Here is a 128,843-nt window from a genome sequence, read left to right as displayed (position 1 = left end):
TCTCAGTTCTTGTCTAGCAGAGCGACGTAGCTATCAGTGGACAGACCGCACTGACTCACAGCTATTTCAACCACTTCCAGCTTGTGAGTCAAGGGCTTCTCATCACCAAGAGCTTCCCAGTCAGGTCATTAAAGAGATGGATCACATTATCCTCAGTCTTGGAATGAAAAGCAATAGTGAATGAAACTCACTGGGCGTTGAGGATGTCTGCTCTCATCCTGGGGAATGTGACGAAGGTGAATGTGTAAAATCCTCCTCCAAGAACAGATCAATGGCCCCAGGCCGCAGGCCCTGGGAGCCATCTGCAGCCCAGGCCGGGCTGAACACACCGCTCTGCTGACTCCCTCCATTGCATAGGACCATCCTGTTTTGTCACAGAGTCACAGGGTGTTGGAGGAGCCAATGGCAAACACTTCTCCATCTGGAGCCAACAACGAGGAATAAAGCAGATGGCCAAAATATTTTCTGTCCTCGCCACCTGACGGTTTGAGGTCACGGACTGAATTCCAGCCCACTTTCAAAATGACCCCACCAGCCCTTGATCGGCATCTCTTTGTCCTGCTCTCTTTGGATGGTTCCATCTCAGTGTTTGCAGGGATCTTCTTCCAAACCACACATAGCCTTGGGAAATGTTTGAGTATGGGATGAAGCCCAAAGCCCAAACAGCCCTCCTCATTCACAACAGCGTCACTTCTTCTTACCGTCACTTAGTAGTTTTGCATGAATTAACCAATAGACCGACTGCATTAGCTCAATGTCACTGGCTGTAGCTGGTAGACAACAACATGGTCACATTAGCAGTAGTCAGATGCGGAGGCTGAGGCCACTGTGATACCATACACCTCAACGTTAATCCTTTCAAATGGGAGCGGGCACTGGACCTGGCATTCAAATACAAAACCCACGTGGACACCGCTGGCTCATTTGAGGTTGTTCCTACAGAAATTTGGCAAGAAGGTAACAAATAAGAAATTCCTGCAGTATGCTGAAAGGATTCTGGTGGATTGGAGAAGATCCAGTTAAAGATTGAGATGGAACAGTCCGAAGAGAGCAGGAGAAAGAGACACGGTAAACGCCTTCGTCAAAAGCAGCTTGATCGCGCAACCCGACTGCTGAGAAGAAGTCACAGAAAGTGGTTCCCATATGATTTTTGATATTTGTTCGTTGCTGGGTGGTTTGGCTCTGCCTCAGGGAAGCTGTAGCATGTGGATGCCATGACAGTGAGCAGCAATGATTTTGACTGAGGCCACACTGTTCACGGTGAAACCTGGCCGGACTGCGCCGGCTCCTGCTACCACTGACAGACCCATAGCCTTTATCAAAGCAGCTCATACTTGCACATGCTCTCTGTCGAGAACTCTCTCTGAGGCACTAAAATTGCTGCAGGATAGCCCTAAACCTAAAGATATGTCATGTGTGATGTCATTTTCATTCTGCCGTCGTAGTCAAATGGATTTTAATCCGTATGATGGTGTGTAGAAATCACACATTGGTCTTCAGTGCTGGAACCTTTGAGCAGCAGCATCATTCTTTCCAAATCTATTATTTGTTACTGAGCCGGCACAAGAAGCACTGAAGAGCAACAGCTCCAAGGCCACGCATGCATAAAACATAGTTGCCTCACGATAGTGTCTTTATAGGGGGGATAGATACACATGATAAACTCAATGTATTTATAGTCTATTTGGAGGAGAAAATAATGGGATATGATATCTTTGTCCGACACAAGGTGTCTTTGTGAGTAACTGCTAGTGAACAGACACCATACAGGACCTCCGAGGCTTTTAGTCCTGGTAGTGTTCAGCATTCAGCGGACATCAGGAATTCTTTCCGGCTTCTAACATGAAGGGCAAATAATGGGCCGACAAACAGGTACGACACTAAAGCTTACATCATCATTTAATTAAAGAATTAGGATTAAGGTTAGACTTGCCAAAGAAGCTGATTTAAATGCGTCTCCTTCCTCTATGAAGAAAAAAACCGTATCGCCACATCTGTGAGAGTTCAATTCTGGCTGCAAACGATCCTTTGCATTTGACAACAAAACACACCCCAGACCTTCCATTAATGAAAAGATCATTTTATTCATGACAGACAGAAATGCAAGAAATGACACACCTGAGCACCTGAATTTAACGTCTCTCCAATTTATTACATCACCCGTCTTCTTACAGTCAGAATGCAGTCCAAATGAATCGCAATCGCTACACTCTTTGATTAAAAGCCAATGTTAAATTTCAAAGGGAGTGTATGATCAACCACGCTTAAAAAAATAATTGAAAAAAAAAGGAATCATTACCTCGGGACAAGAGGTAAAGCTTTTGCCGTGTATCTTTCATTCAGCAGGATTATGCAAACACTTTGGGGTCGTATTTCATCAAAGCCATTACCTTTCGGGTCAGATTAGTCGTAGCCCCACCTGATGGCAACAGGAAATGTGTTTGTTTTATTTAAGACCGCTCCTACTAGGTTGAGACGATCCATCTAAATCTAGTCATTTGGTGTGGTATCACTGTAAAGACGGTCAGGGCCAGTTTACCTCTCCCCTTTACCCTGACGATAAATATTCCGTAAGACTACCTAACGTTTCATACATCTGAGATGTATTCTGCCATGGTCAAACATGTCCAGTTCCATTTTTTTTTTTTGACCGAAAAACGCGTTTTTAATCTGGCTGTAGTTCTCCATTATTCAGACATTTTCCGACGCCCCGGCAGCTGAGGAACTTTTTATCTACAAAGGCCAGTAAACGTCTCCAAGTGTTTGAACGCTGAAATTTGCGAGGATCTCATCCCCATTTATAACTATCATGGGGGGGGGGGGGGGGGGGGGGGGATTGCATGTTTCAAACGAGCTCTAAAACCATTTGTTTCTCCTGCAGAATATAAAAGTTACTGAAATGTTTCATCTTTTTTTTTGTGTCTTTCTCCGTGAGATGTTAAAATAGTGGGTAGCTGTGTGTCTGGAGCTGAGGAGAGGGCCTAAAAAGGAGTGTCGTGATTCAATGATTCATAAGACTGAATTATTCAATGACTGGATGCATGTAGAGCACTCCGCCCCTGCTGAACCCGGTCCTTCATAGACCAGCTGCAGACGCACATGTAAACCTCTTCCAGACTCAGCCGTATCATGCACACAATAAAGTGAATAACCAAATATCGGTTCCTAACTTCTGATAGGATGTCTCATCGTCAGCACTCATCTGGAAATAAACAGTGTGACGAGGAGGGTGAAGATTTAAGAGTCCAGCATGAGAAAATGAGGTCAGATGCTGTTCTTGGTTGACACAACATCCACAGAGGGGCCCACGAGGCAGGAGGACAGACCAACCACGCTGGGGCTAAAAGATACAGGACAAATGGATTTATTAGTCACCCCGACAAAGTGTGTTAACATGTATTTGTCCATTTACTCAAGTACAGTATTTGAGTCGGTTTAGCGTGTGTGCTTTTTATACAGCAGACTTTATTTGTATAGCTTTTCATTCAAACACATGTAACACTAACTTTTATAACCAACTACCACCACAGCACCCAATGTTACTGACTCACTCATAAAAAAAAAGCAAAAAAACATTTTAGAAGATGTATTGAAGTTGGTTAAAGCTGTGAATTAAAGAACATTAGAAATAAAATGATCTATTATTGGACATAGCAGCTTTCAATCTTTACTTTACATTGTTCTCTCTCTCTCTCACACACACACACACACACACACACACAAACACACCCCCCCACACACACCCCTACTCGTCAGGAACAATTAGGAGCTCAATATCTTGCTCAGGGACACTTTAGACACAGTCCCCAGGGGAAGTGAGAATTGGACCAGCAGTCTTTTAGTTGCCGGACGACCACTCTCCCTCTCAACCACGCTCCCCTTAGGGGAGGGCAACCAGATTACTCTAGAAACAAAGTGAGGATAGAGGTAAAACTAACAAAATAAATCAATTCAAAAAGAGGATATGAATTGAAATAATGACATAAAATGGGATTCGGAAAATAAAATATCAAAAATATATTAACTTTAATAAAAACGTATCTAAAAATGAATGGGATTGATAAGAGTCCAAATAAAATTCAAGAGCTGTCCTTCCAGAACAATTCTGGAGGGGAAAAAAGGACCTCCACTTGTTTATCCTGCTTTTGTTTTTACAGTTTACAGGACACTTCTCAGATAAATATTTCATAGATAAAAGTTGCTTACAAAAGATGGCTTTTTAATATGGCTGCTTTGGTGTATACTTGATTTCACTGGGATGAATTCATATTAATGTAATATATGGATATGGTTAATTTAAGACTCTGTCCATTTTGCATAATGAAAATGCCTCAGGTAGCCAAGGAGATGAGTATTCTCACTATTGTCTCCCTCTGTGTGTGTGTGTGTGTGTGTGTGTGTCCTCAGGTTCACCTCACACTGTCACCATCACTAATAAAACCCAAGCATAATTCTTCTCTGTGATATTTATACCTTCATACGTGTCCTCTTCCACTCGCCCCCCCTGATCCTCGCACACACACACACACACACACACACTAAAATAAAAGCCTAATATGTGAGTCTTCCATAGCTCGTATTCTTCTGTTAAGACTCAGCTTAATGTCACGATGATGCCCCCAGGACAAGCTGACCGATGATGATGATGATGATGCACTGACTCATAGAGGCACTAAAAGGGAATTAGAATATAAACCCAAAACACTCATCATGGCTGGATGAATGTAATGCTGGGGGCCTGCAGCATGGCATCCAACAATGAAGTGGGCATCGCATCAATTGTATGTGTGCGTGTGTGTTTTATTGTGGATGCTCACTGACCGAGACCAGCAGCAGGCTAGCAGTACTGCTGTGTGTGTGTGTGTGTGTGTGTGTGTGGGTGGGTGGAGGTTTACATGTATACACTCCCATACATCAAATACAAAATGTGTGTGTGTGTGTGCGTGTGTGTGCATGTGAGTGCATCGGACAGACAGACCAAATACACAGTAATGTTCCCACTCAGAAAGTTTTCAGGCTGCTGAAATAAGCACCATACATTTTTAAACATCTAGAATTATTAATTTGGTCCTAAGTAGGGTGACACAGCTGGTCCCAGCAAAATCTCCTTCTTGACAGTGACCATTTTTTAATATATATATCTGGTCCGTCTGATGCAGAATTTCAACCAATTTAAAATTTTAAAGGTCACGTTATTCCCGGTAACATGCCACAGGACATGCCTGGAAACAAAGTGAGCAGAGGAGAGGGGGTGTAACCTGTCCACTGGTAAGTAGGCCAGTGGTGGGTTTTTTCCTTCCTTTTTTTTTCTGGGTGAATATGTAGTGAAGATGCAGTCACCATCACATGCACTCAGAAATGTCCTCTTTCCTTCCCCTCTTAATTAAAGCACTACACACATATTTACAGTATAGCGCAAGATGGCCACACCCTCATCTTCCTCCTAGTCTTCATCGTCCTCTTCCAGTCATTGAAATAGAGTTTAAATTCTGAGCCCTTATCGATCATTCGTGTTTATCGGAGGTCAGAAACAATGACACAGGTGATAATCAATGTGAAAAACTGACTATTGACTGCGTGAGTGGGCTGTTAACCTCGCTCACATCCAGGGCTGTGGATGGAAAGAGATGCCCCAGCATCCTTTGAGGGTTTTCTCCTGTGTTAGGCTATTCAGTTGGGGGGGGGGGGGGGGGGGGGAATTCTGTCTTCATAATCATTGGTTTATTGGTTTTCACTGCCCACCTGTGGCCACAACGACAAACTGCAACACTAAATGTGTCAAATACTCTCCATTACTGTGGGTGCAGGCACAGGCAGGTATTGGGGCTGCTAGCATGACAACAATGACTTCCAGCATGTGGAGCAGCTGATCAGAAAACAACTAATGTTAGAAGTAGTTCACCCCCCCCCCCCACATGTATTCGCTAATCGACATGGAGAGAGCTGTTTAATTTCAGTGATCACCAAGTGTTACAACCTTTTAGGAGGTGTTGACGTAAAAATCAACAGCATGCCGGATGTGTATCCCTTTATTCTGTAAGTCTGATTTGAACTCTTCTCAAAAAACTCGACAGCAATGAAGTGAACACAGTAAACTATGAAGAAGTAGGGCCGGGGGGAAATAAGGAGAAAGATTAACTATATTATTATTATTATTATTATTATGCACTTAGAGACAAAAGCCTAAACGTTGAGAATAAGATCAAAATCAGGACAGGAAAACAAAACAACAAAAAGACAAAGTTAAAAATGAAGGTGAGGTACTGATACGTTCACTGACAGTAGGAAAATCAAATCATAAATTCAGCACCGATCTCAATGGCGGAGTGGTTCTGATGTATTGATCTGATGAATTGGTGTTGTAGCTTAAGCAAATAAACCAGCACTTTGACTCTTTGTAGAGTTGCAGCTCTCAGACATATGTGCGTTATTGTGAGTGACTTCACTCCCCAACCTCCTTTTTTTTTTTTTAAAAACCTTCAACTTTTTCATTCCATCTCTCCACCTTTATTCACTCTTATTAGTGTCACCACTTTTTCTCCCAAAGCTTTGAGTACAGAGAGCAAAGCAGTAGGTGTGCACTCAGTTCTTTATTTGTAGATGAACCTTGTATACAAGCATGAAGACCTGGAAATAGTGTAGCAAAAACTACAAATGTTAGAGCATAACCAAAGAACCAGAAGAACCAGAGAAGCAAAGTAAAATAAGAATTAAGTCCCGTCATAGATAAAGAAATCTAAAAAAAAAAATACATATAGTCACTTCTGAGTAATAATAAAATAAAAACGAAAATTGTGAGCTTAAAAGCACGATTATGAGATGAATAAACTGATTAAAAATATATGAAAAATGAGCAAACATAATAGTACCTTCAGGCTCAGGCCCTAATAATGACTCGTATCGAACATACCAACACCAAGGTGGGTAGTCGCCTGGTACAAACCATATCAAGATATTTCAAAGCTATATGTCACAAATTGTCATTTTTGTTTCTTTAAATGTTGTTTAAATAATGTATCCTAAATTTAAACAGTTATTCATGATTTATATATAATTCACTGGGTTAGCATTATTTGATTTGTTAGCTTTTTGAGTGTTTGTACATATTTTCTTGTTGTACGTTGTATTCTGACTCCGCTACCAACAATGCATTGCGCCTTCCAACATGGCGTCCTACTTTGACGTTTGATTCTGTCATCAAAAACAAACCGCAGCCTAAAGTGACCGGGACTGTGTAGCGAAGCTGTCCGGATATATTTTAAACAAGAGGATGAAACTGCTGCTCGCGGTAGTGAAACGCATCCATACACCGGCTCTTAACGCCCGCCTCGCCCGTTACCTGAGCTCCTCTGCTAGCAGCGGCCTGCTAGCTTCGACAGACGAGCCTCTGGTCGTCGGGTCAAGTCGGGAGTTGGTGAAGACGCTCGGGTCACAGGTGGAGGTGAGGACGTGCTTCATCACCGAAGAGGAGGAGGATGCTCTGCTGGGAGAGCTGGAGCCTGGCTTGAAGAAGAAGCGCTACGAGTTCGATCACTGGGACGACGTAAGTGGTGATGTCACTGCTGGCTGTGTGGCGGAGGAGAATTCACCCACCTGCTGCTGATTTAAGTAATCAGGCAGAAGTTCTAATGATGGCAAACAGGAGGCCTCGAGTCACACGACTGGTTTAAGGGCCCATTTTTATGTTGAATGTTCCTCTTGTTTGTGGGTCTAGTTTTGTGTCTGTGTTATTGTAAATGATAAACATTCAATCATTTCATAACGAGTTAAAGTTCAAGTACTTTATAGTAGATTTGCTTTTATTTCCTTCGGGAAAAAATAGAATCAATAGGGGGTGTGTTTCCATTGTGGAATATTCACAACCAAATGCAAGAAATGCATCTATTACAATTAAAACTAAAATTATTAATATTTTGATACTTTCACATCAAGCTCTGCTGAGTGCACTCTGTTCCACTCCCCCACATAGGCCATCCACGGGTACCGAGAGACAGAGCGTGCCATGTGGGGGGCGGTGTGCGAGGGGGTCTTGAACCGTGTCCGTTCTGTAGCTTTTGCTGAGGGGAGCCCACTTCTTGGGCCTGTGCACATCCTGGACCTGGACAAGACCGGCTACATCAAGCCACATATCGACAGTATCAAAGTAGGTTTGTTACAATCTAGAAGAGATGTTGGTTTTACAACATTTTCAGTTCAAGTGAAGTTCAAATTATTTTTCAGTTCTGCGGCAGCACCATCAGCGGGTTGAGTCTTCTGTCTGACAGTATCATGCGCTTGGTAAAGGAGGATGACCCCAGAGAGTGGCTGGACCTGCGGCTGCCCCGACGCTCGCTGTACATCCTCAGGTAGCACAGAACGGAGATTTCAGATTTTGTTTCTTGAGATTTTCGAGGTACTTTGAAGCTGTAGTACAGGATCACGCTGGAACCAGAAAGAAAACAAAATGTCTTTTACTCTGTGCTCCCCTCGCAGGGACCAGGCCAGATATAACTTCACTCATGAGATCCTAAAGGACGAGGATTCTGTGTTTAATGGACAAAAAGTTCCTCGGCAGCGTCGAATCTCTGTCATCTGCAGAAACCTGCCCAGTTAACACTAACCTGGGGCACCAGTGAGCTCACGGGATTGTGTCAAGATGAAGTGCTGTTGATAATCTGGACACTGGGCTACTGGGAGATGTTGACTGGATTGTGATGGTCACACAAGATCACTGGAGAGCCACGTCTAGTAGATCCAGCCTGTTAGCAGTGACACCTATCTTCATATTTTCACGGATCGTCCCCAGACACGCGGCCACTACTCACACACGTCATCAACTGGAGCGCCCTTTATATCTGGGTATAGCACTGATATTTATGTGTAATAAATATGAATAACCCATCCATCCATTTTAAATACCGCTTATCCGTTAAGGGTCCCAGGGGGGGCTGGAGTCAGCTGACATTGGGTGAGAGGGGGGGTTCACCCTGGACGGGTCGCCAGTCTGTCGCAGGGATAAACATGAATGAGAAATGGCTAAATCCCCTGATGCATAATCATCAGTTTGCATGTGACGTGTTTTCACACCTACACTCTCAGTCGCGGCTGGCGGTCTAAGCGTGTTTTCAGGCACTTTTCAATAACTTGTACATTACCTTTGTATAAGAAGTTGTTTGCGTTTGTGATATTAACAAATGAAATGGTCAAAATACGTTTTGTTTGCATTTTTTTTTTTGAGCTGATAGAAATGTGTTGTGCTGAATTTCATCTCATGGACCACAGACCTCTGTATTTGAACGGTGTTGTGTTGCAGCACTTTTGAGGTACAAAAATAATCAAATTGTTGGTTAAAAGAATTGATACACAATCACATTTTGATGAAATTTGGGATTTATACTTCCCTAAATGACAGTCAAATAATCAATAAAGAGACCAAACTCACGCTAGAAGTGTCCTGGTAGCTTGAGACAGTCGAGTAAGGAAAAAGACAAATTTTGCAAACTTTGACTAAAATGCAAAGACCACACCGACAGATTCAGAATTTTTACTTGATAATTACTTGTGGTGTCTGTCCCAAAAACACTGCACAGTATTGTTGAGGGTCTAATATTAAATGTCAACTTAACTTCAACCCATTGACCTGTTGCGAAAACCTTCGACAAGCAGGATAAAATGACTGCCAGCACCCTCAGTTCAAGACGCTTGTCCATATTCGTGTAAATGAGAAGTTTGAACGGGAATTTGCATGCAGCCTCGATCCGGCGAGGGAACCCTGAAGGTGTTCATCCGCCCCTCCAGTGAGAAAGACGCTACCGGGACAGGAAATAACAAGTTGAGCCAGTTAGTTTTATTTTTAATTTTTTTTTTATTGAAGGATATTAAACACCACCACATTCAATAATTTTACAAACATCCTCCAGTGTATCGATGCTTACTCATCTCACTGCACTCCGAGTTAATAAAAGGGTGATCGTCGCTTGGTTTTCTCTATCAAATTTAACTTCAACTATCTACAAACCTAGAAATAGCTGTAATAACTTTTTTACATGTATTTGCTATGGAAATAAGAATACAAAGCACAAACAAATGGCCATTGACTGATGCCCACACACACAAACAGTTCTAGACAAGTGGATGATCTGTAAAACTGCACTATGAAGTATGTTCAATCCACATTTAAAGCAAAAAGAACAAAATAGGAATTGTTTGATACTTCTTTGAACTTCAGGAATGAGCGCGTACGTCTCATCCACTTTAAGTAAAAAATAAACTGCATAAAACATCACTTCCTATTTGGCAGAATGCTTATGTTCCTAAAAAAAAAAAATCGGAAAAATGTCACAAATAATCATTTGAGAACAAAATCTCAGGATGTCCAAATGAGGGCAAAATATGCTTCAATATAACATTAAAAAGAGTACATGAAAAAATGGGTACAAAGAGGAAAGCCTTGTACTGTAGAAGATGAGATTTATCGACCCACCACATGGAGTAACACCCCTGAACCCTTCAGCCAGCAACATCTCAGGTATGAAAAACAAACTCAAGTGTGGAACAGAGTTTTTCTTTGGGGGGGGGGGGGGTGTCTAGTGGAGTCCGCTTCCCCCTCCGTCTCTCCGTGTCTCGCCACTTCCTGTCTTCATTGTTTATTCAGTGAGGTAGAAGTGCATTTTGTCGTTGACATTCTTGCGCTCTGGATTGAGGCGCTTCAGGATCTGTGCCAGCACGTTGACCGTCTGCTCACTGCTCAGGCCTGTGCGCTTGGTCTGGAACTTCTTCAGCAGGTCTTTGGTGGTCATGGGTTTACGGATCAGGTAGCGACGGACGGCGTCCTCCGTTAGCTGCACGTCACTGTGAGGTGGAAAGAGTGCACAGCTCACATGCGATCGAATATTTCATTTCATTTGGAAAGAAACGAGTGACTCCTCAGGACAACGAGGTACCTGGAGCTGGGAGTGGATTTTCCTGATGGGGGCTGAGGTGTGGTCTTCCCAGAGGGTGCAGGGCTCTGCCCGCTGGGCTCCATCTTTAGCCTCTTTGCAGCCGGTGAGTCAGTGCTGGGACCCTGCGTCTGTCTTTTACCTATGGGAATGGGAGATTTGGTCGGCATGGAGGAAATGAAGAAAGAAAAGGAAGGAAGAAAAAGAACTGACATATACATGTAAAAAACAGGGATTTACTCAAGTCAACGCACACAATTTTTAGAGGATTTTGACTCCCTGCACCTCAAAAAAGTCCAGGCAAGCAGTGAGTGTGTGCTGCCTTGGAAATTCACACGCGGGAGTGTTACTCAAAGAGCTACACACCTTGCTCCAGCTTGCTGGCAGCAGCACGCAGTGTGTTGGAAGTGGCGGCAGAGTCAATAGATGGCGTCCCAGGACGGCTGCCGGTCCTGGAGCTTCCTGCGGAGCCCCGCCCACCTCCACGTTTGGGAGGTGTACGCTTCTTCTATGAGACAGACGAAGAAGACAAAAGTTTGAATCAAAGAAAACAATGGAAAAATACATTTCTATACACACACGCACAAACACACACAAACAAAACTAGCTGTTCTGACAAATGATTAAAGTGAAATTCTAGAAAAGACAATAAGATGCTCAACTACTGACTCATTCAGCCACACACACACTAACCACCATGAACAAAGCCGAGTCTTTGTCGATGTCACTGTCGTCTGAGCTTTCTGATTCCCCGCTGCTGTCTGTGACACACACATACACACATAAATTCACACAGTTCGAAAACGTCATCATTTACAGCTCAAGTTCAGTCATGGTCTTTCCCTACCTTTCTTTTTCTTCTTTTCCATTTGCACTGGGGTTTTCTTTCCATCCTCCTCTTCCTCCTCCTCCTTCGCCTCCTCCTCGTTCTGTTTCTCCTCCTCACTCTCCTCCTCGCTTTCAGATTGCTCGTCAATCCCTGCAACCGGACCCAAAAAAAAAAAACCCCAAAAAAACCCAGCAGCTTAAATGTCAGTCACACATCAAATCCAGCAGGATGAATTGAAATTCCAGTAAAAATGTGTGGGACCTTTCGGGTGTTCTTCTGTTTTGCGCGGTGCTTCCTTCTCTGGTTCCTCATCTGAGCTGTTCATGGACAAATAAAAACAACTTGCTGGTAAAATAAAAGAGGACACGAGCCTTCACTGTATGTGTGTGAAACAAAGCCAGACCTGCTTTCATCGGTCATGTAATCCACCTCCAGACCCTCGTAGTCTCCATCGTCGCTGTCCTCCAAAGCCTCCCTGTCTTTGTTCTTTCTCTTTTTCTTTCCTTTTCCTTTCCCTGACTCTTTCTTTGCTTTGGGCTTGCTCTCTCCATCTACCCATCAAGAAAAAAAAAGGAGGGTGAAGGTGTTTGTGACATCATTTTATGGAATAATTGATTGTTATTCTCCTTACCGTCCCCCACACTGCCGTCGCTGTCGTCGCTGCTCATCTCCAGGTCGTCTTCCAGGTCGTGAATGCGCAGGTCGCCACCTCTTCCACCCGATTTCTTTTTCTTCTTTGCAGACTTGTCATTCTCGTCCTCCTCTTCCTCACCACGCTCTTGCTCCCGCAGACGTCGCTGGAGCATGATGCTGAAGTGATTCACCACCTTGTTCCGTCTATATATAAAAGAGGGGGATGTCTGGGTTGGACTTCTTTGACCCACCAGAGTCCTGATCAAGAGCATCAAAAACATGCATTTTCCTACATTTCCCATGTCTCTGCTCCTCCCCCTCCCTCACCTGCTCCCCCTCCTCCCTCACCTGCCCCACTCCTCTTCGGCCTCCTCTGCAGTGAGAGTTCGGTGCTTGGCCACAGGAGTGAAGTTATACCAGCCGTGAACAGGGAAAGCTTCGAATGCGCCATCGGGACACTGAGTGAAGATGTAGTAGGAAGCATTTTCTGTCACACCGCCCTTCTTAAGCCCTTTGAACCTGACACACACACACACACACACACACACACACACACACACACACACACACACACACACAGGTTTGATGGAAATCATCTTGCGTTATATCTGGGGCTGTAAATTAAGACAGCTTTGGAATTCTTCACCTCTTGCCGGCTTTGCCATTGACCTTGAGGATCCAGGGCTGGTCTTCCACTTTGAATTCACGTGTCACAATACCAAACTTCTTCCGTCGAGCCTCCTCGCGCTGCTTTTTGCCAAACTCGCTGCCAGCCGCGCCTTCCGGCACCTCTTCCTCGCCGTATATCCGCCGCGCACTCATGTCTCTCTCCATGCGAGCCTAAGGGAGGAAGGGGAGGGTGGTTTCACAACCGTTTCATTTTGTCTTGATTCTACTGTTTCTCTTCTTCTTACTGGATAAACAGTTTTTATTACAGCACAGACTCAGCAGCCTGCCTAGTGACTTGTACTTGTATCTGTCAGGCGTTACCCTACAACACGAGGCCCACCTGTGTCCACGTCGAACAGTTGACTTTGTCTCCTAGATTGAAAGCCATGATGTTGTACTTCTTGCTGGTGTTTCTAACAGATTAAAAAAAGTAATAAATTGTATTGATGGAGATTTATACACAACTTCCTGCATGCACAAGCAGATTTTCAGGTTAAGGGCTTGAACAAAGTGTGATTTAAGAGTAAAAAATATCTTATCAAATGATGTGACATACACACACTCATATATACATATTCTAAACACGTATCATTTTTTTCCAGTTAATTTCCACCCCCCCCCCCCCCATGCAAACCCATGAAATGTATAAGGTTGTTTTGAATAATCACAGAAAAACAATGTTGAGAAATTCACAAATAAATCTTTCAAATTCACACAGCAAAGTAACAGTACATGTACAAATACAACAGCATGCAGTACTCACTTCGGAACTCTCACAGTGTACTCAGTCCCCGAGGAACTGCTGCTCCCCTGCAAGACAAACATATCCGTTTGCTTTTCAGAAGAGGACATAATCTCAGCAGTGTGTTTTCTCTCATCCGTGAGGAGACTGCAGACAAACACAAATAGCACAAAAACTTCCTTTGCACTTCATGTATTTTGTGATAAAGAGTTAATTAAGTACTTACAAGTGATGTCATATTTGTTGTTTGTATTGCGTCAGCGCATCAACCAGCAGATTTAACTTCAGGAAAGTTAGTTCACTTCAAGAAAAACAAAATCAAGAGTTGTGTTATTACATGTCAACGTGTCAAACGGCTTCAATTCCCTTCTAGTTTGATGTCTTCTTGTTGTTGGAACACTTGATTACATTCTGCAGTTGTCTCCATTATTATGTAGCAAACAAGGTTAAAGATGTGAATTATTTTTAAAAGGTTCTACATTACACATGAGCATGAGGGAATGCATTGTCAAATTTGGTGCAAGATGAGAAGTTTGCCCCAAGAAAACGTCATGGGCTCCAGCAGTCTGCAAATGGTACTTGAGGCGCCATGGTTGAGTGACGTCACAAGACCTTTAAATGTTGTGACTTTTACCTTGGAGGGTTTGATTTCAATCTCCGATTTAAGTTTCTAAGTGAATAACTTTGATCTCAAATTAACGTTTGACACAATAAACTGGCTCGAGCTGAAGCCAAGTACAAGGAGCCAGCTGCCCGCATAACAACGACTTCGAGCAAGCTAATAACTGCTACACAATTACCTACAAATTGAAAAAGAATTTAACTGACAGACTTTAAACACCAAAATACATAATACCCGTTTCATTAAGGGAACACGGTCAAACAAGTTAGAACAATCTGAGAACGTTCACAGAGCAGTATCCGTTTTTCGTCAATGACGTTAGCTTCCGCTGCTAACAAACACACAGCAGCCAAACATATTTAACAGGCTGTTTAGCAGTTGATGCTATAACCGTTAATCGAAACTCACATTACTTTTATGTTAGAGGAAGTTAACAGAGGTGGCTCGGACGTCCATTAATCACCAATAAGACAACTGAAGCAAAATAAATGTTCGCGCGTCGTAAGCGGTTGACTTACCGGTGCGCACACTTTTAGTTCCGTCAATTTACGCAGTCGACAGGAAACGAGGAAAAGAACAACGGTTCCCCACTTTAGGCCCGCATTTTACCAAGCTTCGATCGTATCTGTACAACAACAACAACAACAACAACAACAATAATACTACTACTACTAATAATAATATACCTGGTAGATTATGGTCTACTAGTTTTTTTAATTAATAAACCATCTCATTATTGCAGGTGATGCTCCTTTTAAAGGTTTAGTTTCCCAACCAACCACATTGACCCTTATAGTGTGTGTGTGTGTGTGTGTGTGTGTGTGTGTGTGTGTGTGTGTGTGTGTGTGTGTGTTTGCTGAGCATTTTATTCGCTCTTGCAGCTTCTCGTTACAAGCACTTGAGGGCAGTAAATACTTTCAACATCACATTATGGCCAAAAACATTAAGCACTGCTGGACTGGTCAATGTAAAACCATGGAGACACTTGTTTTTGTATTGAATCTTGGCTGGTTGCAGTTGGCAGTTACATATTTTTGAGGTAAATGTGGCTGCAAGATGGGCAGTGGATCTCCAACTGAATAGGCTTTATTCTCTTTAGGTGTATACTGATGGCAGACATAATCCAGCAAATCCCTCGCAGCACCAAAAACTGTAGTGTAAAAGCTTTATCTACAATACAAATCCTACTATGACTTGACATTTAATAATATATCTTGGTAGTTCTCAGGACTTGCTGCACAAAAGCTTATGTCTTGCAGAATCAGGGAAAGGAAACAGTAATGTTTGCAAAGGGAAACATGACTCTTCACACACATGGACTCTGGTGAAAAGTGACCTTGGGTGATCAAAATAACAACAGTTTGCATGGATTGGAAACTTGTTGAGACAGACAACACACACACACACACACACACACACACATTTATTTTGTACAATAAAGGCATTAAATGAAAATTGGCTGTTCATAGCTTTAGCGTTAATGTGTTTCATGATCTTGTTTTGGTTACGTGTTTTAAAAAAGAAAACTTCTTACCACTAAACACTGACTTTTTGAAATTAGGCCTTTCATCACAACCTTTGCAATGTCTCTCTCCTTCCTTCTTCTTGTGAACTGTTTTACACTTTCTTTTTCTTTCCCACATCTTTCCAATCACAACTGAGTGAATTTGCATGTTTTTTTGCATTGATACCAAACCTTGTGAACACAGTTTTTAGATGCTGTGCAAATGTCTGTACTTTCCATGTACTTACTATACTCCTTTTGTTGAGTTGGCACTGTCATGGACTGCTGTGCCTTTTCGCTTCTCCTTGGTGAGTTAATTCAAATATAATTTTAATCGATGACATGTGACAATTTATTTCTTAACTTTCTATCACGCTTTATTCTAAATTCAACTGGAAGGTGTAATCTCATGATAGCATGTGGTCCTTCATGACCATAGCCGGAGGAAGGAGACGAATGGCGAGTGTACCTTTTCTCTTATGCACTCAAAAAAAATCCTATAAATTATTCATTTTAATATCTTGCACTACATTACCATCTATTTACTTCTGAGTAGCAGATGTAGGCTTTGCAGCATTTGAAAAATGTTGTGCTCTTTTGGTTTTCAAAATTGTGAACAGAAATACACCAAAAACACTCTGAATTGACGAATATTGTTTTACTGTACAAATGTTGTAAAAAAAAAATTGGTATCTTTAATATCTGTAATTAAAGTATTTAATAGGGATGCATGATGCACAGATTTTTTTTTTTTTACCAATTCCAGATATTCTGATATTTTACAAATGATATTTGCTGATGCCAAGTTTATATATTTGTACTTTGTTCATACTGAAATAACACACATAAACATGCTGAGGTTGAAAGCGTAATATTTTTCTTTATTTCCAAAATGCTGTGGAAAAAAGAAAAACACTCGTCATTGTTGCTAATCTGCTAATCTGGAAAGTAATCTCAATCTTGGCTGTTTGCCTATATTAATATCAGTGATCAGACCAATACTGATATATTAAATAATATATATCGGCAGATACCAATAACAAGATGATATTATCATGAATCCCTAGTATATACATGTCTATTTTTTGTCAGTTTCACCAAGAGTTGTTCAGCATTGAGTGAGTTTTTATCAAACTCTTGCAACTCCTCCAAATGTTTAATCTACTGAAGATAACACAGAATCCATGGAATTGGAGTCTTAATGCAAAGTCAGTGAATGCATCATTTGAGAAGAATTTCTTTCTCTCAGGATCCCTCTTCCTCGCTGGACATTGTGTTTCTCCTCCTGGTATGGATGACAAACGGCATTTTAGTCACATTTATTCATGACTTTTGATCTGCCAGACACTTTGCTGTTTTTTGCAGGTTCTTGTGATGGATATGAGAACATTACAGAACCATGGCGCAACATTGAGTTTGTATCATCGTCCTTTCCTGGTTACCCAAAAGATGACGCACATCTTGTAGATAAGTGGTGGCGCTTCACAGGGATCGGTGGAGACAGAGTTATTACAGGCTGCTATGGAAGCCCGCGTGGTGGTGCCCAATATTCTATGCATGTTCCATTTTCATTACCGACAACAGAATCTGAGACTCCAACAGCGGGGATGGCCTACAGTGACATTGGCACTTGCAGTACTCACAGTTTAACAATGGAAGTGGTTCTCTGCCCTGGAGAATTCTACATATACAAACCGTCCAGTCACCCTCATGGCAATTCGGGTTACCCAACCTGTAAGGGACTCATTTGTTGCCACACTTTATGGTGCAATGTAGAGGTCAATGATTTGCTACGAAAACACTTTGAAAAACATCTTTTCTGGTTTTGTTTTTGTGGTTGTTTAGATCATTTTAAGTGTGAAGTAGACGCTTGTGGACCACTTGCACAGTGTAACTCCAATGGAGGATGTACTTGTGCCCCTGGGTATGAACTCCCCCAGAACCAGCTACCTACACCAGATTCTTTTGGCTGTATTGGTAAATATAATTCAAGAAGTACATAAATAGATTACTCACACTCACTCACACTACTTTTTGCAGTATTTCCATATTTCTATCTCACAATGTGATGTGCATATATATGTGTATATATATATATATATACATATATATATACACATATGTATATATTTTGCTAGATATTGATGAGTGTCAGAGGAATCCAGGGATTTGTGGTCCTGACTCCATCTGTAACAACACCTTTGGAACGTACAGTTGCGCCTGTCTTGATGGATTCAATGCAACAAATTCCGCATTGCAACCCCAAGGGTCCGGCCAATGCACAGGTAGCACTTAGAAAGGCATGTATGAAAGTAAGCTTTTTGCACTGTGGTACAATATGACACTGTTGTGTGTGTGCGTGTGTGTGTGTGCGTATGTGTGTGTGTGAGTGCGTGTGTGAATTTCATCTTCTTTTCAGATATTGATGAATGTCTTGAAGATGTCTGTGGTGAAGGGACCTGCAAGAACAATCCAGGGAGTTTTGTGTGTCAGTGCCATCCAGGCTTCCAGGTTGATCCTGATGCAACTCCTCTTTGCCATGGTTTGTTTCTTCAGCCCTCTTTTCTGTGCTTTGTGTGCTTTGTCAACCATCCATCCATCCATCCATCCATCCATCCACCCACACTGATGTAGCAGCTCTTACTGGTGGAATCTGAGGCGAGATACAGTCCCTCCACCTGGTCCTCGGTCTGAGCAAACCCATTTTGGCCGCTCTTGGTAATGACCCAAATTTCATGACCATGGGTGCAAGTAGGAACCAAGACTGACCCGTAGATCCAGACCTTGGCCTTCTGGCTCAGCTCTTTTTGTCAGAATAGTTTGGTACAGTGAACACAAAACCGCTCCCACTGTTTTGATTCTTCGACCTATCATCGTCTCCTCGTTGAAGAACAGGACCCTGACCTGTGTCTGTTGGAGGAGGCAGATTTTCGCTGAATGTGGTGGAGAGTTGTAGCATGGGCCAAGAAAGAAGCTGCTTCGTTTTGGAGCAGACTTGTTTTTGACATTTCACACTATTACCCGAAGAAATTTCAAGACCTAATCTGTATCCAAACATGCACCAATTAAAGGGTATTTAATGTCAGTTGAACTGATACTGCAGCCATCCATCGTCGTCTTCCGCTTATTCCTTACTAGTAAGGGTCGCGGGGGGGTGGAGCCTATCCCAGCATCTACGGGCGAGAGGCAGGGTTCACCCTGGACAGGTCACCAGTCCATCGCAGGGCCAACATACAGAGACAGACAACCATTCACACTCACAGTCACACCTACGGTCAATTTAGAGTATCAATCAGCCTCGTCCCCTCTTGATGTCTTTGGACTGTGGGAGGAAGCTGGAGTACCAGAGAGAACCCACACAGGAACAGGGAGAACATGGAGACTCCACACAGAAAGATCCCGCACCCGAGCCGGGACTCGAACCCAGAACCTTCTAGTTGTGAGGCCACAGTGCTGACCACTAAACCACTGTGCTGCCTGATACTGCAGCAAAGATGTGAATTATTGTTACACAGCTTGTGATATTATTTGAATACTTTTTTATACTAAGGTGATCTGAGCTATAAGTCTTATAAATTGGTGTAAAATGACTTTCTGATCTGCTCGTCCTTTTGTATGACACTTGTGTTCCTCCTGCAGATATTGATGAATGTTTCAATTCCACTGTCTGCGGTCCAGACTCGGATTGTACCAACGCACCTGGAGTCTACTCCTGCGAGTGTCACGTAGGGTTTCTACAAACTGAACTGGACCAGAAACCCAGCGAGAACAACATCTGTCTTGGTATTGGCACTGAGGCACAACTGTTCTGAATATTAATGACTAAGGTAGATGTGATGGTACTCATCGAAAGAAAGACCTACATGAGGGAGGGTTAAAAAAAGGAGCAAAAAATGATAAAATGTGTTATCAATTCCAAGTTATTATATGTTATTGTTATTTAAAACAAAAGAACAATGTTTTTGTCATCTACTGACCCCTGAAAGAGCTTATAGGCTTAGACAGCCTCCAGTGTCTCTGTGTGTGATTGACTAAAGGAGATGTTGGACCAGGAATGTGCGTCTTCCTAACAAGACAAAACTTAGGTTTCATCCTTTTGCCTGAGGTGAGGATCAAGTTAAGGGCATGGAGGTGGGTGGTACCGGTCGGTCACATCTGGCTGTACATATATCTTATTGCAAATTAGCTTGAGAGAGAGCGATCCTTACTCAGAGAAGTCCCTCTACTACCCATCTCTGTATTCCAGCTTCATGGAACTAGAATTCAGTTGTCAACCTCTTATAACAGAAATTGAAGTATGCAATTTACTAGCAGAGTAAGGAAAAAGCTAAAACCCCGAACGAGCGTGTAACCATTCAGAGATGAACATTAAGATCTGTGTGGGAGTCTACATGTGTTGACTGGGAGTCTGGTATTTGTCTCATATGTTTATTATGTATTTGGCAGATATTGACGAGTGTGTCAAACACGATGCCATCTGTGGTCCTAATGCCAACTGCACAAACTCAATTGGATCTTACATCTGCACCTGCACAAATGGTTACTGGCTAGAAAGCACAGATGTAATCGCCAGCTTCTCAAACCCATGCACAGGTGAGTGTGTGTGTGTGTGTGTGTGTGTGTGTGTGTGTGTATGCTCTGATGTACTATTAGCCTGGCTTATGATTTAACTCTTAATCTACTTTTAATCCATGTGTTCTCTCCTCCTACAGATATCAACGAGTGCAGAGAGACACCTGGGATATGCGGTAAACAAACAGTGTGTACTAACGCACCAGGGACCTTCTATTGTTCCTGTCCAGACGGATTTTACCCCTCAACTGGTATTTTATGGATTGTTGATGTCTCCTTTTGTAAAAGTAAGTTTACTGTATACAGTGTGTAAGTTTATTCAAACATCATCAATGACCTGTACTTGCATTTTACATTTTTACACTACAATAACTCAACAGGTCTTGAAGATATTCTGGAGGAGATAAAACCCCCTGAGGTAAGAGTTGCTGGGTGGTGGTGTCAAAGTTCTAAAATCCTAGTTTTGAATTCTATCTCTGCTGGTGTGTCTGTTTCAGGGTCAGACAAAAGAGAGAGCTTTCCTGGGTGATATGGATCAACAACTCATAAACAACACAGGCTTCATTTTACCAAAACCGGTCAGTTAAAAAAAACAAACAAACAGATGACTAAATTTCAAACACAGTCCCTCCAGAAAAATGGGATTATGCGATTGCATGATTAAATAGATAATCAGCAAAATCCGCACATTTATGAGGGGCTGCATTTTTTTCATACACATCGCGCTTTTGCTGCACACATCGCCTTTTTCCACACAAAATGTGTGATGTATGTGGGGCTTGCATGATTTCATAATGATTTCTTTGTAAAAAAAAAAAAAAAGAAAAAAGTCACACATACCTTCGCAGAAAGTTGAAAAATGTTGCATTTATTTCACACACGAGCAGACATTTTCCTCCCGTTGCCTTGCGAACGTTGTGAAGTGACGTCATTGGAAAGCTGCAAACCCTGCGAAGAAGACGTGGCGAAGTCTGCTAATCAGTCTCATGTGCCAACAAAAATAAGCTCGGAACTTGTTTAACTCATCGAGGTTTTGTAAGTTTGAGCCATGTGTTTATTAAGGTTTGAAATAAAACAAGGTGAGAGCTTAATTATTCCCAGCACTGTGGTGCAGCATGCCTGCTTATCATAGGAAGTCATGAGGAATGACCCTTTACATGAAGGTCGTAGCCTGGTGAGAACAGAGGGTTGGGGGTGGGGGTGGGGGGGGGGGGGGCGCACTTTTTTTCGTATTCATCAAAGTGCAATTTTTGCAAATTCCTGCAATTTCATCACATCAAATTGCATAAATATCCCACATCTTCCATCGCATTTTAAGAAAACGTGCCGCATCATCAAGGATTTTTGTCCGCAACAATCACAAAAAAAACCTGCATTTTTCTGGAAGGACTGGTAGTGCAGGCAGAGGCGTCGCTTTATAAGGCTTTGAAACAATGCTTCACCAAAAGAGTGTATTGTGCCTTTTAAGTACTTGCAAATACTTGACTTGACTCTTGAGCTCTCAATCACTCCATCTGTTCTTTGTAAAAATACAGAGAGAGTCAGCCATGTAAATGTAGCTTAAAGCTTGCGGCACCAAATATAAACGACAAACAAAAACAAAACTGTCCGAGGACAACCTCCAGCATAATACACGGCATGGTCATCAACTAAAACAAACGAGCGCTTATGGTTCAGCTTTCAGTTTGAAATAGTTTGCCTCTGTTTGAAGTTTGTTGCTGGATCACCAGAAGTTTCAAAACTAATTAGACGCTAAATAGACGGCTGTCTGCATTCCAAAGCGAGGCAGTGGTCCGACCCCTAATATTTGATTTGGGACATAAATGCGCTCACATTTTGAAAAATTTCACTTCACAGCAAGTGTCACCCTCATGGAGATCAATAATGTAACAACTCCAACACCTGAAAGACAGGGGACCATTATAGATACTATTATTTATTCTCTAGTGCTCATATATGTGTCTACCAAATTTATCAGTGGAGTGAAATATCTTCAACGAGCCGAAATGGCAGAGGAGGTCTGCGAGTTAATCTGTCAGTTCACGGTTTCGTTGAGCAGAAAAACACTTCTCTCATAGTTGTTTGCAGTTTTTTTTTTCACCAGCTGGAAACGAATTGAGTTCATTTTACAGTATTGATTGTTTATGATGAAACTAACTTCAGTGACATCGCTCTCTTCTTTGCTTCTCTCCAGACGGTAGCAAACAGCTTCTCAGCATCTATGGTAAATGTTCAGTTTTCTATTAAGAAACGTATTTTATGTGTTTATTAAACTACTGGGTTGCCATGATCAGTCTGGTCATTTATTTATTACACGCCTCTTTAAGGAAGTGTCAGGTGTCGGCCCACTGGCCAAGTCAGTCAGTGTGAGTAGTGAAGGAGACGGGGAGACAGGCGGTGTCATCCTTGGCATCTCACACCGTCTAGTTTCTGCCATGGTGCCACCAGATCTGAATCAAACCAAGATAACCTTAGAGAGTTCCACCGTGGGTAAGAGCTGTTCGTCTTACTGTAGATCTTTTTGACATTAAATGTGCACAAGGAGAATATCAAACAGAAATATTCTAACTCTTATAGATTTAACTCTTGAAACAATACGGGCTGGGAGCATGAACGCAAATAAACCTGTTCTCACGGCTAAAGGCAATACCATGGAAATAAACCTGGGAAGTCTGGCCGAAAACAACAACGGTAAGACTGAGCTCACAGTGAACAACATGATGGACATTCTGTCTGTCGAATTTTTTTATGACGCAGTGATCTTTGCATGATCATGTCCAACAAAGAAGTCCTTCTAACTTAATGATCACTTCATCTAAGATGTGAATTCATCCCTTCAAGTACAAGGGTTACTTCTTTGTGACTCTAAAATGAGCCAGGTATGTTTAGCTTGACGCTAATTGCGCCACAGGGCCACCAACTACAAACAGCAGTCCAAAAATGTCTGTTTACAGACTTCTCAAACGAGTCACGTGATATCATAAACATCTTCTACATCCACCGGCGTATCCAGTGATCCACAAATACTTTGACTTGAGCTAAAAACAAACTGTAACCCTGTTGGTTCGACTAAATGTGCCTGCGGGCAACGCTAAATGCTAACATGAAGAAGTGCACACTTCTTCATGTTAGCATTTAGCGTAGCGAGAAGGGTTGTTGTTTGTCTGTTTTTAGGACCAATGAAATTGTTTGTGAATCACTAAGCATACGACTTGATAAAGAAGATGTGGATTATACTGCTTGACACAGCTGACAGCTTGTAAATGTATATTTTAGGACAGTTTTGCTGTTGTTTGTAGTTGGTAGCCACAGGGTGCTACAAGCTTCAAGGAAGATATCGACTTCAAACTGCTGTTGTGTTTTTGAACATGACCAGGATCTGCAGCAGCTGCCTTCATGACACTAAACGGCATGGAGAGTCTTCTCAGCCATCGGTATTTCCAAACAGAGAACAGGACAGAGATGTACTCGGACGTTATCACGGCAATCTTACCCAGGTTAAACAACACCGACCTCTCTGAGCCTGTCAACTTCACCATCCAACACAAGAAGGTGCGATCGGATCCATTTAACATTTTAAAAGCACATCATTCAATGGTTACTAGCTTTGGGCCTGAGTAATATACTTTGATCTTATTAGCCATTACCTGAATCTGGTTTCGTGACCTGTGTGTACTGGGAGCATGAATCAGAGGAGAAAGGAGGAGAGGAGACTGAAACCATGCGTTGGTCTGTGGAGGGGTGCTGGGTTGTGGACTCCAATGAAAACTTCACAGTGTGCAGCTGCTCTCATCTCTCCACATTTGCCCTCATCCTGCAGATTGGGGAGGTACTGGAGATTTAAATGCACTGACCAAGTTCCATAACGACGCTTCAATTACTACGTACTCACCTGTGTATTGCCTCCTCTCAGCCTCCACCAGAGGATCCATTTTTAGAATGGCTAAACCGAATGTGCGTGATTGTCGGGCTCTTCTTCTTTACGTTGGCCATCCTCACCTTCCTGCTATGCAGCTGGAACCCCAAAATCAACAACACAGCTCGTCTTCATCTCTGCCTCAGCCTCTCTTTGTCCCATTTCCTGCTACTGTGGAACGACAGCTACGTTGAAGATGAGGTACGATCTCTGCTGTGGGTGTTCAGAATTTCACTGGCGGAAGGAAGTATTTTATAGATTTTTGTTTTGTTTATAAAATACTTCTTATGTTTCCACAGCTGGCCTGCACGGTCATGGCGGGGCTTCTTCACTTTTTGGTCCTCGCCAGTTTTGTGTGGATGCTGCTAGAAGCCTTACAGCTTCACCTGCTGGTCCGGAAACTCTCCAAGGTGCAGGTCATCCAGAGAGATGGACTCCCGAAGCTGCTTCTCTACTTAACTGGTTACGGTGTACCATTTGTTATTGTTGGTGTGTCAGCACTGGTGTATTCTGATGGATACGGTGCCACTGATGAGACGTGAGTGGCAAAAACATGCAAGTTTCTGAGATGAATGCACATCTATCGGCTGCTGCCAATAATAATAGTAAAGACCGCTAATGATTGGATTGCAGGTGCTGGCTTTCACAGAAGCGTAACTTCAGATGGGCCTTAACAGGACCTGTGATTACCGTCCTTGCCGTGAGTGTCACAGTAAATCGAACCTTTCTAAGTTTATTTTCAAACTCACTCTAATTTCTTCCATCAGTTTAACTGCGTCTTGTTCTGTGCTACTTTATGGAGCCTGAAGCCCACATTAGCCAACATGAAGAGCGACATCTCTCAGTCCAAAGACACAAGGTGAGCGTGTCTCCTCCATTTTGCTCATTTATCAACAATTCTGCACTTAAGTTGTTTTATCAGAAGCCGTAGACAGAAGTGCAAAGAATAAGAGCTGAGTAAATGCACAACATGGTACTTTAATCAGAAAAAGCTCAGGATGTAACTTTTATTTTGTGTTGACTGTATCAACCTGTTAAACGGTGGGCGGCTCATGAATACATCTCAACATCATTTGCGCAAATTCCATAATTGACATCATTAAATTTGTGATTTTCTCTCCCCTTGGGAATTAAATTTTTTTTTTTTTTTAGTTTTGGCAGTATGTAGTAAACAGCTGAGAGACGCAGAATCACTGATGTCCTGTGCAACCAACGTGTGTGCAGATCCTACAAGATTCTTGATACACACTAAAAAACCTACAGAACTGTTGTTGTCTCATACCTCTACTTTTGAGTGTGTATAACTTGTAGTACCTCTTTCCTCCCAAAATTATGTAATGCCACTGTTAATTCTCTTTATTGTATTTCCCGCAACAAATAATAGAAATATAGGCCAAGATAGAATCAAAAATGGATGTTCTCCATCAGTGCAGTATTGTTTGCTGTATTGAGCAGCAAAGAAGAATTTCCAGTGCACCAAATGTTTCTGCCTTTCTCTTCACAGACTGATTGTGTTCAAGATCCTGGCCCAGTTTGTTATACTGGGCTGTACCTGGATTCTGGGTCTATACCAGACTAATCTTTTCTTCCAGGTCCTTTTCATAATTCTCAACTCCCAGCAGGGAACTTTCCTCTACATTGTTCACTGTGCCCTCAACAAAGAGGTAGAATCTTTCTGCAGATGCTTTTTCTCCTGTGTGTTGTGTAGAAAGTTTGTTGGCCAACTTTCACTGCGTCTTCCAGGTCAGAGAGGAGTGCATGAGGTGGCTGACGTGCTCATGCAATAAGAACCAGGAAGAAGGATCTGTGGTGAGTTATTCGATGATGGAGGAAGACAGATATGACCACTACCAAACACCCACCTTCTTAATATTGTGTGTGTGTGTGTGTGTGTGTGTAACACTGGGTGATAATTCATGTCAGGAATATTTATTTTGACCCATGTATCTCAACAGAAAGATGCTCCATCAATCTCAGAGGACATGGACAAGCCTGAATAAGAGTCCCACACTTGAAAACATGAGGATAGTTTGTGACAATGAACAGATTTTTAAAAAGAAATGGAAAAGTGAAGACGAATTCAAGTGATTCTTTATAAAGAAGTGTATTCTGTATTTAAAGCAGTCACACTTGAGTGTCTTTAGCTCACAAATATATCACTCTTGCATCACTTTTTTGTGACTCCAGAATGCAGGAAGCGTCTCATCCACGTCTTCTCCATCCAGCCGTATGCTCAGGAAACCAAAACCACTTTGATTTGAGCTAAAAACAAACAGTGAGTCCTCCGGTTCAGCACTAGGAGGGTTCTTGTTTGTTTTTGAGGAATTGTGAACAGATGTTTTCGGACAGTTTTGCTGTCGATTGTAGACGGTGGCCACGGGGCTCAAATAGATTCAAGCAAAATATGTGTGGCTGGCTCTTACTGAGTTCTGGAGTCACAAACAGAAATGAACAGAGCAAAAAGGAGAGGCTAATCCACCAGATCAGATACTCCATGGGTTTGTAAACTGACGTTTTTTTTTTGGACAGTTTCACTCTTAATTGGAGTTGCTATGCGGCACCGTTTGCCTCAAGCTAAGCTCTTTCTACATTCTCACAGAGACGAGATGCAGTATTGAACAAAATGTCCTTATGAGCTGAAGACACCTCTCAGTGAGGGTTTCAAAGACAAAATACACTCGGGGCCAAGTATTGCTTTAAAGCCGGGGTCCATTCCGAACTGTTATTAATGAGCTATTTCTCTTTGTAATTGTTCAATTGTATGCGCATTGGTGTGTATGTCAGCTTCAGTTGCATCTATTATTTATTGTATTTTTTTCCTGATATGGCAGATGCTCATCTATAGAAAAAAATAAATAAAAAAACCTTGACACCATTATCACTGGCATCTTTCTATAAGTTCTTTAAACAGGACATTATCTCTATCTTGCAGTTTGATTCATTCGTATCCGTGCGGACGCTTTCACACACACACACACGCGCACACACACAAACAAATATCTCAACATGTGCCCACAGTTTGTCTTTGTGTAAAACAAAACAAGACATTTTGGTTTTCTTTTCACCGGTGTTGTGTTCACAGTCTGAAGCATTTCTTGGCACGTCCGACTTTACAAGACAAATTTAAAGGACAAGCAAAGACAAACATACTCGTGTTTGTTTACCTGAAATGGTGATTCAGAGGAGCGTACCTGGAAAAAAAAAAAGCAGAAATCTCACATTTGGAAAAGGAAAAAAACAAAACAAACCTTGGGTCTTAATTTATCTTGTTTTCTTTGGAAAAAAATCAATCAAGCTTTATTAATACGGCACATTTCAAACAAACTGAAGTGCTTTCAAAGCTGGTGGCATTACAGAAGAGAATAAACTGGAAAAGAATAGAAAATAAAGTAAAGACGTATATAGCATGAGAAAACAGCAGTAACATGATTAGAATATAAGAGTTAGAGATGTTTCCTGAGATAAATTAAAGCATAACGTGATAAACTCAAAGAAAGTTGGAAGCATTATTTTGGTTGGTCATTTTTCCCTTTGAATAAAACTAGTTGGTATCGTATTTTATATCGCTGGAAAGCCTGGTTAGTCATCTTCACAACAAGTTACAGCTTGTAAGGATTGTGCATTTGTGGAATGAGCAACCCAGCTAAATGTGTGGGTCGTGCCCCCAAAAAGTGCCAAAAGCTGCTTCAATTTGTCATTTTCATCATTTTGAGAACCGAAACGAGGCTCAAAGTTAGGATTCCAGAAGGAGCTCCCTCACTGATGGCGCCATTTCTTTCCCTACGTGTACTGAAGGAAGCCCAACTCTACAGCCCGCCCTACTCTGCTTCTGATCGGCTAACAATAACGGGGCGTAATCCTTCTGTACTCCAAGCCTCGTTTTGGTTTCAGTTTGTGACGAAAAGAAGAAAGGGAATTGCAGGGGATTTTGCCAGTTTTTTGGGGCACCACCCACACGTTCAGCTGGGTTGCTCATTCCACGAATGCACAATCCTTCCAAGTTGTAGCTTGTTGTGAAGGTGACTAATCAGGCTTTCTAGTGATGTAAAATACGGGACCGATTGGTATCCTTAAAGGGGAAAAACAAAACACCGAAATAATGTTTCCGAACTTTCTTTGAGGAGTAGAGTTAATTTAGTCAGAAAGAAAATCCAAGAATGAACGTGAGCTCAAGATAATTGAACTTTTTTTTTTTTGCATTTTTTTAATGAATTAATCGAGAAATATTCCATATATCTTTTATGAAAAAAAAATCAGGCATATTGAACTTTTCAAAAGTATAATCAGACACACATGATGTTTTCAGTCGTGGGCTTTAATTGGCCTTATCCAGTGATCAAAGGGATGTAGCTGGTAGCTTCCTGCTGGTATGACACCCAGAGTTTTATTCACTTACAGGATAATGAAGCCCGACCAATTACCCCAAAGAGTCATGGTGGAGTGACGGGGGTTGTCGATTAGGAAAGCTTCTGAAATCCCCAGTGGAAATTAGTGTGAAGAGAGGAAATAAATAGTCCTGTCTTCTCTCCTCTGCCTCATCAAGTCAGGCTTAGAGGCCTAAATTCACTCATTAACTCTTTTTAACTGCCAGTGGCTGGGGATCTCAATTGCAGCTGATCATAGATTCACCGAATATCTTAGGTAGTCTTCATCAGATATAATGCCTGTATATCAAATGTGTTTTTTTTAGTGGTCCTAATCACTCCAGTGGCTGATGATACTTAAAGACGTAAGATGAGAAGTTTATGATGCGAGCAGCTGGGACAGGTGAGATCCTGCCAGTTTTCTTGTTGGTGTGTCATCATGGACTGGCGGCACGGTGGTGCAGTGGTCAGCACTGTCGCCTCACAGCAAGAAGGTTCCGGGTTCAAGCACGGGATCTTTCTGTGTGGAGTCTGCATGTTCTCCCTGTTCCTGTGTGGGTTCTCTCTGGTACTCCAGCTTCCTCCCACAGTCCAAAGACATCAAGAGGGGACGAGGCTGATTGATACTCTAAATTGACTGTAGGTGTGACTGTGAGTGTGAATGGTTGTCTGTCTCTATGTGTTGGCCCTGTGATGGACTGGTGACCTGTCCAGGGTGAACCCCGCCTCTCACCTGAAGGCGGGCTCCAGTCCTCCCGTGACCCTCTACAGGAAAAGCAGTAGAAAATGAATGGATGGACTCTTATCATCATGGTGTCTCTTTTCTTCAACTGAGTTATAAGGCAGTTCCTGTTTTATTTTGAAATTTTTTCTCTTTTCGTATGAGGTTTGTTCACTACCTGTCTGTCTTTTTCCCACCTTTTTTGAGGGGGGTATCTCTCACCTGTGTCTCATCTGTTAATCAGTCCTTGTCAGTCACAGCTCTGCTCCCAGTGTCCAAAGAGATGCTTCCCTGCCGTGTGTTCTCACATGTTGAGTTTAATCATTCGTAAGATTTGAATTTAAGTTCAGTTTCTTGGTTCATGACCCTCCTTAAATTAGCAGCACCTGTTTTTGTCACGCTGTTGTTTTGAACCTAGCTTGTTTTGTTTTTTTTGTAACATTGCATTTAGCTCCACCTCCGCTCCACCGCAACAGCCTGGACTCCTGTGAAACCCCGGTGTCCTACAATGTGACACCAAGCCTGCTCAACCTTTGCCTGAGAGTCCGTCTGTTCCAGTCTAATGAGGGTTCCTAGCTGCAAGGAGAACAGCCAAAACTGGGTCAGACTGAAAACACGGTGGGCAGGTAAGGCGTCAGCAGCCCAGCTACATCTGAACAGACGTTTATTTGAAGACAGCTGAGCCCTTCTGAGGGAACGGGGGACCCTTAAGACCTGAATATGATATTTCCCAGGGTACCTTTTTTATCTTATTGGTTGGTTTAAAAAGCAGCATTTCCACTGTGGGGGTCTTAAGTTGAATCCTATTATACAGTCAAATAAAGCTGCTGCTCGTGTAGAAGTAATTCCCATGGATGCCACTAGATGCTACAAAAGAGCCGCTGTCATGGTTTGTGTGGATTTCAATCAGCTGATTTACCATTTGTGATAGGAGCTGCTGCTTTAAGCGCTACTACTACTACTACTACTACTACTACTTCCACTACTACAGTACTACTCCTCCATATCGTCACCATAGTGGAATTTTCAACCCATGGATCAGGGTTACTGGTGGTTGGGGGGGGGGGGGGGGGGGGGGCTCGAAAATTTTGTGAACCCTTGTCCATATGGCATCATGACTGATTTAAGACCAAAAAAAATTTATTGTTCCAGTGTTTTGTTCACTGTTGTGTCAAAGAGTAAGTAAAGTAACACATTGGTATTCATGCGTATTTATTTATCAATCCACTATGCATGAATATTTGATTCCAATGATAAGACTGTGATATTATGTATTACATTAATACAAAGGTAATTTAAAGTGTGTGTGTGCGTGTGTGTGTGTGTGAAGAGGTGTGTCCATCATAGGATCAGCTGGAACTCTGTCTGCCTGAGTGCTGATTGCATCCCAGTTGAGTCTAGCGACAATGACCTTAACTCGATCTGTCTGTCCAGGCATGAGCCCACTGTCCAGGCTCGGACAGTGTCTGCGTCATTTAAAAAAAAAAAAAAAGTCTTCACAACCATCTATTCAACCGCCATTGCTCGACAGCACCGTGGTGACACGTCAGTCATTTCGTGGCACCGTGGTTTGTGTGTTTTTTTTGAGTTGGTTCAACTTTCTGAATTGAGGGGTTCCTGTGGCTGCTGGATGTGACGCTGAAACCCAGGGTTGTACACTTGATTACACTTTTCAGTGTTTTCTTCACATTGAGCCCATTTTCCACTCATTTAGAGACAAAATATTAAATATTTTCATGTAAAAGAAAATTCAATGTAAATATATAATTGTTAAATTGCAATATAACATTTAAATCTAAATATTAACTCTTACATTTCATAGACAATGCTTAATATTTAAAATTTTGCATTTAGATGTACATTGAAATTTATATTTTGCTCTAACATTTAGATTTAAGATTTAAACATTTAATTTTTTCAGACATGAGACCATTAAAAAACTGAAATAGCGTGTCTTAGATGATCTAAATGTGAAGGAAATGTCATTAAATCTATCATTTTGAAAAGTGTTAAGTTTATTTTCTGTGCAGCACCTCACCGTGGGCTGTGTAGTGATTCCAACTCTTTGCAGAGGCTGTTGTCTATGTAACATCATGGGATACCAACTGGTGTCAAAGTCAACCTACAGATGAGCAAATTTGTTACATAAAACAGTGTGTGTGTACGGTACATCGTGTCTGGGCCGGAGCGAGGGAAGGCAATCACGCCCATTGATCGAAAGCTGAACTGCAGTCACCCAGATCTTGTCAAAAGAAATCCTAAAGTCAAAATTTTAAAATGTTAGACAGTTGAGTGACAACGGTTCTGATGTGGTGATACCCTGTGAGCCACAGACCAAAAAAAACCAACAACCCCCAAAACAAACAGGTAGTGAGGCATGGAAAAAAAAGAGAGACAGTGCACAGCTTCTGTGTCTCACACTTGCTTCCCTTCACAATAATATACTTTGTTGTCATGGAAACGCATTTGCAGCACTTGAGTCGTGAGACCGGAGTCTGCTTAGATGCCTCTGGTGGTAAACAATCCTGCAAAGACAATACATTGGGTAGCCAAACACCTGCTAGTTGGTCAGATTATGCGTGAAGCAGCCGTGAGCGTGAGAGGTTGCTGGAGACGACAGCTGTGGCAGTGTGAGGTCAGAGCTTTTCCTTCCCAGATACGGGCCTCTTTAAATCAACCCTGGCAGCGGAAGCAGTCTGGCAGATCTATCAGAACAGCAGTCATACATTTCAGCACTTTTTACAGACACGGCACCGACTGAAAAGATTTATCCAAAGTTTAGAGCGTTCGTGGGCTTGTCACTGAGGCTGATGTCCCTCACACCTGTGCGTTGTGATGTCGGGGGTGAAGGCAGAAAGATGCAGCACGATGTTAACGTAACTGACAATAACAGACAATATTTGAATTTATGGTCGTTTTCACCGATAATGACGTCGATCAAAGCACGTCAGCTGTGGTAGCATCCAAACAGAGGTAAGCTGAACAAAGCCATCCATCCATCCAGCAGCCTTCGGGTGAGGGGCGGGGTTCACCCTGGACAGGTCACCAGTCCATCACAGGGCCAACATAGAGACAAGCAACCATTCACACTCACAGTCACACCTACGGTCAATTTAGAGTATCAATCAGCCTCGTCCTCTCTTGATGTCTTTGGACTGTGGGAGGAAGCTGGAGTACCAGAGAGAACCCACACAGGAACAGGTAGAACATGGAGACTCACACAGAAAGATCCTGTACAGGAGCCGGGACTCGAACCTGGAAACTTCTTGCTGTGAAGCCAACAAAATTTTTGAAGGAGTGGAATGCACCAAGCTGGAAAAACTTCTGAAACAGGAAGTCTGCTCAAATTAGCTCCAACAACAAAACCGTGCATTAAGTTTAGTGGCTTGATGACAACTCTCTACTTGTCGTCTTTGTAGCCTGCATTGAAGGATCCAAAATTAAAGTCTTTGGAAGTAAGCGGTGAACATAAGAGGAGCTGTTAATTGTTTGGCTGTCAAGAAGTGTCCCATGCATCAAAGTGTCTTTGTACACGAGAGTGAAGTTGGTGAAGAATAATTTATGACTCGACAGCTGGATGAGGCGATTAAGAAATGCAAGTTGACATGCCAGTATTGTGGGGTTCTGATCAGCAGCACCAACCTGAGAGCTGAAATTTTGTGGTCAGACTAAGTGTGTAGGGTTGGTTTGTTTGTTTTTGAAAATGAGAGACCTTTTCCTTATCCCACTCATGATGACCAGTTCTGATGCTGGTCGCTTAGCCTTTACCTGCGTCCGTCCAGAACAAGAGTGCACCACCGACCGAAGGTGAAGGAGTCGAACGCACTTGTCGTGACCCCCCTCACCTTTTGTCCGGAGCTCAGAAACTTAACGAATGTTGCAGCCAAATTTGTTACGTGAAAATCTTCTCTAGCCAAACTTTTAACCTCTAATCAAAACATAATGAATTAGTTATTTCCCGTGTGATTTCTGTGTTGATGACCTATTCACATTAGCGATGCAGGACGCTGGACATTCTGCCACTATCTGACTAGGCAGGTAGCCGATGTGCACCGACACTGGTGTCGTACGTACAATAGCATCTTTAGACAATGATCATGTTTTCTACCTCCTGAAAATTGCATATAAGCATTGTCAGTTTGGAAAAAGGTTTTTTTTTTTAATTGCCAAAACATTTTAAAGCCCATCATCATATGTTCACTACATTATTTCTTCAGCATAAACAGGTGATTAGCAATATCATAATAAAACAATGACACTTACGGGATCGTGCAGCCATAACTCAGTCAGCAAGTTTTCAAATGACAAATGTGAGACATTAACTGCAAAATAGGGAATTGTTTAGCCTGTATCATGGCTGTTTAACACCTGATGATAAAACCTTGTGCAAAATATATCCTAATATCTACAGGATCTATTTGATCAGTTAGAAATGTACTAATTTCCGTATTTACTTATTTATTGTAAACGTCTTCTGGCACAGTACCTTCACAAGCCACCAGGGGGGGCACAGAACGTCCCTTCACACCTATGAAAACCCCACAAAAACCCATACTAAATATTCTGACATACACTTTGCTGTCATAGCTGTGGGTGAGCTGGACCATGTGATGTGATGTTCATATATCATATGAACATCTATATCATCATATATGTACTGATTCATGAGAAGTGTCAGTCCAGGGGATTGTTCTGTAGCAATTTCAAAGTAACACGGGGCTTCAACACATCTCATAAATGCACGATGGTCATCGGTGGCCATAAACTCAAGATTTCTCTCATATGGATTACCTTAACTATCAAAATATAACCACATATCGGCAAAAAAAAATTTTTTTTACTTGAGTAATCTAAATATAGAATAGAATACCTCTAAAATAAAGACAGGACAGGACCCATTAAAGAAAAAATGAAAGTAGCAACAACGGTTCCGCTGTGTCTCGCCTTCAGTTATTGTGTCTCCCTTCCAATAGATGACTTTTCCTCGATTGCACTGAGTCGGAAATCAGATCAGGACTGACCAAATGCAGCTGGGATTATTAGAGCATGATTTTCCAAGTTAATTCATTTGAAAGCGAGGCTATGACTCAGCTGTAGGGATGCTGGGGGGGAAAAAAGTATATAATATGAAATAAAGATATCAGCAGGAGTACATTACATTTGATGCAAAAGCCTCTTGAGTAGTACAATTGTGGATGATAAACAAGCCTACGGTATGTGCAGGGAAACATTTATCAGCTCATCCTCTCACAAGCGGCCACGGATCACACATTTGTTAAGCATCATGCCTGGACATGCCATTGTGCTGTTGCTTAACAGAGGAGGCACTGATAATGAGAAAATATTAATGAGTCTCAGTGCTGCAGCAGTCTCGGGAGCTGATAGTCCTCCACTGACAGAGAAAAGACAGAGATGGAGAGAGGGCGAGGTAATGAGCTGAAGTCTACACGTGTGACTGCATGTGAGGAAGAGGGAGGAAACACAGCAAGTGAGGAATGAGGAGGGAAAGAATCTTTAATTGGGTATGATCACACCAACATCCTTAATGTAAAATGGAAAGAATCAGACTCGCAGCTTAATTCAGAAAACTGCTGGGTACGTATTCATCTCCCACCCCCACTCAGTCTTTCATTCCTCTTTAAAGGTGCCATGTGTAGGTTTGCTAACTAGAGCGTCATGTCAGTAATGCCACTTTGTCCCTGAAGGGTTGACAGCGAGTTACTGTGGTGCACAGTAGCAGCAACTCAGCCTTACAGAAAAAACAAAATGTAGCACCGTGTAGAAACCGTGAGTAAATACATGTGACTGCTGGTAGCAAAATATCCCAAATGCACATTTTTAGAGTTTAACCCTAAGTTGTGACCTGATATACACTATAATTTGCAACAAAGAATCATCTGGAAAGTCTCACGTGGGAACTGCTTGGGAAAGCAGATGCTAATTGGCTGAGGTGCTTTTAGGCAAGGACACATTTTGTGGTGGCTTTCAGGGTGGACAGTCAAGTGTGTGTTCCCCTTGATTAAATAAAGGTTGAAGAAGATACGTTAGCATATTTACTTCACATCAGCTGCATACATTAGTCAGTTGTACATTAGCTTGTTATCAGGGACGGAGAAAGACTTGACTTGTCCTTGCAGAATTCTCATGAGTTATTGTGGTTTCAACAGCGCGCCAAATCTCACCCATAGTTCCTTTAATACTCTTGGACAACACGTGATCCTTGTCACTGACCATCTTAATGCAGCTGGATCAGTTCAGATTTGTTAAAATCCTACCAGGACAACCATTAAAAGGAGGGGTAGGGCTTTTTTTTTCTTTGTTTAATGTATTCTTTTCTTTTCTTTTTTTGATTCAACAAAAGAAATACGATATACAAAAAATATGGCATAAATCTGTCTAAACCGTTGTTTTTTTTTAATCATACCCTGATCATGAACCCTCCCTGCTCGCTCCTCACAACCTACACTGACAATAAATTATCACAAATAAAGCCTCGAAGTCTAGCTAAGTCTGCTAATGGGTTCCTTACTGCCCAAAAGAGAGGCTGCTACTTGCCGTAGGCTACGTCCGTAGCTGAACCTTTAGATTCTTTTAGACTCCTCCGGCGAGCAAATGAGTCCCCAAGAATCACTGGCCTCGCACCGAGCCTTTTATCCTTCTCCCTCTTATCAGCTGCTTGTTCTATAAAAGGCCTTTTTCTTTTGTCTGTTTTCTTCTGGATCCGTGCTCGTCCTCCTTGATGCTGCTCACCCAACACCGATCCAAACAAGGCGTTGATACTCGCTTTAGGCTTCCCGGGCTCAGCCTTTTGATGGACAGCCAAGCTGCCCAATCAGGTGCATTCAGGTTCCGGCTGTTGATGGACAGCTCAACAGTTCCAACCAATCTAAGTGGTAGCAGTTTTTGATCGGGTGGAGGTACATTTGGCCCTGCACCCCTGATGGACTATGGATTTTGATGTTTCCCTTTTTAAACATCATGGTTTATTGATTACCATAGACATCACGTCAAATTCAGGGATTATAACAAAATGTACATAGAAATCTGGGAGCCTCCCCCTCCTTTAATAAACCTCACTGCACAAAACCATCCCCCCAATCATTAGAATGTAACTTTGTGTATCATTTTCTCAATCCCTAACTTCCTTGTTTGTCGACTTGACTGGAAGCTTCCATTGAAACTGCCTGTCTCTTTCTGCTCTGACAGTTTATACTTCCACTTATCAGGAGCCGTCGCTATTTATTCACTCCTTGTGGTGTAGTTAAGTGCTCCCATGGGTTTTTACTTTACTGACAAAAAAAAGAAGCCAGCAGATGTCCACTGCAGTTCAGCTATATTGCACTATGCAGAGGTCTGTGCATTCTCTCTCTCTCTCCCTCTCTCTCTCTCTCTCTCTCTCTCTCTGTCTCTCTCTCTCTCTCTCTCTCTCTCTCTGCCGTCCTCTCCCGCCGTGTTGCTGAGCCTGCGACGTTAACAGTGGATGAGGGGGGGAAAAAATAATCCTAGCTTTGGCCAACGGACGCTCCATTTGGAGGGGAAATAACTAAAGGTACTGTCCTAAATTACCTTTTTATACGCTTTGCTCTGCCTTCGTTTGATTTGATGCAGCATTTGTGTGATGAAGGAGACGTGATGGATGTAACGGCAGAAGGAGCAGCACATGCGATAGACTCCAACGCTCTGCTCCTGGTTGACTCCTCTTTATGCTGCAACAGAAAGACAGACATATGGTCGGGTCTTTTTCTTTTTCTTTTTCTTTTTCTTTTACAAGGGAGACGAAAATCCTGATCTTCTTATTTGGGCTTTGCGTTAAGTGTGTTTGTTTTGGTGAGACCGGCTATTATTTGGAGTGCGGTTTCTACTGTTTAATTTCATGCTACAGTTTGTGAGCCAGGCTTGTATTTATGTTGAGTTCTGCGGGCAAATATTGGACTGGCTGAGTGAGCGCCATGGACAGATGTGCGAAAGGGATTTAGTGTCGAGGGAGACATCACGCAGGGGATAAAAACTCTGTGTGTGTGTGTGTGTGTGTGTGTGTGTGTGTGTTTGTGTGTGTTTGTGGGTGAATGGCCCAGCTTTCCAGCAGCGTTGTCTACTCTGTCGTTGTCCGATAGGCGCCACACTTTACCTGCAATGAGGGCTTCTCTTGTGCTCGTGCGTGCGTGCGTGCGTGTGAATGATTGAGAGACCTAGAGAGAGAGAGAGAGAGAGATTCCCTGCCAACAGCAGCAACAGTGTCCGACTACAGACCGAGACCACACAGATTCCGTCGCCCACACATTTTTGGACCGCCAGTATCCGGAGATACCGCAGCAGCAAGTGTGTGAACATACACATACACACACACAAACACAAACACACACACACACACACACACACACACACACACACACACACGGACACGGACACGGTCTGCAGACACTTGGACTTGCTTGTGTGTGGACGTAGCATCGGGACTTACTGTCCATGAGCGCATATTCGCCATGTGAATCGCTGAGCAGAGGGTCAGCACCACGGACAGCGCCGTGTGCTGACCAGGCGCTTCGCATGTCGGAGGAGATTGAACGGTTTTAAGATGCATCAACATTTTCTGCCTGCAAAGCCAAAACGCTGGAAACGTTACCTGCTCACTCTAAGTGATTGGATGACAACAACAACTCATAATAATAATAAGGATAATGATAATCGTTTACCACATAGCCATTTCCATTTCATGTTTTTAATTATTTTTATAGCCCATATGTAATATTTCATGTGATGTTAACCTGCCATAGAGTAAACGGCCTGTTCATGTCTAATAAAAAGTGTAATAATAATAATAGGGACTGAATGCAGGCAGTAAGCAGGGTGGTATACAGCCCCTCTCGCCTCAAACCTTAAAGACAAAGCCATTGTTAAAGTAAGTGCATTTTATGAGTACATCTGAGGTTAAACGTGTCCAGCGTTTTGTGCAAATTGTAAACTGATGCATGAACATTCATTTCTATGGATTATGGAGGAAAAATTCTAATCTGAATTCAATTGAGCTGTCAGCGAAGCCACTACAGTCAATTGATTCTTGTTTTAAACTAAAGAGATGCATGTCAGTAGGACAGTTCTGTTTCTTTAGTCAGAGGTTGATCAATAGTCAGTGAGTGCTCCATCAGCCTCAGCCCAACCTGACAGTAGGTTATATCCCTCCACTGAGTCGATGGCTTCCCTCTTATACACCTAGTAGTCAATTTGCTTTCACTGCAGTCAATAGAGGAAACCTCCCAGAGACCTTTGCTGCCCCAACCCTAGCCAGCCTCTTTCAATCATAAGCCACACCCACTTGATTTAAGAAGAGATGCACTCAAAACTACAGCTGCCTTTTGTTTCCTCGTTTCCATCTCCAAACCCCGCATTAATTTGTCCCATCTGCTTCATCTCCCTCGTTCCTCATGATGTCAATGATTCCTGATGTTGCTCCTGGAGGAATGATGAGCACTCTCCAATCAATGGCAATCACAGATCAGTGGTGTAGCAGGGGAAGAGAAGACAGGGGAAAAAAGAGGAAAGGAAATCAGTTGAGGAGGCCAGCCTGGGAGACCTGAATAATGACCACCTACCTAGCAGCCTGCGGCCTTGTTGCTGTGTAATCTTGAGTTCATCAGAATACTATTGAACTACGTTGGCCATAAGTCAGGGAATCCATAGTGTTGTCTGTTGGGGCTGCGCACAAGAGGTGACGGATGTTATAGCAGGAAAAACCCGAAGTGGCATTTTCTTCCTTCTTGCTTGTAGCTTGTGTGGTGGGAGGCATCCAAACGGACCGTGGTTGTACTGAGTAGCATGACGTGAGGCGGAGGACCACAGGATGAGGACACAGCTGAACAGGGAAGGCAATGACACAGGATGCAATCAGTTGTGTTATTGGGGTAATTTCACCTGACTGATGATTAAAATAAAAGCATCTCCGATTTCATCATCACTCCACAGCTCCACCTGCATGTTGACTGCCTTCTCCCGTCCAAAGCCAGATGAGCCGAGTAGTTATTGAATAGTTAATAACAAGAGCCATTAGTGCCTTTTTATTTTCCTGACCTCGATACACTGAGAGGCCAAGACACTTAAGGCTCTTGTGACCTAATTAATTCACCTCACACTTGAATGCAGGTCAAATGAATGATGGTCCAGAGGAGGTGGATCGTTGCTTGTCTCTTCGTGCTACTACAGTTCCTGCTGATCGGTTCTCTAGTTGGATTAAAGCCAGAAACAAGCACATTATCTCCATGTAAGAGTTAGTATTTCATACCTTTTTGTAGGGATGTGTAGCACGAGGGTGCGTCCACACTGAGGTCATTTTTCCATCTTGCTGTTTGTTCTGGGATGCGCAAAGATAACGATCACACTCAGGTTTCGCACCAAACACGAGGACTCAAACGAACTCAGGTGTAATGAGTGTGTTGGTAATCTCTGTAAACAGATTCTGTATATAAATACAGAACTTGTTGGCAGGGGAGGAAAAGGCCAGACAGGGAAGCTTCTGGTTTCTGACTGAGCAGCTTTGACCGATCAGGCCTCAGTTGACAAGTCAATGTTAATCTGTGTGGGCCGCAAAAGGGAGTCTTGGACTGGAGTTCTGCTGGGTACACCAGAAACCTGAAATACTGGCCCTTGTTCCCAGAGGGAGTCATCATAGTTGATGGATCCCAAGATTAGAGTGGTGAGAAGCTAATCCCCCCCCCCCCCCCCCACACACACACACACACACACGACGGTGTACTCATGACCCATAACATCTCCTGGCTTTGGAACTTTTTGGACACATCAGAGCATCAAATCTGCAGCTTTTTGCATCGCAGAAAGAAAAAGATACATGCAAAAAAAAAGAATGTAAAAATACCAACTGGTCTGAACCCAGGACTTTACTCCTGTATTGACTGTCCTGCCCCACACAAATCTTACCAATGGTGAACTTTCTCACATTAATTTCTCCTTTTTGGGTTTGTTGTCAATCAGCTGATGTGACCTTTACCGCCCCTAACGTGGTTTGGAGTGACAGATTATTGTTCCCTTACATTTTTCTCGTCATCGAAGCAAACCAGAAAACCTCCCACGCTGACGGATTCATCAACTGGTTTGGACCACGGCAAACGAACAAGCGAAGGAACAAACGGTGAAAGAGCAGAAGGATGAGAGGATGATTGACGAAAGAAAAATCACTAAATCACACACTAACAATAACTAACTAGTTGCCATTTAGAACAAGTTACTAATTTATATGAAGAACAAAATGACCCACGCCTTAACATCTAATTTCCTCATATATCTTATGACTATAAAATGCACACTAGGTTTTTAATGGACAATATGAGTCTATCCATGGCTGCTATGGTCATAGACTGTCCAAAAAAATTGGGTTCTCTGTTGCTCCACCGCATGGACTTTCTTCACACATTTCAGTACTTTTGCTTCGCCGTTGCAGCACCGAGTCGTGCGTTCTCATACCTTTTTGATAATGAGTGTTTATTCAAGAGGGCCTCACCTTCTGTTTTCCAGCCGCGCTCTGGATTTCTGTATCCATAAGGATTATGTAAAGATCTAGAGAGGGATAACCCTTGGGGAAACATGTTCACTCCTCCACATCACATCTTTGGCCACCGCACATTCAGCGCTCTCTCTCTCTCTCTCTCTCTCTCTCTCTCTCTCGCACTCTGTGTCTACCAGCTACTGCGGCGCTCTGTGCAATCAATACTACCGTCATGTTTCACAACAAACGTCACTCCCTCACTGCCAGGAACCTGTGGGAGGTCCCCTTGGGCGACAGACTGAGAGACATGGCAAACACTGATTCGCTGACAAGGTTTCAGAACTGACACAGCAACAACCGGTCTGAGGCTTTTTCTTAGCTGGACCCTGCAAGGTGCAAATGCGGGGGGGGGGGTTGTCAAGGTCTTGTGAAACCCATCGACAGCGCCCCCACAGCACAATCTCTGTTAACATGGCTTCTCAAGAGGTCTGAGTTGTAGAAACTTGAAGATGTTTCACACTCTCTTCTCTTCGGAGAAACTGGAACGCCGCTCCAGTTATGTTTTTATTTGACACATAAAAGATGGTGAGCAACAGTTGTTTTCTCCCCGGGGGGCCCCACTGACTTGGATAAAGTAAGCGAAAGGCCACAAATTGGAACTGAACTGTGTTTGTTTACTCTGTTTGGCGAGCAAGTGTGACAGCATGGAACTAACTTCCACTGACTGTTGTGAGATGGTCGACTGCTCTGTAAAAAATATTCTGCCTGGCAATTAAGTTGAAAGACTATTCCAGGGCTTTATTTATTTTTTAGTCATGCTTTTGCTGTATTGGCAAGTTTTTGGCTTTGTTAGCATGCTTGGTTGAAAAAGGATATTCCATGAGCCCTGCAATGGTTTCTCAGACATACAGATTCTGATTCTTTCATGACCACAGAATTCGAATGAGCTCATGGCTGCCTTTTAAGGATTTTTGTTTTTCTTTGAGGACGTTGCAGGCTGGATCGAGACGGCCCGAGGGCCGGTTCTTTCTTATGGACCAAAAGACCGAACAAGACTGAAAGAGGAGTGTGCAAAAATCAACAAGACGTTCGCTAAGAAAGTGACAGTTTGGGATGAAAGCAGTCTTATTTCGATTTGCACAGGCTTTGGGAAGGACAGGATGATGTTTGTGAAGAGATGAATATGGGAGTAGGGGTGAGGTCCAACATAGATTTGAGACGTAGGGCAGAGGGCCACAACTTATTAGCATTAGTGAGAAGAGCATAAAGAAAGTATTTGCCCTGGTGTACACATTTTTGATGGTGGGAGAAATACACCAAGTGAAAAACACACTCAAAACACTGGAAGACTACACTGAGTCCACATAGAAGAGACAAGGGAAGGCCGGGGTCTGCCCCTCTCCACAGGGTGTGCTTGGAGGTAAGTGCTCTTCCTTGGAGGTATTTCTGTAGCCGTGTGTGCAGCCTTCCAGTGCCAGACCTGGTTGAATACACTCTTTATGTCTACAAGGATACAATGCACACTGGAGGTCAGCAGTCCTGTTGTTTGGTCTGAATCCCAGTAGTTTGTCAGAGATATTGAACGGTGCTTTTTCAGATTTGATTTTGAGCCTCTTTTATGAAACAGGGCTCATTCAAGGGAGCATGCCATGAGAGAATAGAACCTGGAAGAGACCGTCAATTGGACCGGTCAGTTCTACTGTGCGGGAATTTCATCAGGCCCTGATACTTTTATCAGATTCAGGTCCCACAAGATGCTTTTGGTTTGAAGAGAAAAAGTGCTAGTAGAAGATGATGTGGATGCTGTGGATGTGGCCTCCTCACTTGCAGTGATGGAGGGAATTCCTGTGTGTTCAATGACTTCCCCAAGAGAATGGACTCGAATGGTAAATGGACTCAATTTTATATAGCGCTTTTCTTCCTTAGAGGCACTCAAAGCGCTTTACAGTGTCATCTCATCCACCCATTCACACACACACACACACACACTCACACACTGATGGTGGAGGCTGCCATGCAAGGTGCCAACCTACTCATCAGGAGCAATTATGGGTTCAGTATCTTGCTCAAGGACACTTCGACATGGTCACCGGGGTCGAGGATCAAACCAGCGACACTTTAGTTACTAGACGGCCACTCTACCCCTGAGCCATGCCGCCCAGAATGCAGACACTTGTACGCTGCTGTCGCAGGTGCTGACCCATGCTTGTCTATGTAACTCTCACACTGGGTGTCATAATCAATCAATCCAGCTTCATAAATGGTGACTGACTTATTTTCATAGCACTGGCTGGTTCCGTAATCTTCCTCTTTGTAATCACCTTCATGTTGGAAAACACTCCTGGAATCCAGCATTCACAGATTCAACAACAGTTTTTCTGCGCTGCCCCTCGTATCAGGTGAAGATTTCATATTTCCTCAACACGTTCACAGCTCAGCTCTTCATGACTGCAGCGACTAAGTGGTGCAACGTGACCCGACGCTAGCAGAATAGCTCAGACGGGGTCAAGCTGTTGAAGGTTCACTGACGGGTGGCAAAAGTGACTGTTTTCCTGTTGTGACACCCTGAATCGCCGTGTTTGTAAATCTGCTTCTCAGAAAGACGTGAATGTCATGTTTAGATAGGTCTGTGAATATCTGCAGTGCACGTTCACGAGCAACAAACACGCACACAGAGTTATGCACCATGCAGGTATATGAAAGTATCCATGCTTCTCTCATGGTATCACTATTACCTCCTGTTATTTTCTATACAGCTCAGGAAAATAAATCACTTAGCTGATCCTCTGCACGTCTGCACAAATGATCATTTCCAGCATATTGATAGTTTTTTTTCCTGTATAAAGGACTATGCCGTAAAAAAAGAAAACGCGCTGCAGTCAAATTCTGCCTAGAATGCAACAAAAGGAGGTAAAAATTAATTCAACTATTCTAATCTTCAATGGAGGCAAGCCTTTGGATGCATTTCAGATTTAATAATCTCCCGAGGAAGAAAGACATGACTCATACAATATGCAGCTGTTACTCTTACTGGGCTCCTATTTTCAGGCTCTTATACTGCAGTGCACTAATACAGAAGGGATTTGAATCATGCTTTCAGTGCACCGCAACATAGAAAGAGTTCATCATCTTCCATTTAATCAAAACCACTATCTGAACCCCTGAAAGGAGACATATGGAAGGTGTTAATGCTTTTGAACCACTTGAGACACAACGGAAACATGAAAGAACATGGACATGACGAGGGCAAAGTACTGAACTTCAATACCTTTATGGTACCGACTGAATTGTTTCCATATGTTTGTGTAGTGAAAGATGTCTTGTCGCTTTATTTGATTCAGAATCATATATTTTATTGATCCCCAGGGGAAGTTCTTGAAGCTGGCCATTGATGGATTGAAAGACGTTAAAAAAATGCCTCATCAAACAAAAGTCATCAAACAAACCTGCTAGTGAAGGTGCGGCTGCAGTTCAGCGTCGCTAAAACAGGCAAACAAGTCAAATAGCAGTGAAAAAGTTGGAAAAAAATAATGAAAACCAGCAGACGCAACAGGTTCCAGTCCGACACATGCGCGCTTCTCTATGTTTGTGTTGTAAAGCATAGATAACCAAGACGAACCAAATCTCGAATCACACGGACGTGACACTGAGTCCTCTGGGTGCAGCACACTAATTTAGGATTGACAGCAGGATGGAGAGCAGGAGTTGGCATGCTTGTTTAAGAGATGGATGAGTTTGAGCATGCTCTTAATGTGAAAGGACAACACCACAAGTTGGCCAGTACTATTGGCACAGACCTCAATGTGTTGATTAACTTCACATAAACTACGATTGGAATGCAGTGCCTGAAGTAATGGATTTTTCTATTGTTCAAGAAGAAGAATCGGCTGGGTACACGTTTTGAAAATGTTTGAACAGAAACCAGTTGAATGCATGTGAAAGTAGAACAATGGCAAAATTACTGAAAAATGATTTTAGTTTAATTGAGAAAACCAAAAAGGCAAATGACTCAACTGTGTTACATTTGAACAAAGAAATTATCCTTAATATGAATGTGTAAGGATGGTCTGGTGGCTCAGTGGGGCTGACATTCTGCATGAGTGTTTAGTTTGTATAATAGTGCGTGTGTGTGTGTGTGTGTGTGTGTGTGTGTGTGTGTTAGTGTTCAGTAAGGACACCATCTGCCATCGTCTTTCCTTTGAGCCAAACCTCCACCCCTATTAACTCACACCCTTGCTCACATATACACAAAATGCTTCGGCGCTCAAGTTCGATCAAGAGTAAAATCTCACTGAAAGAGAGAGAGAGAGTGAGGGAGAGAGAATGCGAGAGTGAGAGAAAGTGTGAGAGCGTGCTGGAAGGAGAGAGGGTGTGAAACACAGAGCTCTGTAATTGTTGAATAAAAATTACACAAAGCTAAAAAGGAAAGTTGTGGTGTACGTGAGTTCCAGCCTCTGGCGTGTTATACTCACATTAGATGGATACTTACATATTTGCCGGAACACGTACTTGCGCACACATAAGCACAAATATAGAAATACAATTACACACACATACTTGCACACACGTACAAAGTGGATTTTGGAATAATGCCTTGTTTTTTTGTTTTTTTCTGAACTGCCCTAGATTCATTTGGCATCTGTGTTGCACAATCATCTCTCTCTCTTTCCCTCTCTGTTGTTATCGGTCTGGTTTTCCTCTCACTTGCAAATATATTCACACACACTCACGCACGCACGCGCATGCACACACCCATACACTGACACTTTCCATTGCCCTCTTTCTTGTAGCCTGGCTCTCTTCTTGAATCGTACTCTCTGCGTCTCCTTCTCTCGCTCTCAGATCAAACTGCTAAGATCTCGATATAAATATTTTAGCTCTGTCACCCACTCTGCATCTGCAGTTTCACAGGAAGACACTATCTATTCCTTGTGTGTGTGTGTGTGTGCCTAGTTAGTGGGGTGAGTATGTGTTGGCATGTCCTCCTGAAGCATCTGTTCGCATTTTAATGTGTTACACAGCCTACAGATATGGGATGGAGGTTTCTTTTTTTAATTTGGTCTCCAAATGTGTCCAGAATCAGTCAGATCTTGCTTGAAATGTACAGAAAAGCCTCATTACAATCACAATAACCAATCAATAACCACATCACCAAACTTTGAACTCCAAGTGACAATCGTGGTCATCATATCAGAAATACAATAACTGTGGTAAAGTGACTCACTGCTGTTGCAGTGCTGTTTTCTCATTGATTCTGCTTTGAAATAATATCCCAGATATTGAAAAACAAAAAATGTTTGAAATGACTCAAAACAGGTGCTCCATCATCTTCTGGCGTGCGTGGCATCATTACAGATAGAAAACATGGTGGCTCACTGGTACAGGTGGATAACCAGGACCAGCTCTGGCTCTGCTACTCTCCCTCCTCGTGCTGCAACCTCACAGCCCACTCAGTTACAGGAAATAAAAAAAAAGATATTTTGATTTAAAAATACAAAAGCAGATAACCGATGGTCTAAGCATTAGCAAGCTGTTAGCCTCTGATCTCACAATGTAATATCACGGCCTGGAGCTGGTTCTATCGGTATTAAACATGCGCTTTATTTAATTTGAATTGTGATTTTAACGTATTGAAAGATCCTTCAAACCAATCACATAATAATCAATTCGTCGTTATTGGTTACTTTGGTGTATATTTCTAAACTGCTATGGCAATATAGTTACTGACTAGTACGTTGTTGTTTTTTAAATCATTCCCTTTTAGGCATGATCATTATCCATGCGAGTGGAGACATGCATGTAATTAGTTAGTAACAAATAGCGCCAGCTTACCCCGGTCATGAACTCTGTCAAAAGTGGCCCCGCACTTGTAATCTGGTCTGCTGTTTAAACCTCTAAACTGTTTGCACTGGAGTTCAAATACACCATGCAGCTTGTATTTTGCTTTTTCAGTCACCTCTCTCCGTAACTCACAAATTAAAATACCTGTTCAAAATCTAAAAGCTGCATTTCGATCAAATCTGAAATTAAACAACTGAACTTCGCACTCCAGATGTTCAAGAGAGTTCCTTTCTGCATAGAGCTTCTCCTGTTAGCGCAGGTGTTTGGTGTAGGTCTGGTTCCGGGAGTTGTGGGTGTGTGGAGGGATTTTCCTGCTTGGTTGGTGGGGGGGCAATCTCATGTCCAGCGGTAGATAAGGACTGCTATTAACTCACAAGATCAATATTCTTCACTAGGCTGCTGTGGCACTGAGGAGGCTTGGGGGAGTAACAAGTCGGACACATTACAGCTTTAATAGTCCAAACTTAGGGGTCCAAACATTATAAAGTTGTTGGAAACCAATTATTCAGTTGATATGTGCAACTTTACCTTTAGTCACGATAAAAAACATAACAATGGCGAAAGCAAAATGGAGAGAAATGAAAGCAGGATATGAATCACTGAAAGTTGGCATGTTATCAGCACTTCATGCTTCTGCTGGGCCTCTCCACAGACACGGTCGGCCATCCGTGTGTGTGTGTGTGTGTGTGTGTGTGTGTGTGTCCCCTGGTCACTGCAGTCTCCTCTGGTTGTCGCGGGGGGGGGGGGGGTGCCTATTCACGAGGGTGGAGGTACTGGGGGCAACAGTGTGATCCTCCTGGTGCTATGTCAGGTGACTCCACATGTGATGGAGGTGCACGGAGCATGTGTTGGTCAATGGGGCTTCCCAGAATGAGCAGAAGGGGCAGAGCAAAGACCAGGCCACGCTGGAAATAGGTGAACTTGGTTATATACAAGTAGCGGCAAAAAAAGGGAGGAAAAAAAAAGAGATAGCTGGAGAACCAGGTTCATAACGTGACTGCATCATCTACTGGTCCTGCACTGGTCACAGGTTATGGTTTACAATCTTCCTTCATTGCACCCTCAAGGATTTCTTCATACAGATGACTTCATATTCAGGTTTTTGAAAGTAAAATAAATGTGTGTGTTTATGCTGTGATGGTGATGTCAGTGTTTTAACTAGAAAACCCTCTAAATGCTCAGAGAGCAGCAGCATCCCACTCCTGGTGTCGCCGCAATCTTGAATATCAACAAACATTCTTGAAGGCATTTTAAAAATCTTAAAAAATAACTATCATTATTTGTCAGCACAGTTAGAAGCATTATCACTTACATTAGTATTCACACGGTTACTTAGAAGCACTACTAGATAATACAAACTGTATTTTGCTCATTTTTTAAATCCGTGTTCAAAATGCATCTGTGCATGATACACTCACACACCTGCATGTTCCGTGTGTTTTGTCCCAGGAAAGAAACACAGATGCAACAAAGCTTCAACAAGAATGAAATGTCAGAGGAGCATCACTGCACTTCTTGTGTCATTCCAGTGGCTTGTGAAGGATGTTTTTAACACTTCTAACAGTGTGTGTGTGTGTGTGTGTGTGTGTGTGTGTGTGTGTGTGTCACCGGCTGTGACGTGACTGATTTACAGCCTATATGTTCTTATATTTAAAATGGAGAGTCTCAGAACCCCCCAAGAGTTCTAAATATGTCCCTCCTGAGCCACAGTATCTCCACGTCCTTTCTCTCATTGCTGTGGTCAGTAAGGTTACATATGTCACTGAAAACTAGTAAACTTAGAGCAAGTTTGTGTGTGTGTGTTTGTGCGTGGGGGGGTGAGACAGGAGGGGGCACACACTTTAGTGAGGGTACAGTGCTGCAATGAGAGTGGACAAACAGGTGTTTGGAGGGCAAACAAGCAGGGATTAGAGATCAGAAGCACATCTCTCCTACTAAAAGCAGGCAGAAATGTACACCCGACGCTTCCTGTAGTACTTCAGTCTTAATACAAACTGTCTTCAGCCTTGGCAGCGTGTACTTACCTTCATTCAGAAGTTTCCTCCATTCAGATTTTCTCAGATGACGCTGAGTTAAACTCTCCGGCTGAGAGTCTGAACTCATGAAGGATATAATGTAGAAACGAGCTGTTGGCTTGAAGAAATCAATAATAAAAAAAACCCCAACCACCTCTACCTCTCTCCTCACTCAATAATAATATTGATTACTGTTGTTTTTTTTTATTGTGTTTACACAGCAGTGCTGAATCACACACATTATAGGCTCAAAACAAAAGCAGGCGTATGCTGTTAAACATTTGCCTAAGCCAGATGCATAACACGTAGTATACACACACACACACACACACACACACACACACCATCTACACATCTTTGCACTCCTGGGGGTTCAGTTTTCACAAATGCTCACACTTAATCTACCAGCCAGGCGACAAAAGCTTGCTCGGGTTTGTGTGGGAATGCAAGTGTGTGTGTGTGTGTGTGTGTGTGTGGGGAGAGTGATGTGCTGCTGGTTGCTTTATTTTGTACTTATTGGTAAAATGTGATTATTTACTGATGCTACGTGTTTGCATACATCAAAGGAAGATGTGAAGGTGTTGCTGTGGAGAGATTCTATAACCTGGAAGGTGATGTTCTGAGGCAGCAACACTTCTATTACATTTTGCACGCTTTTATTGCTCTTATCATAAACAATCCACCGCACGTCAGAGATGAGACTGACTTGCACATCTGTATTGCCAGGAATTGTGCTGATTGTGCAGAGAATCAGCCTGACACTGCAGGAAGTAAAGAAAGGTGCTGCTGAGGTATGAGTACCAGCACAAACACTTCCTCTAGCCACTAAACAAGTCCACCCATCCAAAGTACATACGTCGCGTTACCTGCCCGCTACGCTTTTACTATTTCATCACTTCGCCTTACCTTCAGACAGCAGTTTCCTCTGGGGACTACATTCCTCGACCTCACAACGTCTATATTCCTGCACACAGCCGCAACCGTATCGCCGCACGTAGTATAACGCTGGCTGCATCAGTGTCTCGTACAACCCCAAATCAAAATACCTCAACTATCCCTTTAATATCAGAAGAATTTGTATATGTTCATGTCTTGAGTGTTGACGCCGCTCAAGCGGAGGAGAGGCAGAGAAAGACAGAGAGATAATACCAAAGACCTCGATCGCCCCTCTCTCTAATCTACGAGCATGTGAGACAACAGCAGCACTCAACCCGATACCTGAACCCTTCTGCCAAACGTTTGGTCCAATCATTTGCATTGGAGCCGTTGGCAGGCTACAAGCGTTGGTGTATGTTCACAGGCATAGCTGACAGCATGGATAGTAATTTTACAGCTTGGCACCCTGAAGGATATGTGTGAAGAGAGAGGAAGAGACTCTTGGCCTTCTACCAATGAAATGACCATTTTACTGCAGAAAAGTCAACGTGCCAACTGTTAAAATAAAAAAAAGCATAAACGGGGAAGTGAGACAAAATGAAAGAGCTGACACATCCGGAGGTAGATGTCTCATTCATGCAGGAGCTTTTATTCCTCATACATGCGATGTGACCATTAAGACTCAATCACAAAGGTAACTTTTCTTAGAAACGTTGCAGATTTCTCCCACGAATGCGTCACGTTAATGAGAGACAGAGGAGTTTGCTGGGAGGACATGCAGGAACATTACTAGAGTGATTTACCGGGAACCGCGTGTGGAAATGTGAAAAGCCTCAGAAATATCTGTGTATAAGCAGTTGTATTTGAAAAGAATTTGTCCATTACTTTTACCACATGCAAAATGTGGATTAACAGAAAATACATGGAGGAGGTTGTGGGAAATGAGCTGCCAGAATTTTTCCTCTTCAGAGATCTCAGTTGGAGGAATATTATCTATGAGTGTGTTGCACTTGTGCAGCCGAACACACATTACACACGTCTGTTCACAACCACATTGATTTCTCAGGTACAAGACACACACTAACACGCACCCTCACATGTTTCCTTGTGGATCACACATGTGATTCCCTGCTGGATCACTTGTGAGGAAACACAGATGGAGTAAACACACACACACACACACACACACACACACACACACACACACACACACACATTTACCTAAAGCCATGACCCACTGAGAAAACAACATCCTGTACAAGCACTTCTCATGTCAAGTTTTTTATCTTTAGTCACTTTATCTCCCTCCCTTCCTCGACTTCTCCCTCTCTCTCTCTCTCTCTCTCTGTCTCCTGCCTGCAGCTCTGCAGTTTTCTCTGTGGCAGATTTTGCCTGCCAGTGCTAAGGACACATGTGCCTAGAAGGGAAGACAAAAACAGACAGACAGATGGGTGGGCGACTGATATAGATGGGATATATTAGAAGCTCAATTTCAGCTCTCCTTCCTTTCCCTTCCACTCTGCAATCACAGGTTTTACTTCAATTCTTACTGACATTAAAAATCGTTGCGTGGAGGGAGAAAAAAAGTCCAGTTGATTCATCTGTTAGCGCTGTTATCTAACCAACGGTGACACACCAGATGTGGGCTCCCTCTCAGCCTCAGCTGGCACACCTGACTCACCCAACCACGCACACACCTGCTCTCCTCAGACACTTACACCGTTGCCTCCGCTGACACCCGTAATGTCTCGCCTTACAGGTTTTTTATTTCTGTTTTCATCAGAACATGTATGACGTTATCTTAAAGGCTTGTGGAGCTGGTAGCGTGCATTCACGTGGAACCAAAGGTAGACTTTTTTTTTTGTAGGGAAATAAAAGCCACATCATATTCTCCGACTTCCTTTTAACTAAAATTTTTTAAAAAAGCAAGCAGATGATACAAACTGAAGTGGCTTTATACAGCATGAGGAATAACAATTAGTTGTTTGCATATTCAAATTAATCATGGAAATTGTCCTGATGAACACTATGCAATGCCCCAATTTTGCTCTTCATTTGTGTGTAAAAGAAATGCCTCCCCCTTATTATCTGCCTGTTGAGTACGGATGATATTATAAGCACTAGGACGTCTTTCAAGAATAATTGAGTTTCTTGTGTATCACATTGAGCTTGTGTGTCTCCCGACAATGTAGCTATTGTGTCAGGCTAATTAAGAGATGCTTGCATGCTAAGATACAGATGGAGGGGTCATCACTTTCTCACGCTCAAGATCGTTTTTTTCTGTTCCCGTCAGAAATTAGAATCTCACATGTGTGGTTTTATAAGCTGAAGATTTTGCAAGACTGGCGATGTTAATTAGAATTAAGCCTGACAACCTCTGAACAGCTATATCCCGTTAGCTTCGTGCCTTCTGATTATACGCTACAGGTAACTACTGAGCCTGGAGCAAATTGGCGCACATTTTATGTTAATGTTGGTATGATCAAACATGTTGTCCTTTCACTCTCTTGTAATGACTCGCTCCATTCTCACACTCCATTCCCACACTCCCATGCACGAGACTGAAACAAGCAGGAGGTGCATTAGCACCTCTGAGACTGCTGAAACAAGCTGCATGGCTTGCTACTTGATTAACCCCAGGCCTGCAGAGACAGTAAAACTCTTCTGAACGCCGTTCTCCGTTATTTACTTGTCTTTGTGTTATGCATTGAAAATACACATCTCAGGAATCAGCGCTGCCTTAGGTGACTGTTTCCCAGTACATGAATATTCCTACACATGACATGCATTGTAGAGCCTGCCCATAATCACAAGGAGACCTAGTGTTCCTTACATCAAACGGGGGTTTCCTTTTCTTTCAAATTCTGCACCTTACGCCAGCTTCAGTCCCCTTGTTTGTTCCAGCCCTGTGCTGGAAAGAATGCAATTAGTGTGCATCACTTAGAAATAAAAAATCCAGTGTTCTCTCTTCATGGGAATATTTTGTCCTTGTGAATATGAAGCTGTTCACCCCTCTGCTTCTTCATCTTAGGTAGTAGTGACCTTAAGGTCAGGGCAAGCTTCTGACCAGACGCCGTAAAAGAAGAATCCAGAATGAGCCGGCCGTGTACGCTTAGCATGAAGCTAACGGTGTAGTCAGATCATCTCAGAGCTGCAACCTCCATTTGATTGCTATTCTGTGAACCGTTATCAAAAAAAAGGGGGGAAAAAATCCCTCAAAATCAATAATCCCTCACTTGGCATCAACAGTCTATCAAAACACTGTGTATACAGACTCAAACATCATTTAAAAAAACAATTTCATGGCTGCTTGTCTTTTTGGCTTTAACAACTGATCGTAGTTGTGACAGTCACGCGCTTAAATGATGCTTTGATTGGTTTCCTCTGACAGTCATTTGCTCTGAAATTGCTGCTCTGAATTGCAGTTCGGGATGAAACTCAGTAACTCGTCTCTCAGTATATCCAGGCTGCTGTGCAACCCCACACATCCTGTATTTAAACATGAGTACAGTTAGTCTCAGGTCAGTGACGACGTGTAAATCACACACGTTAACCCATTCTGTGCGTTTCTTCTTCTCTTATCCTCTAAAAAAAAAAAAAAAAAAAAAAAACGCCCATTGGTGCACTCTTCTGTGAAAAGTTTTGAATATAAGACACACATGAGATTTGGGATCGCACTTTTAAAACCCGCCCATGGACACATGAGAGTGTAAAAATGCTGAGTGCACCTGTAAGATATTTGTGTGTTTGTCTGTGTGTGTGTGTGTGTGCATACGTGTGTGTGAAAAATTAATTTAGTGTGACTGATTCGCTTCCAACCCTCTCACTGTGTCAACAGCTGCTTCTCTTTGATGTGATAATGAGTGGGAGAGGTAGGAAAAGACCAAGAGTGAGACAACACACACATTCTCACACACACAAATGCACACACACGACCAAAAAAGTACTTGATGTGAATTAGTGCACGGGAGTCAACTCTTAAAATGTGGCAATAATAACTAACTAGTCTGGAGTCTCTTGTGGGGCCATGTTGCTCATATCAGTGTTTAGCTAAAACTCTACAAGTGACAGTGATGTGATGGAGCATTGTTGAATATTGATGTATTTGGTGTTGACATCATTTGACTTGTAGAAATACACCCTGGAAGCCTTAAACAGCAGCTGGACTAGATGTGCATTCATTATTGAGAACACCATGGAGACGAGATGGAGAACTTCTGTGTGGGAGCAACACATGAGATCCTTCCTCTGAGTTGTACGGAGGCTGAAACACAGACGAGCGCAGTTCCTCTGAAACCACTGCTGTCAGCTATGGTGTTCCACAAGGGTCTGTGTTTGGACCAGTCCTCTTCACTCTATATCTGCTTCCATTAGGTCACATAATAAGAAAACACTCGATTAATTTTCACTGCTACGCAGACAACACACAGCTGTATACTTATCAATGCATCCACATGAAACAAATCAACTGACAATACTTAAAGCCTGTCTAAAGGACATAAAAAATGGATGACCTGCAATTTCCTTTTATTAAACTCTGAAGTTGTTATGCTGCACCCAAAACACTTTAGGAACACCTAATGAGATAGGTACCCTGGATGACATCACCCTGGCCCCCAGCACTACCGTAAGGAACCTGGGAGTTCTCTTTGATCAGGACCTATTCTTTAACTCCCACATAAAAACAAATCTCCAGGACGCCTTCTTACACCTACTAACATCGCTAAGCTCAGAGACATCCTGTCTTCCAGGCTGGATTACTGCAACTCCCTCCTATCAGGCTGCACTAAAAACTCCCTAAAGACTCTCCAGCTGGTCCAAACCGCTGCTGCCCGTGTGTTGACTAGAACTGGTCAAAGAGACCATGTCTCTCCTGTCCTGGCTTCTCTGCATTGGCTCCCCGTCAAATACACAATAGAATTCAAAATTCTTCTAACATACAAAGTCCTTAACAATCAGGCACCTTCATACCTGACAGAGCTCTTAGTCCCTTATTACCCAGCTAGAACCCTTCGCTCCCAGGATACAGGGTTACTTGTGGTTCCTAGAGTCTCCAAAAGTGGAATGGGGGTCAGGGCCTTCAGCTATCAAGCTCCCCTCCTGTGGAACCATCTCCTAGTTTCAGTCCAGGATGCAGACACACTCTCTACCTTTAAGAGCAGACTAAAGACCTTCCTTTTTGATAAAGCTTATAGTTAGGCTGCTTAGGCTGGTGCTTAGATATGCTGCTGTAGGCTTAGACTGCTGGGGGATCTCCCATGGTGCACTGGGCTTCTCTCTGCTCCTCTCTGTCCTCCTGTACTCATATGCGTTACTAACTCATCTTCTTCTCCAAAGCCTTCGAACTCCCCTCATCCCAGATCCTGGGTGCTGCTAGAGGAGACTACAGACCTGAAGAGGCTCAAGCTGCCACCCATAGCTCCACCTACTCACGTCTCTGTCCGTCCATCAGTCTCTTCCCTTTCTCTCCCTCTTTATCTCTGCCCCTCTTTTTCCTTCTGTATATCTGTCTTTCACCATTATCTGTCTCTGTCCTGTTCTCCTGCTCTCTTTCCCCCAACCAGTCAAAGCAGAAGGCCATCCCCATTGAGACTTGATCTGCTCTACATTGTGTTGTGGGCGGCATGGTTCAGGGGTAGAGTGGCCGTCTAGCAACCAAAGTGTCGCTGGTTCGATCCTCACTCCTGGTGACCATGTCAAAGTGTCCTTCAGTAAGATACTGAACCCATAATTGCTCCTGATGAGTAGGTTGGCGCCTTGCATGGCAGCCTCCACCATCAGTGTGTGAGTGAATGGGTGAATGAGACGACGCTGTAAAGCGCTTTGAGTGCCGCTAAGGTCGAAAAGCGCTATATAAATTGAGTCCATTTACCATTTTACCATTTACGTCCCTCCCTGTTGAAAGGAAGGTTTTCGTCACCACTGTTGCAGGATGTGCTTGTTCATGGAGGATTGTTGGGTGTAAATTCACTGAAGGAGTGTGGTGCTGGACCTGCTCTACTTGTAAAGTGTCATGAGATAACTTTTGTTGTGATTTGGTGCTAGACAAATGAAATTAATTTAACTTTACTTGACTACTTTAAACTAGGGCTGCAACGATTAGTCGACGTTGTCGACAAAAATCGATAATAGAAATAGAATGAATGATGAATTCCATCGTCGACTACTGTCGCCAGACGCGTTTTTCCAACAGAGTGAGGCATCTCACTTCATTATAATCTCTGCCGAGAGTCGCGCATGCGCAGTAGCGTCTCTGTCTCTGAGCGGCAACATACAGAAATGGCGGCGTCAACATCAGGTACGCGCACCAAAACTTCTAAAGTTTGGGAGCATTTTAGCCTGGATACGGCGAATGAAAAGACTACTTGGAAAGTTTGCAAAGCAGACCGTGCGTGTCATGGCGGTACCTCGGAGATGCAGGAACATTTGAAGAGAGAGCACGTCGGGCAGTTGAAGGAAACGGAGTCTGACTCGCCTCGGTGAGATTCAAGTCACATTCAAGCCAATACGATTTTTATGACATTCATTGTACATTTTATAAGCGTATTTTCACTATAAAAAAAATTTATTTGATTTTGATTTATTTATTTGCCTGTCCCTAAAAAATGGACAGAGGTTTATTTATTTATGGATTTATTTCTCTACTGACCGAGCACTGGTTTTAGACAGGACATTATTTAATTTTTGTACGAATCCGCTGTTTGTTCAATGAAAGATGTATTTTTCATTGTACCCATCTTTCTTGTGTTTGCCACATAATTAAATCAACTTCATGCTAAATTTAAGAAAAAATTAATAATTTTACGATTAGTCGAGTAATCATTTCAATAGTCGGTGACTAGTCGACTATTGAAATAGTCGTTAGTTGCAGCTCTACTTTAAACTGAGTTGTTCACCGTGACTGAAGGCAAGGCAAGGCAAATTTATTTGTATAGCACCATTCATACACAGGGCAATTCATAGTGCTTTACAGAGGGAAAGAGAAATTGAAAGTTAGAATCAATTTAAAATTGAAAACATGAATTAAAACATTTAAAAATCATTTAAAATCAATTACACAGTTTAAAATCAATTCGACAGCAGACAAATTAATATTAAATCAATCCATCAATACCAAATCACCCAGATCAATCCCAAATCAATACACTATAAGAAGGCTGCAGTAAACAGCAGTGTTTTCAGCCCTGATTTAAATGAACTGACAGTTTGTGCCCCCCTCAGAGTTTCAGGGAGTTTGTTCCACAAGTTTGGACCACAGAAGCTGAAAGCAGCTTCACCCTGTATGGTTCTGACCCTGGGGATACTGTGTAGACCTGTCCCTGATGACCTGAGGGGTCTGGATGCTTCATACCCAGTCAGCAGCTCTGACATGTATTTAGGCCCAAGCCCATTCAGTGACTTATAGACCAGTAACAGGACTTTGAACTCAATCCTTTGACACACAGGGAGCCAGAGCAGTGATTTAAGGACAGGTGTAATGTGGTCCATTTTCTTACTGTTGGTCAGGACTCTGGCAGCAGCATTCTGGATGAGCTGCAGGTGCTTGATTGACTTTTTACTGAGACCTGTAAAGACACCATTACAATAATCTAGCCTACTAAGAATAAATGCATGGACGAGTTTTTCCATGTCTTGTTTAGAGAGAAATCCTTTAATTCGTGCAATGTTTTTGAGATGATAATAGGCTGATTTAGTGATAGTTTTTATGTGGCTCTTAAAATTCAGGTCTGAGTCCATAACAACACCAAGGTTTCCAGCTTGGTCGGTGGTTTGTAGTGTCATTGAGTCAAGTTGGCTGCTGACCTCCAGCCTTGCGTTTTTGGGACCAAACACAATGACTTCTGTCTTTTCTGCATTGAGCTGGAGAAAATTCTGGCCCATCCACTGATTGACCTGTAGGATACAGTCGCTCAGTGGATGCAGTGGACTGTAATCGCATGGTGACACTGTAATATAAAGTTGCGTGTCATCAGCATATGAGTGGTAAGAGATGTTATGGTGCTCTATGACCTGGGCCAGTGGGAGCATATAAATGTTGAACAAAAGTGGCCCAAGAATAGAGCCTTGCGGGACCCCACATGTCATCTTTGTTCGCTCAGATTCACAGTTCCAAGACAAGGAAGTCACGATCCTCTCCGTAAGATCTGAGCCAATTTAGCACTGCACCAGAAAGTCCAACCCACCTCTCCAGTCTGTCGAGCAACAGGGTGTGATCGACTGTGTCGAATGCGGCACTAAGGTCAAGTAGTACCAATACTGATATTTTAGATGCATCAATATTAAGGCGCATGTCATTTAACACCTTAATAAGTGCAGTTTCAGTGCTGTGGTGTGGTCGAAAACCTGACTGGAAAGCACTGAAGAGATTGTTTTGGGTCAAGAAAGAATGAATTTGTAGATAGACAACTCTCTCAATGATCTTTGACAAAAACGTAAGGTTAGATATGGGTCTGTAGTTACTTAGTACTGAAGCATCCAGATTAGGCTTTTTAAAGAGAGGTTTGATTACTGCAGTTTTCAGTGCCCTGGGAAATTGACCTGATTGAAGAGAAGCATTTACTATCCTCAATACATCTGATGAAACACAATTAAAAACACTTCTCAGCAAGCTTGTAGGCATCATATCAAGGCAGCACGTCGTGGATTTTAAATTCTGAACCGTTTCTGTCAGAGTTACATGGTGTATGGGTTGAAATCTTTCTAGATTTCTGAGAAACTGAGGAGGAACTGGTGACAGAACTCAGTTGCTTTTGGAGGAGCCACATACTGTTTGTCTTATCTTCTGAATTTTATCTGTAAAAAAGGCTGCAAAGTCATTGCATGACTTGTTGGACACCAGTTCAGCAGGAATAGATGCCGAAGGGTTTGTCAGTCTGTCGACGACAGTGAATAAGGTGCGGGCATTGTTGGTGAAGAGTACAAAGCTATTGTACTTGGATAAATAGCAACAGCATGGGTATAGTATGGGGACCGTTGAATAAACTGCAGGAAAACTCTGCAGGCCCTTGAGTGACTGAAGGTACAGCTTGAATATACCAGCCATATAGAGAGCATTTACAGAATGTTTCTTTTAAACATTTACTTTGAAACTTCATCCTGGCCACATATTAAAGTAAAAATATAATCCTCAAGAAAAAAAGTCAGAAAAAAACAACACTGTCGCAAAATGTTGCTTCTAAAACCAACATTTGATTGTAATCCTTTAACTATTTGTATTGTTGTTGCATCAACTATGCACTTGTTGTTCTCTTGAGGCAAAAACATTTTTTAAAAATGACCTCATCTGGATTGATTATTTATAAGCAATGAAGTATTAACCAAGTTCTGTGTTGCACCATTTCACTGGACTTTATTCCTACTCATTAATTCGAGTTTTGCATTACTTTTTGGAATTTTGTGGTGAAGACCTCATTGATGTAAAAATATATCTGATTTTTTTTGGTTAAACAAAAATAAAGACATGAAGGACTTCTGTATCCTGTTATCAGGCAAATATGTTGAATGACCTTTCGAAAATCTACATTACATGTGTTACAATTACACGCTGGCACCATGGAAACGGGGCCAGTGGCGACTTTTGTGATGGACACATAAAATCCTTTGTTCAGTGGCACTTCAGTGCAGTTAAGTGGCGTTATTTAATCCTTCCTCACTGAGCGCAGCTTCTTGAAATGAAATTCACTGTTGTAAAATGATAATTTATTATGTTTCATCCATGAAAAGTCCATTTCTGTTCAGGAAAATGATATATTTGGATGGGTTTAGGGAAAGCTTGTATGACTTGAAGTCATGGGCCCGGCCTGGACCCCAACCCTATTAACTGCCACCTGTACTGAGAGGGTTTCAAGCTCGCAACTTCTGGGATGAGGATGTGGTTATTACATATATTTTCTCTGAGATCATCCTGGTTAAATTGCACGCTGAAAAGAAAATGGATTCTTTTCTTCCACACAAATTGTAGCATTTATTCGAGTACAATCTTGATTATCTCTACAACGTATTGCTTTTATTCTGGTATCATTTCATTCTGGGTTTGGGTAAACGGCGCTTGTCTTCTCCTTGTCTGGCCGTTTTCCTCATGCAACTTGACTACATCTGTACTTTTTCCACAATATTTACAAAATGTCATGGTCATGGTGTGATCCTGGTCATTGTCTGACTACAATGGGTTTTGTTTTTTTGTTTGCAGTATTTCCTTTTGTTTAAATGAGAACTGTTTTAGGGGCTTAAAAGTGCAGCCTTTTGAAACTGGGTTACAGAGTGTAATATTTCAGTGCCATTGTTACCGTTGCTATGTATTCTGGTATTGTAGAGTTATGAAGTTATGTTTTAAGCCTCTTTGCTGTGAACGAACAGAACGACCACAGCTGTCACTGGGAGTGGCGGCCGCTTTTCATCGTCTGGTTTCTAGTTAGCTGTGTTTGAACGCTTTCACACACTGTGCTAAGAAAGCATTTGTCAGCAGACACGTGGTCTTATTCTGTGGAGTTTGTTGCCAAGTGTGTCAATGTTTACACCACCTAGTGGCAGGAATGAATACTACACTTTAAATGGCACTGCCACTTTAAAAAGATTTTTTTTTAAACGCAAAAGGAGAACTTTCCCATTTTTAGCAAATCTGTTGTCACGTAAAAAAGGTTTTCGTCCTCATATGCATGACCCAATCTTTATCCAAGCATCTTGAATGATTGGTTATACCCTTTGATAGTCATAAAACATTCTGTTATATTTCTAACCCTGAACATCATCTCATCTTAGACAGAACAGCATTTAGGGTTTTTGAAAGGGCTCACCAAAAAATATTCATCTTGTTCCATCTGACTGCAGGATCCTGATACTGTGTGTTAAACAAACTAAAGTGATGCAAAGGAAGAAACTTTAAAACCGGAGCATCGTACTAAGAGCTTGGAAATACGCCACTTAAAGAGGAAGGCAAACAAACTTCCTGCATTTCAGCTGCTGCACATGCATCATTCTAGACAGTTCAACCCGAGCATGCAGGCGGAGTCGATGCTAGAAAAACACGTTTCCTGTTTAGGGAGGAAGCTTGAACTTTTATCCTCTCAGACAGTTCGAGCACACACTTAATCTGCTACAATAAGCCTACATGTCTGTGTGTGTAAGAGTGTTTTAGTGGGTTGGTCTGCCCCCCCCCCCATGCGTATACGCTTGTCTCCTCTAGACGTGATCATGCGTAATGCAGCTCTCCTCCATTTAACTCGTGAGGGAGGAGCAGGATCAGTCCAGTATTATTGCTGATAATGGGATGTCACAGACAGCTCTCTCTGGGGCAGCCAGCAGGGCGCTCTCTAACTGATTTAGACTCTGTGTGTGTGTGTGTGTGTGTGTGTGTGTGTGTGTGTGTGTGTGTGTGTGTGTGTGTGTGTGTGTGTGTGTGTGTGTGTGAGTGAGTGAAAGTGCTGGAGGGAACAAAAGGTGGGGAATGGGGAGAAGCGGAGAGAGAAAAGGGAGGGAGAGAGGGAGGGAGAAGGCTCTCTATTTCTCTGACAGTTATTTGCACCAATTATTCATAGGTAGGTGGAGTGTAGTGCATGAGGGTTGAGGTGTGTTGTGACAAGTGTCCTGACACAGGAAGGTAAAATCTCATTACACATAGTACCACTTACAGATCGAACCATCTGTCGACTATCACCTCTCCGATGCACCATCCACCATTGTTGTCACCATTACTGTTATCCCGCTTGTCTGCCCTGCTGATGTTAATTTAGGCGAGGCACATCAGAAATAAAGCGAGAGGAATAAAAGAAGAGATAAAGAGAGAGAGATGGAGAGCCGTAACTGAATGTGATTCGATAGATCTGGTGATTCTTCTTGGTCTCCACCCTTCTCTCATTCCGCCACCCGTCCGACGCTCAGCTCAAAGAATTTCAGACTATAGTCACATTCCTGCTTTTCAGTCAGTGTTAAAGAAGCTTTTCTACTTTTACAATAAAGTCTTTCTTATCCTTTCTGTTATGATGTCATCATTACCGCCATTGACGTTTATATTGAGGCTTATTTTGACCTACGTTTTCCTTTATAAATACATATGTAGCGAACAAATTGCAGATCGATGAAATTAAGAGCCTGCATGCATGTTTTCCATTTTCTGTACATTAGATAAGATCAACTTTATTGATTCCTGGATTCTAATCTTGCAGCAGCGTGGAAGTGCTGTTGGGAAAGGAAGTGAGTGAGAAATGGAATAAGTACAAAATAGAATATTAGAACTCTGACCACCTTGCATTTTAGAGACCATATACAGTACATTCTCCTGTCATTTGTTATAGATAGATGTGCATGTACAATGTGTGTGTGTGTGTGTGTGTGTATATATATACATACACATATATAAATGTATGTATATATATGTATATACATACACATATATGTATATGTGTATATACACGTGTATATACGTACAAAACATGTAAATATATATATATACAGCATATGTATGTGTATATGTATATATGTGTATATATATATATATATATATATGTATATATATATGTGTATATATATACACAGCATATGTAGATAGATGTGTGTGTGTGTGTGTGTGTGTGTGTGTGTGTGTGTATATACAGACCGCAGTACTCAGTGCATAATTGTCGTTTTGCTCTAGGAGCAGCAATTGTACAATAAAAGTAAAACTAGTTTGTTCCATATGATGATTGACGGTTTCAAAAGTCTACATACATAGAAAAATAGTGCAAAATTAGTTATGGTGTGATATGATAGGGTCTCTCAGTGCACAATCCAACACAAGAGAATGTTCTGAAAAGACTATTGGATTTAAAATGAATGTTCTTATTTTTTAATTTCTTATGTCCTCTTTCATTGTTCCCTAGTTCAGCTCCTGGCAGAGCAGCGAAGGACCATATTCAAGTCCAAGAAGAGTTACAGCACTGTCTCACTCTGTCGCGCTGACCCAACCACCTGACAACCTTTGGAACATCATTCCCTCGCCGCAAAAACTTCATGACGGATACACAACAGAGAGTCCAGACGAGAGAAAGGAGCACTTCAGTGTCTCGGTAAACCCAGTTGAGGACAGAGGAGGCGACAGGGAGAACACAGGTAGGACAGTCCTCTTCCAACATTGAGGGTCTTCATCTGATTTGAGAAGACAAAAAGGTTTTAACACGTCTTTATATGATCGCAATTCATTCAACAAGATTTACAGCATTCATGTGATTCAGCGTGTGTGTGTGTGTGTGTGTCCTGGGGATGTAACAGCATGTCTGACCTTTATCTACTCATAGTGACACACATCAGCAATGATATGATGGGAGGTAATAGTACTATCACTGTCACGTGCTCTGCTTTACCCTATTGTCAGTGTCTAGGGTTTCCATTCATGTGTGTGTCGCATTACTCAGCAAATCCTGCAAATTATGCAGTAAAATTCAGTCACACACAATGTTATATACTGTATATACTTAGTTTTGGAGACAGAATTGTCTGGCTGGTTCTGGCAATGATCCTGTTTGGGATTAAACTTCATTAAGTCAATTTAATTTTACATTTGGGTTTATATTTAAATACTCACTTAAATTATTATTATTATACTTAAATTTACTAAATGGATATCGCATTATTTCTGCTTCGAAGGCTCCAGTATGTGGTTAAGATTGGGGACGATCAGGGGTCAAGAGTCAAAAATAGAAAGCAAACTAAACTGTATTCTCCTCTCTTTAAATTAGATTTCTGATCCACATCTTTCACAAACCTCACAGGAAAAGAGAAGAAATACAGTAACAGTGGTGGCAAAAGTGCATTACATGATGGAAGATGGAAATATTTACAAATGTGTATGATTGATTGATTGATTGATTGACAAATGTATTTTAAATCCACCAATTAGTTGATCAAATGTAGAAGCCCGTTCATCACGATTTGGGCAAAAAACAAATATTGAACTTACAGATACAGATTTGTGCATAGAAAAAAAAACCCTGTAATCTTTTGTTTGTATTTATTTACAAATTGTGAAAGCCTTGCGTACTGCCTGACAGACACAAATCAGGTTACAGTTGTGTGTTGATTTTTGAGACGTCTTTCACAACTTCCCTAAATACACACTAATCATCATTCAGAATCCTATTTTTTCATTTCAGTATTACTTCACTCACATTTGTGACCATCCTGAGTCTCTTTTCTCAGGCCACCACACAAGCTTCAGCAAATATAACCTGATTTTCTTCAACACTCTCGTCATAATTACTAATGCCGCTAGAGGGCTTCGTGACTTGGCCGTAAACACATGTCGTTTTGGGTACACTTGCTGGAACATCTGTTTGTTTTTTTTCCCTCTTTCTTGGGGAGGACATTCTCATGCAAGCGTATGTGCAGCGAGAAGAAATTAGCACTAGGATGGAAGCGTTAGTTAGTGTCTTCACAAGCATATATTATAACATCTTCACTGCTTTTATTGCACTTTCACTGGCACCAATGTCATTAGTGCTGACAGCGTTGCTCTAACACAGCTATTATATTCTGTCTGCATGTGCTATGCGAGTGTGCTGCATGTGTCAGGCAGAGATAAAGTAAAAGCAGTAATTGTTGTAATTACTTCGTCTCTATTTTCTTTCCGCCTACTGGCCCAGTGTTGAGAGAAATGTTGCCACTCTTGGGAGGACTGTAATGCAGAATAAACTCGTCTCAGTTCATCCTCTCTGTGTTTGAGGAAGTTTCAACAGTTCAATACCGATAATATGTATTTATATTCATCGCTATTGTCAGACATCTGTGCCAGCCGAATAGCAAAAAAAAAAAAAAAAGTGATGCGTGTATTTATTGTTCAAAGGCGTTGTTTCAGAAAATCCTTGTGCATGAAGAGACATCAATAGATAATTTGTGAAAGATTAAAACCTTAACTGGAGTAACTCAGAATACATTTGATGGATGCTAAAAAATCAAGCAGTATTTAGACATCAATCTTCTCAATCCGGCTTTTTTTTTGTAAACTTTGCCTTGCTGAGCAGAGGAATTGTCTAGAATGAAATCATGCATGCACACAGTGATCGCTGTTCTTCAATGTCAGACATGGTTTCAAGCAGAAACATTCATTTCAGCACAAACTCCCAGAGTCTCTGTGGGCACGACTGGAGTGTCCTTACATGCACCACCAGTCACCGTGAGCTTGAGCCTCTCTGATGGACCCGGTGATGCTTCCTCACAGGGAAACTCCTTCAGTAACAGCAGCAGCAGCTTTAGTAGGAGGCTTACAAATTACAAATTTTCACACTCAAATGTGGACATCAGTCAAATGAGGTTGAGAAAGTTGACAATTACATGTAAAATCTCATCCGACCAGCGTCACACCATCTGTTGTTAATAAGAGCGGCAAGCCCCGCCTCTTTTGGTTTGCCTCATGGATTTATTCCTGTCGCCTGGACTGTCTTAAAGTGATACTTCACCCAAATGTGTACTTTCCCTTCCAAGTACTCACAAGTACGTGTTTTGAGATCAAGCAAACAAATTATAACTCATCCACTTCGTTGCCACTGTGACTGAATATGGGTGAGTTGATTCAACTGGATGCCCCAGCTGGTTGCAGTCTGTGCTACCGTGACGGAGCACAGAACCGGAAGTGTTTGACTTTTTTTTCTCAGCTCAAATCAAATGTTTATGGGTTACTGATCATGTGGTTAGAAAAAAAAGATGATGTGGATTGTACCAGATGATGCTTCAGAGAGCTCATCTCTGGGCAGTTGTGCTGTCGTTAGCTGTCTGTCGTTAGCTGTCTGTCGATATCCGCTTCAGGCCAGAGACACGTAGCTGGCACCTTCTGCTGGCTGAAGACATAAAGAAGTTACACAAATAATATCAAACATCTTTGCGAGTTCCAGGTTCTCATTTCTGAGTACATGAAAAGCAAAATACACTTTTTGGGTGAAGTGTTACTTTCACACTTTCAGTGGCACATCTCTCACAAGCCTGTACACCGAAGCCCAATCTCATATTGCACATATGAATAATAGAATATTAAATGATAGAGTATTTGGACCCAGCTCTCTTCTTTTTGTTCCTCCTCAGCAACCTTAAGTCCAACATTGGAGTTTGACATCGGACAAACGTCACAAGCTTACGTTGATTTAATGTCCAGAGCCAGCAGGGAATCGTCATTTCGGTTCAGTTTAATTGCGTCCCAATGACCAGTTTCCGTCCTCAGGCAGGTCGTGTGGGTTTAAGTGGCTCATTCTTAGCTAATGAAAACAATCATTTCTAGTCTCAGGTCATCATAAATGGATGAAGGTATGAATATTATATTCAGTCTCTGCCAATAATCCAAACACACGTCACCTTTTAAAAGAGGGAGACAAAAGCCAAAAGCTATACTCCAACGATTTCATCGTAAAACTTAACAATGGTTGCATTTATTAGAGCCGCTAACGTTCAAATGTAGCGTGCTGCGGTACTTTTGAATTGTGCGCTGGAGCATGTGCTCATGGCTGCATGTGTGTCAGATGCTCATTTCAGTAAATATGATGCCATGTGTAAAGTTACGTGAATGGGCTCTACATAATCATCTGTGACCTGCTTAATCAGGAACTGTAACCTCGTGAAAACGTGTACACTTGGCCACATCCGAGAGTGACGTAATCGCCTGGATGAGCAAATTCCCTCACTGTTTGAAGCCTTTTGATCGCGCTCGTCATAGTGTAGGCCTGTGAGAATGGGTGCTAGGGGACCTTGTGTGTGTCAAGAGAGTGAATAAAACATCAAATAGTTTCAGAGTCACAAACCTACAACAGAGGAGCTTTAGCCACAGTTAGAAGTTTCGGCCCCATCTTCGGTTCAAGGTGAATTAAAAAGGTGCAACGTTGTTAAACTTCTATTTTTGTATTTTTTTGCACTGACATACTTAGAAGAGAATTTCTTGAACCGCAACTCACTTCAGTAAGACAAACAAATGTTCGCCTCCAAATTCAATATTGTCTTTGAGCCATTTAACCGTTTGAAGTCTGGAACACGCTCGCGTTTTTGTCAGTCAGAAACAATTCAACTGTAGGCCTACAAGAAGTTTGAACACCGAAATATCTTATCTTGATACTTAATCTATTAAATCATGAGTACTTAAGCTATCTAATGTTTTTCCAACCCTCTGTTACAACAACTTTATCGCATGGTCCGGTCAGGTTGATGTTTTGGGTTCATACGGGAAAGTTTTGACGGAAAAGGAAGCCAACAAAACTCACAGTGACACAAAATCAACAGCTCTCTATTAATCCGTCCATCGCTTCCTCCACCTCTGTATACAGATGCATTTCCTCTTTCGCTGATGTCATTTACATTTTTTAAAAAATTTCCCCGCAGTCATAATTACGACGGCCACTAGATGGCATCAGTGCACTAGACATGATTATAGGTCATCTTATATTTATGATCCATCTGCTCCACAGGCTGTTCCAATGTTATGCTCCATGGCTTTAACATAGCAGTTGCACACATAGCAAATGAATCCCTTGGCCAGGTAAAAGGCCGTTAAATGGGCAATTATTGACGAACGTGATGAGAGAGGAAGCCATTAAGCCTGCCACTCAGTGATTACTCATTGCCAGTTTGCGCAGGGATCCTTTCATGTCTATGTGCTTCTGGAAAAGCAACACTTCAACAACAGGTTTCAGATATTTTACCTGCCATTTTTTTTTCCCTGAGGTAGACATGTCAGTTTTCTTTAAACAAAGCAGAATATTTAAGAGAGTAATCTTTTTTTTTTTTTTTTTTTTTGCAAATGCTTACAGTGCAATAATTCTCTCTCATCATGTCATCTGATGGTTTGGTTTTTTTTGCTCCATATTCTGCTTCAATCAATCCCACGAGGGATATCCATAACCCTCCGGTTAACATCTTGTTACATCAGAAAAAATCTTCAGTCCGAGGGCTCACTTGTAATTAGTCATCTTGAGATCGAGTGGATGATATGTTGTCAGACATACTTAAGAGTAGCAGGCTAAAATGCTCCTTTAATTCAACATTATAGCCATTTGTCAAACACTGGAGCTGGACTTATTTCAGGAGCTGGAAGTTCGTGACTGTGATGAGAGCGTCATTTTTTCGTTTGTGTGCTCTGAGAAGCGGTTCAACCAAAGGACCGGTTGAGATGTTGTTGTTCCGAGAAGCTATTTTCTTTAAGTGCTGTTGTATGTTTGACAAATTAGCAGGTAGTCCATGGTTTTACTCTTGGCAAACAAGCACCTGAAACTGGCAGTGATGCAGTTGCACAGGATTGTAATTGCCAGCAGTGTGAATACCAATGATGTTTGTTGCAACAACAGCCAGAGGGGAACTGTAGTACTGGGACACAGAGCTGCAAAGACAGTACCATGTGTTTTCCTATTATAGCTGTCCAGTGCAACCTCAGTTTTCCAACCTGGTCGATGTGGGGTGGGAGTTTTAGGTTTACTACCTTGACGAGGCTGACACTAAAGAATTGTAAATACTTAACCACTTTAAACGTGGGTGCTGAAAGAGCTTTGTGTCCACAGGCTGTATATCATCCGTATATGTGCACATCTCCTGAAAAGTTGTTGAGGATGTGGGCAAAACAGACCAGCACCACCAGAAATCATGGGGGCGGCGTCTGCCTCTGAGACGCGATGAAAGCATTTTTTTTAAAAAGAGGGCAGAACGTAGCAGATCCACAGGAGTATGGGCAGGCACGTTAAACTGTGAAGAAGCTGATGACCAGGTGGTTCCTGAGCTCACTTTTATTAGCTATTGTGGATATCTCTTTCCCATTCAATGAGACACTGATACAGTGGGTGACATTAAAAATGTAGACAAATTGGGCAGATAATCTGTTAAGGATTAGGATGGTCCTCCTAATTTATATTTTTATATATATATATATATATATATATTCATATTCATTCCACCTAGAACTGTTCCCAAGGCCAGTGATGATGAAACTGTACTTTGAGATAAGTACATTCAGTTAATTGAGGCCAAGGTTGTGAATCTCGTTCAAAAGCATCAGTCGACTGAAACTGGCCCAGTATTCATGCACATCTCCATCACTACATCATGTGTCTTAACATGTCTGCTTGATCCACCCCTTTTAACCATCAATCTGGTAAATCCTGCTTTAATTATGAGCCGTTCCTCCCCCTCTGCCCCCCAAACTCAATCAGAACCAATCAAAGAGCCCTTTCAGCAATAATGGGATTATCGATTGGGTTGCAGTCTCAGTCTGAGAACTGTTTGTTTCGGGATGTGTGTGTGTATGTGGGCATGACAATTTGTCGCTGTGTGAATCTTTTGTGTGTGTGTGACAGAGTGTGCGCAGGGAAGTCTGGAAATAATAAATGGAGAGATATGCTGTCGGGGTGTGTGTGTGTGTGTGTGTGTGTGTGTGTGTGTGTGTCAGCATTGTTCTGAGGGTTTGTCTGAGTGTGTGGGTGCTGCCAGTCAAGGCCTGAAGGAATGAGGCATTAAACCACCTCACAGTTTGAGTCTCATCAAGTGTGTGACAGGTTTTACTGATGAGATGTGAGCTTCTTTTGACTGATCTCAGCTTTAATCGCGTTACTTTCCCTGCTATCGCAGATGTTAAACTGATGGTAAATCGTCTTTGTCAGAAGCTTTTGACTTGAGAAAGCAGATTGTGTCCATGTTATTACAGCTCAGTTCTCACTTACACCAAAGAATGTGATAAATGCTCAGTGTCTTCCTGTCCCTGTCTAATTGTCATTCTCCTGCAGTGAACTTTTTAAAAACATCACCACACCTTTTTTTTTTTCCTCATTCCCATCATCTTCATTCAGTCTTCCTTTTCAGCCTTTGAAGTGTTAATCTGCTTGCCAGGTCTGTTGGCTAATGAAGCTGCAACCTTGCAGTAATTATCAGAGCCCTGTGTGTGTTCGAGTGCCTGTGTCAGAAAACCAAGTTAAGGGAAATTGCAGTTATATAACTAGAATTGCAATTATTTTTCGGTGCAGTGATAATATTGTCATGGGGAAAATTGTGATCATTCGGTGAATGGAGAGACAGTCTTTGACAAGGCTGCGAAGGGACGTCACTGCTTTGATAGCTTTGATGTTCATGACGTATGAATGGAAGTCTTTTTGGGTCAAGAAAGAACTATCAAGACAATATTGCGTCCGAGAGGAGAGGAGAATGCTACTAGTCTCGAGTCATCCATGCTAATCTACGCCGACGTTCTCAATATGGCTTCACGCTCCACTAAATGAAAACATCAAATTACCAAGTCCAGAGTAGAAGAAGGAAGCTGCTTCATCAGAAGTCATCTTGCAAATAGATTCCGAGTTACTGCCCAAGTATTTTTTTTTTTCCAAATGAGGAATTTGACTCTGGTTTTTCTGGACAGTAATGCTGAAGCAAATATTGGAGCAAAATGTAATAGCCTACAAAAGGTCATTTGAATGCTAACATTAATGTGAATACCATTTCTAATACTAATACCAAAGTCACTGTTGTTACAGATAATAAACCTACAATAACACAAATGCTTACATTAATAGTCAACTCTTGCTAACACCAAAGCTAATGCAAATATCTTTACTAAAGTTATTGCTAAGACTGGTGCCAATATTAATACTGATGCTAATATTAACGCTAAAACTGACTATTCCATGAATACTAGAGCTAATCCTAACAGCAAAGCCAATACAAACGTGTATTGCCGAGTTAATGCAGTTACTCGTGTGTTATTTATGCAAATAGTATCTCTTCCACTAACTCTAAAACTAATTAATGAAGTAAACAATGTCCTTGTATTTTAAGCATTGTGGACGATGCTGATGATGAGTGTCTGTCAGATTTATTTAAAAGATGAAAAGTGCTTAAACTTGTCATTCTAAGCGATGCGAAATGTAAAAATGATCAATAAGAATAAGGGAATAAGACGTGTAACAGATGTTAATATTCTAGCTTTTTTATGTTTTCCTCGTCTTTTTGTGAGTTTTTTTTTTTTTTTTTCCCAAGAAGACACCCGGCCAAAGTTTTTGCCGCTTTACAATAAAATACATTGACACAATGCTGATTCCACTGCAGTAGAGAAGAACCGGGATGAGAGAAGCATCCCACGAATGTAGCAAATCATACATGTTGCATAAGCTGACCTCTCTAGTCCTTTGAGCAACTAAAAAAACAGCATTTCAGCCAGAAAAAAAAAAAAACCTGACAGGCAGAGGTTGATGCAGAGGACAGAAATATGATCGAAGACTATAATGAGGAATAAATTCTTACAACTGGCCCATGGGGGATGCGAGGGATCCAGACCCAGCTTTGAGTTTTCTTTGCCAGCACTGGTTTCATGGGCAGATACTCTGAGGAGCAGGGAGCAGTGCATGAGCGCGAGTCTGGTTTTACTGTTTTTCTACAATCTATATTTTATGAACACGATATTTCGAGGCCCATGTAATCCCTAATGTTCACTTTTCTCAGAGGAGAGTGGTAGGTTTGGGATGGGGGTGTATGCTTGTTCGTATGACCATTTCTGTCCACAAACACCTCCTTAGCACCAAATATGGACTGAATGAAGAGCAGCATTTGCATGCACGACTCGCATGGACTTTTCACACAACAGCGTTTTATACTTTGGAAAAGGCCTCCACTTTCTCCAAACACCAGCGCTTCTCAAATTCCCAACCCGATATGTGTTTTTGTCCATAGGGGCAAGGCGATGCTTCGCCATCATCTCAGTTAAATCAACCAAACATCAAATTTCAGATGTAATTCATGAAATATGCTGCAGGATGGCAATTTAATGCTGGAGTGTGTCACTTTATCTCTTTCACATGATTCAGGTGTTCGCTGAGTTTAAAGGTAGAGTAGAGTTAAGAGATGAGGACCATCGTCTAGTAGATGCCGGCCGAACAGAACTGATGATGGAGTTCACATCAAAAATGTCCGAAGGGCTGGTGTGAGCTGGAGCATAAATGGCTATTTTTTGATCAGCTGCAATACTGTTGAATTCTCATCAAAGAATGTGTTAGAGAAACCCAGGAATACCGCTTGTCCGTCCAAACTACTGTCTGCGCCCCCCATCAATCAAATAATGTAATGAAATTGTAATTACATCTCCAGGTTTTCTTAAGACAGCATGTTCACAGTGTCAGGTCACAGTGACCTTGACCTTTGACCACAAAAATCTTCTCAGGTCATCCTTAAGTGCAAGTGGATGTTTGTGCTAAGAGGGGAGTGGTACTATGAAACTGCCTGAGCTTCAAATCAAGGATGCAGTTGTTAAAAATATTTAAGATGCTGTAAAACTCTATTAGGGAACAAATACTGCTGTCTTATCAAACCGATCAGTGCACAAACGTAGGATCCCAGGTTATTGAGTCGCTTCTCTCATTTGATTTCTATTCAAACATGTGCTGAATCTGTTTAAGAGTTTCACTGGATAGGCCTTTTCATTTATTCAGTGGCTGGTATGAGAGAAAGTATTGCAGGGTATGCTGTTTTTGTTATTACTGCAGTGATTAGAGGGGGTCTTTTCTCCTACAAAACGTCCCTTTTCTTCATGTTCCATTGGTGTCTACAATGTTAAATGCTTAAAACGAGATGTGTGCGTTTCACTCTCTACTTGTGGTTTGAGGCTTCATGCTAGTCTGGGGGCACCAAACCTCTACCATGGTGACCCGTGTGAATTTAAGGACGAGGGTGCTTATCACACACGATAACGACACGTTGAGTTCAGATTAACGTGAAAGGATGTGCTTGAAATGGGCTTTAAATTCCCCCATGTGTCCTCGAACTGATGTGTGACACCTTTTTATGTAATTATGAATAAAACGGCAAAATTATTCACTCAGCTGGACATGGTCAGTTGCCCAGGGTATCTGCTACACGCGCCCCATAAAGTCCCACCGTTATCCAACCGCCCCTCCCCGCTCACAAATGAAACAATCCAGGAAGTGAAAATTTGTCATGTTTCACAAATGCAGAAATGTCATTCTTACACGATACAACAAAGCAAAACAAAAAGAAAAATACATGTAACTGAGAAGACAAGTTGAAGTAATTAAAAAACAACAACAATTCAAAACAAGATTTTCTTCCAAAATCACCACAACTTGTCTCTTCAATTTCTATCAACCTCAAATTCCACAGCAATCAGGAAGCTTATGTTTGAAAGTCGTGACAAATTGAGGGTAGATATTTTTCTCTCTTCTGTGTGTCCAACTCACCGCCAGTTAGCTAAGCACAATGACATCAACAGTAAAGGGATTTGACTGAATTATTATTAAATATTCACTTCTGCCACTCATTTTTTTGTTTTGTTTCCAGTCTTGATTTTCTTTCCTCAACTGTTACGCCGATGATGCACTTCTCTACAGCTCTATTTTTGGGGTACATATAGTATCTACCGTACTCTGCATTTGTAGTGGAATGTCATAAGTAATGGGTTAGACCACATTTGAAACATATATATATACACCTAATTTATTTCATGTGTGACCGCATTTCTTAGTTGTAACATTTGACCTCTGAAATTTATGAAAAGTTATTTCCTGCTTCGAAGGAACTAAAGTATTCAGGAGCCGGTAGTTTTTTGTTGTACAGCGTGAACTTGTCAAAAAATATGAAGAAAACCCAGTATTAACTGACTGTTTGTGTCTAAATTATAAATCCAATACAAGACGTTCGCAATGTCCATAAATAATGATGGGGATCAGTCCAAGTGCATTTTTATCCATCTACAGCGCAAAGTCATCTCATAAAAGGTGTTGTGCGTAAAAGTCCAGGATCCATTTGTTGTCCTCGTTTGTTTGTGATTGGCCCAGTTGCACTTTTGGATTTGATTATGCATCTCTTTGAATGAAAATTGCTGTTTCCCTGTTTTTTGAGTAAAAATGATAGTGACTCAGATTTCATTTTATTTAGACTTTCATTTATTCACACGGTTATATTTTCATCCCCCATCAAAACAGCAATTGGTTTTCAAGCTACAGCAGAATGGGGTGGGGGAGTGGGGGAGTGTGGGGGGGTGCAGCCTAGTTGATTTGAGCAAAAAACTGCCTTGAACTCGCACATGTCTGCTCACATTATTTCTGTAAAGGATTACAGCTGCTCAGTAAACGAACAAGCATCTCAGCTGTACACATCCCAGATTCACTGACAAGAACATGATGAGCTCTGAGGAACCGAACTGCGTCTCTACTCACTAATTTTGAGTTCAGCTCTCGAGCGACGCTGCATTTCATCTAACCTTGTTGCTCTGTGCTGATTTTTTCATGTCACTTTCTGCTGCAGCGCTCCGCTCAATCAAATAAGCAAACATGCTATTAAAAAGTTTTAGAGTTACAGTATATTTAGAATAGTTACAGGATGTTATTACTGGGCCATAACTTTGGTGTGTGTGTGTGTGTGTGTGTGTGTGTGTGTGTGTGTGTGTGTGTGTGTGTGTGTGTGTGTGGCGAGGTCTCAATTCAGGCCCACACACACATCAAGCTATCGACCAACCACACACTCATACATTGGCAGGAAGATGAAAGTGGAGCACTAAATGAGGAACGGTGTGTCGTCGGAGACCAGGCCCAGTGTTATTTTAAACCTGGGAAGCATGTCAGGGTTATATTATCTAGGTAGCCTAGAATGTGAGCGACCTGTCAAACGCTTAGCACATGTTCACACTATGGGTTGGTAAATAGATGTCGTGTCCTAAATTTGGATTCCAAACTTGTCCAGCTGTGAGACTTGGAAGGACAAATAAGTTCTTTAACCTAGCAAGTGATTAAAAAGTCTGAATATTTGGTTGTTTGACAGAGAACGAACCAATCCGACAAATGATGAACATCTGAAAAAAAATAGACAGGGGCCATCGTTGTTATGACAACCATGGAGCAGAGATATTATGTTTTCAGGTTGTCCATCTACACATTGCATTATGGGTAACATAATATCTCAGGAACACCTTCATTTCTTTCCTGGACCACATCAGCCAGCTCTGAACAGGGGATCCTGAGGTGTTCCCAGGCTTCCTCCCAGCTGAACCTGCATGAAACACCTTACTAGGCAGGCGGCCAGGTGGCATCCAAACTCAAATGCTGTAGTTAGCGAGGCGGGCAGGTAGTTGGAAGTGATCCGGATGCCGCCACTTTCTGGTTCGGACCAGCACGGCTCACTGCCGCACACAGAGATGCAAAAGCACTTTCCCCCAGTGCCGCCCATTCTGCTCTGCTTTGGCTGGCCTTATCCTGAGAGTGTTGAACATTGATATCGTCATTTAGTCAATAAAGATGAACTGATGCTTTGGTAGCCAGCGGTGTGTGTCACCTTCCAGCCTCCTACAGTACCCGGGGTAAACTAAGGCTCACTGCTCTTGGAGGAAGAGGCTCAGAGCCCAACTTCGATACGCTAAACACAGTTTGAGTTACAACTGCATTTTAAGACTAATATCACTGAACCACAACAGACACCAGATGAACATATAAAATCCAGGCATATGGACTATGAGCCCAGCTACAAAATGGTCTTAGAACTGTTCCATGTGGACTGAAGGAAGCTGATAAAAATTAATGTATGAAAAATGCATTTTTATTGCTACGTCCCACCATGGATTAATCCTCAGGACTTAGAATCTGAAATTTGATCCAAATTACCTCCAAAAGTCAATCACTCGTTACTTGCAATGTTACTCCTCTTTCTACAGAACCTGATCAAAATCTTTCTTTTCAGACGGCTGAATTTTGCCTCTCAACTTGTCTTGCGCCTCAAGAAGCAACTCACTTCTCCTCTTTTCAAAGTTTACTTGAGTCTCACCATTCTGTTTCTGACTGTTCTCTGCAACGGTACACTGAGTGATTAGTTGATTTGAATGTAACTGGTCGTCACCGGGGGTCAGCAAAACCATGAAAGTCACTCAGAAAAGTAGGAAGACATTATACATGTGAGCGTTATGAACCACAGCCAGATTCATCAAATGTTTGTGTGATTTTACTGAAGTTGTTAATTATAGGTCTATTTTTGTGCAATCGGACGAGGTGCTCTTGGCGTACTGAGGTTTGGCAGCGATTATTAGCACGTTGCGGCGAGCGTTGTATGAAACCATTGTTCTGCCGGCAAAGCCATTGTTCTTCTCCACGGCTTTATGATGACAAGCCATATGCTGATATGCCTACATGCGCGTATCATCCCACAGAAGGCGAAAACGGTTTCGGCTACGTACGGCCATAGATGGACAGATAGACAGATAAATAGACACAGGCAGTTCCACAGGGGCCTGGTTGGCTTGTTTTTGTAATCTCACCTCGTGTCAACTCAAAAGCAGCTGTTTACTCTTTTTGGTCATCTTATTCTCTGCCTGTGTCTCTACCTCTCTGCTGCTTTCACTCACTTTCTCTTTATTCTAGCACTTCTGTTCTAAACATAGATGCTTTCCCTCTGTCCCACGCTTTATTTCCACTCTGCTGTCTCTGTTTTTTTTTATTTCATTTTACTTAAGTCTTTGTGTAGTTCTTTTCATCCAGCTTTCCTTTCATTGCTTCTTTTCTGCCTCCCCACCCACGACCCACTTCTCCCTCTGTGACCTCATCGCCGTGACGGATACAGATCTTCAACTACTTTCCATCCACTTTCAATTTGCAATTCACCTCAGCTCCACTTTTGTAGATGTACAAGCTCGGATCCAATGCCCCCCATCACGCGAGACGGATGGAGGAAGAGACAAGAAGATTAAAACAACAGACAGTCCCCAAAATGTAACTTCCAGCTGTCAAAGGGGATTTTTAAGAATAAAATTTCCACAATTGTGTGGCCTACCATTCTTGTTGTAATCTGCCGTAGATAAAGAGCTAAACCTATTTGGAGGAACATGACAACTTTTTGGGGAAAATTGTTTTTGTCCATCATCCCAGAACCAGATCAAAAGTTAAACCTTGAGCTGAGAATGTCAGAGCGCTAGTTAGCTTAGCACAATGAAGGGCAGTGGATGGCTGTGTAGCATAGCATTATGGTCTGGTAGCGTCTGACGTCAACATTCAATGTATTTTACTAAATGATATCACATACTTACTAATTTTGATTGCACTTGCTCAACTCTGATGCGGATGATGCACTACTCTACATCTCCCTTTCGGGGAATGATTTTGAAAGTTTCAAATACTTCATAGGTATTTAATGTCCTAAAATATTTTTTTAAACATTTTCCATGTACCAACTTAAAAGTAATAATAACGGATTGGACCAAATTTCATACATATAAACACCTTGTTTATTTAATGTTACCATATTTCCAAATTGTATTCTTTGAGAACTATAATTTATCGGATGCAAGTCCTTGTTTACAAGGGGTTAAAAGAATTCTGGAGTCACAAGTTATTTTCCAAATTCTGGCGTGTGACATCCAAGTATTTCATACTTGTGTCATGATTTAAAATTCCCCTTTGATAATGAACTTAAATTTGATCTGATTCTGGTACTTCATGTGCTTTTTTCCCCCTCTTTTTTTTGTATTTCTCTCTACTCTATTACTCATACTTGGTGACATGAGATTTGAATCAGTAAAATATCATTAGAATTTAAAAATTGTAAAACTTTTACAAAGAATGAGTGAAGGCAGGGCTGATGACAATGAGAGACATTCCTAACCGTGCTGTCCTTACCCCTCAATTGCATCATTCGGAAAGGAAATACCGAGAATACCTAATCTGAATAAAGAGGTCTGTACACAGTCATTGTTATGCTTCAGGTTTGGTCAAAACCCTTTTCTTGAGAGGAATTGCAGTCTTAAGCTGCTTGCATCAGACTTGGAATATGGCTTTCAAGTGAGAGACTAATGGATCCTGGTTCAGAGGGGAGCACCCACGATGAAGAGGGGGAGATAAAGTGCGAGAATGACAGGCAGGTGAAGCAGTCAATTATGGGTGGGCAGGTTTAATAGAGGCAGTAGAAGAAGGGCAGGGATGAGAGATACTGAATGAAGAGTGAATATAAAATCCTGCAGAGATGATTTTCTGCAAGGCTGGAGCCGTGAATGATCAGAGTTTGGGACGGGCGAGAGGGCCGTCATATTTCTTATGAATGGAGTCGGAGGCGCAAATATTTCAAAGTCTTGATCCTTTTTATGGGAAATTCCATGGGAAATATTCTTCAGTTGTAGATATTGTCTTTCATTTGGTATGAGAGCCTGTTTTTTTTTTTTTTAAACATATTAAACTTACATTTCATCTTTTTTTTTTTTTTTTTTTTTTTTTAGGTCTTGTTAACTGATTTACAAATCGAGGAGAATTAGAAAGCCAATAAAGGATTTCCCTCAAACCTCGAACATATCATGACAAACTCTGACACCAATTCAGTTCCAGCTTGAAAAAGGTGGTTTTAAACATTTTGGCAGAAAAACATTGCAGAGCTTGTCATGATAAAAAAAATTGTAAGACATTCAAAGGGAATATTTTACTTGAATATTCAGTGTCAACTACATAAAGTAACATTCTGCTGAGAGAAAACTTTCATTCAGCTTTTATCTTGTCGAATGTGCTAGCCTTGCAGTTTAACATTAAAATGAAAACATTCAATGAAATGGAGCTGGGAAAAATGTAAGATTACATCCAAAACTGAAGATTAATCAATAAATCAATGTATTTATCACCATGGTACTCTCGTACTTGACAGTATTCTTATTCTGGTTTGAGTTATGCATGCAGATGACAAGAAGGAAAGACAACAAACATGTTTGATGAAATGGTGAAAAGCCAAAGAAGGAGAAATAATGTTTTTATTTGAACAGAAAGGAAGTATAGCAAACGGAAAACACCCACTCCAGAAAAGCAGTTGATTAAAGTTGAAATGTGCTTCAGCGTGTAGACGTGTCATCGACGGCATCCGTACGGGATGAAAGGAAGCGCCGCCGCACGTGCGCGCTGTTTGCACGGCAAGGGCTCGGCTCAGCTCATTAGGAGCTTCTGTCCTCGCAGGTTCTTGTAGTAAACACTTGCAGGATGTTGCGTCACAGTTTACTGATCCACTCACCAACACAAATTGATAGATTTCAGATATTTCACGGAGAAACAAACAGGATATCAGTGACACGATAGGCGGCTTCGTGTTTGCATGAGGGTCGTGTAATATTCATGAACCATAATCTACTAATATAAATTAATGAAACCTTTATTCATCTCTGCTGAATACAACCTGAGGAGGAAGAAGTTTATACTGTACGAGTCCATCGGCATGCTCGAGGTTTTACTCCAGTCTAGTTATGACGCTGATGTTGTTTCTATTTGAAATCATTTACTGACAGTAGATAAAAGGGATTTATTAAAAAAATTCTTTGCATTATAAAGGAAGCAAGTGGAAACACACTGAAAGGATAAAAAGCGTCTATATCATAAATTCGATGGGAAAATGATGACGGTTTCTTTGATCTATTGATATTTTCCTACTTTCTAATGATGTCTTGATTACCGACATGTTCACCTGTGCTCGCTTCTTTTGTTAGAATCTAAACCAGAACATGGTGCATCACGGGAGAGATTAAATGAAGCTCTGATTTGTCCAAACTACAAACAGAATTAAATATTCTACGGTTCATTCTTGGTGCAGGATACGCTCAGACGAGACTTTAATGAGCCACTTGGGGGAAAGTGGACTGAGCCAACAGCAAGTTACAACAGGATATAACCAAAAAAAATTACACTGATTGGAAGTCCTGGATACTTTAATGAGAATGATCAAATGCTGGAGCTGAAAACATGGAAATGAACGTGTTTTGGTTGGGTTTTTTTTTTCCAGAGTGAATGAGTGTCAGTAGCAGCACATGTCAGTGAGGAGCTAAAAGAGAGGGCTGCTGTCGGCTCGTAGTGTCTATAAATAGACTGAATTGTCAAAAAACATCGTCTGGTTCAGTCGGCGACGTCCTGAGTGTGGGGTTCAAAATGTGGCCAACAACCACACGCTGCTTGTGAAGCATAATTTACCTTTTGGGGGGGGGGGGCTGCTGTTCCATCATTCATTCATGATTAAATAATTAAGTTTCTTCAAAATGGCAGACACGAGATGGGCCGGGATGTGAAATCTTTTGGCGGTGCTGGACTGAGGGCGGGGTTTGCTGCGCAGAGAGCGTTGAACACTCTTGACTCTTGACATGATGAAGCACTGCTTGTTGTCCCTTCTGGCGAGACAGGTGCTGAATGAGCACTGATGCATGCCGACTCTCAGCTGCATCTCATCTTGCTTCTCGTTACAGTACGTGCCTGAAATCTCGCCAGGACCACAGCGGTCAACAAACCTTTTTTTTTTTTTTTTTTTTAAGAATACTAACAGCGGTGCACGTTCCTCGTGCTCGAGCAGAGAATCTGTGTTCGAGAGTGAATATTGACATCTCTAACCTTTCAAGAGGTAGATGCGGAACCAAGTATTTGTGCCTTTCGCTGGTGTTTTGTTCATGAGTGTATTATCCCTGTGCTGGATGTAGCTCCTCCACAGAGCGTCGTGTGTTTTACATCCTGAGCTTCTCAAAGGGAAAAAAGCGGAGATGTCACAGTACAAAGGTTTCCAGTATTTCATCCCAGTTTGACTTGCTGTCTGAGCTCATTGCGGCCGCAGTAGACAATAATCTTGACTCCATCAAATGCACTGCAGCACCCCAGAAGCATTTCTTCATGTTGTTCAGTCAGGATCCACGCTGTGTCGTTTTGACGGATCAAGCTGCACAGTGCAGTCCCAGGCAGGCAGGAAGTCTAACATAGGAACACCATAGAGCAGTCAGTGTGTTTTTGTTTTTGTGGTTTTTTTCGCTGTTTCTCTGGGAATCCACTTTTGGATCAATAAAAAAAATAAATAAAAAATAGAACTAGAGGGTTCCCGCAGAGTGCATACCTCAGATTTCTTCAGAACAGATGAATAGAAAAAGACAAACCTCGAATGGGAGAAAGCTGCGCAAAAATCAGCCTGCAAAGTCGAGCTAAAAACATGTAGGTGCAGGTGAAAACCCTGTTGAGTGCACATGTGCATCGCTCCCACCTTACCTACGCCAACCACCAGTGTGTGTGTGCGTGCGTGTGTGTGTGTGTGTGTGTGTGTGTACCATCAACATCAGCTATCAGTACATTAGGATGTAGCAATGTTGATTTGTGGAATTTTCAAGCCTTGATCATTTATTCCTGTGCCATCTTGGCAATTTTCATCATTTGAGGGACCACGGCAGAGCCATAACCGTACATACTGAATCTCACTCGCGTATCATTTTGAACTCTTGTTATCATCGACGTTACATTTTTTCAAGAGGCAATGTTGTGATACATAATTTGCTTTTTAATTCCGGTCTGAAAACTGAACTAAAAAAAAATGATAATAATTATTTTCTGTGAATTGCATCACACTTCTCATTACCAGACCATGAATGAGCTGACATGTTATTTTCTTTACTCCGGTAGATATTATGACACTCAGTTTATAGTAGAGATAAAAGAGCCTCTGCCTGTATCACTCCTCACCTTATGGTCTATTTTACTGTGTGTGTGTGTGCATATATTAAGAATGTCTTTTGAAGAAACAAGATTTAAAATGACCTGCTGAAATTAGAAAAGCACAAAGATCTCCCCCCCCCCCCAATCTAACTTCTTCTCTAGAGTCTCTGGTGCTGCTCCAGCCATTACACCTACAATAACTAGGCTTTTTGTTTGTTTTTTTTGTCTGTGTTTGTCTTGCTTCTCCTTAAAGATAAATTGCACTCATGGCCAGTTAGCATCTCTATTTTTTTCCTCCACCCTGCTTTTATGTCTCCCGGTTCCTCCACTCTTCCGAGCCTCTTCTTTCTCCTCTCAGTCGAGGTATTCTGGGCTTTGTATCAAACTCATTTTCTCTGATTTCCCCTTCTAATTACATCTCTTCATCTGTCCTTGCTCCCTCTGTCTTTATCTTCTCCCAGCCTTTTCTTCTTTTTTTTCTCTTCCTCTTCATCGCTGTTGCTTTTTCTTTTTCTCTACATCTGCCTTCATTCGTTGCCACTAGTAAGAGGATGAAAAAACAGCTTTCTATTATCTCTTTGACTCTTACGTATATAAACCTCCAGTATTTCTTTCGTATAAACCTTTCTCCTTCTCTTGCTTTTGTGGCTTTGGCCGTTGGCTTGCTCTTGACCTCAGACTAGAAAGTTGCTCTCTCTCTCTCTCTCTCTCTCTCTCCCTCCCTCTCTCCATCTGTGTCATACATATATTCCCCGTCGCTGATTTACCAAGCGAGGGAGAGTTTCATAACATGATCTGTCACAGCCTGTTGTGTATCTGAGATCTGATGTTTTTGTTTTTTTGTTGTTTTATTTTTCTCCCATCTGCCCACAAGTTACGGAAACAAGATTAGAGCAAGAGGAAATAGAAGACATTCACCCTTGAAGGAATGAAGTCAAAACAGTCTCTACTGAGGATTCACCACAGGGATATTGTTACCTACTGTAGCACACGAGGGAAAAAATAAAAGAAGGAAGAATAAACTAACAGGCAACATTCAAGACTGATATGTGAGTCATTAACACCATGCTGGGAATCATGCAGTGACGCCTCGTGCTACTCACATTTGCAGATCTGGTCTTGTGTGATTGTAACCAAAGGAAACATATGGAAAAGTCCCCCACTATTTGACTTCACACCCAGCAGAGCTGAGTAGAGGAGGATATGAGGCCTGAACCACAAACAAGCCTCTTAACAGATCACTCTGCTTTACTCTCAGTCTGCACCTGTGAAAAATGACTCCGCACAGAGAAAAATAGAGCAACAACATCTCTAGGATATGACTTTAGAGATTCTTCTTCTTCTGGGTCCATCACTATTATTGTTGTTTATATAAACTGTAGGTGGCACGGTGGTGCAGTGGTCAGCACTGTCGCCTCACAGCAAGAAGGTTGTGGGTTCGAGTCCAGGCTCCAGCACAGGATCTTTCTGTGTGAGTCTCCATGTTCTCCCTGTTCCTGTGAGGGTTCTCTCTGGTACTCCAGCTTCCTCCCACAGTCCAAAGACATCAAGAGGGGACGAGGCTGATTGATACTCTAAATTGACTGTAGGTGTGACTGTGAGTGTGAATGGTTGTCTGTCTCTGTGTGTTGACCCTGTGATGGACTGGTGGCCTGTCCAGGGTGAACCCTGAAGGCTGCTGGGATAGGCTCCAGCCCTGCGACCATTAACAGGATAAGATGGATGAAGAAAATGGATGGATGGATATAAATTGTATTAGAGGGGCTCATCACTCTGTCTCTATGCTGATGATACCATCATTTATTAGGGCCTGAGCCTGAAGGTACTTCAGTAGGGTAGGGTACATCCCCTATTAAAAGATTTTGTTATAGACTCAAATCATTTTATGTGAAACAAACTTTGGATTGTCATTGATGTCTTCCTGGTGCATTGTTCTTTACAAAGGGCATATGTCCAGTATACTGACTCAAATGTGATCTGACCTGCTTCATGTACATGCCACCTCTGTCCTTGGTATGTTTTTATTTATAAAAAGTCTACTATTGACAAAAAAAAAATTCAATGTTAAATCTTAAATATAGACAACACAATCCCTTCTAAAGACATTTTGCATTTTAATATTATTTGACTTTATGCTAATCTTTTACCAAAATTGCAGCTGCTTGGTGAGAGGTGGGGCACAACCGACTTGACCGGGTCACCAGACCATCACGGGGCTCACGTACGGAGACGGACAGCAGCTCACGCCTACAGCTCATTTAGAGTCTCCAATTAACCTAACGAGCGTGTTTTTGACCTGTGGGAGGAAGCCGGACAACCTTGGGAGAAAATAATACGGGTGCAAATTCCCTGCCACACAAACACACATATATCCACAGTATCAAAGAGCAGTATTAATCTCATCAGCGCCAGGATCCAAACTAAAGACGGCTTTGGGCTGATTCTGCTCTACCAACATGAAACAATAGTTAGCGAATGAGCGTGAAAGCCTCTTAGGCCTCTTAGTGTTGAGATCTTTATATTTTAGATTCACTGATCACTGATCTGATGGATGTTACGCTCAGCAGATTACCAGCACCGACGATGAAGAGGCATTTGTTGGTGCACCTTTGGTCGCTATGACACGTAAGGAATAAATTGCTCGGTGGCATTTTAATGATATTATGTAATTTCTTCATTACCTCCTTTTTCTCCTCTTCCTCTCACCCTCTCTCCCCTTCTCTGTCTCTCCATCTATTTTTTTGCCGGCAGCCAGGCAGTGGCCTAGTTTAGTGGTGCAATAGAGGGTTTGTTCGTATCACCCCACCATCCACCCCCACACCCCACCCCCACACCCCACCCGCATGCCAAACAATACATTAAAAATATTACAGGATGAACATTTGAATGATTGAAATCCATACATGTGCATTTACAGTAGGTATTACAGGTGCATATGCACACGTGTGTCATCTTAGTGGAACACAAGCCTACACGCTGCTGTGCCAGGCAAGAACTGCCAATTTAATCTCTTTGGCATATTTAAGATATTGCTTTGAGGAAATAACACCTGCTCCCTGGCACGAATGCTCCCTCCTGCTATATCAAACATATGAGCAACCCACTGCAATACATCCACAGCAGCAGATTTGCTGTCCAATATTTATTTATTAAAAAATTGCATGGTATTTTTGCGCAGTATAAGGAGGAAAAAAGGGTTCTAAGACATAACATGCATTAAATTTACATGACAGGAGAGGGGATGAGTAAAAATGTATTTTTCGATTACTTGAGAAAATATTTTGAAGGTTTAACGATTGCAAAATTACAGAATAGGCATAAATAAATCAAATAAATTAAATCACACATGGGGGGCAAGTTTTCCCAGAGAAAAAGAGGTAATTTTTAACCACATCGCCATGGTAGAGGGGAAAGATCCACAAACACAGTGTGGACACGATTAAATCCAGCACAGGTTATGTTAAATTACTCCGCCTCCCTTGAGAAATAAAAGCCTGTCCAAACAGACTTAGAGTCCATGTTTTTTTGATTTGTTTTTTTTCAGCAAGAGAGGAAAGGAAGGTGGTAGATAAGCAGAGAGGAGCGGACCAAATACAACGTTGCCAGAGTGTGTATTTGTGTGAACATGTGTCAGGACGTGTGTGACTGATCTGTTTGATCCGTTTGAACCGTCGTTGGGCTTCACTTGACCCATGTTCTAATCTGTTGCAGTCGAGGATGCTGGCACTGCCTGGCTGCTGAGGCCGCCCATCTGGGGCCCCAGACAGTCCTGCGCCATCTCCATTCTTATTAAACATGACTCAATGCCTGGATTCACTGTTGAAGCATTGTTAATAACACAAATCCATATACACTAAAAGACTGTGGGCTGCTAAAGCACTCTAAGGTTTTGTTTTTTTCTTCTTATGGACAAATGAAGCAGTAGTTCTTAATAAAATCAGCCCTATCAAGTGTTTTTTCATGTGAAATTGAGTCATTTTTAGTAGATTCATCCAACTGCAATAATGCAATAACGCTCCAGTGCTGGCATTAAAAAATACAGTTTATAATCCCCAGACAGAACAGCAGTGGTGTGAAATGTGATGAAAATGTTGAGCTGAAATTAATTAACGGCAAAGATAGCTCAAGCTAGCTAGTTATACCCTGACATCAACCCAGATGGTTCAGATATGGAAGGACATTAATAATATACAAGAGGCGTTGTTGTTTTTTATTTTCATTAACATGTTTATGCACGCATGCAGTTGAATGTGTGTGATCGAGAGAAAAAAAGTGAGAAAAATGGGGTCAAAAAACAAAATTAGATCATTTTATCTGGCAACACTGGTCAGGTTTTGACGAATGGCCAAAAAACGGCAAAGTTCCAACCCCCCCCCCCCCACACACCCACACACACACACACATTTAATTGAATATTTGATGCGAAACACTGCCTTGCGACCTCAGAGGAAACCTGGATTTGCGTCTCGCTCAGAGACTTGCAGTTCAACAATTTCACCTCACACATTTTCAAAGGACACAGTCAAACGTGGCTGAAAAATGAGGTTTCATTAGAGAATCTGTCCGACTGGAAAAAGCAAAACGAAACTGATCAGCATTCAAATCCTAAATCCAACTGCTGCACTGGACTTAACTAAGCCATCAGTACTAAACGATTTAATTATTTCCCATCCACATTAGATCGCTTCTCATCTTTCTTCTTGTTGTTTCAAGCTCTCTTGGGAATCAAGCCTTCTCTTGACTGTAACGCCATCATGGATTTAACCCTTTTAGCTCCCTTTTCTCCACCTACTCGGTCATTTGAAAGAATTACAGAAAGTATTCCATTACTGGGAATCAGATGTGAAAGCCTGTTGGATAGATACACACACACACACACACAGAACCATACTAGTGTGATGTACTGTAGATGCATTCACTGAGCCACGGGATGCTGCTCTGCAAGGCTTATTTTAATGGAGGTTCATGTTTTTGGGGGGGTCTAGATGGTGGGATCCGTTCGTTTGTCTCATCCTTGCTTCTACTTGCATCACGCTGGCCTCCTCCCTCTTGTGTTTTGGAGTGTAAGAGCTGATTATCTCTTAACATCTACTCTCTCTGAATTCTGTTAAAGGAAGATTCTGATGTTTTTCAGTGTGACCTGTTTCCTATATTTTTGGGTCAAAAATGTTTTTTTGGGACCGCAATTGTTCCGATCTCGTCAGAGGACGCAGTGATCAGAAAGCACAGAACAGCTGCTGGCTTTAGCCAGTGTTTGGTTCAGATTGCTATCAGTGACAACATCATCTGAGCGATCCTGCTACTAAGCTTCACTTTCAGAACGAGTGATGTAGGGGAGCATTTTATGATGTGTGTTTGCGGGAATAATCACATTGCAATTTGTCAGAATAGAACATTTGGATGCCAGTAACATCATTAGAACTGAACCCTTCAAAGTCATTGACATGAACTGTATCCGACCCCTTCTCTCCACCAGCACGGCTGCATCATGTTCCAGCCGCGATGCTGTTTAGGTGTGCGTCCGTCCTCCGCACAGCTTCCAGGCCACAGGCAGCATTACAGATGCGGTGTGCCACCGTGTTTCGCCCAACAAGCTTTATTAACATGCTGAGATTCTGTTGATTTGGTTGTTATCATGTGTCCTTTTTCTGTCTGTTTTTGGTATCAGGAATCTGCGCGTGGTGTTTTATGTTGAAAACTGACCAGATTACCTATCCTGCGGGGACTTCCTGTCAGGCTTGATTTGCTCAGTGCAGCTATCCATCAAAAATAAACTGGATGTGTATTCTTCACCGAGCAGAGCACCGAGCTGCTTTTGAGACGCACCTGAAACCCTTTGTGGTGGATCTGCTTCCAGACAACAAGGATTGTGTAGAGTCAGCCCCCTAGTCACCTGTAACATGGCGCCGATGTAACGAGGTGCAGCGGTGTCTGGTGAAAAAGGGGTGACATAAAAATGAGGCCTCGCTCTTCCGTCTCATTTATTGTTGGGTCTTTGCCAACTCTTCCAGTTTATTTTGGGCTCAAGAACGAACAAGTGAATGATGAGATGTTGACGAGGTATCTGGACCATAACAATCACCAGTGTACTGGATCACAGTGCCCTCAGCAACAAAACTGACTTCCTGATGCGGGCCTCACAGCCAGGGTTGATTCAAACTTCTGTCTGTTTGTCCCTCGTCAGCTTTTTCTGGCGCTGATCATTTCCGACATTTGTCACATTCAGATACCTCATCCACATCAAAATCAGCCAAAGATTTGTCCACGATGGTCCCTCCATCTCACAGTTTTGCTAACTATGCAATGTGACCCCTACAGCAGTCTCACTCATTGGAATTATTCATATGATGTTGCTCCCATGATCATTTTGATGCGCGCAGGAAGACAGAATACCAGATTTTTCCTTTCATGCCTTCATTTTAAGCGTAAGCATAGCAGTTTAGATTCCTTAGAAACAAGCATTTTCTCAAAGATATAGATGTGAAAACGTTTGGGCCTCCAGAAACAAAGCTTTATGAATTTTTTTTTTTTTTTTTAGTACTGTATTTTTAAGTACATACTGTACTCCTCGCTCGCTCTTTTTTCCCCTCTCTCTCCTCTCTTTGGTTTACCTTCAGGCTTGCTGATGGTAATCCTCAACAACGCAATTAGGCATTTAGAATATTCATGACTCAGACATAAATAGTCAGCACATCACTCTCCCACGTGGCCCTGCTGTTTTCATGGAAGTACACACGTGCGCATACGAATGCAAACAAATTGACAAAGCAGGTGCGGACATTAATGTCTTTGTTGTGCGGCTGGCATGGATGCTACACGCAATTTCAACATCATCTAAAAAAATAAAATAAAAATAAGCTAGTTCATTTCTTCCAAAAGATAACAAATAAATCCTCACTGGGAGTCGTAGCTGCGATGCAGAACACATCCAGAACTATTGTGAGCGTTCTACCTGAGCTGCCACATCACTCTGACACGCAAACACTGCTGTCAGCCTTCTTTGATTCCTAGCTTTCGTGGTGGCATTTTTGTTTCTTCAATAAAAAGTTGCGTCCCTCACCTGATGATAAAAGTCCTTGTCTGACCAAAACATTGAATAAAAAAAAGATAAGTGCGTCAGTATCAGAGTTCTGAAAGGAACATAAAAACTGTTTAGGGGGGAGATATGCTTTTTTACCATTTTCTTTAATACCAGACAATTGGGTAGATGTTTTCTCCTCTCAGTTTGTGTTATGGAGTTCCAGACCTCCACCAGAAAGCTCACTGCTAGTTAGCTTAGCGGCTATGAATGCTAGCTGTGTGATAATAGAGGAAGGAGTCTCAAAAGTCATGACATGCACAAAAAACAAATTTAAAAAATTTGAAATGTTGCTATTTCAAGTCAAGCGGGTTTGGAAGCTGACAAGGCAAGATGGGAGAGGAGGCTATGGCAGTTCCGGTTTTGTTTGTGATAAAATTACATCTTTTTTCATCTTCAAACAGTTTTTTTTTTCCCACAGCATATGTTAAGCACAGGCCTGCTTCTATTAATGCAGGTGAAGAGTGTTTTGGAGGAATGTGCAATTGATGACTTTTTGATGGTATGCTCCCACGTCTCACTGCTAGCATTCATTGCAGCTAAGCAACTTATTAGTCAGCTTTCTGTTGGAGGGTGTGGAGCTCCAAAAATACACACACAGAGGAGAGAAGGCTTGTCTGGCACTAAAACTGATGGACACTAGCCTGCGCATTAACTTCCTGAAAAGCTGACATGTTGTTGTTTTTTAAGCGTTTTTTTTCTTTGCTCCTCACGTGTGTTGATCTTTTCTTGTTGGCATTCTTAGTTTCTCCACAATAAGAATAAAGTACAAACTGATCAGGGTACTCCTCTGTTTTGGGGAGCTCGGGTCCATCCCAGCAGATACTTGTACTCAAGAGGCAGGAACGCCACATCTATCAAAGGGAAGGCAAAACTAATCAAAATCTAATATCCAGTGTTAGCGAACACATTATGTCTGGCAGCGTATTCACACTCTGTATCTCAATGGCAGCACTGCGCCACTCCAGGCAAATCGAGTCTGCTGCCACGACAAGAGCATCGGCCAAATGATTACAGTCAGCCTCCGTCTCTGGTCTGTGAGAATCATCACAAAAAAAGAAGAAGATGTGAATATGATTGCCAACGCTGCCATTTTGTGAGCACAGCAGTTCGCTGAAGATTCGTAAGTGCTGATTCATCATTGTCAGCACCATCATTCTTCAATTTTACTCTTGATGTACCCCTGAATCACCCTCCTCTCACCCCCACCCCCTTCCTTTTTTTCCCCTGAAATCTCCATTTACTCTTTCCATGCCTCCGTCTCTTTTCTGCTTCTCGCTTTTACAGTGTGCATTCTCTATAATTCAATTTCCCGAACTTGAAATGTACTCGCGTCTCTATGTCATATGCACCCGTCATATCTCCATTTCTAACCTTTTTGCCTTTTTTTCATGTTCGTGATCAAGACATGATTGTGTGCCTCTAGCATCAGTACACGGTTGCTATGACAGCACTGGTGCTGGTGGGTAAGCCAGATGTTAAGATAGAGGTAAATGTGCTTCAGTGGAGAATACAGCTTAATTTAGGGTTATTGTTTGTCAGAAACTGTAAACCCACTGCTGCCCACACAACGTATGCATGTGAGGTTATGTGTGCAGGGGATGAGAGAAATCGCTGCGATAGATTCGGGACGTGGCGAACACGATGCAGCCTGCAAGTGAAGATCCTCCGGAACAACAGAGGAAAATCAATAGAAGCTAAACTATAACCCTGATGAAATAAGACAAATGAAAAACAAGTCACAAAGAGAAGTTAGCTGTTAGTTTGTTCACATTTAGAGCGACATTTGTTGATGCTGCTAAATGTTTTGCTGGACTAGCAGAGGCACTTTCATGGTTGAGCTATTTCATTTTTTAGGGAAAAGGTCCAGCAGTTCTGATTATTATCTCAGTATGCCTCACTTTCAAACACTACAAATGGATGAACTCATTGATGATATTTTCTTTGACTGTTTTCAAGAATTGCTGAAACAAAATATCAAAGATGTAGCTCTGCAGAAAGCCAGGCCTGAGTGGGCGCAGGAATATAAAATAGCACTTAAAGAAGTAGTTAATTTTTGGTGCTTTCAAGTACTCAGAAATACCTGGCTTGCTGTGCTTGTTGAATCGCATCTTTGTGACTCCAAACGCAGAAAGAGTCAGCCATGCATATTTAGCTTGAAGCTAACGGTGCCTCAAAGCCACCGGCTACAAACAACAGCAAAACAGTCCAAAAATGTCTGCAAACCCTCAAGCACATCATCCAATATAACCCACGTTGCCGTTATCCAGCATTATGCTATGTAGTCCACAAACAATTTGATTGAGCTAAAAACAAGCTATAACACTACTAGAACCCCCCACCACCACCACCCCCCTTAGTCACAAAGAAGTGACAATACAGCATGGAGCAAGCTTCATTGAGTTGGTTCAGCTAATCACGCCAGCTGGTCACACCTCAGCTCTTCCGTGAACGAGTGCCGAAGCAGGCTAAGTGTGTCATTAGCGTCGAGCTGAACGTACATGGCTGGCTCTGTCAGCATTACATGTAAAACATCTTTAGGTGAGTGCTGGAAAGGAAAAAATAAACCTTTTGTGTTAAACATTACTTGAGTCAACCATATCCTAGAGTTTAGCATATACAGCAAATACGTTTGGGTTTCTTTTCTTTTCTTTTTTTGCTGACCTGCTGATGAATATGTTTATTTAAACTTAGTTTACCATTTTCCCTTCCTAAATTTGACATTCTTGTTGATTTGAACTCACTGGAACAGACAAGACAAAGCGACCGTCTCCGACTAGATCAACCGCATGAGGATTTATGAGCTGAAATCTGTCTCGTCTGTTCTTGAAGCCACAGACAGCTTCTGACAGAATCTCCTTCACCAGAACTCACATCTGATAAGGCAGATAATCAAACACTCTCTCTTCTTCTCCAACATGTTGGCCTTCTAAGTGTCATTATTTCTCAGGCTACAATCTCTGATATTTAACTGACCTCAATCGTCAGTTATCTCCACTCCCTTTTGCGGTTTACATCATCCGATCCTCGTTTTTTTTGTTTTGTTTTTTCCCCTCAGACCCTGTGTGGCCCCAGTCCAAACCACATGTTCAGTCTTTCTATGCTGCTATAAGTCAAATCTGGCCAGATCTTTTAGCAAAAACAACCTGCTTATTTCCACATGGTTGCTTTTGAGTTTCAACCACCAACCCTATCTGGTTTTATAACCCCAAATGTGGGAGGGATGTACCCTCTGACCACCCCACCGTCTTTACCTGGAAGCGAGGTCTCCTGGCCGGGTGCCGACTCATTTAGGGATGAAAAAGAAAGCATGGAAGTTGTGGTGATGTAGGTGATATGTCAGTTGGGGTTTTAGGTGCTCTGCTCCATTTAGCTGCAGACCTTCAGGCCCCTTTCTTTCACACTCCATTGCATCTCCTCTTCTTCCTGTGAGGCATCCAGGAAATGGATATGATGTCACGCATGAGCTGCTACAGATGACAGTGGTCTAAGCAACGGACATCGGAAAAAAGATACAGTCACAAACGGACACTGGGTCAAGGAGGACTGAGGAAAAAGTCCGAAAAGCATTTAAAAAAATAAAAAAAACAAGGCAGAAGTTGAAAAGATCTTCAAACTTGAATGATGAAATATGAATAATAGATCAAACCATAGAGAGGCAGCAAGTCTTTCAGTACTTTTTACCTAGCGTATCCCAGTCCGCTTGCACTCTCAGTCTTCAAAGTTTGCATTTTATAAACCGAATCCTCTTCATAATAATAAATCCAAGGTGCTTTCTGATTCAGTGTCTGTGACTTTGACTTTATTCTATTTAAAAGCAAATGGGAGACGAAGTGAAGATCAAACCTCATTGTTTCTCCTCGGCTGTGGCTCTTAATGCCCTCTCTTTTCTTTCTGCCTCTCCACTCTCATTTTCATTTATTTATATCTGTTCAAACTGCCTTTGACATGGGAGTCAAAGCCAAAGGTGAAAACATTAATTTGTGAAGTTTTACAGATGTGGACAGCAGCATCGCAACATATCGACTGTTGGGGTTAAACATTTTGTTTTAAGGCGTAGATCCTTTACAAAGTAGTTCAGCTGCTTTTAGCACGCTTCCTCTTAACGCCGACTCTCAGAGGATGCTCATCTGTCTCTTGTTGTGTTTGTTTCATCTCTAAGCCCTGTGTGAAGTGGAGAGGAAAGAGTGCTTTGCTCAAAGCTCAACCTGTCTGCACTACAGTACACCAACTACAGAACTGGCCTGAATGACAACATTGCAGACAGATGGAGGGAGAGCGAGCTGCAGAGAGGGAAAGAAGAGAGTCAGGAACACCTAAATATCAAGAACTGCGGGGCAGTGAGAGCTAATTAGAATAAAAGAGAAAGCTGTTAGGAATCTTGAAAAAAAAAAAAAGAGCAAAAAGCAGATGTAGATTTGAATTGCCGTGATTTCTGCCAGTAGAGGATGTTTGTGACCCTCTGTCAGTGAAATACCAGAGAAACAAACCGGTCACCCAGAGCAAATATCGGACAAATCCCACAAAGATAGCAACTTGGTGACTAAAACGTCTTTATTTTACATTTGGCCCACGTACGTTCACCCAAAAAGTATTTGCCTTACTTGCAAATAGAAGACATTTTTTATTTTGTGACTCCAGAATGTAGAAAGAGCCAGCCACGGATATGTAGCTTGAAGCTAATGGTGGATAGAATAGAGTTCAAATGTGTTTTATTTTAAGCTCAAATTAAAGTTTTTGAGGAATATTATTATAGGGCATGCAGTTGGTATAAAGAACCCGTGAATAATACCTGACAAAGCATGTCAGGTTTTGTAAACAATGTTCCTGGTAGTTTTGCCGCTTTTAGCCATCTATCGCTCTTAGCTTCACCTTAAAGAATACACTTTTTGGGTGAAATAGCTTGAATTGAGTTCATTTTTGGGTATATTTGCATAGAGCATTCATGAAGAAGTTTGTACATTAGAGAATTCCGGTTAAACTTAATCTGTTCAACAATTATATCTTGTGAAAGCTGGAGCCATCAAAGGTTGGAGAAGTGTGTTTGGTACCAGGAGGTTGCCGGTTCATTTCCCCGGCTGGCAGGAAATACGTGACATTTACCAACAATTTTGAATGTTTGGTGTTTAGTACCTTTATCTACTCCTTGTTTTGTTGTTTTTAGCGCAGCTTGACTCACTTGAAATGGGCAAAAATTGATTTTATGTCTGGGAATGGATCTTTTGATACGTACAGCAGATAATTAGAGTCCATCACAGAAGAGTGTTGAAAGAGAGTAATGAGGTGAAAATACATTGTTGACAGCCCAAATTCTCTGCCAAATGCATCACTGATCAACAATATCAAACATCAGCTGTCACGCCTCATTTGTTGCTATTTAAAAGACTGTCAAGAAATCTCAGTAAGTGGTGCTAGGAGCTATACTAAGTAACTTCTTTTACTTCCTAAGGTGTTTGGCCACTTTTCTTTCTTTTGGTAGTTGTTTTAGTTACATAAGTCTACCCCTGCTTGGGATTTTGTTATTTTTAAAGCAAAACACTAGGATGTTGAGGCTGCTGATGCCTGGGGAAATGTCATTGTGGTGTGTGCAGGGTGCAAACACACACACATATGAAAAAAATCTATCTCCAAAGGACGCGTAGAAATAGCTTGCCAATTTTATTCATTATTTTCTCATATGTCACAAGGCTTCCAAAAAGAAGCGACGCTGTTCTCGTCTTTACTCGATCGATGTGTTACCTTCAGATCGATTAAAGATCCATAACAATATTTTAGTGTACTCAGAGCCTTTGTAAATGTCATGGAATGTTGTTTCCTTTCATTATGGCTCTTCTTGCTCTTCTTCACCAGCAAAATAACCTCAAAGGCAGACGGTTCGTGTCAGATGGTGTAATGAGCTGCTACTTGAGTAAATCAGACACTAATTACACACATATTGCAACCTTAAATGGAAAGAGAGACGGAGTGCAAATCCGCTGTGTATTTATCTGCATCAATCTGTCTCTCTCTGTTTTGACATGTCAGTTCAGTGGGTACACATAATTCTCAGGTGACAATATTGAGAATGACAGCATCATATGCAGCCAACAGCACAAACGGGCTGAGTAAATAAATGCACATTTGAACTGACAGTGGCCCAGTTCCAACAGCCACATTGTTATTAGAGCATTCCAAGCACCTGTCACACTTAGTGTCCATTGGATGTGATTGGAATTCAGGGGATAAGAGTGGGCGGCACGGTGGTGCAGTGGTCAGCACTGTCGCCTCACAGCAAGAAGGTTCCGGGTCCAAGCCCCGGGTCCAGCACAGGATCTTTCTGTGTGGAGTCTCCATGTTCTCCCTGTTCCTGTGTGGGTTCTCTCTGGTACTCCAGCTTCCTCCCACAGTCCAAAGACATCAAGAGGGGACGAGGCTGATTGATACTCTAAATTGACCGTAGGTGTGACTGTGAGAGTGAATGGTTGTCTGTCTCTATGTGTTGGCCCTGTGATGGACTGGTGACCTGTCCAGGGTGAACCCCGCCTCTCCCGAGAAGGCTGCTGGGATAGGCTACAGCCCCCTCAACCCTTAACAGGATAAGTGGTAGAAAATGGATGAATGGATGGATGGATATTTTTCTTACTCAAAAAATGTTTTTCACCGTTCCGTCACATCTATGTGACTCCAGAATGCAGAAAGAGCAAGCTATGTATATTTAGCGTGAAGCTAACGGCCGTCAACAACAAACAGCAAAACTGTCAAAACCATCCATTGAGAAACTCTCAAGTACAGCTCTTCTTACTGTATGTCCTGTCATCCATAAACACTTTGATTTGAGGTGAAAAGTGTGAGAGGTTCAACCGAATGCTTCAGCTGGTCATGCTACTGTGAATTAGCGCAGAAATGGAGGTGCTGGTTTGTTTTTTGCTCAAGTGAAAGTGTTTGTGGTTTACTGAGCCTATGGCTGCATTAGGAAGACGTGAATGCTACTCATGAGAGTTTGTAAATCAATATTTTTGACAGTTTTGCTGTTGTTAGCCATCAGTTGCCAGTAGCTTCAAGCTAAATATCCGGCTCTTCCTGCTTTCAAGAAGTAATACGGGAGGGTAAAAAGAGCTTTGTGAGCTCAAGTCACCTATTTGTGACAACTTGAAAGGCCAAATATACATTTTTGGTTAAGTATCTCTCAAGGTTAAAGTGTATGATGCATTTATCAAGACCTAAGTCACCCTTTGACTTGTAAATATAAAAATTCAGTTCTTCCCTCATTTCAAGGAATAAAATAGCTTTTTCCTGTGTCACCGTCTGGTGGGACTCAGCCTTTATTTTTTTCATGAAAGGTAGTTTTCTTTCACTAGATGTATTTATGGACGGACTGGAAGTCTGCCAGTCAGCTACCCTCGCACCATCTGTTCACCTGTTAGTTTCCTAGAGTTGAACTATTTCTGCCACTGTGACCTACTCTGATTAGATGACTACTTCGTTCCACCGGGGCGGGTCACAGTGACCGAGAGGAAACAAGACATCCTCCCTCTGCATGATGAATCTTTACCTCATCAGACAAAAGACCAAACCGCTCTCCTTCATCACTCAGTCAAATGCTGGTAAAAAGAATAAAATGTTTCCTGCAGGAATATTTTGAATACTGTCTGTTCAATAAGCAATACTACTGCAGGAGTGTAGGATAACGAAAGAAAATATCATGTCCTGTTTCTTTTTCATACAGTTTGCTTCAGTGTTGTGAGTCATGCTTGTTCCCTTCGAGACAGGTGCTCTGCATGTCCCATATTTCTAATTATGTAATCATTTCCCTCAACATGCTCTCATGCAGGGCCTCCTGCCTCCCTAATGTGAGCCCTTTTGGTTTCATTATGTGGGGCACTGAATTGGATCACGCCTCATGTGGAAGTAAAAAAAATAGAAATAAATAATAATAATACTTAGACGATTAATCAGAAGCGAGTGTCCCAATACATGAATATGCTATGGATATAGATTAGTAATGTGTAGTATGGAGAAGTGCGACTCACCTGTCTGCAGTTGTTCAATGTTATGCATTTATCTTTTTTTATCAAACCTTGTGACAAGCTGCCACCCCAGCTTCAGCTCCAGTTTTGGACAATCTCTGGCTATGAAAAGTCGTGATTGTTGGAAATCTCCAAAGCAAAATTCGGATGTCTTGGTGCAAGGGAATGCAGAGAGAGAGAGAGAGAGAGGACTCCCTGAGGATGCTCTACCCTTAATCTACCTCAACGCAGAAAGTAAGAAGATAGCAGGAGGATGAGGCACATATAGAAGGTCAAAAAATAGTTTTATCTCCATAAAATAAGAAACTAATACCAGCCTTTCCAAACAGTGGTGCGTGGAATGCGAGAGTAGTTGGTAACAGACCAATTTCACCCAGCTGCAACCTGTCGTCTCTGCCATGGGCTTCAGCTTCCTCTGTCTTCCGCCAGCACAGACAGCAACTGTGTGCAGCCCCCCCTGTTCACACAGTGATGGTCGATGGCTTTCATCCCTGCCAAATGTGTGTGTGTGTGTATGTATGTATGTATGTGTGTGTGTGTAGAGTTCCCACAAGTAGAATTACAGATAAGCAGCAGCAGGTTCTTGTTCCTGTAGCATGGGTTATTTCGGAATAGTATCTTGTGTTTAATTCTGAAGACAAACTTAACCTAATTAAACCCTAAAATTCACCAGTGCTTGTGAGTGTTATATGCAGTGATGGACCTCTGAAAGTTTGTGTTTTGCAGTCCAAATTTTAGATCGGTCAATTAATTTAAAAAAAAAAAGGCCTCAAAACAAACACATAATTAGTTGGCAAGCACAAAATCAGTGAAAGCTGCTTAATCTGCATTATAAAACTTGGATGTCTTGGGTTGTTGGCATCACTAAATGTGTTACTTCAAAGAGTGTAAGTGCCACAATATTGTCCTTATACTGTACTGTATGTAGGGCTCTGACTCACTTTAAACCATTAAAGAAATCTTGCTTTGGGTTATGCTAAATCATGGGCACTGCAATCATTAAATAAATCTTAATGTGGGAGACTTTCCAAGCAATTATTGTTATACTTCATCCCGTAAAATGTCATTGTCTCCTTCTGGAGATTCATCCCCTTTCAATCAATGGTAGATTATCCATGTCTGGTGTCTAACATGCTGCTAATTGAATTGCCATGTAAAGCTCCCCTGGACTGCACATGATAAAATATCATTTCACACATGTTTCAGGAGCAACAAATTTCTTCAGAAATAATTAGATTTACCAAAAAAAAAAAAAGATGGACCTGATTCTCTGGCACCTCCTGGGAGCGTAGACCGGAATAGACGGGAAGGAGTTCAATTCTCTCTTGCAGTTAGAAAGAAGCCTGAATTTGGAGCACAAACACGTAATGTGGCCTGCTCTACAGGGAGAATGGCAGAGAGATTATCATTCGTGGGGGGGATTTGATGAGATGATAATAATCAAGAGGTTGTTAGTAGATCCGGAATGAAAGACAGAAATTTTGGAAAACACTGCAGTGAGTACACAAGATAAGGGAATGCTGCATGTGGGCAGACCAACTGTTGTGCGGTGTCATAGTTCAAAATCCTGCATACGTGCACTCTACTGTGAGGATGTGTTTGACTGGCGAGGGCATGTGTCACTTTCAGTCTGCTTGTGTAACGTGTGTGTCATTTTAAGTGTGTTTTCCCCAGCTGCTGAGCCGACAAGTGGACAGTTTCTATCATGATGCAACAGGCAGCTAATCCCCTCCTTATGTAAATGCTTGACTGATATTCAAATTACATGCAGATGGGATCCAGAGCTTAGGTTTTGGCAGGAAAGTGTCATAACAAGGAATGTCTGGGGAGACAATGTGCTGTCAGCTTTAGTCTGATTAATTCTGCATTTCATGTCTAAAAGAAGGTGTCCCGAGGACTGCGGAAGAATTGGCAGGTGAACATAGGTGTCAGGCAAAGCTTGATGACCTCATTGAGTTCCGTGTGGGAAACAAAGGAGGGGATGTGTGGATGGCCAAAAGGTTTGCATAATGTGTTAACATGATGGGGGAGATGCACCTGAGATGAAGAAAAAAATGGAAAATACCCAGAGGGGAATGATCGTGTGAAGCTTCTAGATTAAGGGAATAGAATAAATATGAGACGACAAAAAGTTTTTCGAGATTTGGTAGTTTGGAGTCTGAATTCATTTACCCATTCCCATACATTTAAATTCCAGATTGCTGTTTGAAATGCAATACAAAGTATTTACTCCACTATGGTGTGCAGGGAACACAATCTGAAACTTCCAAGACAATCATTTTAATTTGAAGTAATTAGACAGGAAAGTCCTCAACTGCTCTTGCTCAGTATCAGAATTTATTGTTCATATGTCTTGATCCCTCTGGATTGCTAGAGGTTTTTTTTAATTTATTTTTTTTAAATGCTCTTCAAGAGGATCAAGAGGAACTGGAAATATGAGTATTATCAATAAATCGTGTCAATGAGCAATAGCAGTTAGAGGAGGGTTTTCTGCGCACCACCTGCAAAATTTCGACAAGGAGCTTCAGAGATATTGTGTTCTTGTGAGGTGACAGAGACCTTGACCTTTAACCCTTTACCACCAAAGTCTTTTCAGGTCATCCTTAAGAACCAGTTGACATTTGAGCCTGATTTGAAGAAATCCCCTAAAGGCACTCCAGAGATATCGCGACCAAAACAGGGTCGTAACGATAGGCAAACTGTAAAGCCATTGCGTATTATATTATTAAAGCTGTATAACTTACATTAACTTTCTTGTGTTTCTTTTGTTTTATTCTCTCTACAGATCCTGCACTATTCCAAGAGTCCATCTATTTGAGTTAGTCAGAGCTGCAACCAAAATAGAGAGCATGAAGACGAGCTGTGTGAGCAGACATTGCAGCTCAATGAGATATGACGTAACACAGGTCACCTGCTAATCACCATGATATCCATAAAGCTGTGACTGGCGTTGTGAAGCCTTCACCCCTTTTTCTATACCCAACCTGGACCCTTCTCCTCTAGTTCTTCCCAGATACCTTTTGTGCGTTCTTTTTCTCCTAAAAAAAAAAACCAACCACCTCTCTGCCTGCCTCCACATTTACTTCCTAAATCATTCTAGCATCCTCTCATTGGCTTTCATCGGCATCATGAAGGGTGCTTCTACCACGTCTGCTCTCCTTCTTACTCTCTCCTCCTTGCTACTTTACTCCCAATTTCCCATCATGGTCAGCGGGGACTGCTGGCTCATTGAGGGGGATAAAGGCTACGTCTGGCTGGCTATCTGCAGTCAGAACCAGCCACCGTATGAGACTATTCCACAGCACATCAACAACACGGTCCATGACTTGAGGCTGAATGAGAACAAGCTAAAGGCTGTGCTCTTCAGTTCTATGTACCGTTTCACCAACCTGACTGACCTCAACCTGACCAAGAATGAGATCAGCTATATTGAGGATGGAGCTTTCGCAGGACAAGCTAACTTACAGGTGAGGGGGGAAATAACACGATGCATCAGATTTTTTTTCTGTGCTTTCACTTTATCTTAATTTTATTTTTCATGTTTTCTCAGGTTCTTCAGCTGGGATACAACAAGCTGACTAACTTAACTGAAGGAATGATGAGAGGGCTTGGACGCATGCAGTGTCTTTTCCTGCAACACAATCTCATTGAGGTGATCGCCAACAATGCATTCTGGGAGTGCCCCAGCCTGAGCAGCATTGATCTGTCATCCAACAAACTTGCACGCATTGATCCATCTACATTCACAGTCCTCAGTCGACTAATGGTATGTGAACTGGCAGCAAATCCATTCCACTGCGGGTGTGATCTTTACACCTTTCTAACCTGGTTGGAGTCCTTCAACAATGTAACACACACCTACGACCGACTCCAGTGTGAGACGCCCCGGGAGATGTTTGGCTTTCCCTTACTGAGTCCCATTGCTGCCGGTCACGCTGGTCGAAATGCTAAAAACATCTTGTACTCCCATTGTCGGGATGGCGTGATGATTCCAGGAATGACATCACTCCCACCGGATCTGGATGGCCCTTCTGGGATTGGACCAGAGATATTCGGTGGTGTGGGACCTTATCACCAGCCCACCACCTCCTCCTCATCCCCAGAACACAGCTTCATTCCAAGCATCAAGCTCCACCATGTCTCTTTGTCATCAGCCTCTCTCCTGGTGCAAATTCCACGGCCCTACAGCAAAATGTATATTCTAACACAATACAACCACACATACGTGTCAGACGTCATGCCCTTGAAGAACAGGAAGGAGATGATCACCCTCAATAAGCTCAAACCACACACCAATTACACCTTTTGTGTCGCATCTATCCGCAACTCTCAACGTTACAACCACACCTGCCTCCAGTTTTCCACTCGTTCTCAAAATCCTGATGACACACTTCCCACACCATCAACCACTACACACTACATAATGACCATTGTGGGCTGCCTTTTTGGCATGCTTATTGTTTTGGGCTTTGTCTACTACTGTCTACGAAAGAAACGCATGCATGATGAGAAGAAAAAGGCCATTTGTGTCAAGAAAACCATACTGGAAATGCGCTACGGGCCAGAGGTGGCAGCAGCCGTAGCAAATGATCCATCGGCAGTCCACAAGCTTCAAGAGCAGTCCAGGGAACATCACCAATATCAGCACCACCATGGGGGCAAACTTCCAATGTCCACATCGTCTAGCTCTGGAATGCTTCACTCAGCCAACACCAGTTCCTCCAGACTTTCTTCAATTCCACAAGTGGAAAAGATGGCCACTGCCTTTTCAGAGGCTATGGCTACAAGTAAAGGAAACTACATGGATATAAGAAGTGGAGGAACAGGCATGGAGAGGGTAGGAGATGGGCATGGAGGGATGAGGGGGGAAGATTTAAGGGACGATGATGGAACAGATGTTGGGGATGACTCCGATGATGATGGGCATGGCTCTGCATCAGAGATCTCCACCATTGCCATGGAGGTGGACAAAGTCAACCAGATTATAAACAACTGCATTGATGCACTAAAACTGGATGCAGCAGCCGTTGCTGCTTCAGGGTCCTCTTCCAACCCCACAGCCTCCTCCAATGCCACCTCCCCTCCCCCCACCAACACCTCTTCCCTCACTCGTGGCCTAATCCCACAGGGAGACACATGCCAAGTCAGCGGTTCCAACAAAATTCCACCACCACCTCCCCTCCCAGCCTTGAATGCCCCTCTTGCTGAGCGCCCAGGGATTAGTGGAGGTGGCTTTGTTGTCACTCCCCCCTACAGACCCCCTCCACCAGCCACTGCTGTACGTCCAATCCAGCGGCAAATGAGTGCAGATGCAGCTGTGGTTATTGTAAATGCTGTCAAGAAACAGTGCAGCACCAGCTCTTGTGGCTCTGTGGGTCGGGACAGGGACCGTGGAGGAGCAAGGGTGTATAGCCTGGATGTTCCTGAGCCACGGAGTCCAGATGGCTGTAATCAACAACAACAACAGTACCCTGACCGGGCCAGTCCTGTGGGCTGTGGGGAGCCCCTGGAAAGACTGCCTTTAGTGGGGAGTGTGAGCTGCAGTGGAGGGGGTGGTGGTGGTTGCGACAGTGGTGGTGTTGGTGCCCATCATCAGGAAAACCAAAAGCCACACCATTACCATCAACAGCAGCAAAAGCAACAACAACAGCAGCAGCAGCAGCAGCAACAGCAGCTGGAGGTGCAGCAGGACTACCACTGCTCGGAGCACCGCCACTCCGTCCCAGCTCTCTACTATGAAGGCTCCCACCAGGGGTCCCCAGCCCAAAGGGTTTCCTTCTTAAAGCCGCTGACGCGCTCCCGTAGGGATGCAGCATCTTACTCCCAGCTATCGCCTGCTCGCCACCATTCCAGTTACTCTGGCTATTCCTCCAGCCCGGAGTACTCCTCAGAGAGCTCACTGAGGATCTGGGAGCGCTTCCGTCCTTACCGCAAAGGCCAGCGGGATGAGGCCTGTTATGTGACGGCTGGAAATGCTCTTCGAAAAAAGGTGCAGTTCGCAAAAGGCGAGGACCTGCATGACATCCTTGATTATTGGAAGGGTGTGTCAGCACAGCAGAAGCTTTGACTGGGAGACCAGAATGAAGCATTGCGGGAAAAGGAATTTGGTTACTTCTGGCTCTAGACCTGTTAACCAGAGAAACTATTTGTTGGAAGAAAAATGCAAGACAAAATTTTGCCTTTGGGGTTTTTTGTTTTGTTTTTGTTTCTTTTTGGCATGCTAGGTGTATAGAATATTGTGCTAAGAGCACGGACTGTGAAACTGTGCCTGAGATATAAGAGTCATGGTGTTTTATTTTACACTTTCATTGTAGCACCATTTCGGAATAATTCTTGTTTAATTGTTTGCAGGTTTTATTTATAGCACAGGGAGCAAATGCATAAACTGTGTAATTTAAAACTCTTTGCGTGATCACACTTGGTGATCTTTTAGTCCGTCTTTCTCAGTGCCATGTGTTTCATCTCTGGATAATCACAGAGGGTCAATGTGAATAACTGTCACTTCAGCAAAGGTGTGTATGTGATAATTTTCAGTGTACAAATTGGATGTTTTTAGACTTCTGAGTGAAGGTGAGTTAGGATCTGGCTTCTATTAGAAGTGATGACATGCCAATTAGTGAAGTTGAAGTTGTCAAATACAGGCTCTCTTCCAGGATATACTTGGTGCGGCTGAGGTATTTGCATTTCAATAGCATCCGTAAGGCAGAAAGAACAAATCTGAAAATAAATGAACAATGCAAAAACAGTGAAAGGAGCTCAAAAAGGACCGGCGGCATTAGGAATCACAATAGAAATACACTTTTTTTCCATACTAACCGCATGGTTAAATGAGAGATGCGAAGAATGTTATTCAACATCAACTGAAAGACCAAGCCCAAGTAATGATCAAATTCAGGTTTTGTGATCCTTGTTATAGTCATACCAACGTAATAGGACCCTTTGTGATGGTAATGAGACACCTATTGTGAAATGACATCACCCAGTCCTTTAGAGAGGAGCATGAATAATGTGAACCATATGAGTGGGCTTACAGAGGGGGAAAAAAACAGAGGCAAGTAATTATAGGAATTATCTGTAGCCACTGTGAATGTAGTAAATTAAAAGCAAGTTAAGAAGAAATTATTTATATCATCCAATGTGAGTACCATAGTACATTCCAGATCCTTTCTCCAACATAAAATTGAATGAGATGCACAGAGAAAGGAGCCTTTTAATTACTGCCAACGTCTCTGTTCTGTTCTGGACATTAGTACTATTGTTGTCTCTTGATAACCTAATTAGCCAACTTGTGACAGGCATGCTCGCTTGCACCTTATGCCTCATAACTATGTGTGTGACTGTGTAGTGCACAGTGGTCAGTGTAAGTGGGTGTTGGCATGCCTTGTCAGATTTTATTGTATATGCCCAAATTGATAATACTTGTGAATATCCTAGCCGGTGATTGGCTAGCTGTGTTTAACCCATTCTAGATGACTAATGACATGAACGAATGCACAAATAACTGTATTTTTCCAGACATACATCACATGGCCGTGATGCTTAGCTCTTCGAGAGTAGCACAGTGCCTCTTGCTACCACAGCCATGATCTAATAATCTCAATTTATGTATAATATTTTCCTTCCACCTGGCCTTTTCTATCAGTATGATCTGTTTGAGATCTCCTGACATCTTAATAAAAGGCAAACTGCCTACTGTACCTAAACAGCTGTGAAGCATTCACAAAATTTGAGTCATATTACCCTAAAATGTGAAAACATAAGTGGTCCTTGCTCCAGATTTTATTTAGGGTTATAATCAAGAGAAAATATTTAATTTTAGCACAGTTTAATTTCAATTTCTTGTTTTTTACTGTGCATGATGGCCCCTGCTCCTTCAGGTCCAGTGGTATGTAGGAGTTGGTACGGCATCTCTGCTCTGCTCAGCATTGCATTTATTTGACCTTTTCTTCGTATATTGTTCCTTGTATTTTTTTTTTGTATTTTTGTCTTTGCTTCCGTTTTTGTTAAGGTGTGTTCACATGGTCTGGGTTTAAGATCTCGTGGAGTCTGTTGGAGAGAGTTTACGGTAATAGACCGCATGAGATCAAGGCCCTCCCTGTCATTTCTACTAATAGTCTGTCTGGTACGCGCCGCCTCACACGCCTTCTCTATGTGATAAAGCACCGTGATGAACATACAGTCTTGGAAAAATGTTCGTCTCCCACTGATGTTCTATTATCTGAGATAACGCGGTTTTCCCTGAGGAACTTGTAACTGTGAAAGACTCACCATTTCAGAGAAAAGGAGTTTCTTTGTTGCTGTGTAATGCCATCAAAAGACCCTTTTAACCCTAACCCTAATGCCATCATGTGTTCAACAAATCCTCCATAACACATTTCCACAAGTGGACGTTGAGGATCATTATTTCAGCTGCCATTTTTTTTTAATCCATCTATCTGATGAAACCCAATCCGATTGAATCCATTCAGCTTATTTTGATTTCAAACATCTTATATTTTAATTAATATAATTCACACATAAATGTGTTTTTCAGGAAACCGATTTCATAGGACTGCATGAGTGTTAAAGTGCTCCTCTGCTCAATGACATCCAAATTAATTCAAACATTTGCTTGACTGAGTCTCCATGATGATACACTTTATCGCTTTCACCACCAATGTATGAAGTGCCAATTTTTTTAAATGACTTATAAAGAAGAGAAAAAAAACTATTTTTGGCAGCAAAATCAAATCATTTTCTTGCTGCTGCAGTAGCTGGAGGGGATATTGTGTTGCTCACCATTAGTAATTACTTGAAAACACGCTGCCAAAACAACCACCGAACGAAAAAAGGCTGATAAATGAAAATGAAGAGCAGTTTATGGAAAAACATGAATTCGATAAGGGAGGCTTTGAGTCACCAACTGCCATTTTCAAAGATTTGAGGGTACAAATATACACAAAACGGACAATGGACAATATCACGTTGGTTTTTCTCCACTTTTAATATCCCATGGTTTTTTTTAAAGGCTGCAGCTGAACATGTTTTCCCCTCACGTGTAATAATTAACACGTGGGTCAGATTAAGAACAACTGTCAATTGGAGCTGAATCTTGGGGGATAATTATTAAAATATTAGTTTTCTGTCGTGGTTATTAGTTTCAGGTGGATGCATAAATATCTGCAGCTACCAGCCAACAAATCCAGGGCCGCAAACACTTCCAAACGAAGTCATTATACCTGCTCTTAGGTCATTCTATTGCTGTTAGCTTGCTGACTCACTTTTAAATGTACAACATGCGAAGGATTGTTACATTTGTACGTTAATACTTGCACATTTGCACACTACAATGCAAATTGGAAATCCCATATTACATTTACACTTGATTTGACAACAAAGGCTACACTGCCCTAACCCTATAATAACATAGCTTACATTTACATGATGCTAGAAAGCAGTCAATTATTACCTGAGTCCAACTAAAACTGTATTTTTAATACACGTAAATATATGCGTCTTTCAAAGGTGGACTAAAGCACTCGGGATGGATTTTATTGGGCTCATATTTGCTATCACTGGCTGACAATAGACATTCTGCATAAATAGAAGCTACTCAGTGGGTTTACACGCACAGTTGCAGTTGAGCTTTAGGTTTAGCTTGATCAGACCGTTCAGTCACTGTCCTAGTATACGAACGGGGAAGAACCAATTTATTCACCCAAAGCGCGTCCACCCCTGAAGCGCCATAGGTGGAGGAGTCAACAAATAGTGGGCCGATGATGTTAAGGCTTTAGCGTGATTGCAACTTAAACCCGCTGAGTGAATTGGTCATTAAAAAGCAAGCAACAGGAGAAGGGTGAGAGCAGAAAAAGAGCTTTAATGAGTCACTGGGAAATGTTCACTGTCGTGGGTCACATTAAGTCGACCCATCCAGACAAACAGCGATCTATATCTTTGTAGGATGTGGCTGCTGCTGCTGCTGCTGATGCTGATGTCAGTGAGTTTAAAAACATTTTCTCTCTCCCCGTCCACAATACACACACAGCCAAAAAAACATAAAAAAGTGAGTCAGTATGAGTCACAGTCTAAGTCTAAACTCTGAAAAGAACAAGGACTCTTTTCCTGAAAGGTAGGTAATGGACAAAGTCCTCAAAAGAGGGGAGAGCAGCGAGAGAGGAGCCGGCTGGTTAAACGCAGGCAGGTGGCTTGCAGCGAAGAAGCGGGAATGCGCCAAAAAAAAATGTACCTGTGGGTTCACCTGTGGGCTCACACTGTATAACACACACATGCACAAAAACACACAAAGCAGAAACATCTCTCACAACTGCGGGGACTTTTAAACCCTTGAAGAAGGCAGCATCATTTCTACTTAACTTTAAGGCAGGTGACAGGCGTGTATTAGCGCTGACAGCCGGGTTTCAAATGCTTTTATTTGGCATCTGTAGACCTTTTGTTGAACAGCCTATTAAGTCCATTAGCTCATTGTGTGGGAGTTCAGTCTGTGTGGATGATGTGCCAAAATTGATAAATGGGTAAATTAAAACCACGTGTTTCCTCGTGACGATGTACAAAAGAGCTTATGAGATGTAATTCAACGCATGTCCTTTTTTTTTTTTTAACGTTGCTCTGAATCTCAATGGAATAGAGAAGGAAGTCTCGGTCACTCTGCATATGAGATGACTAAAGCACTGCCAGCACCTCCTCACCAGCTGCCAAGCACTCAATAAAAGGGTCAAAACAAATTAAAGGCAATTAGTGGGCCTCATTGTCCATGTTGAAACCATCTCCTGACCATTTTGGATCAAAAATAATACACGCGTCCGCTGAAATATACCTCTGAGCAGAAGAGCACTTGACGGCGTCATGCAAGCCAAATCTATGGAAGGATCGATTCGTGCGTCGCACCATTTTTCCACAACACTTTTAAAACAAAATCGCATTGTTTTACATTGACATGATACACTTAAAATTAATTTCTTGAAGTTTTAGTTTCCAAAGGACTTAAAGAATCTGTGAAATATATGTGAATTTTGTACACTAGCTAAAAGAAAAACTGCTAAGGTTTAAAAAAAAAAAAAAGCTTCTATGGATGTTTTATACTCAGCCTGATCTCTTGGTATGTCCGTGTATTTCTCTATCTTCTTTTTGCTCTTTATTTTATTTCTTATTATTTTTATTTTGCTTTCTTTTGGGGGGGGGGGGGCTGGGAGGGAGGGGCATCAGGGAAACAAGGGACTGAATTTTAGTACATGCATTGATATGTGTTATAAAGGTTTAAGAACAGAGAAAGCTTAACATAGTGTACTACATAAAAAGAAAAGTTGTTATATTTGCATGACTCCCTGTATTTTTTTTTCGAGAGAAAAACTATATTGTTGTGTACAAAAAGAGTGGACATACGTTGAAAACAAAACAAAAAAAACTGTAGGGGCTGTATCGTCACGTATCTTGATTTGAACATTTAGGTTTTAAATTTTTTTTTTTTTTTTAATTTTCAATTCTATGTGACATTTTATATTGACGGTTTTCTGGTTTTCATTTGGGAGATTGTATTATATACTAATAATTACCTTTGCTAGGTGTTGAGCCACGAGCTAGCAGAGTGTGCAGTGCTAAAATGGGATAAAACTGACTGTTGCCGGTAGTTGTTTACCACCACGCTGCGTTGTGTTTCTCTACGCTAGAGAGATTTGTCATACACACAAAGCTGCTTGCTGTGGTCTGAGGTGGGCCAATCGAATTGCCCTTAACTCTCCGTCATGGTAAAAATGTTTCAAGATAAAAGCGTATGACACCACATCTTAAGTTAAATGTAGAGAGTTGGTCTTGATCTAATCTTGAACCGTTCGTTAGAGAAAATAACAACTCGTCGGCTCCTTCGCTCTCTTTTACTTTAACCTTTGCTCTTCCCGTTTTGAGCTTCTTTGATCTGACCGGCTACGTTCATCCCATATTAAAGTGTTTCTTATCTTTAAGCCCGTATCCAAACAAAGACAGTGGCAATCTAAACCTGATGGAAGTGGATGGATGTGACCTGCAACAGAAACAAGAACATTTGGGAGGAATTTGGTTTCCAGTAAAACTACCTCAATGATGAGATTTTCATTGACACGAATGGACAGAACGGAGCGCCAGAGATTATAAAACATTTCATTTGGCTTCTGTTTGATGTCTGTTAACACCTATCGCATTTATGCGTGAAGGCTGGTTACTCCAAAGACTCACGGGAAATTTAAACTAGCAACTTCTCCCAAGTGTGCAACACTCTGAAACCAGACGGTGTATCGTTTCCATAGCAATGAATCTGTGTGTGTGACCACGGTGACAGTTTCTTGCAAGAGTTGTAGTTCTGATGGGAAAAGAGAAAAAAAGAGTGGTCAAGAATTTTAAGCCACCTTTGAGTGCCCCAAAGGGAATTTAGCAAATTTTAGCCAAAAAATTTGAATCAGGAGATCGTTCCTCTTTTATCACGTTTTTCCCGCGTATCCCCCGAGCAGTTTAGAGAAGAGGGTGAAACGTCTGATGAGAGGAGACCCAAGGAGACGGCATTTCACCGGGGGAGCGGCTGATGTTAACTTTGTGCTTGTTGGTGAGCTGCGGAAGTCGACGCTGATAAAACTACCACACCTCCAGAGAGTTCACACCACAGCAACTCCCCCTGCATCATCACACATTTTTATTGTGCAGCGACAGCCTGTATTTAAAAAAAAAAAAAAAAAAAAATCTGACGTGGCCTCTGTGTCAGTTACAAAGCGCAATGTCCTAAGCTCTGCTAACGCTGCTCTTCAGCTTGACAGCACAGCCATCCTCTACAACCCAGCCAGTTTATAGAGTTGTGCTATGACGGGGTGACGCTGCGCTGTAGTCAGATGAAGTAGTCGTTAATCTGGGACAGAAGGCCAATTTCTAAGCAAGAGTTTCAAAACATTTCTCTATCCTCCACAGCAGCGAAACCTGCTCAAAAGGTCCCGATGCAGCGAGAGCAGACGTCATTCAGTGTCAGCTCCCCACCATTCTGATCAATAGTAATGTTCCTCATGGTCACGGATAGTAGAAGGTGGACGGACATTGCTATTCCAAACACGCAATCCAATTCTGCGGTCCTCCTCAAGTCGGAAAAATTGCCTTTGTCAATGCCAGAGATTAAAAGATCACTTAAGGTTCTGAAAATGTCTATGAAATGTCAGAGAAAAGGCCGTGAACGGGACTCTGCCGCCGCTCATCGAGGAAATTAAACGGATTGATCCACTGACAAATGTCCTGCATGATCTTGAAGCGACAGCAGCATTCCACACGAATTTTTGCCCTCAAGTTCACAGGATGCAGGAACAGACGCCATTAAATCGACACAATGCAGAACTTCGGGGAGAAACTCTAAACTATTCAGTGAGGATTAGGGATATCAGAAGTTGCTCAGTCAGTAATCAGTGATTGGACTTTCTGCTGAGCTCTAATTCCTTCCAGCTTAGCGATACTTTCTACATATCACAGCACAATGTGACATCCAAAAGGCTACAGTGCAGCTTTCATGTGGGCAATTTCCTCTGAGCTTCATTTGCTTTCATTAGATATGTTCATATTTTTACTCTTTGGAGAAAAAAAAAGAGCAAACTTTCTTTTCCTTTTTTTTCTGCTTGTCTCACAGGATGCTCCAGCTGGTTATACATAGTCAGCAGTTACCGACATCATTTATTTTGTGATCCTGCCACAGCCACCTCGACCATTGTAAGATACATCCTAATACAGCACATGAAGCGCTTCAGTAGAACCGCCATCTGTGGGATCCCTAAAGTGGACCAATGCCGGTTCCCACATCACGATCATCTGATTTTAGTTGGACACCTGTGGTACATTTGTGTAAACCACTAGTCCTTGCCAGGATGAACAAAAGGCAGAGCGCTACAACAGGAACATCGTCGTATCAAACCGAAAGTCCCATGATTGTGTTCTGTTCAAATCTAACGTGACTTTCCCCTCCGGTTTGTCTTTAAACACCAAACGGGAAAGAAGGAAAAACAGACAGACAGAGGTTTGGATTATGGGAACTAATTTTGGCTTTCTGCTTTCTTTAACTATTTGTTGCTGATATTGACATTTTTTTTTCCCTTTGCAATTTCTGTACAAAAGATCTATTTCTATATTTGCAATAAATTTGTAATTAAAATTTGAGTGTGAGGTTTTTTTATTTGCGTATATCAATTTAAGGAGAGGGAGCGAAGCGTTATCTTGCTGGTATCGCGGCACATTCAATAAAATCGTCATGCAGTTTCATGTCACAAAAAATATTTTTAAGGGGGGGGGGGTCTTATGCGTGGACATGCAGCATTACTTGCCTGTGGTGTTTAAATATTCTTGATAGTGTGTGTTCTCTATACCGTCTGATCCTGTAGGTCCTGATGTTCTGTAATTTAATTATTCATGCACTGAGGGCTGGGAAGTACCTGCATGTGGGTGACTGTGGGAATTCCCTTACCGTCACACACACACACACACACCACTGGCCACTTTCACCTGCCATTAAAACCTCTCAGTGTTTTGAAGATGCTGCTCCACAAGCACAGATGGATATCCGAAAAGAGAGAGGAGGGGGAATCCAAATTTGATGACAAACCAGTTCACCTCAGCGGCTGTTCCATAGAGAGGCGCTGTTTTAAGTTTAATGTGAGGGAACGCTTTGCTGAACGTGCAACTTTAATGAGTACGATGGCAGAAAGCAACTGGGGAGTTTTGTGAACCCGAAGGCTGGCAGTGATGGTCGGGGATCTGCGCTGAGCTGGTGACGTTTAATGTGTTAACCAGGGGGGCCTTAAAGGGGAGAAACTTATTATTCTATGGGCCTGTAACTGACAGGAGCCATCAAAACATATTAGAACATCATATTAAATGGCTGATGAGGCTCAATAGGATGTGTCTTCATGGTGCCAAGCCCCCCCCCCCCCCCCCCGGGTGCAGTCGCTGCTTTTACTCATTTATGTCACACAGAGGTCTGAGGCTATAAGTGCAATCATTCAAGAACAACTGTGATGTTCCACCATAACTTAAGCTTAATTTGTAAAAACAAAAATTAATTTGAAATTATCTTGAAAATTTGTAGTACTCAGGAGGAGAGACAAAAAAATCCGTAAAATTAAAATGGCAATTATTTGTGCTTCAGCTGCTCATGCTGGCGCAGCCCCAGGCTCAATCTGCACATATGAACTGCAATTTTATTTATTTATTTATTTTTGGCTGCTCAAGGAAACAAAAGTATCTGTTATAGACGCATGTACCTATACACCAAGTGTAGAAAATACTCTGCTGCAGGCAGCAGTGCAATGGCTACCAGAAATGCCAGTGAAATGCAGCAGCGACTATTCTTATTTATTCATTTCAGCTCTGTGTGAGTGTCTCTGTGTTTTGCTGTAATTTGTTAGACATTTTTTATTCTCCCGAATGAACAAAACAAACTGAACTGAAACTGTGACCCAAACAAATCTGAAATTCATAGCATTACTTGTCTTTTGTTGTCCTATTCAATGGGCAATAGAAGAGTAGTTTCAAGTTTATTCTCTCTTCACTACATGAGGTTTGAAACCTGCTTGTTTACGAGTGACCAATTCAAGCTTTCTCTTTTTTGATGGCAGAAATGAGCTTTGCAGATGCTGATGTTTGGTCATGTGACCTCTGATTCCACTTCTTCTTACGACACAAAAAAACAAACTATCCGTGTAGCGCATGCAGTATTGATCAGGGGATGGAGTCGTGGTGATGAGTAGTGGTGGGAAGCAATACTAGGACTTCTACACATGAGTACATCCCACAGATATGAGTTGAAGATGTAGGTTAGCATGTGGCTAACATCAAGTATGACAGATGGACTGCTGGAAACAGAAAAATCAAAACTAACTTTAAAAAGAAAAAGGAGGAAAGCAACGTAAAGAGCAGTGCATGTCAAGTTACACGTCTCCTCCTGACTGACTTATAATTCATGGAAGGTTAACGACACGGTGTGGAGCAGGTACGGGAGCTCAACTGAGACTGTCAGGCCAGGTCCCACAACACCGGACTCTTCCATCCATCCATTTTCTAAATTTTATCCTGTTCGGGGTCGCGGGGGGGCTGGAGCCTATTCCAGCACCCTTCGGAAGAGAGGCGGAGTTCACCCTGGAGGGGTCACCAGTCCACCGCAGGGCCAACACATACTGTATATGGTGTGTCCCAAATCGCATACTTCCATACTGCATACCTCCATACTTCAAATTGAGTATACAAAGCATTCTGTGTACTCAATCGCGTAGTGTGCTAGTTTCGAGGGTGCAGTGCTGTCCCAAATCACATACTGCTGCGCGGCGCACTCACCAGAAATGATGAGGCGATGACTTCTTCTTCTACGCCCCTTTGTGACCGGCGAGCACCGCATCAGCATCAGCTAATTACCGCCACCTTTTGCCTGCGATTGTTTGTCGATTTTTGAAGCAGTAAAACAGCAAAACGAGCGGTAATCGCACATTGTTATGCCACAATTGGCGCCGACATCGCGATGTCCTCCTTCTATGGGCTGAAGATGTAACGGTCTGTATAGTTTATTTGTGTGACCTATTTAGGAAAACATTTTGGTGACAAGTCATTTTATGTTTTCAAACCCACGTCCACACAGAATTACAAACTTGTCCCTATTATTTAATGTAAAGATGACTTACAAGTCAGTGTTGACCGACTCTCACCACAGCTGTCCGCCGCCATTTTTATTGATGAAATGAGTCCACAAGTGTCCACAGTCGCATACTCAAAATCTTAAAACCGATTTGAGTACATCATCCAGGTACATTTGCATACTCAGTTTACACAGACTATCCATACTTTTCGCATTTTGAGTTGAGTTTACTCAAAATTTTAAGTATATAGTATGGAAGTATGTGATTTGGGACACACCTATATAGACAGACAACCATTCACACTCACAGTCACACCTATGGTCAATTTAGAGTATCAATCAGCCTCGTCCCCTCTTGATGTCTTTGGACTGTGGGAGGAAGCTGGAGTACCAGAGAGAACCCACACAGGAACAGGGAGAACATGGAGACTCACACAGAAAGATCCTGTGATGGAGTCGGGACTCGAACCAGGAACCTTCTTGGTGTGAGGGGACAGTGCTGACCACTGCACCACCGTGCAGCCCCACTGGACCCTTGTACTCTTTAGTTTGTTCTGGGAGTTTTGATCTCTGTTTCTTGAGTTTCCTTGTCTGTGGTTCAGTTTTTTAATAATAATTCAGTTCCTGTTTTCTTTGGAAAAACAATCCCTACTCTGTATTCATTTGCTTTATACTTCCTGTCGCAAGAGGGGACCAGGCTAATGGGTACTCATCTCCGTGGGTGTGGCTGTGGCGACCCATCCAGGATGAACCCCGTCTCTCGCCCGAAAGCAGCTGGGATAAGCCCCCCCCCCCCTTAACAGGACAAGCGGTTGAAAACGAATTGATGGATACTTCAAGTCTTCGTCTGTTTCCGGCCTTTCTCACCTGTGTCTCGTCTTTTAATCGGTCCTCGTCAGTCACAGCTGTGTTTCCTCTGTTCTTCCTCCTATCAGCTCCTTCCCTGCTCTCATGTTCTCACAACTGTTTCCTGTTGTGTCATTATTAGTTTGTATTTTAGCTTGGGTGTCTGAGACCGTTCTTGTCAGAACCTTGTGTCAACCCATCTGTTTCTCACACCATCGTGTTGTTCACCCTGCCTTATGTTCACTAGGTTTTCACTATTTATTCAGATAATTACAAGACGAAGGTCTATGCATCCTGCCTTCTTGCAGTTCTCTGTTTGGGTCCTGCTCCACCATTAAACCCTGACAGAGACTTTATTGCCATGATGTTGTTTAAAGCAGCTATTAATCTTCAGTTTGTGTTGATGCCCCCTCTTGACAAAAGACATTGACAGTTTCCCTTAATAAAAACAGGATTGACGCCCGTTAGCTAATAAGACTACCAGTAGCAGCCTCTGTCACTGGAACGCCAACATTAAACAAGCTTGTGCTCGGACTCTGTGGAAACGCTGACTCTGTTAGCTTGCGTGTGAGCCATCTAAAGGCTAAATTGACAAGGCTGCGTCATCAAAAAGTCCTATAGCTGCTTGAAATGTGAGTTCTTCATTGTTGCGCTGACTTGTTTTCTACATGATGCATCTGATTGCAATGTGAGCATTGTAGAACTAGGTCATCCGCGACGTGAGTTAAAGTATAATGCCTCTTTACGTATTTATGACATTTGCGCTTGATCTTACCGCATAGGGGGGATGTGAACTGACCAATAGGATGAATTTCTTCATCCCTCAGCGTCATAAACATGAAACGACAAGAGTAAACGGTTTCCCCTCTGTCAACACCTTGCCTTGGCTGTTTTTAAGATTTAAGAAAAACCTACTTATTGAGAAAATAAAGCTCATATAGAATTTCCTGGAGAAAACAGGTTAGATTTCATGTGTGTCAGAGCAAGCAGTGCCCTATTTTTATAACCTGACTGAGGCAAAATGATGAAAAATTAATGCTGCATCATCATCATCATCATCAGCTGAAGAGTTCCATCTACTTCTGATGAGATATTATTGTATGTGCAGCTTTATTTACACATTCCTCAACTCACTGCATCTTTTAACCTTGCTCTTTCTATCCCATCTCTCTCCTCCCACCTTTGCATCACTCACCCCCCCGACCCTGTTCTTCCTCGCTGCAAACACCCTCCCCCGACTCCCCTCTTTTCATTGCCTCAAACCCCCAGCTGAGAGTTATGTAAGCCAAACGGAGACACCATAGAAATATCCCATATTTCTAAATATCCGTACCATCCGTGTTAAGCTCTTTATCGCCTGAGGATTAGAGGGTTGGATTAACCCTTTACTGTCCCTTCTACATTTAAAACTAACCCTTAATCCTGACTGCTATCTCTTTGTGCCCTTTCACGCCAATATCTCTCATTGTGTTACTCTATTGAGTGTACGTTGGGTTTGTATGCATGTAAAAAAAAAATGGGGGGGGGGGACACACAATGAAGACATAAAAATATAAGACAAGATGATCAAAATGGAAGAGGAACATAGAACGGAAATGACTCCATGTAGCTTTCATCGACACGAGAATGTGGGATCCTGTAATCTCCCTTTGATGTGACACTCACCACACATCCACCAAACCCATCACCCACACCACCAACACACACACACGCACACACACACACACACACACACACACACACACACACACACACACACACACACACACACACACACAAAACCTTGGAAGAAAATTAGGGGGAAAAAAGATTTTTTTTAAAACAACAACAACAACAGAAGAGTTGTACATGTAAATGAAAGGAAAAATTGAGAAGTGACTTTTAATTCATGTCAGTTTTATCTACTGAACTCTACTTTGCAAATTTCTATTCTCTTGATGAATATTTTACAGTCTGTACAAACAGGAAACACTTTTCTCAAAATATAACTTTCCAAACAGCTTAAGTTAGGGAAAGACTTATCCCAATATGTAGCTACAGATTTCTTACTATTTGAATTTCTATACATTATATCATGTGGAGGTGTGTGTCGTTGCAGAGTTTTCACAGTGGCCATTCTGACAAAAACAGAAGCTACATGCAGGTGTTATTAATGACATTAGCGAAGGTGGAGAGAGAGAGCTTTAATTAGCGGCATTAGCTACGTGTTTACCCACAATACATCTGAGCTTGTCTGCTTACTTCATGTCTCTGCAGTAGAGAGAAAAACTGGAATGGTTCAGTTCGTTTGAGTTCAGTTGTTCAGTTTTATTCACTGCACATTCAGAGGAAACTCCAACTCTCTCAAAGCAATTCCTTTTGGGAAGATTTATTCATATCTTCCACTTCACACATTTCTTATTAGATTTATATTATCCATCCATCTTTCCGTTCTGTTTTACTCCTTTTATTTACCTATTTATACAGTATGTGTCTTTATGTATTGCCTTGCGCTTCTTTTATACTTGAGGTAAAGTACTTTGAATCTCTTGTGAAAAGTGTTGTAAAAGGAAGCTTCCCCTCCCTTGACTTGGCTGGAAGAGAGGCAGAAGGTGAAGAAACTATGAAAATGTTTTAGGTGCAATATCTTTGGGTGAAGGCAGCACGGTGGTGCAGTGGTCAGCACTGTGGCCTCACAGCAAGAAGGTTCCAGGTTTGAGTCCCGGCTCCAGCACAGGATCTTTCTGTGTGAGTCTCCATGTTCTCCCTGTTCCTGTGTGGGTTCTCTCTGGTACTCCAGCTTCCTCCCACAGTCCAAAGACATCAAGAGGGGACGAGGCTGATTGATACTCTAAATTGACTGTAGGTGTGACTGTGAGTGTGAATGGTTGTCTGTCTCTATGTGTTGGCCCTGTGATGGACTGGTGACCTGTCCAGGGTGAACGCTGCCTCTCGCCTGAAGGCTCCGCCCCGCGACCCTTAATGTAGGAATAAGCGGAAGAAAATGGATGGATGTTTGCTGTGTTGTGTGGAAATTTCTGGTGTTCCAGTGGTAGTTCATTACTTGAAAAGAAAGCGTTCTATTTTTTTTCTTACACAAACCCTTATTTCTCAAATTAAAATGCATTTTCAGTGTCACTTTTACAGTGTCTTTGTATTTATTTGTTGTGCTGTTTTTTTTTAAAAAGTATATATTTAAAATAAAGAACTCTCCAAACCACAACTTGAAGATTTTTTTCATGTTGCTGATGTAGTCTCCTTTACAGAGAGAGAAATGTAAGAATGAGCTCCACCATGAATGTCAAGTGAATCAGTAGGCAAATCCTGTGAGGTGACAGTGCTGACCACTGCACCACCGTGCTGCCTAGAAAAAATATATTAGATGAAATTACAACACCATAATATTTAGAATACGCTAAAATAAATTAATCATATTTAGAATAACAGTGCTTACTATCGTGTTTCTAGATTTTACTTTGACCATTGGCTCATCATACTAACGAGTTAAGCATTCCCAAGTTATTTCATCAGCTAACAATTCAAAGCAAACAATGTCGGAGCCATGCAGCATATTAAAGTAACAGTTAACTGGGTCTTCTTTTTTTTCCAGGTGTCAGCTGGTCAACTGTCAAAATGATAGCCAATGAACACACAGCGGAGAGTTCATCGGTAGGTCCCCAAACTTCATGAATGTACTGCCCATGTTTTCCCTACTTTTTGTCTGCTGTCAGTCATTACTGTTTGGCCACATTGGCTTCAGTGGATGTTACCCTCTTTTTCTTGGGCTAACGTGCTAACTACGTTTGTTCAGCGGAGGATACCTGTCATTAGCTTGCATGCTCCATCGGCGTGTCTGGCAGCCCTGAATGACTGATTCCACTGACTTACTCACCCCATACCTTTGTTCCTTTAGTTTGCTTTGCTTTATTGAAATAAATATATTTTTCTATTGGCTTTACACTGTGCCTCTCCCACTTTGTCATCTCCCTGGGGTTATGACATATGCAACAACTAATTTTTGCGTAGGAGTTCAGGATTGAGGCCCATTGAGAGACAGTCTCTCTGTCTTGTGTTTGATCAGAACACTGTCCCTGATCTCTGGACGATCTCAGTTACCAAATCACACCCCCTTATGACGAGTTGTAATGGTCACGAGATTCTCAGGTTAAATGCTGAGTTGAATACACTTCCAAAACACCTGCTTGAAGTGAGACATTCAGAAAATCTCAGGTGAGATTAATCTGCAACTGCTTCTTATCTATCTTATCCAGTTAAGCATTTTCATATATGATTGTTTATTGTATATCTATCTTTATTTGACCATCTCTATGAATTTAGTTGGGTTTTAAGATCAATGGACTTTGATGAGGAACAGCGGTTGAAGGAAAACTATATTAAGAGACGAAACAAGTGGTTTCATGAAGAAAACTAGGGATGGACTCTGAAAATGGATGGAAAAAAGGAACAAGAAAGACTGAGGAAGAAGGAGACATGAGCGGCAAAACAAGGACATGAAGCAACGAAGGAGTTGGTTTGGGCAATGACAGATGAGGCAGAAAAAAAAGACAACGGGAGAAAGAGAGCTGATCATGAAAGGAGGACCAGGTGGTTGAAGGAGGAACAGGAGAAAAATGAGAGGGAAAGAAAGGAATGGGAAGAGAAGGAAAGACTGGAGCAGGAATGGCCAGAAAACTAGACAAACTGAGAGAACAGTGGAAGGTCAACAAAGGAGAAGACAGGAGAATAAAGGGGGGTTCAGAGACGAGAGCAACGTTCCCATTGAAGTGGGCATGGCTGTAACAACCTTCTGCCCCCGACCATAAGTTTCATTCAAGTCTTCCTAGTTGCCTTTCCTCTGGGCTGTGTGGTGCATTCCTGCGATGGTGCGGTTCCCTGAGCTCAGCTCCCCCCCCAGAACATGACTCGCCCTTGCTTGAGGGCCTTTTAACAAGAGACAAGGCTGCTGACGGACACTCTTGCAGTGGCAGAGAGTGCCCCTGTGACCTTTCAGTGATGGGAAGGTCACCCTAACTGCAAAGCCACCATGTCGCTGTAACAAGCCCCCATAGCACATATTTTAGGAATTCAAAATGGTGGAATTCAAGCACAGTAAAAACAGTAATAAAAAAAAAAAATCCTTTGAAAACTTGAACGATAACATCCTCATTAATAGTCCAACATATTGTAAATATGCAGAGACAAGTAGGCCAAGACGGCTTCATGTTATTGTATCATTTGACACAAATTGTTAACTATGACCATGCACAAGAATCTCCCTGGTAGTTTTAAAGGCTGACAGTGGAAACACATGTAGATAAAATCAATCGCAAATACGGACTGATAAGATGAAAGAGGGGTACAAATATTGAAGGTATCATACAAAAAATTCATCTGAAAACTCCTGGAAGATGGACAAAGAACTTCCTCTTAAAATACCAGATGAATGTAAGGATCAAACTAGCCCATACTAAGAGTTTGATCCTTACATTAATTTGGTATTTTAAAAGGAAGTTCTATGTCCATCTTCCAGGAGTTTTCAGATGAATTTTTTGTATGATACCTTCAATATTTGTACCCCTCTTTCATCTTATCAGTCTGTATTTGCGTTTGATTTTATCTACATGTGTTTCAACTGTCAGCCTTTAAAACTACCAGGGAGATGCTTGTGCATGGTCATAGTTCACAATTTGTGTTAACACAGCAGTGAGACACTGAATGAGCTACTGTATGATGCATTCAACCTGACATTTCCACATTTCATTTTTTTCCAGTCAGTGTAAGGTCTCCGGTAAGATGGGACTAGTAACTCCCCATAGAGCCACTACCGCCTCCTGTCTACGCAGACTTTAGACACAAAAAGAGTGGCATCGCATAGCAACAAGTAGCCTGTTTGTCTACTTCCCGTCATTCCAGAGGTCTGTTGACTCTGGCTCTCTTTATTAGGCTGGTCAACTGACTGAACATCCCCAGAGCAGCTTCCTCCAGAGGCTTCAAGAAAGAAGCACAAGATAGGAATACTTCTGTTACTTTTCAACACATACCACTCAACGGATATGTTAACACGTATTGACAGAGGAACTAAATGCTTGTAAAATAAAGCTCACATGCAATTACAGTTTGTTTCTGCCATTGTAATAAGTAATGACATACCACTGCTTGCATCTGGGGTTGGTACACAGGGGTACTGGTTGGATTCTGGTGGCACTGTATTAATAAGTATAATTATACATGGCGATACTTAAAGTAGGTGTAGCAGTTAGTGTCATAACTGACAGTGTCACCACTGTACCTGGAAATTAATAGCAGGTGGCTTGGCAAATTTTCTTTTGACACCGCTGGTTTCTGGCTCGCTATCTGACTCCAAGTACACAGGATTTGGCCTTGAAAATAAAACTTAAACATTCCCCGCAATTGAAAGAATTTTGAATATAATTACATTAAATGAGCAAGCCTTGAGATAGACACTGTTCTCTGGTCAGGAGCTATCGCCCGTTTCTGTGAATTGAGGCAGCTTGACGTAGAAGTACACATAGACGTGACATTAGTCTATCACGGGACGGACATCCAATCCAACCCTCGAAGCTGAGTGCCAAGCAGGGACGAACGGGTGAGTCTTTGTTGGGACTTGGCTGGAGATCAAACCGCAACCACCTCATCTCAGGGTGGACACTCACCGCAAGGCAGCAGCGTCTAGATGTAGGTTAATTGAACGAACACATTTGGTTGAGGAATTCAACCGTACCTAGTTCTTCTTCTCAGACGTACATCTGCTTCCTCCTCTGATACCGAATCGGTGGTTGGACATTCTTTTCTTCATGTTGCTTGGCCTTTTCAAATAAGTTTGTAAAAAAACGAGCAGAAAATACAGTATGCCATTTTTAAGAAGTATGATTTCTCCTTAAACAATGTAATATAAAGGTGGCACGGTGGTGCAGTGGTCAGCACTGTCCCCTCACAGCAAGAAGGTTCCGGGTTTGAGTCCTGGCTCAGGCACGGGCTTGGGCACGGGCACCTTGTGGAGTCTGCTTTAGTGACCATCTCCCAATGAGGTAACTGCGAATATATCTTATCATCTACCCCAGCACGCCCACAATTAATGGTTCTCCTTCAATACCAGAAAGGAGATCATATCAGGGGTCAAGGTTGCCACTTCAATTAACCTGACTGACTAGTCCCATTAGTGACTGATATAAAAGTGACACCATTCATTCTTCTAATTAGAATTATCTTTAATTCTGAGATTGTGTTCTAAGCAGAGGTCTTCCATCTTTAAGAAACCCAGGGTGAAATAGCTTCGAGATGGTAAGCAGAGCAGACAAAGCAACCAGCCTGATGGAGTACAATGTTGCCCGATATCTTAGGCTCCTTACAAAAAGATGCTGACTGGGTTGATGCTCATCACTGTCGGAGCGAGAATCTGACTCATCTTCATCACTTCCAGCTACACTGCCACCTACATGATCATTTTCCAGGAGTAAACAGGAAGCTGGTGGTGCATCTAATTGGGAAATGTGGGAAACTGGGAAGGGTGGTTCCCTGTTCACACAGGGGTATAAAATTTGTACTTTGATTGTGCAGAGTTTCATATTCCTTAAGGATCTCTCTCTATGTCCCTTACAGTTCTGATGACTCTTCGTCTTTTGGTCCAATAAGAAGCCATCTCAACTAGAAAGAGAGGTGGTGCTGCTATAATTATATTACTTGGCCTTGTGTATTGCAGTGAATCCCCTCAAGTCATCTTGTACCACAACCCTCAACAAAAGGGGGAAACAAAGAAATGTTAAAAAAAAATGCAGAAACTATCACAGATAAATAAAATTTGTTTTTCATCATGAAACTCACTCATAAAATGGCAGACAATGCCCCCCCCCCCCCCCCCCCCATGACGGAAAGTATAGTTGGTGTTTCATCACATAGCATCCCCCCCCCCCCCGCCCGCCCGCCCGTCCTGCATTTACCCAGCCATATGATTATATCTGATGATATCTGAGCAGGATGATGTATTAACTTAGCATGAGGAATTATTTGTTAGCTATAATTAGCTAGCATGCAAGTGCATGATAATGCTATCAAGCTCAAACCTCCGGACGTAAGTACCCCTTGTAGACTGCATGGTTATCGTGAAGGAAGACAGGAGCCTCAACATCGAAGTGTACCGGAAGGCAGTGCTTCATTTGTAAATCATAACCGGAAAGCAAAGTACATATGACACCCCAGCAGTGACGAGATGGACACAGGTCCCGGAATGCACAGAAAAATAACATGTAAAACCATTGCTTAATTTGTAAATCATAAGGTGCCATAACGCAAAGTACATATGATGGCTCAGGGGTGAGGGAGGGGCACAGGTCCCGGAACGTATACAGAAAACAATGTACAAATGCCCACTTGCCATGATGTGGGACTTACAAGCCTCCATTTCAAATACTATCCATGGTATCAATGTTATGACGATAATGCACAGTTATTTAGCCTCCTCTGCGCAGCACAGCTGAATGCCCACATCACCACGGGTGGGACTTCGAGTCTACAGTCAGCAATTCGTTTCTCAACAGGTCCAACTTGTAAAACAAACAAAAAAGAGCTCACAATAAATCACACAAATCTTCCATTATTATTATTATTATTATTACGGTAATTAAAGATTGGCACGGCGGCCTATTATTAGACGGTATGCTCACCATTTAGTTGTCCAAGACACCCCACATCACGTTAGACCCGGCTTGGCTAGCTGGAGGTGAGCCTGGCTGGCTGTAGCGGCGCTAGCCTCCTGCTGCACCCGCTTTTGATCGTCAACATGACCGCTGCAGCTGCCCTCGTCGGCGCTTATGGAGGCTTTTCTGACTCGTTTTAAGCGTCATGCGACTCTTCCTTCTTTTTGAAAAAACAGCAATTTTAACTGTCTTTTTGACATGTTGCCGTTAAAATAGTAGCTGTTTATTTCCTCTCTGCTTGCTCCTCAGAGGCGGCGAATTTCGAAAGGTTATTTGTTTGTGTCAGGGGCCTGGTTTGTTGGCATCAGTGCATCAGCAGATCTCCGACTCTTTCAAATGACGTTGATTCTTAATAAACAACATGAAATTCTAAGGATTTGGTCTGTAAATTTGTCTATGCACATTATTGTTGTATTTTAAACATTTTTAAAATGTTTTCATATATTCTTTTAATACAAGAGGTACCGGATCTGCCCAAATAAGTACCAGAACACAGGGAGGCCAAAATTCAGAGGTGCCGGATCTTGTTCCGGCAGGATCCGGCTCAAATTAACCCCTGCCGGAAGTGTTAAAATGAAGTAACACTGTAACGTGTAAGGTCGCGTTAATTTTTTCTTTATTTAGAGGTACTTTGACGAAAATGTTTACACTACAGCAAGAGTCAATTTAACACATATTCAGGTTAGGAACACGTGGACTATATAGACATATAGACAGCAACAGTGTTAAATTCAATGCTTATAGTTTTTAATTTACTCTTACTATTAATCAGTATACATCAAATATGGTCTCGTCACTGCTATGGAGAGGAGGGGGAGAGCAAAGGATCGAGGCAGAGGAGTCAGAGTGCACGCGTCCTCTTATTTATGGATTCCTTCAAACCTAAATAGTCCCCGGCATTCAGCCTGAACATGCCTGAAAGGCATATAGTGTATAAAATAATCAAATAAAGAGCATAAAATCTTATTGACAAAGCCTATAAATTATTAATTTTCTGCATCACTCTTTCCCGAGGAAGTGGAGGTCTAAGAGATATGCAACTGTGTGAGCTTCCAAAGTTGCTCTCGGATGCATAGAGGTAACACTTATTCCCTGTCTTTTTTTTTTTGCTTTTCAGTGAATGTCAGAATTACATTTTTTGTGTGATTATATTTTTACTCCATGGAAGAATTGCACAGAGGCTGGTGGTGATGTTTTCAAACTCGCTAACAGAATTGTCTGTGTACCAAAAAAAAAAAGCAATTTTCACCACAATTATAATGTTGGAAGAAGCCTGTGAATTGAATTCGGTGGTTACCGGGACTTCAAATGGAGTCAGGGTTGCTTATTTTTTGGAAATAACAAATAAGAAAAACAAAGCACATTGTTTGAAAGCGACATAAGTTCAAACTCATATCTGCAAAACCTTCACTGAGCCTTCATTTAATTTGTTTTCTCCATAATAATGCTCTCCCTATAGAATAACTGTTCCTACCTTCCTGAGAGACAGAAAAACAGGGTTTCAGAGAATACCAAGGAAGTGTTGAAAAGCGGTTCTAAAAATATCAGCAGCCCTTTGATGAGCCAGGATCAGGAGCTGTATTCACTGATCCAGTCATGTTCGTCCTTGCAGCCTACACTTCATTATGCTCTTGAGTCGACGCTGAACCGTGTGCCACGTCGAGGTAACAGGATGCTTCTTTCACATAGAATATGCCAGTGTAAGTCGAGGAAAACGTGGATTCAGTGTACGAGCAAGCATCAATCGATCAGGCAATCATATATTATTTATAAAGAACAAAATCACAAACCTGAATTTTTCTCGAGGGGATTTACAGTCTGGTCACAACCCAACGTTTTCTGTCCTCGACCCTCGATCAGGGTGAGTGAAAACTTGCTTAAGAAAGCCTTTTATCAGTGACAACACGACAGTAACCTCAGTAAGAGTCCCAGAGGAGGGGTCCTCCTCCCAGGAGGGACAGAAATATGTCACAGACGAATGTTGGAAGTACAGACCAGATCAACACAGTCACAGAATTTTAATTACAGAAAAACAATTTGTTCAAAGTAGATCCTACATGTGGAAGGGCGGCATGGCTCAGAGGTACAGTGGCTGTCAAGCAACCAAAGGGTCGCTGGTTCAATCCTCACTTTCCCCGGTGACCATGTTGAAGTATCCTTGAGCAAGATACTGAGCCCCGAATTGCTCTTGATGGCCCTGCGACAGACTGGTGATCTGTCCAGAGTGAACCCCACCTCTTGTCGAATGTCAGCTGGGATAGGCTCCAGCACCCCGCCTCCCCGTGACCCTTAATGGATAAGCAGTGTAGAAAATGGATAGATGGTTGGAGATCCTACATGATGCCAAGCACGCATCCTCGTCTCCTACCTGGACCCTCACCAGACTCCTGCACTGGTCCACTTTTGTAAGTCTGCCCCCCCTTTTGCAATTCTCCAAGGCAAATCTGAACATCTGCAGCCCAGCGACCTGACAGATGGATGGATACACTTTGTCATTTTGCATTGTACGACAAAACTCTGTTTGGTGCATCTCAGTATCAAACCAGATAAAAGCACACTGAGACAAACGGGAGATAAACTAAGACACGGAACATGTGGGTTTAAAAACGATCAATACTGGCAGCTGCCACAGTGAAATGCATCATGGGTTCTTAGGGGCTGGGACATGTGTGTAGAGGGAGTGATGGAGGTCACAGCTCTGGGAAAGAAGCTGTTCCTTAGTCTGTTAGTCTGAGTTTTAGTAGCTCTGTAGCTCCTTCCTGGAGGCAAGGGACTAACAGTGTGTGACCAGGGTGGGTGGGATCTGTGGCGATACCGCTGGCCTTCTTCTGGAGGCGGCCAGCATACACTGAGTCCTTCCTTCCTGTCCTGTGCTGTGCAGCTGGCTTAACACACCATCACAAAGAGACAGAGGGTGCTCTCATTGGTAGCGCTGTAAAAATTCACCAGAAGCTGAGAGGAAAGTCCAGCCTGCCTGAGCTTCCACAGGAATAAGAGCCTTTGCTGAGTCCACAAGGTGGTGGGTGTTCAGAGCCCAGGTGAGCTCAGCTGTGATGTGAATTCCCGGGAACGTGTTGTCCGAACGCTCCACCACCTCCCCATGCATGAATAGTGAAGCGTGTGTTCCCATCCAGAATCGTGTTTAAAATCCAGAATAGAGTTTAAAATCCTTCTCCTCACTTTTAAAGCTCTTAAGTGTCAGGCTCCATCATATCTGAAAGAGCTCATAGTTCCTTATGAACCGACCAGAGAACCACACTCCCAGCATGCAGGTCTACTTGTGGTTCCTAGTGTCTCTAAAAGTAGAATGGGAGGCAGAGCCTTCAGCTATCAGGCTCCACTCCTGTGGAATCATCTTCCAGTTCCAGTCCAGGGGCAGACACCCTATCTAGATTAAAGAGTAGGCTTAAAAACTTCCTTTTTGGCAAGCCTATAGTTAGGGCCGGTCAGGCTTATCCTGGACCAGCTCCTAGTTTATGCTGCTATAGATTTAGACTACCGGGGGACTCCCATAATGCACTGAGCTTTCTCCTCCTCTCTGTTTCTATCCATCTTTATCCACAACATTCGCATGTATCAGTGCATCCATTAACCTAAACTTCTTCCCCAGAGTTGTCTGTGCTCTCTCGGCCTGCAGGTCACCTGGGGCTGTAGAAGTTGGGTTGATCGCTTCCTGTCCTGGACCAACTAATCTCCGGCCCTGGCCCTGTGTTTCTCTCTCCTTTCTACCCCTCCATCTCTCTCTCTCTCCTCTTATCCCCCCCCCCACCCCTCTCTCTCCTCTCCACCCCCAGCCCCATATCTCTCCTCCCCCTCTCAACCCCAATGGCCGCACACTTTGAGCCCGGTTACGCCTGAGGTTTCTTCCTGTTAAAAGAGAGTTTTTTCTCGCAACCGTCGCCGAGTGCTTGCTCATGTGGGAATGTTGGGTCTCTTTCATCTGAATTAAAGAGAAAGGTTCTAGACCTGCTCTTTGTGTAAAGGGCCTTGAGATGGCTTTTGTTGGGATTTGGCGCTGTATAAATAAAGATTGTTGATTCATTGATTGATGTAGTGCTCCTGCAGGTGTCAATGTGTTTCCTCTTCCACATCCGACTCTGCCTTAGACGACATGTTGTCCACCACAGGCTAGTTTTTCCTTTATGCCAAACCTTTCTAATGGCTGGCAGCAGGAGCACGTCAGCCCTAACCTGGGGGTCAGACAGGAAGTAGGCTTTCCACCAAAGTAAAACCCTAGCTACCAGAATGGGCTTGATCTGTGTTGATTTAGGTGGGGGGAACAAAAACCCTGCAAAATACCCATCTGGTACTTGTCTCTGCTGCGGGACCCTGACCACCGACTTGGTGGGATGCTGGGAGAGAAACACAACAGGGGTTAAGAAAGAACTGCTCAGAGTAAGCATGTAAAAAGATAACATAGTGAGTAAATCTGACTCCAAGAGATCTTTGTTCATGAAACGAATCAGATGTTTCCACACTTCTCCCAGCTCTACACCAATATTATAGATTTTTCTCCATATATATATTTATATATATATATATATATACATCCCAATATTTTTTCTCAGAACCAACTCATGTGACACAGGATATTAAATTCCGTGGAGTAGCACAAGTAGGAAGCGGTGATAGAGGGTCAAGGTGAGGGACAAATACAACCTGAGGAATAATAGTCTTTCTCCTTGGTTATCAATCTGAACCTGCAAAAAAAAACAAAAAAAATCTAACAATATTTACTTTCATTTTATGATATATTTTTGATCAATCAAAAATAAATGAGTTAATATTTTTTTCAAATCCCTCCTCACCATCAGTTCCAATCTTCCTCCCTAGATTTTTCACTTCAGTGAGCGCAGATGAACTGGAGGCGACATTATTTTGTTTAATAAACACCAACGGAGAAGTCGACTACCTAAGGACTTGAAAGCTTTCCGTGGCACCGTGTAAGTACTCTGACTATTATGTGTCATCCTGGCTCCCACCATAAAAGCATTATCCAGAATCATCCGGTGCCGTTAGAAAACTATTAGCACTCGTTTGAATGTCTCCTCAGCGCTTCTTCCAGCCCTCTCTCACTGTTGTAAACCTCCCCCCGCCGATTTAATCCTGTTTTATCTCTCGTTAGTTCATCACGCTATGCATGGTCTCCTCTTGAGTCTTCAGCCGTTGGTGAGCTCATATGAAATCATCAGTCATGTGTTACCGTGGAGTGTTGTGTTCTCGCTGTATCTCGTTTAATTTAGGGGACTTGCTATTAGAGAAGGCTGACAGAGATTTGTTTACAGGGGTCCAAGCTCGAGGGGGTGGGACATGGTATGGAGTTATCAAAAGCACTTTGATACTGCAAAAAAACAGCACAAGTTCTAATGAAACATCTTCCTCTCTGATGCATTATAAACAGGAATTTGTTTAATATCTTGATAATAAAATATCCTCCCATCAACAAACTCTCGATTCTCTGTCCCCATGTACGACCAAAGGCTTTGCACAAAATTTTCAGAAAACTTCAGTGCTAAATAGCACAGAACAGGAAATACATCACATCTCCATAACCATAAGTCCGATAAAAATTTGCTACAGTAGTTTGCCTGAAAACAAAATAAATAATAGTGTATAGTGTAGTGGAGCCAGGGCTTGAACCCAGAACCTTCTTGCTGTGAGGTGACAGTGCTAACCGCTGCACCACCGTGCCGCGCTCACGAAATATTTTTTGGAAAATTGTGAGAGTTGCGAAAGCTTCTTTTTAAAATCTTCCAAAGTGTGTGCACCCAATATGCACAGAAATTGCAGACAGACACTCATGACAAAAAGTTATCAGAGCTTTTTGATATCTTGAGATAGCAAAAGTCATTACCTAACTACTTCCTGTTCATTGCAGTAAAAGCAGGAAAGTGTGTTGCCATCGGAGGCATTTTGGGTGGTGGTGCTTCGTGAGGGTCTCTCTCTGGTTTTTCTGAGCGTGACGCACACCAGGCACAACAGTGAATTCCACCTCATCGGTGGGGACTTCTTCCAAGACTTGAGTGAAGGGAAAGGAGAGTTTATCGTCCTGGTCCACATACTGAATGAAACCAGAGTCGTCATGATTAGCTTCAACCCCTCCCCCTCCTCAGGGAAGCGGAGGGAGTCTGGGAGGATGACGATGTTAGTGGCCCTCGCTTGCTTGTCTCTTGTTGGCTGATTAGTTCATTGTGTATTTTAGTTTATTCTCTGTTTTAATCTTTCAGATTGTCTGCTTAGTTTTCCTGCAACTCCTTATGTTCGTTTTCATCACCACCTTGTGCCGCACTTTGTTGTTTCAGTTTAGTTATTTGCATTTGTTGCTGGACATTTTGTTTATTTTTTATTTTTTGCCAATAAATTTCCATTTCCTCTTACCTGCTTACAGCAGTGACCTTAGACTGAGCTGGCTAACTAGCTAAGAGGTCGTTGCTCTACATAGCAGGGTCGCTAACTTCTAACAAGTGGACTCTCCTGTGTAGAATCAATTGAGGTGTGTTTTCTTC

At 42.2% G+C, this 128,843-nt stretch overlaps 4 protein-coding genes across 13 annotated transcripts; 3 read left to right on the top strand and 1 right to left on the bottom strand.

Annotated features, from left to right (window-relative positions):
- The first annotated feature begins 7,147 nt into the window (after positions 1-7,147).
- alkbh7 (alkB homolog 7, RNA demethylase) lies at positions 7,148-9,936 on the top strand. Its single transcript, XM_086185067.1, has 4 exons — positions 7,148-7,543; positions 7,970-8,143; positions 8,221-8,345; positions 8,473-9,936. Exons 1-4 carry the CDS (start codon positions 7,271-7,273, stop codon positions 8,591-8,593), a joined length of 693 nt encoding a protein of 230 aa, XP_086041193.1. The 5' UTR covers positions 7,148-7,270; the 3' UTR covers positions 8,594-9,936.
- On the bottom strand, positions 9,854-14,990 carry gtf2f1 (general transcription factor IIF, polypeptide 1). 6 transcript variants are annotated; one of them, XM_086185061.1, is made up of 14 exons: positions 14,933-14,990; positions 14,019-14,093; positions 13,814-13,860; positions 13,391-13,463; positions 13,028-13,221; positions 12,730-12,900; positions 12,380-12,585; positions 12,152-12,299; positions 12,010-12,065; positions 11,767-11,898; positions 11,613-11,680; positions 11,286-11,427; positions 10,923-11,061; positions 9,854-10,830 (listed from the first exon to the last, which is right to left on the bottom strand). In XM_086185061.1, exons 2-14 carry the CDS (start codon positions 14,028-14,030, stop codon positions 10,626-10,628), a joined length of 1,593 nt encoding a protein of 530 aa, XP_086041187.1. In that variant the 5' UTR covers positions 14,031-14,093; positions 14,933-14,990; the 3' UTR covers positions 9,854-10,625. The 6 variants fall into 6 exon arrangements, with proteins under 6 accessions (XP_086041187.1, XP_086041186.1, XP_086041192.1 ...); XM_086185060.1 differs by having other exon boundaries at positions 14,823-14,950; XM_086185066.1 differs by having other exon boundaries at positions 11,616-11,680; positions 14,823-14,950.
- A 2,129-nt stretch (positions 14,991-17,119) lies between these two features.
- Positions 17,120-27,272, top strand: LOC147245263 (uncharacterized). The gene is made up of 23 exons (XM_086185209.1): positions 17,120-17,126; positions 17,168-17,206; positions 17,284-17,652; positions 17,764-17,895; positions 18,057-18,203; positions 18,338-18,460; positions 19,558-19,701; positions 20,365-20,511; positions 20,631-20,777; positions 20,871-20,908; positions 20,988-21,068; positions 22,685-22,714; positions 22,818-22,980; positions 23,068-23,181; positions 23,867-24,042; positions 24,131-24,319; positions 24,404-24,607; positions 24,706-24,944; positions 25,040-25,106; positions 25,174-25,265; positions 25,911-26,070; positions 26,150-26,215; positions 26,362-27,272. Exons 1-23 carry the CDS (start codon positions 17,120-17,122, stop codon positions 26,404-26,406), a joined length of 2,919 nt encoding a protein of 972 aa, XP_086041335.1. The 3' UTR covers positions 26,407-27,272.
- Positions 27,273-29,764: 2,492 nt separating this feature from the next.
- Positions 29,765-107,354, top strand: elfn2b (extracellular leucine-rich repeat and fibronectin type III domain containing 2b). Of its 5 annotated transcripts, XM_086184752.1 has the most exons (5): positions 29,765-29,818; positions 29,943-30,117; positions 62,572-62,800; positions 98,972-99,653; positions 99,737-107,354. In XM_086184752.1, the coding sequence occupies exons 4-5, from the start codon at positions 99,315-99,317 to the stop codon at positions 102,251-102,253; spliced, it is 2,856 nt and encodes a 951-aa protein (XP_086040878.1). In that variant the 5' UTR covers positions 29,765-29,818; positions 29,943-30,117; positions 62,572-62,800; positions 98,972-99,314; the 3' UTR covers positions 102,254-107,354. The 5 variants fall into 5 exon arrangements, with proteins under 5 accessions (XP_086040878.1, XP_086040879.1, XP_086040877.1 ...); XM_086184753.1 differs by having other exon boundaries at positions 29,794-30,117; XM_086184751.1 differs by lacking the exons at positions 29,765-29,818; positions 29,943-30,117 and adding an exon at positions 36,947-37,040.
- Positions 107,355-128,843: the final 21,489 nt, after the last annotated feature.

This window comes from Aulostomus chinensis, chromosome 18 (genome assembly GCF_037954235.1).
Source record: "Aulostomus chinensis isolate RoL2024-O1b breed Wild chromosome 18, RoL_Achi_v1.0, whole genome shotgun sequence".
In the NCBI taxonomy this organism is placed as follows: Eukaryota; Metazoa; Chordata; class Actinopteri; order Syngnathiformes; family Aulostomidae; genus Aulostomus; species Aulostomus chinensis.
The sequence above is the reverse complement of the archived record's forward strand: the minus strand, read 5'-3'. Positions and strand labels throughout refer to the sequence as shown.

Coding starts and splice junctions, on each gene's coding strand:
- alkbh7 (XM_086185067.1), top strand. CDS start 7,271: ATGAAACTGCTGCTCGCGGTAGTGAAACGCATCCATACACCGGCTCTT. Junction 7,544..7,969: donor AGTTCGATCACTGGGACGAC/GTAAGTGGTGAT, acceptor TCCCCCACATAG/GCCATCCACGGGTACCGAGA. Junction 8,144..8,220: donor CACATATCGACAGTATCAAA/GTAGGTTTGTTA, acceptor ATTATTTTTCAG/TTCTGCGGCAGCACCATCAG.
- gtf2f1 (XM_086185061.1), bottom strand. Junction 12,300..12,379: donor CGACGGCAGTGTGGGGGACG/GTAAGGAGAATA, acceptor CTTGATGGGTAG/ATGGAGAGAGCAAGCCCAAA. Junction 11,899..12,009: donor AACAGAAGAACACCCGAAAG/GTCCCACACATT, acceptor GTCCGGTTGCAG/GGATTGACGAGCAATCTGAA.
- LOC147245263 (XM_086185209.1), top strand. Junction 17,207..17,283: donor ACATTGTGTTTCTCCTCCTG/GTATGGATGACA, acceptor TGTTTTTTGCAG/GTTCTTGTGATGGATATGAG. Junction 24,043..24,130: donor TCACCATCCAACACAAGAAG/GTGCGATCGGAT, acceptor TGATCTTATTAG/CCATTACCTGAATCTGGTTT.
- elfn2b (XM_086184752.1), top strand. CDS start 99,315: ATGAAGGGTGCTTCTACCACGTCTGCTCTCCTTCTTACTCTCTCCTCC. Junction 99,654..99,736: donor CAGGACAAGCTAACTTACAG/GTGAGGGGGGAA, acceptor ATGTTTTCTCAG/GTTCTTCAGCTGGGATACAA.